The sequence below is a fragment of the Buteo buteo genome, chromosome 12, assembly GCF_964188355.1.
Source record: "Buteo buteo chromosome 12, bButBut1.hap1.1, whole genome shotgun sequence".
Classification (NCBI taxonomy): domain Eukaryota; kingdom Metazoa; phylum Chordata; class Aves; order Accipitriformes; family Accipitridae; genus Buteo; species Buteo buteo.
The window spans coordinates 8,730,037-8,874,215 of NC_134182.1; the positions used below are offsets into that span (position 1 = coordinate 8,730,037).

Genomic DNA, 144,179 nt, shown 5'->3' on the forward strand with positions numbered 1-144,179 from the left:
CCTCTGCCTCCTCCAGAGCAGAAGGAACAAGAGGCAGCATCTGTTCGCTGCCTCACCAGAGCCAGGATTTTCTTTGTTTGGATTTGAGACCGTGACAGGTAAAACCTGAAGCATTTCAGCCCTAAGGCACAGAAAATCCTTATTCCATTACTGCTGCTGCATATCCTGGCGGCGGTATCGTCTTTCCAGCCTGGATGCCCTCCTGGTGCTGCAGCAGCACGTTTGGACACCAGATGCTCTGCAGAGATGTCCTGAGCAGAGCAGCCCCTTGCCTCGCTGCCGCCGCAGCAGTGACGTACCCTCTGCACGCGGGAAAAAGGTTTCTTTTCCCTCCCCGCACAGTGGGCACCGCTCAAGTTTTATATTTTTCATTTTTTGGACGGCATTTGGTCCTGGTGGTGGTGGCACCCACATCCCTTGCCGGCTCAGCCTGCCAGGAGGAAGCTTTGGCTGCATCCCCGCCTCAGCTGTTGGAAGACAGCGGTGGTGACTTTCCCAAGCAGATGGAAAAATGATCTGCCAGGAGCACTGGATCCAGACATTCAGTGTGACTTTTAGCACCAAGTCTGTGGGGACTGATTTCTGTGCTACGCCTGTCAAGCCCAGAGCACCAGTGCCATTTCATTCATCTTCATTTTCTTCCTTTTCTTAAAGCAAATCTAAAAATTATTCCAAAACTATTGTTTTAACAGACATACAATAAATCAGATGTCGTAAGGGGAGAATGCTGCTGTTTCCCGAGCCAAACACATTCCCGTATTTCCTGGCCAAGGATGGTGACCATCGGGACAAGCATTACGTTTCAGCTTTGCCTGAGCCTGAAGCCAGCGGCCGACGAGAGGGTCTCCATCTGGAGTCATTTTATAGCACTAGAACGGTTCTCCTCCAGCGGCAGCCACCGCCTGCTAATATAAAAATACTTGGGAGAAAAAGCAATACATTTTATTAGGTTGGTAGGAGGAAAAAAAAGCTCTATTCAAGACTTCCATTAACTTTTATGAATATCTCCAAAGAGATTTATTTTTATAACAACACTGAAGCAGAGGAATAAAACCCAAGTTTCTTGACACTCGCAATTACAATTTCTCACCACAGGCAAGCCCAGAGTGTCCATGGCCAAGCCCTGCTCACCTTGTTCACATGAAGAGCACCTCTGAAAGCCAGAGCCTGGCTGCGGGAGGAAGGCTGGCCCTGTGGCTGGCCCTCAGGGGACCTGTACTCATATTCTGGTGCTGCTGCAGGCTCCCTGCACGACCCTCTCCGCACCACTGGTCTGTCCCGGGATGTTCTGATCTGCTCCTGGAGTCCCACCAAGTGCTGAAGTCACCTGTCCCACTTCAGATCCTAGCCTGCCATAATCAGAGGTCACCTTTTGCCTGAAAGCTTAGTATTTCTACCCAATTAATGCAACGCGCCCTCTCTTGACTTCAGTAAGTCTCAGCATTCACAGTGCCCATCCAAGCGTTAGCCCTTTTCAAAACCCGCTGCATTGCTGGCCTTTGCTTTCTCCTGCGGTGGGGAGCTCCTCAGCCTGGACACATGTCATATAAAAATACTTCCTCTGATCTGTTTTGAATTTGCCACCTTCTAATTTCATTGAATGCCCCTTTGTTCCAGTGTTATACGACACGGTCCCGCCAATCTATTTTCTGTAGACTATTTATTATTTTCCTTCCCCTCTTAAAACCTAAAGCAATGTTACAGAAGGAAAAAGAGGGGGGAAAAAAAAAAAGGCAAAAAAAAAAAAAAAAAGCTCTCCAGGAAATTGTTCTAATAAAAAAATGATTATACTTTATGGTGTGGCCTTGCTGCTCTCTACAGCTGTTGCAAACAAAACCTGCGCGGCTTTGAGCTGTCAGGTCCGAGGCACCAGGCGTGAGACCCACACGCGTGGTCCCGGCAGCCCCGATGCGCTGGCACGGGGAGGGCAGGCACCGGGGAGCAGAGAGACGGAGGCGCTGGCTGAGGCTGTGCCCACGGGCACCGGCAGCATCCCCAGCACTGCCGGCACCAGAGCCAGGGATTTGTTTGTTTGGATTTGAGGCTATGATAGGCAAACCCTGAGGCATTTCAGCACCGCCGCTGCCAGAGAGGGGAAGGTCCCTCCGCTGCCCAAGCACATCCAGATGCTTGCGAGCCACGCTCTCACCAACTCAATAGGAAACACGACAAAAATATCACTCTGATGAGTAAAAGCCCCTCAGCTGGAGCACTTTCCTAATGAGATTTCCAACACCAGCTGGGAAGCAGCCGGCGGGCCGGGGTGTTTGCAAGGCTGCTGCGGCAGGCAGCTCCCGCCCTGTGCAGCTCTGGGGATGCGCTTTACGCTGCAACCACTGCAAGACGAGAAGCAGAAGAGCCCCCAGCCCCTTCCCCAGACGCACCTCTGTCCCGCGTCGTTTATATTTTCAGCTGCGTTTTTAAAGCACGGCTGATTTCTCTGTTGATATACTGCCCCGTGACTGTGCAGCTCCTACTGGGAAGGTCTGGGGAGCCCATAGAAGCTGAGTGAGATGGCCCAGCGCACACAGGAACGCAGGGACCAGGCTCGATATTGGTACAGGCAAGGCGGTCCCACTGGTCCCTGCTGGTCTTTTACAGTCCAAGGGGACAACTGAACAATACCTGCTCAGCCTCGGCAGCAGACACTTGTCCCTGGTCACCCGGCCCACCATCCACCTTGTGGCCAACAACGTAGCTATGAAATACCAAAACGCTTGAAGTTACGGCTACGCCTTTCAGCAGGAAGCCCAGGGACAGCACTGACATTTTTGAAATAGCCCTGAGGTAAACAGGGCTGCTCGCTTCTTGTTTCAGGCTGGCTGCAGACTCAGGCTGATGATAACACACTGATTTATACCGGGATCACCATGTTCTTCCCCACCACAAAAGCCTGGTTGCCTTTTGTCTTCTGCCTTCCTTTAAACAAGTGGAACGATAAAAGCTCAAATTCTGCAATGCAGCTTCTGCAGCCGTTTCACAAGGGACCCCTTCCAGCAATTCAAGCAGCTGCATCCTCCTGTGATCCAGCGCTCTCAAATATCTGAGCAAGAAGACAACCTTGTACCACAGGGGCTTGGTACTCGGAGCACCAACCACCACCAGCTCTTGGCACCAGGTCTAGGGCCGCGGACTACCGAGGCAACGCAATAATCACAGCCTTTCTGTCTGCTTTACCCAGTAAATCAGCAAGCGACTCCTGCAGAGGGAGGCTGGTGCACGGAGGGCAGAAGCAGCAGCAGCTCCTCACCCATCCGTGGCTGGAGCAGAAGGAGCCGGGCTAGCCCTTCAGGGCTCAACCCAGACACTTCAGCTCACCCTTCCCTCCCTGGAACAAGAGGGGTCCAGCCTTGGCCCCTCGTCCAGGTTGACACCATTTACACTTCCCAAAGGTCCTAAGCAGCCTTGAAGGGCTCAGAGCAAAGCATGCCGTGAGCAAGCACGGTGCAACCAGTGTGTTCAGGTAGTAGTAAATTAAGAGAAAAAGACACCACAATTGTCTCAGGACGTTTTCCCCTAAACTGGAGACAAAGCTCCCTTTGCTGGAATGGCAGGCACGTGTCTTTTCTGGGGAAAAAGGATCTGCCTCCTCGCTCCGCTTCCAGCGACTGAGGTCCCAGAGGGCAGGACGTGCCGCGCATGAGAACAGCACGCGTTCCGCTCGGCACAGCGCGCTGGGACAGTCCCTCACTGCAGCGAGGAAAACAACCCAAGGCAGCTCCACTTTAAACTCATATTTCGGGCAGGACAATTTTTGCAACTGGTCGTTGGGAGCAGGAACTGCAGAGACGTGCCACACAAAGGCGAAGTTCTGCGTACCGTCAGCAGATTGTCCAGCTCCGGAGGAATGGCTCGCTGTCTCTCCAATTCGGTGACAGTTTACTTGGGGATGGGGGGGTCCCGACCACCCCCCAGCCAGGGCAGGCAGGCCAGGGGAGCGGGCAGCGGGCTGAGCCCGCAGCAGGGCTGCCCGCACCGTCTGTTGTCTCCGACTGCCCTCTACCCGACGGAGCGGGACGTACAGCGTGCGGCTGGCCGAGCAACCCACCCCAACGCCAGGCCTCGCAAAGCAATGCCGTCGATGATAAAAAAAGAAGAAGAAATGCATCCAGCCTCTGGGACGTACCCTCTCTAGTTTCTCAAGACTCATGCCACAATGCCCCCAGTAAGGAAAATGTGCCATGGCAAATGTTTATAACATCTGATTTAATGTTACGCAGCTTCTCCCAGCCATAAACCAGAACAAATACTCCCAAGATTTATTACATCCTTCCCTCCAGGGCCTTAAGCAATTGTATTTGATTAATTCAGCAGTTAAACAGCACCAAGCAGAAGCATGATAATTTTGCATCCAGGATTCCTAAGACGCATGCTGTTTTCCACAAGGCTTTAGGTCTAAAACTAGAAAGACAAGTCTCTAAATATGCTCTTATCCATTTGCATGGCATAACAAAATGCACTGGATGTTTTCTCCTTGCAGAGAGATGCTTAGTTAAGTTTCTTCTTGCTCCCTGACATTAATCCCTCATTACTTTTTGTAGCAGTAAATAGCTGTTCCTCAGCTTACATTCTGGATAGGACAATTATTCTCAAACTTGCCTTACTGCAGTGTCCTTTTAAGTGGTAGAAACATTTCTTCACTACCTTTGTTAACAGGAGTGAGACCTGGTGCATTTCTCCTGTAAAAGTCTCTTCGGTGAGCTCAACATCTCCTACAAGCAGAGTGAAGAAGCTTCCCTTCGCCCCAATCCCATGCACAAATATCCAGATTTGCCTCAATTGTGCTTCCTTGCAAATCTATGAGAGAGTTTTGAAGTTCATTATTTCCTTTCTGTGAATTCCTTACAACCCATCACAAAAATCTTCACGAGGAGAGACTCGATTGTGTTGGTAGCACGCTGTAGATAGGTACAGTGACAGGCAGTTGCCCTCCAGAAATGCACTGGAAAAACAGAGACCAAGAGTTTCTTACACATTTCCTCAGGACCTCTCAGAGCAAGTCTACCCACAAGACAAGAGCTCTTCAAACACTAGCTAGAAAACACAAACGGGAGCTGGAAGAAAGCAGGTAGCCTTTCTGATTCATAGCTTCTTCCAGGGTCCCATTCTGCCCCCCCAGAGACCTGTGTGCCCAAGAAAGGGTGTAAGTCGAGGAAGAAAGCAAACCTGCCTTTTGCGTATAGTTAATGAATTTATGGAAGCAGAACCAGAAATGAGCACCTGTGGACAGCTTATTGGCTTTGAAGCACTAGAGCTATTGAAAATAGCAAGCCTACTTTATATCATCACTGCAGTTAGCCGGGGGTACTGAATAGGGTGTACTTCAGTTAACTATAATGCACAGAATTTATTGCAAATTAAACTGTTTACTGTACAAGGCAATTTGCAAGTATTGTCATACTCACAAGGCTTTTTACTGTTGATTTTTCAAGTATTAAAAAACCATCAAAACAATATTAATTGAATGCTCCCTATGCCCGTCCATATCCTCAAAGATATTTACACATCTTCAAGTAATCGAGAAAAATGACCTGGATTGTTTGCATCTGATGGGTCATTACTGTTCTACAATACCCACTGGAAAACGCATGTTAACAGCAGTTTGACAATAATGTATTTGAAGCTACACAAAAAATCGTGGAGTGTATAGACTAGTGCTTCAATTGGTTTGAAATATGGTCTAGCATTTGTCTTGGCTGCGTTAACAAGGTCTGTTTTACCAATACATTTGTATTTATGATGACTAAAGGCAGATTATAGTTGTTAAAATTTGTCCTCCTGACATGAAAACACTACTTTGTCATTAATACATTTTGTAGCATAAACTATGATGTCAGGTCAATGTAAAGGGTAAAAACTTTCCTAAAGTATGCACACACCATTTTTTTTAAAGCTATTGAGCCTAATGGAATAACAAAGGTCATAATAACAAACCATTACAGCTTTGGTCTTGGCAACTATGTCCACAGAAGAATCCTCCAAGAAACAATCATCATTTCTCCAATGTTATGGCATTAGGACGACAGGAATGGTTCACAAATGAGTCATGTGAGCCCAGAAACGCAGTAGCTATGTGAAAGCTGAGCAATCAATTATTCATTTGTTTACCAAGAGCTTTCTCAGCTGACATTAACCAGAACTTCTTAAAAAGAAGAACTTTACAGCTGTCCTTGACTGTCCCATGAGGCTGTGCTCAGAGGCTGAAAAGATTGCTTAATTTCTCTGTAAGTAATCTGGTATTTTTATTGAAATAAACAACAACATATGGACTAATTAACTGGGTTCAACCTGAGACCCGGCAGGTGTCAAAATATTGAAGACCTAGGGCTAGGGTGATGATCAGATGGGAGACCGGGGCAGAGGAAATGACGTTCAAGCAACCAAAATCTAGCTCTTGCTCAAAATGCAGTACATGAAATCCCAAGTAAGCTTTCCTGTACATGGCGTATTGAGGTTACACATACACATTTTGGTTGCATTAATACACGTCATTAATCTGCTCTGATTAAATTACATTTTTCTCATTTTGTAGTGATTGCTTACCCTAGACCCTAACAAAGTTGTTACATTGAAATCTTTTTCAACCACAAATGAGTAAGATTTAAACAGGTTTAAATATCACACCTTCAACTCTCTTTAATCTATGTTCTTTTTGCCTTTTTTGGTTTGAAAGGCACATCCAAACCAGGGAAAACTGCCATACAAAAGGAACGGAGAAATTCTGGACATAAACACAGCGCAATCAAGTGCAAAGCAAGCACATAAAAAGAGCTGATCTGAGTGGAGCTAAAAATTTTTTTTTTAAACAATTTCTTCTACATGCTAAAGCTGATGAGGAACACTAAAGCTTAGGATAAATGCAGACAGCAGAAAATATTTATACATAGGATTCCACCAAATTACATCTAAACTCCATTAATGTTTCTAGATGAAACAAAACTGAGAAAAACCTGAAATAGTAAAATCTTTCATGCTGACATTCCTGTTGTGTTCAGGCTAGATTCTGAAGATGCCATCTGTGATACCAAAAAGAAGCAATTATGGAGTTGGAGATTCTGGTTTTTCAAAATTGATAGCAAATAAAAAACCTTTTCTTAACTTTTTGATATTTACCCTGATCAATCAGCCTCAGTTTAATTTTGTTTTCTTTTGCAGACTGAATGCAAAAAACACGTGCATACTTTAGGAAACATTTCAGCCTTTACATTGACCTGCACCTACTTCTAGAAATAAGGGCAGTAAAAACTACACTGTTTTAATAGCATACCTTACGGCTAGAATAGATGATCTTAAAGGTCTTTTCCAACCTAAATGATCCTATGATTCTTTAAAAAGCCTGTTGTTTTTTCTAGGGTTTGTAGTAAGAATTCAGATTCTGGCAATAGAAGAGTCCGACAGGATTTGAGAGGTGGTGTGGCACTGCTGTGCAATCCGCTCACTGAAAAAAGAATCATCTCACTTTTCATATGCTTTTTTAGCAGTCCTAAAGAGACTTTACCTACCCATCCTACCCATGTTTCTTGAACCCACTGTCACTCCTCCACCATTTATAAAAACAACTGAATAAAACCAGCAAGCCCTAGCACTTACTGGGAGAGCAGCTGGGATTGCTAGAGTGCCTCCCTAGCCAGGGGAAGGCTTGGAGGGGACCCAGGAGACCTACTTTTACTTCTTCCCCTGCTTACACCTAACAATACTGACACTTCAGATAGTTTATTACTAAGCACAGCTCCATCTTCCTACTTTATGAGGGTAGCAATTATCAATCCACCCATGTCAGAGATAAAATACAGGAGGCTCAGAAAGGCTGAGCAGGGTCACTTTAGGCAGAGCTAGGAACAGAATCCTGTCTAAACAAAAGTCTCATCCATTTCACTCCACTACTCTCTTCTAAATGATTATGTCAGTCCTGTGAGCTATAGGCTGCCTATAGGTAAAATCCCACCTGTCTACTTTCACTAACAGACAAATGAAGAGATAACCATTAACAAAACAAAAGTGAACGAGAGTATCAGCACTTCTGCATTAGCCACTGCAAAGAGGAAATTCAGGACAGGGAAATCCTGATTCCCATCATGCAGCTACAGCCAGAAAACAGATGGATAAAATGTGCATCAGCACCCTTCCAATACATTTCTGTCTCTTACCATGGGCTACTTCTCAAGATACTTAACCACCTAATCAAAAGGAATCCAGTCAACGTTGCTTTTGATAGACATACCTCTAAAAGCAATCACCTCTTCTTTCCAGTGTGTGACTGTCACCTGAGAATTGTGGTTTGTTTGGGTTTTTTTTGTGGCTGCATGCATGAGTTTAGGGATGGAGGTGTACAAAACACATACAACAAAGACCAGGAGCTGATCAAAATGAAAACCCATAACATGAAGTCATGTATATCTAGACTCCTTTAAAAAAAAAAGAAAAAAAAAAAGAAAGATTTAAACTTTTTAGCATTTCAGTTGATTTGAGCTCTTATACATGAAATCCACTGTAGATATACACACTCAGTGGAAACACAGTTCATTTGCACAAGGTCTGAGCTGCTCATTCAGATCAAAGAATGAAGCAGTCATGACTAAAAAGTGAGGCTGAACCTTCCCAAGGTCACCTATCCTCAAAAGAGTCTCCACCTTTTGAATATCTGAGTTACAGTCCTATCTGCAGCAGATAGCATACCATTTTATCCAGTTGGTTGGAAAACTGATCCCATATATTAATTAATTTTCAATGGTAATAATGACTGGACAATGTTATTTCTATACAATTTTGCTAAGTTAATGGAAACAAATAATGCTACACTGATACAGCTACACTAGCGTGAAGGTAAAGTTGCTGCCTTCACTTTCTTTGCCCAAAACCGCTAACTGGGAGTAATGTAAAGGAAATCCCCATTTTCTGGTTTCTTTCACCTTCCCATACCCATTTTTGTCACAGATGATTAAACCTCCCCTGGTACTCTGCTGCTCTTTTCCAGCAGCCCAGCTCGAGAACGGGTTGACTATACACGTGGCACATGAGCGATAGAGCAGGAGACAGCTGCTGCCCCAACATACTCTTCATTTGGAAACCAGCACTGACACACACGCCCCCCACCACACTGCGGGCTGGTTCCTGACTCTGGGAGATCCTAAATCCGTGGCCTCAGCATGAAGCCTGATTTTGAATTTCCTTCTCAGAACAGTTTCCAGCCTTTTTTTGATAAAAGCGGATCCTATAATCACTGCAGCAGAATCGCTAGATTTCAAACGCTGACACAGCATTGCTTGTTTCAATATCCTGTTGCTAAAACACGCTGCCTCTTCCCTCCCTTCTCCTGCACAGTCGTGCTCACAGACAGAGCCACCTCCGTTGTTTTAGGGTTTCACAAACAGGCAGCGACGGGCAGGCTGTGGGAGCGTGCATCTGCCCTCCGCGCTTGCCCACGGGTGCAGCAAGCTCCAGCTCGCCAGGTCCTGCCCCAGGATCTGCTCAGCACCGCTAAGAGGGCAGCGGAGCCCAGCGCTGCGGTACTTGCTCTCTGTCACCTTAGCACTTGCCAGAGTATCCGTGCCTTTAGGAAAAGCAGGTGAAAACAAGGTCTCGTCGAAGTCAGTCGGAGTCTGAGCAGGGATTATCCATCACCATCCAGAGAGCAGACAGGCGGTAAGGAAAGCAAATGAATAAAGACGATCACAATACAGATAATGAGGCTCATGACTAAGTGACTTGCCACAGCCATTTTACAGCATTCCTTCTGCTTGAGAATAATTTTTCAGGACACTGTTCAAGCTATAATTACAGAGAAAAGAAAACAAAGCCAACCCATCCCTCTCATCTAACCTGTGTACTAGTTATATTGGTCTGCTAGAAAAAGTACAGTAAACAAGAACTGCCTTCCTTGTCATATTCCTTCTGCTTCGTTACTCTGCTGACCAGATAAAACATACGGTCTAAAATATAATTCATATTAATTTCGGGACTGTTGTTCTATTAGAAGGAGTAAGCTCATGCTGTAAAGAAAACCTGAAGATCGAACATCTATATATCACCTTGTGACATGAGAGGAAAGAATAAGTAAAGTTTGGCAAGTCATAAGATCTGTATACGGATAATATTTTTCCGGAGGTCTATACGATGCAAAACACAAATCAGAAGGGAATATGGTAGTTATTTCAGAAATATGGGTTCAGAAAAAAATATTTTCAGATAGCTGAAAGAGAAGATGTATTCCCTTGCTCAGTTTGTAAGTGGGAGCCTGGATTCCTCCCATTCAACTCCACGGACGAGATTTTCTTTGCTTTCTTCATAGGGGAAAGACAGAGGCATCTCTTGAGGGTGGTTTGACACTGCTAACTCCAGACTCCTCTGCTGGACCCTGCAGCTAGACGGGAAGTTTTCCAGAAGGCATCTCCACACTGAAATGCATCTCCAAGCAGCTGATACTTTAAGACAGACCCTCACTGGAATTGAAACCAGTTTGTTAAGATGATTCAGAGAAGGATCATTTAAGTTGTGCCTCAAGTACCAGTGTAAGTTAAAACTCACCATCAGAAAAGCAGAAACACTGTTTCTAAAGCACAGGTTTTAGCTGGCACTTTTCTTCCCCCAACAACAGAAGAGGGCAAAATACATTGCAGTATAATGTGTTTGCAATGCTTGTTTGTGGATATGCAAAGCTCTGCATTCTCTCCCAGCTCATCATTAGAAACCCGTCACTTGGTACCAAAAGAGCTGGGTGCTTTCTGGATTTGCAAGGAGCAGAGAAGTGTATCTGGAGAATCTGTAAGGCTACAGGTTGCCTAGTATGGGTGGCCTCTTTCACCAGTTTTATTATACATTTTTCCTAGGGTTCAACAAGTGAATTGAAATGCTCTGAAATAAGGAAAGCACATAAAATCTTGAACTGTTAAAGGCTCGATCCTCTTTCTATTGAAAACAATGGCAAAACTTCCACTGATACATGGGGCAGGCAATTCAATGGTAAAACCAGCAGTGTGTTTGTGGACACATCACAAGCAGCACATGGGAGAGGGAGATCTCTCCCAAGATCCCAGCTGAAGAGTTGCATTTCCAGTAATACCAAAACACCCAAATATTAAGGGGATCAAAGCTCCCTGAAACATTCAGCCAAGGGCGATCTGAACTCCAGTAATAGGAACAGAGCCCTGACAGGTGAGCAACAGCGACTCTATTTAAATGTGGTTTTAAAGTGTACTTATACTTTATCAGTGATTTAAGATCTTAACTTTTATATTTATTTAAAAAGCAGCAGCACTGTCAAACAGCTGACAATAAGAGTAAAATGCAGCTTTACTTCTTGAACATCTGGAAAAGGACAGCGTTAGGAGAATAGTTTGCTGACAACTGTAGAGCTAGCACAGATTTAGGATCCAGTGTTGCCAAGTAGAAAGCCTCTCCAGGCAATAGTGAAGGAAGGATCCTCAGCTGGATCTGTCCTCTGGGATGCAGCAAAGAACATCAGTCCCTCAAATTAATGATTCCCTTTCCTGGAAACCTACACTTTGTTATATTTATGGGAGCTTAAAGTTCATGCACAGTCGTAAGACAGGCTAGAGAGCTCATGCTGAATTCTTTTATCTGGGAGAAGTTTCTAAATTTTGTAAGATGGTTGAAAATGGGCAGAGTTCAGTTTATTTGCATTGAAGTCCCTTATAGACCCAGTTCTCGTTTATCCACACAGACATCCTAGCGAGCAGGTACACGGCAGCAGACCACATCGGGACTTCTTGGATGTGGACTTCAACTGGAACAGGTCTAGTGGCAGAAGTGATACGTTTCCAGTGCTGCGTTTTTATATATAAATAACATAGTAACAAAACCAGGGATGGTCCTGTGTGGAAAGTTTATCAGGCTAAACAGCTCACACAAAAAAACCAGAGCTCTGAAGAAGCAGCAGCACAAATCCCTGCAGTATTGTTCAACAAAAACATCTTGAAGAGAGGAGAAAGGCAAAGATCAGCTGTAGCACACTGAGATCTCGAGTCAAATCCTACTCACCTTATTCAGGTAAAATGATTCTTCAGTTTCAGGTCTCACTCTTGGAGATGCTGGATGTATGACTTCTTAGGGCTTATAAACCCTCAACTTTAATAGTTCAAAGAAGATAACTAAAAATGCCAGTGATTAAGGCTGTCTGTATTCAAATGAAGAGCTCCTGAAATGTGGAACGTGTCAGGAACCACAAAAAGAATACAAATAAGAATGAGTCACTCTGAAAGCAATTTCCAGTGGAAATTGAGGGTGAAAATGTAACATATTGCGCTGTGAGTTTTGACAAGTATAAATGAAAACTTAAGTGAAACCACACAGGTTTGTTGCGCTTTCCGGATATGTGAGGCTAATTCAGCTTTTCATTATGTCCACAGGTTACATATGCCCTAGGTTGGGTTTTTTTGGTTTGTTTTGTTTTTCCCAGAAGGTGTAAGGAGAGTTCAATAACAATGTAAATCACTTTTAGTCTGTCTATTCTTTGTACAGAGTTTTCTATCCAAAGTTATTTATTCCAGCATAGGCAGGAATTGCCATTTTTTTTTAATGACTTAAAATGCCAGATCCATAATGTAAGTGGCTGAACCTATAGGCTACAATGTTTTAAACACCCTTCCAGGCCCTGCCTGCTGTGCTATACCTATGCATACTTCTTACTTGTATCTCCCCAAACCCACTTCTGTATGGGAGAGCGCATCAGCACAGGATAACATGTTTTCATAAGCAGGGAAGAGGGAGGTCGTAACACGTCTATGCTGCCAGCACCCTTGGGAGAGGACATCACCACCATAGGTGCTGCACTTACACATCTAAAAAGAATTTACATACTAAAGCAGCAATGCAAAAAAAAACCAGAACAAGGGGGTGGAAATGACTGTGATAAATCATCCAATTTAATCCCTGTCCTAAGGCAGGATCGGCTACCATTTCTGGGCAAGGTTTGTCCAACTTGTCCTCTAAAAATCTCCAATAGCAAAGCCTCTCCCGATGCCTGCACAATCCAGTCCAGCTTCTCCCCCTATTTCCCACTCAGGAAGCTTTTCCCAGTGCCTAACCTGGACGAGCTCTGCTGGTCAGCTGCCCACAAACTGAGGGCTGCCGTACATATGGGTGTCCTTAAATCCTATCTGTTTATGAGGGCAGACTGTGTGGGCTGCAGTAAAGTTAGGAAGATGGGATGCCTCACAGAGAAGCCATTCCTGTTCCAGCAGGCAACATTAGATCCTGAATGAGCCTTTTGCCCTCCTCCTCGAAGGAACAAAATGCAGTTTTGCCTCCACTGCAGCTGTGGATCAACCCTGACTACCCGTGATGGTAACACACCATTATCACCAGTCTTTGCTTCAGAAAGGGAGATAACTACAACCAGTACCTCAAGGGAAAAGGAGCTAAAGGCGTCTCTACCCCACAAAGCCAAGCACAAGACAAAAATACCCCCTGTAGCACCAACCCAAGCTCCTCACAGCACAGCCAAGCACCAAGCAGAGATAGTCCTCAGCAAGATTCACGTGTTATCTCCATTCTGGATTCAACCTAGCAAAGCCCTGTGTGCCAGCCTTCGCCCACTGTTGCCTTGATGTTCCTTGGCCCGCACCACCATGGGGCTTCCAGACGCAGGTTACGCGCAGTCTGCCGGCCGGCACGCCGGAGGCTCCTGGATGCTTCAGGCTCACTGTACATGCCCTGCATGGCACACACAGGCTCCTGCCTGTCTCTGAGAAATGCCTGGCAGCCCTCCAGGAGCCACCGCTTTCTGACTGCGAAACGCTGGCAGGAGCCGACTGTCATTATCAAAGCATTTCACCTCTCGTGTTTCGCTCTGCTCCTCTCTGAGAAAGACAGGACGATTACCCATTCCCCTTGGGGTTTGTAAGGAGCCTGAAGCTTGCCAGGTGCTGAATTAACACGCCCGAGGTGCTGCAAGCCCGTCGCGGGGCGGCCACCGGAGTATTCTACAAGCAACTCCTGGCTCTAATTCAGAAATGGTTTCCTGCTCCGCCAGTTGGCTGCAGAAACAACACTCAACAACATTTTCACGAGCTTGTAACCAACGAGATAAAGGCCGAGACTGGAGACTTTCAGTGCCCTCCACCGCTCGCCGGTGCCACCTCCATTGCACACAGCTATTGCGGCACTGCAGGGTAGCAATGCTGCCTGCAAAGCAGGCTGGTGCCCAGGGCTGAGCTGCAGCATCCCGGTACTCGGAGGAGGGATTTCCCCAGTGCTTTTCCAAAACGTACTGAAAGCGCACTTGAGAGGTTTTTTTTGTGACATGTGAAGAGTGTTTTTTTCTATTTGTTCTGATGCATCAAAAGGATGTTAAAAGAATAATGTTAAAAGTACTGAACTTTTGGCCAAAAGGAAGGCATATGAGAAGGAAAACCATTTTCAAGAAGCTGTGTTCTTGAAAACAGGAGCCCCTGCTCTCTCCCTTGCCAGTACTGCACACCCCAGGAATGCCGTTATCACAGCACCTTCACTAGGGGTGTGCTGCCCAGTCATTCAACATGTTAACCTTCACAGATAGCTTCTTGGTTATTTCAACTATTTATACATCAGTTCAGCAATCATAGGTTATTACAAATAAATCCTGCCCTGACCTTAGAAAAAACTCCTTGAAGTAACTGCTTTGTTGAATGAGGCATCATTTCTGCAACGTCACTCATGCCTGCCTTGAGAGCTGCTTCCAGAGATTTCCTTCCTAGGCGACTGTTCTCCCACTCGTTTAGTCCCTGTTGCAGAATTGGCGAGGGCATTTTAGCAGAGAGGCAGCTTGCAAGATTTGGCCTAATGTACTTATTACTTCCCAGAGATTGACAACGTGCACAGCATTCTCAAGAAGCTGATCTGTGTGAAACCTTCGTGTGCTTATTGTCATACCTGTGTTCCTGCCTGGCTTGGGCTTGTCCCACACAGTTGATGGAAGGCTCCCTAAAGCACAGGCTGCTGTTCAGCCATGCCACTGGCAGGGACTGGTTCCAGTCACAGATGCAACTGAAATAAAAATAACCATGCACAAAACTTCACTTGGGACAGGTTTGAAGGGAGAATGTCGGTCAGTTATTTATTTCTTGGCACAGCTGATTGCCAAGAGTTTAATTTCAATATGGGGTGAAGATTCAAAGCAGAGAAACAGAACTCCCGACACCCGTGGGATTAGACATAAATACATTCACTCTAACTCAATAAGCCTGGGACATCCTATATCCCAAATTGATTTTGCATCTTTCTTTCTCAGTATATCATCTTCAAGAAGTAGATATGTGGCGTGCATCTATGGAAAAGCCAGGCGGTACATTAATCAAAAGCTTCTGCGACAGCACAGGCACAATCAACACGCAGGACAGTGTATCACACTGGAAAACCCCGCATATCCCAGCACAGTGCACCTAAGAGATCACTTGGAAAAGACAGTGAAAGATTTACTGAAGTTGCAAAACCAAGATAAGCAACACCATTCTCTGGAGAAGGCCAGAAGACAGCCTTCGGCAGAGAGTACCTCCCAGTCACAGCAAAAGCTAAAGCAGACTACACGCTGCAGTTGATCACCAATACACACACAAGGCTGGTTTCCAATTCCACCGGATGCCTCAGTGGATGCCACCCAGCATGCAGAGGCTTATTTTACAAGGCTGCATAGATGCGCCCACACCAGAGCTGCCACCCAGCTCTGCGGCACAGAGGGAGGCTGCAGGCTCAGTTCCCCAGCTCCCTGCATAGATCCCTCACAAACGCTGCTGGCACAGTTGGTAGAAACCCCATCTCACCCCAGCCTTACAGACACCCTATAAAGTGCATACACCTGCAATGCAGCCAGGTGCGCTCCACCAGGCACTGGAGGTTGGTGTTTTCAAGACAGGGTTGCATTTATGACCGAGCACTGGTCTCTCCAGGAACCTGCCGAGCATGCTGGCATAAAATGTGGAAGCCTGGGAGCAACGGCGAGGGTCCTACGTTCTCACAGAACTTACCCTTATGCAGCAGAAACACATTATCCCCTTGGCCTTGGCAAACAGAAATCCCAAACTATTTACCATTCTAATGAATTACGATAGTTCTTCTTCTCCTTTCCCTTTCCCTGACCTCACTACATACTAAGGTGAGCAGAGAGTCCCAGTGTCATCCCATCGCCCGCTTCCCATCCGGCTGCACTACACCCCGGAAGGCTATGTGAGCAACTGGACTAAGAGCCACTGTAGTTCTAGGAAAGATGGTCACCTTTTCTGCAGGTTGAACAAGTACTCAAATACACTAAGGGATGCACCATCTGTATGATAGAGAGGGACTTAAAGTGCAGCAGGGAGCACTGAGGCTGGACATTTAGAGAAAGCTTTCTTTAAGGTCCCTTACACCAGGTCATTTTCCAGTCACTAAAGATGGAGAAAGAAAGGAGAAAGAAAAATAAGCCAAGAAAAATAAAGGGAAGTGGTGGGGTAAGACAAGTTTTAAAGCTTTGAAAGCTAATTATCACAACTTCATCCAGGGCTAGGACACTACATACCATCTTGCTTTATCTCCCTGATGCCAGGAGCCTTTTAGTCCAGAGGATGCACCAAAAGTGATGCCTCCATTTGTTGGTGGAAACCTGCCAGGGAAAAAAAACAAAAAAAACCATGCATACATCTATAATAGGTTGTGGTGAACGTGAAACAAGAATAGCAAGCCAGGGAACCTTCACATTTTGCAGGAATGGAGCTTCCATTCCCTTACACAAGTTAAATATGTTATTCAAAAGGATTTTCTCATGGGAAAAAGTAAGCAATCAGAAATGGAAATAAAGTGGTCAGAGCTGATTATCTTGCCAACTTGAGATGCCTTCAGACATTTGTTTGGAGCAGGGGAGCCTGACAAAACAAAGTATTCGAGTATAAATGCAAACAACGCCATTTTGAAACAAAGGTTGATTTCTTACACATTCAATAACAATTATGCATGTACACGTATATACACATAGACACACACACGCTCTGTGAACAGCTGACTACAGTAAGGGTTTAAGAGGAAAGGAAATGCAATGTCCGTATTGCATTACCCCCTAAAGAAAGTGAGAAAGGACAGGAGGAATTCAATTGGTTTTTTTCAAAACCACATTTGTGTTGTATGATTTTTGTGGAGAATTTCAGGATTTTGTAATTTGGGGAAGAATATGGAGACTAAACATTGGCACTCCACAAATAAACCATAAACAAAACCAAAAGCATTATCTGAAGTCTATTATGAGTAATGCACAATCAAATTTTATTTTTTTAAAAGAATAAATGAGCTTGGTATAAGTGTGGTTGTATTCAGACTCACCTGTTGGCATGCTTCCCCCTCTTTTAAATTTACATATCTTGAAGTCTTCAAATCCAGCTCCAAATCCACTTTGACAGCTCCATCTAGATGAATAGATAAAATACACTGACCTCTCCTACTTGAATTAATGGAGGATATATTAAATAGCATCTGTGGGAGGCCCCTTCAGAACAGGCATGCCAGAGACACATACTTTATCCAAACCTACTCCATTTAAAAAGGGCAAACAATCCCAGGGGGACTGGGGACAGCAGGAACTATCTGCTTTAAATATAGCCTATTTTATTCCAAACTAGCTGGCATCAAACGTATTTATGTATGCAGAAAGTTCAGTGGGGTAGGAACATCTATTTTTGGGTTGCAGAAAGGTCAGAGGAATGCAAGACAAGCATTGGTGTTCCAAGGCTCTTGTAAGGATGTTAAATTTGACAGGTTTTTTTTATGAAAACACATTTTTAATAAAGAGATGCTGGTAGATGGCTCCATAATGATTACACATATTAAGTAAAGGACTGCACTTGATGATCAGCAATACAGCTTTTCTACTGCTTGGCACTGAGGTGTTGGGAATCTTTCTCATAACAAACAAAAAAATAAAACCCAGGGTTTTTTGCTCTTAGGGTTTGGGGGCTTTTCTGTTGGGTTTGGGTTTTTTGGGGAGAGGGGGAGGTGTTCTGGGTTTTTTTAAAGTTAAATGAAATCATATTTTAACATACCTGTGCAAATAAAAAAGTGAGAATTTTCTGTTGCCGTCCTGAAAAACAAATGTAAAAAAAAAGCTTTAATGGCAGTGAATTACGTAGTCAGACTAAGTAACTAAGTCTTTGTGTGGAAATGAGATACCATGGGAAAAGGGGTGTACCAGGCTGCCCCTTTTTAGTTTGGAGTATAGTTGGAGTTCAGCATCCTGCCACTCTGGAGGAAACCTGCCATACTCAAAAGTGTCCAGAGAAGCTCCAGCTGGGACCTGCCTCGCACACACCCTGCATGTAGCTCCTGTGGTGTTTGGGTCTGAGAAGCTCTCAGCCAAGGCCACGGACACCGAGGCTCCAAATATTTCCAGCAGTGCGAGAGTTGCAGGCACAGTTTGGAAGCCCAGCGCTTCAGACGAACTGCTACCTCTAACCTCTCTGGGTGCAGGAGCTAACCTCTTCTCCCCATGCAAGGAGAATATATAGCTATGCCATCCATGTTTGCAGTTTCTCTATAGTTGCTAAGTGCAACAGAATAAAAAGGGGAAAAGCACATTAATCTTTTTATTTACTCTAGCAGCTCTCCCTTGTCTGCCACACTGCCTGCCTTCCCTCAGGTCCAGCTGCATGTTCAAACTAAAGAAACCAGATAGACTTTGCTCTTGTTGGCAATCTTAAAATAAGCACATACGTTGCTTAGCCTTTCATGGACGTACAACACTGACTCCAGCACTGCTGCCACCGCTCTCAAAGATAGACTCCACAAGGCCAAGCTGAGTCCAGAAGATAAATGGAGCCGGGTTCTCAGCAGCACCTACTTATATTGTATCTGCTCTCAGCATCCTCCCAGGGGCTGGTAAGTCTCAGTGGCCTCCTGGAGCATGGCTGCAGGAGAATAGGACCTCCCAGAGGGCACAGCCAGCACTGCCACCCTACTTAGCAGATGAAGAGTCTTGCAACGAGGGAGATCCCAGCTGACCACTTACACACGTGTTTTGGTCAGACGACATGGTACAGTTTGCCCAGTTAGAGAGCAGTTACACGTAGGGTTGCATGCAAGTTAGGTTCAGCATAGACTTTCTGCTCCATCAGACACACTGCCCAAGAGCCTTCTCTTTTTGACCTGGTTGTCCAAAGACTCAAGTTGTGTGCCCTTGCATTTCAAGTAAACTCAGCCTTTTCCTATAACCACTTCCAGGGCTGAGCAGATACTTTTGTGATGGGTTGACTCTGGCTGGACGCCAGGTGCCCACCAAAGCCGTTCTATCACTCCCCCATCCTCAGCTGGACAGGGGAGAGAAAAAATATAACAAAAACTTGTGGGTCGAGATAAGGACAGGAGAGATCATTCACTAATTACCGTCATGGGCAAAACAGACTCAGCTTAGGGAAAATTAACTCAATTTATTACAAATCAGCCAGAGTAAGGTAATGAGAAATAAAACGAAATCTCAGAACACCTTCCCACCACCCCTCCCTTCTTCCCGGGCACAACTTCACTCCCGGATTTCTCCACCAAACCCCCCCAGCGGCACAAGGGGGACAGGGATGGGGTTTACGGTCATCACACGTTATTTTCTGCCGCTTCACCTCCTCAAGGTGAGGGCTGATCACACTCTTCCCCCGCTCCAGCGTGGGGTCCCACCCATGGGGTCAGTCCTCCACGAACTTCTCCAACGTGGGCCATTCCCACGGGCTGCAGCTCTTCACGAACTGCTCCAGCATGGGTCCCTTCCACGGTGTGCAGTCCTTCAGGAGCACACTGATCCAGCGCGGGTCCCCCACGGGGTCACAAGTCCTGCCAGAAAACCTGCTCCACGGGCTCCTCTCTCCGCAGATCCGCAGGTCCTGCCAGGAACCTGCTCCAGCGCAGGGTTCCCACGGGGTCACAGCCTCCTTCGGGAACCCACCTGCTCCGGCGTGGGGTCCTCCACGGGCTGCAGGTGGAGATCTGCTCCACCGTGGACCTCCCTGGACTGCAGGGGGACAGCCTGCCTCACCAGGGTCTTCACCACGGGCTGCAGGGGAATCTTCGCTCCTGCGCCTGGAGCATCTCCTCCCCCTCCTTCTTCACTGACCTTGGTGTCCGCAGGCTTGTTTCTCTTACATGTTCTCACTCCTCTCTCCAGCGGCTGTTTCCCACTCTCCCAACTTTTTTTCCTTCTTAAAAATGTTATCACAGAGGCGTTACCACTATCACTGATTGGCTCGGCCTTGGCCGGCGGCGGGTCCGTCTCAGAGCCGACTGGTATGGGCTCGCTCTCTCTCGAACACAGGGGAAGCTTCCAGCAGCTTCTTACAGAAACCACCCCTGTAACCCCCCCGCTACCAAAACCTTGCCACATAAAACCAATACAACTTTCCATGGAAGTCTGAAAGGATCGGTTATTTTTCCACTTTTTACAACTATGTTTAGATTAATGGATCTATCCGGCTTCCTGGTGCCCTTCCAGGATTAATTATATAGCAACCCTCACATACCCAATTAGGATGTTTGTGACTCACATTTCTGAACACATGAACACGAGCTGGAAGAGTTAGTTCTGCTGAAGGCCACGCAGCCTAGGATGCAGTAAACCCTTATCCGACAGCTTTAGGACTATTAAACAGAAATAAAGGAATAAAGGAGAGCAGAGGGAAAAAAAACTTCATGTCACCTGTCTCGTGAGCTAATTGGAAAGAGGTTGATATTCTGCTCTACCTTACATAAACCCAAGGAATGGAGTTAACATTGACCACCAAACTGCACAGCTGTAAACACAGTGGAAGATTGATATTTTGAGGAGCTCAATCTTTACCTTTGAAAGGATCTAGGATGTTGTTGGTACTCTTGATCTCTTCCATCATCTTCTTGTAGTCCAACTATCACTGTTGCTTTTAATCTTTTACTAAAAATGTAAAGTTTTCGAAGCATAACAGGAACTGCCCTGTGGCCCATGGTATGTAAAGACAGATGAAGAAGGTATTCTCCAAGTCTGAATTTAATGTCTATTGCTTTGTTTTCTGCAGTTAGAGAAGACTGCACACTCTGACCCAGCTGGTTTCTTTCAGTCCTCCACTTCTATGAGTGGAATCTTGACAAAGTGGAGGTAAGACATTTAGCAATCACCTTTTACTTATGCCAAGGTGATATAGGCAGGTCTGTCGAAAATAACTGTCCATGAGTCAATGCATATAATCATGCCTGCTATGACTGAAGAATCATCATCCTTCATTATCTGTGGAAGACAAACCTCAATTAACAGTGAACGCAGCTGGTTTTTGGAGTTCAACAACAAAGAGGCTTATGAGGGTTAGCACTTCAATGAAGCACAGTAATTGTTTCACTGTGCTTATTATCTAGCCCCTAAAGAAAGCGAGAACAGTCAGCTGGTAAATAAGCAGTGATAAGCTGTCAGAGCAATTTTGTGCACTAGTGGAGATACGATTCTTCTAATACTGATCCTGGAGGAAAGCGGAATTTCAGTCAGCTAGGTGCCTCGTGCATAATGGTCCAAGAGCAAAGGGGAAATGCTTTAGCTTTATGTGGGCTCAGAAAAATGAGAGAGGTTCCCACCCAAATTCTTCACGACGACGTACCACAGCATCCTCTGTGCCTATGGACTGCACAGACAGAAGACAGTCTCTACCTGCTGTTTAGCTCAGGCTACAATTACTTGGGTTTTGATTTCCTGAAGTCAACGTAATGAGCTGTTGCCCACTGGAGAGTGTGGCATTTCTCAGGCCAGCCTACAAGTGGCTGTGATGAATATTGGAAGTCAGTGCTACGCCACAACTAGGGCTCATTCTCAAATCCGTCTGCACAGAAACACCTTGCGAACATGCAACCACCCAGTTCCCTGCCTCGATTCACAGCCCCATCTCCTGCAGCTCCACCCCTGACACACACCCTCTACATACCTGAGCCCTCCTCAGCTCCTTTCCCCTTCCAACCATTCCTGTTCCCTGGTCTGCCTGACCAAGCAAACCACACTTGCCATGCTGACACCATCCTTCCCTTCGCCGTAGACGGGCACCTCCTCAGCTCTCTTTGCTTCATGGCTTCATGCCAGTCTCAGCTGGGGCAGACGACACTCACCTTCACCACAGGTTCAGTCCAAGCTTCACTGCTAGGCTTGACTGGTTATAACAATCCCAAATGCACATTTACCAGCTGAGTAGCCAAGAGATATTAACCCCTGCTTCACCAGCACTGACCAGTACTGTGTGCTCCCACACAACACAATGCAGTCACACAGCAGCATCCAGCACTCCCCTCTCCACTGTGGGCATCTTCTTCATACACTGCCCAGGAAGCAGCTCTGCTAGCAGACAGGCAGGGCACTGTTTCAAAGGTACTTGAAAAGGAACACCAATAAATAAAAGTGAAGAAAATCAGAAGTACATCTATAGGTGAAAACCCTTGTCCCACACCAGGAAAGTCAATACAAGTGAAGATTCTGGCTTCAGAATCCAAATATTGTGATGTTGAATAAAGACATTTGTTTCAGAAGAGGCCCAGTGTTGGAAACCCTTACTGACTTCACCAATTTCTCCAGGTAAAACGCAAAAATAATTACTACTAACAGTGACATTCTAAGTAGAGATTGTTAATATTAACACAATGGCTTAACAGGAACCTTTATGAGGTATGAACGCTGCCTCTCTTCCCGCTGAAGAAAAGACTAATACACATGTGGTTTTGATGCCTGGATTATTTTTCAAGAACCTTCTGTCCAGAAGAAACAAAGACTTTGCAGATGTAGTCCTCAGCCCTGCAGCTGCCCAGCACAGGGGATTTCTTACAGATCTCAAATGAGAATAAGGCAATTTAAGGTGCTAGAATAGACAAGAAATGAACGCCCTGCGGCAGCCCTTTTTGAAACCTTTGCCGTTTGTAGTGGCAAGGGCCAGGAATCTCTTTTCTTCTTATGAAGAAGCGGAGCAATGCCTTTGGAAGGCTTTTTTTCTCCTTAAGATGCAGAAGCACAGATCTTTCTCGGTGGTTTTTTTGGGCGGGGGCAGACTTGGCTGAAGATGTACCCACCTCAAAGCAACCAGGAAATTTCTGCCTGCAAAGACTGTGCTTCTCTCACACAGACTTCTGCAAGAACTATGTTGGTGTAGTAAGTGCTGTAAAAAAAGTTCTAGCTTTATACTTATCGACCTGAAACAGGAAACATGACCTTGCATTGACTTGAGTGTACTGTACTTTCCTACTTTCAAACCCATTTTGCCCTATTTTCATATGTCTGTAGAAAAAAGTGGATAGTCTGTAAACCTCTTTTTCATCATCTAGATCATAAGGGCTGTAAAATTGAGTCTGAAGACAACTTACATCTGATGGTACTTCTCTCTTACGCATATACCTTCCTCTGGTTAACTGCATATTTTCCTGAACTTAGAGGCAAGATTAAAAAAAAAAAATATCACAAATATTAATTCTAAAAGAAGTCCTGGAAACAGGAGCAGAAGTTAAATGCTGAAACAGAAAACAAAGAAAAAAGAAGATTCACAAATTTTACACCTCACAAGAGTTTGGATTCAACAGAAGTTTATACTTTTGTTTTTTTCCTCTAGAGTTAAAAAAGCAATTAACATTTTTAAGTACACAATTTAAAAAATAGTGTTTTATGATTGACATGTTTTCAGTCAATTTCCTAAATGGCTTTAGCAAAATCAAGCACAATTCCTACAGTTACAGCAGTTCAACATTTATATGAAGATATTTATATTGTAATGTTCTTAAGTTATGCTCTCCACATCCTGGAATGGCCCTCTTTCATCACATAATTGATTTAAGTGTCATTTGTGAAATGTGTTCTACTCAGACACATACCTGTTTTAGCATTCTAGCCAAATTCTTCCAAGGGGCTTTTACAGGGATAAATCAGGGTTTTAGATCTATGACATTTTCTTAAGAGGAATGCAGATGCAGTTTCTCATTGGAAAGACAGTCCTATTTCCAAATTAGCCCAATTGACAATAGCCTAACGAGAGGCAACATGATCTATACCACACAATTAGTGTTGCGTAAATCCTAACGTGGTGCTAAAACAACAGTGAAAAAATGTTTGGCTAGAGGCAAAAAATTCAGCTCTCTTTCCTTCCGCTTCTTTGACTTAATGAAGAGACACACACTTAACTAACTGCTTTGGCAGGCCAGCAGGCTGTCTTTGCTTAATAGTACCATTAGGAATTCCACAAGGTTTCCTAATATTAAGGATCTTCAACATATACTTTTAAAAAGTGAACCTCAGGATTATTTTTCTTTTCAAAAGATTCTTTTTCTCTCACCTCCTCCCACTAGTTGCTGCATCAGGCATAACAATACACAAATATGCAACATGCAGTCCAAACTGGGCACTTGTTTGTCACAGGAAAACTCAATACTTAAAGAGCACTCTGCTAACGAAAGGATATTCAGAGCAACTCTGAGTTCACAAATAATAGAAAACTACCTTCCCCATATGCTTGCTTCAGGCTTGCCACATACATCTGTCTGAATTTGCTCAAAGGCAGGACAGCTCTTCATTTTACAGGTCTGAGTTGTGAACATGTGAATATGAAACTGGAATTGTGCTACAACAGAAAACAAAGAATCTAAACACCAAATTGGGTCATACTTGTCCTTCTTCACACTTAATTAGATTCCTCTTTTTGGCTAGTTCAAGTCTTTCTAGATCTAGTAATCTATAACAAAGCAACAGGCAGACAAGCATTTGAAAGATGGCTGGCTTTTGTCTTGGAGTCCACTTTCTTTTAAAAAAATAATCACGTAACTTTTAAAGAAAAGATACTAGTGCCATAATCCAACTAGTTTCCTCCCCTATCTGTTTTATGCAGTATAAAATATAGCAGAAAATATAATTATCAGCTGCCTAAAAATGCGTAACATTTTTGTTAGAACAGGGGCAGGGGTGGGGGGCAACCAGAGATCTAAATGCGTAACCAGTAAGAATGTTAACATGCTCAGTCTAAAACCACAGCTTCCCAAACATCTGCTTAGCAGCCTAACTTTCTATAGTAAGAGATTCACTGAGCCAGAGGGGAACCAAGCATGAATGCGGAGCCCTACAATATTGGCCTGGACATCAGCTTGAACGGGGCAGGCTCAGAATTGGATCACTCCCAACAGCTTTTCTTCCCCTCCAATGTGCATGAAGTCTCTGATCCAGTGAACACCTAATTCGTTTAGTCAAACTGGAAGTTCTACTGATACATTAGCAAATGCATCATTGCAAATGCATCACTGCTCTACAGCCTCAATGTTACAGTATGCTTCACAGGAGAAAAAACTGATGGTTCAAACTCTATCAAGCAGAGGTCATAAACTAAACAAACCCACAGTCTTACACATCATTGGCCAGTGTTCCCAGCCCTAGACTAGAGTAGCATTTAGTCAGGTCACAATCTTTCTCCTTCTGATACTGCTCCAATCTCGAAAGACAGTACCAATTCTTCAGGAAACAACCACAGGGTAAGAAACACTGCAAAAAAGTACCTCCAGACACAGACAGGCTAAGATGATTAGGACCAATTAAGGGTGGAATCTAAGACAGAGCCTTGCCATCTGCACTCTGTGTTCACTTGTAAAGGCAGGTCTGTGACCAACATATTTACTTTACGCTTGGCATGACTGTGTTTGTGGTTCTTTATAGGCACTGAATGCAACTAATACACGATGCAAAGCCCTTGTACATAATTTTGGATTCCGACAGCGAGCTTGACACAAAATTTTAGGAGGTGCGATACTCACAGCAGTGCTGTGAAGTCTTGGATTAGAGTTTCTTCTATCACAGCCTCCAGAAAATCTTAAGACATGGTTGCTACAGCCATGCTAGTAGATGACATGATCTGAAATGACTGGCACTTCACAGCCTCAAAGACCTCCTGCACCTTACAAAGAAACAGAGCACAAAAAATATTGCAAGGAGTAAGAAAAAGTTATGCTGGTGACCAAGTACATGGGAAAACAATTCGCATATCAAAGTGAAAAGCATCTTCTGATCAAAGTCTCTCTCATTACTCGACCATCTTGTACACAGGGTCTCCAACTTGAATCGTTCCAGTTTTGTCAACGGCAAAGTACCTTCCAAAGAGAGGGCTGGATTTGTATATGTGTTGCTCAGATGGATCACATAAGCGGTAACTGCAGAGAGAGAGCACTTCTTTAGAATCGGTGGTAACAAATTGTGAACATCAAAATATCAGTGATGAGAGAGAGGACACCTGAATAGTGATGCCCTGTTTCGGTCACCATACTAGACTAAAAGATAAATAAATACTGTAATTAAGAGAAACAAGGAGTTCAAATGGAGAAAAAAAAGCCTGTTTGTATTCACGTATCCGTGTATAATACGCATACAGAAGACTTTGTAAAAAGAAATGCCAAACTTGCAAAGTTATACATCTGAATACCTTAAATACCTGTTAGCCCAGGCATTCACCCTAGCAGAGATGAAAGGGACAGGGAACGTAAAGTTTGCAAGAAAGAAGAGAGAACTTCCTCAATTTTCTTACCGTATAGAATTGCAGAAAGTAGAATGGAAGCCAATATACACAGACCTTTAAACTGCATCATTATGCCCCACACATAATTCAAACCACTTTTAAAATACTAGTCTAACATCTGTTGGGACCTAGCCTAAATCCACTCCCACAGCCTAAGAAGCACTGGTATTTTTACAACCTTTTCAATGTTTCCAGGGGCTCCTTCCTGTCCAGGACCCCAGTGTCCGGGTTAACAGTTGTTAAAATACACCTGCAATGACAGACAGTGCCAAATCAATAACAGCTTCTTATCATAAATCTCTATACATCTATATAAAATAATCAAATGTTTACCTGGCACAACACACTGTCCCTTTCATCTCCACATCGCCAATAAGAATCTCCTCCCAGGTGTCCTGAGGGAAGGTAATACACAGATTAGACATATCCACATGCAACCATTTTTCCAGGAGTGGCACAGTCATTCCTAGAAGCAGCAGTACCATTCCAGGTGATCACCTTTACTTGTACCTTCAAAATAAGTACAGTTATATTATGGTACTATTTTAATGAAAAACCAGCAGTCACTGCATTCATCCAATTCAGGATCCACTAGTAATTATATCTGGAAGAAAGATACACAAGTAACAAATCCCGTTTTGCAGCATGGACTCGTCTGAACCTAAAGCAAGCTTATTCTTACTGTATGTGTGATAATCTGATCTGTGACCTCTGATAAGTCACCATTTTTGCAGAAAGGAAATTTTTAGTGGAACTAAGTTTTCACTTCTCATCTACACAAGCTGCCTATTGCAATCTCTCTTGAAAGACAAAAACCCATTCCCACTTTAGGAACTTCTTAGATTTGGGAACTTATCTGATCTATCCAGAGCAAATTCTTTGGAAAAATGGCAACATGACATAAAAACACGTAAACACCACCATTACCAGTTCACTTCATCACCAGATACCTTCCTAGGTAATGTTTTTTGAACTACCAGAATATTGTCAGAGATGCAGTGACAGACTGCAGTATTGCAAGGGTCAGTTTTACTCTTGTGCCAAAGGCTGTAAAACTGTCAATTTACAAATTGTTCATTTGTACCATTAATTGATCAATTAGAGCATGCGTAGCTTTCCCTACTTTACACTTCAGATGAGCTTTCAGTAGCAAGCCTGTCATTTAAATACCCTTACTTTATCCTTTGCCAAGCTAAATAAGCACTCACGGACCTGTCTCCTCCCTCAGTGCTTCACATGCACTGATGCGAGCAGAAGCTGTATCTCTCTGGAAACCAGTTGTAAAAATCACGGAAGAGCAGCTTTCCTCATCCTTGTAGGCACCATCACATAAGGAAATTTGAGTTACAAAGAAACATAACCAAGCCTTCAAAAAGGCACTTAAGACAGTTATTTTACCTCCTCAAAAGCACCGCAATCTGTCACAAGAATATTTGGCCTGAAGTTCTGTATCTTAACTTTCTTCTCCAGCCTGGTATTTAAATCTTCCAGTGAAGCTTCTGAGAGGATCAAGACTGGGCTACAGTCAGGATAGGCAACCTACACAAACAAACACAAACAAATCCTAAGGCTGCTGTAAGAGCACGGGATGAAAGTTACTGAACAGCAAAAGGACAGATATGTTGGAACCAGTGGCCACGTATTAGCCGGACTGTTAGGCTGCTGCACTCAGATTTTAATTTTCCTGAAAGTAGGTTAACAAGTAAAATAACATGCACTTTCCTATTTCAGTAACCATGGCAAGTTCCGTTTGCTCAAACTGTAAAACTAAACTTCTACTTATAAAATTAAACCAAAATTCTATAAGCTACCACATCTTCTTACAAAATAATACTGTATGCATGTCCCAGACGTTTATTCTAGGTGTTACAGACAGAATTAAGTATATCAGTAAAACATGTTATGATAAGTTATGAAAGGTACTTAAGATGTTTATGGACCTGCTGAACTTATCCGGTTGACTATAATCCACTAACTGGATCTTTCTATATAATGAATCTATCTTATCACAACACCAGAGGGAGTTTCATATACAGAACAGCAATACCAAATTGCAACTGTCCATTCGTCAGTCTAAGTTTGCTTGGAAGTGGGAGGGCTGCCCTTTTAGCAAACAAGGCCAATGAACAGTATTAAAAGAAAACTCTTATATATGCTAGTTCCACAGAAAAAAAAAAAAAAGGAAATTTGGCAAGAATTTCAGTGTATACCTCTCCTCCTGTCTTTCTCTTACATTATCCTTCACCATCCCCCACCTTGTACATACCTTTACAACCACAAGAAGATGAGTGGTGAAATACCCGTACAAACGATTCTGCCCTCTTTTCATGTTAGGATTCCTGAATGTCACACCTCCTAATCTGACATCCCTTTTGCTGAAACCTAGTCTTCTGTATTGGTCTCAGTGCCCTTACATAATAAATACATATCTATAGAAGTCCCTAATTGAATATACCTTCTCCTCTTTGTGCAACAACAAGCAAAACACTGATGCCCTATAGGTAATAACATCACATCAGTAAGGCAAGGTATTCACAATTTGCGTTTGCTTAAAAAGCTTACACTCATCAGGTACAGTTCAAAACATCTTCCCGTGAGAGCTGTTCAGACAGAAAGAAGGGCATCAGTGGCTTCAATGGCATGAGGATGACTGAGCACAGCAACTCCTTTCCCTGCCTGCATTAACTTTATCTAATCACACACCTTCAAGCCTCTTCCCACAGAAAAAGATAGATATGAAACCTCTGTAACCTTCTTTGGATTTTAATTCCTAGGCCCACAACTATAGAGCCCTGGATTAAGCATCGTTCCTTTAAACAAAATATGAGGTAACACAACTCATATCAGTACACTCCTAGACCTAACAAGGGATAGGGAACGGAGGGTTTCTATGCAACACATTACACCATCAAAACATCTTTAAAAAAATAACTTTTTTATATTTACTGAGGCACAAAAGGAATGCTATTCTGCAATGTGATAGTTCCTCTTCAAACATCAGCATCAGACTCTTTAGCTGTGAATGGTCAATAGCTTAGAACAGATTTAAAGTAGAATTCAAGCAAGTCATCTCATCATAGAAAAGAATATTCACGTGGTTTAAGTACATGACTACATACCTTGCTAAACTGGGCTCAATCAATCATCAATGACGGAATGGGCATGTTTCAATGGGTGGGTGGGAAATGGTTAAAAGAAAGTACTTCTGAGAAAATAAACATTCATTTACCTCATCTGTGTTTCGGAAAAGTTTTATTACGTCCTTTGACTTTCTTGGCACCATGGAGGGCTCAAAGTGCACCAGTCGATACGGCTCTGAATTCAGGAAAGTGGTGATCCACTGAGCTACTTCATCTCCACAGTCCCTGCCTTGGATATCCAGTCCGAAGAGCCTGAAGAGTCACAAGATGCATCAGCAGGTTAGCGGGAAAGCCAAAGGCTCAAGGATGTTTATTGTTCAAAGGCAAACAACTTGTTTTAATACTAGTAGCAAGATACAGTAAACAAACCACCTGGATTATAATGAGGTGGAAGTTGGTTTCTGAATTTGGCACAAGGGTCATTCCCAGTGTGCAACATCTTTGTGGCCACCTTGTTTTGAAAGCTAAGTAATATGGACATGGCCAGACAATACCAGCTGGTAAAAGAATGAGCTGTGAAATAGCCTTTAGGTGCACAGAGCTAAATGTCACATCAATGACCAGTAACAAACCTACCTGTTTGCCATACCTGCAAGCAAAAAAAAGGGTCTACTCTTGCATTTGCACACCATTGCAACACGAAAAGATAAAAGGTAATTAAATTCAGAAAATGAATCATAGTTTGAAAGGATGTGGTTAGTTACTGTAATTGACATTTACAAATGTTATTAATTGTAAGTGTCCCTGATTGTTAAGGAAGCTCTCCTTCAGATTTTTGTGCTGTGAAAGTTTAGCCAGAGCTGAGTGAAACTCTCAAGCTCAAACTTAGCATATAGAATAGCTCAGTATCTTAAGAGAGGTTAAAGATTTATAATGGAAGCAAAGTCCATGAGGCATAAAAAGCCACTGGCAGCAGAATACAAACAAGTTTACGCAAGGAACACTCTCCTGGCAAGAAAAGGTCAACAACTCAACCTTTCAATAAACTTCCAACACCAGTCATGAATAGTTTTACTACTCTATTAAAAGTAGCGATTTTGACCCAAATGCACTGCAGTTTCCTGTACCTCTGCAATCATACCCTGGACAGCTTAAAGCATAGAGATGCCCAGGCAGTTTGTCTAGTCCGAGCCCAGCTCCCAGGAGCCCTCCTTTACTCATCTGGGGGAGAGATGAATCATTAGGGTGCTGGCAGCAACATCGCTGCTTTATTTGCTGGGATCCCTGTATCAATGCTGTGGTACAGGTTGGGGTTAAATGCCATTGCCACAGACAGCATTCAACTGCCTTTCTCTTCCCTCCATTCTCTCAGTGTCTGCATGCCTTCTGGCTGACAGGACAACAGAGGTGAGCTTCCAACACTACTGTTTTCCACCCAGGAAGCAGATCCATCCTGAGCACTCGGTGGTATAGGGATCCATGGGACTAAATCATGCAATTTAAGTATTGCAACACAAACTGACATACTGACAAAGGGCACAAATGAAGAACATGCTTCTTAACCAGATGGCTATAGAAACCCTCTAACATTTGCACAAAGAGAAACAATGCCTACACAGTGGCTTCAGTCCTACCTTTGACTCCCCCCAACATAGGATTTTTAAATATCCATGTAAAGTCTGCACCTGGACGTACCAGTTTTAAAGATTAGCATCTGCACAGCCTTTTGCAGCGAGAGGCACTACTGTATTGCCTCAGCTCCCAAATGCCGGGCATGAGCCAGCACCAATCTGAAGGCATCATGCTTGCCCAGTGGTGGAATAAATACAAGTCTGTGCAGAGGGCCTTGGTGGCAGAGTGTACTGTGCAGTAAGACAGCTACTGCTACTCACAAGCTGGAAGGGAAGAATCTAGGAGCAAAACCCAAATCTTCATTTGCCTGAATACAGTACTATTCCCAATCCTCATTCTTACGAACGGCTGAATGGATTAGAAAGAATCAGCCTTCAGCTGACAAATGGCAAATTGTTTAAGCACAGCAGAGTCATACAAAACTTCAGGTTTCCTCCTGAAAAGTATGAGGCTATGTTTAACTATAGGTATTGCTAATTTCACATCCTATGACACCACCTACATTACCAAACAACTCGGTAATTTTTAAAGTCTGTTTACACACATCTAACGTTTGCTTATTTGCATTCCCAAATTCTAGCAATTTTAAAGCCAGAGTGTGCTATAGTTTATTAAGGCAAAGAAAGAAAAAAATCAAGAGAAGAACAAATCACTGAGATGTAAAATTTGAAAATCTAAGATAATTTTTCATTACTGAAATGCACTTAGTCTATTTAAATATTTTTCTAATGGCACAACAAATTTTAGAAAAATAACATCTTGAAAACTGCATGTTTCTTCTGTAGTGTATGTGTCATCAGCTAACATATACACATTATAGACAGATTTTTCAAAGACTGTCCTATTTCTCCATGACTTGTAACTTGCACTGGCCCTGTATAAACAGAGATACTGAGCTATGCTGATCAAGGGCTTCCATAGCAACAGATTTATGCTAAAAGCTAGTGAATGCAGTTTCTTTTCTGGCACTCTTTTAGTTTTAATTATAGCAGCTGGTACATTAACCTTCTCTGCTACCCAAAGGAAAAACACTTATCAGTATCTCCGTATGGGCTAACACCATTTCCAGTTACTAAATGGTCTTACACATTAATTGACATTTTAACAGGGAAAAGGTTTTCCGCTTCCCCCTGGCAATTTTCCAGCATGGATTTCAATACATGGATAAAATAACTATGCTTGCATTCATCTGGCATAACTCTAGGCACACAGCTAAATGACTACAATTGTAACCCGTTCACCTGAAACCCCTTTGAGATAGCACTTACAGGGAATGACTTGCTCTCTGGGGATGCCCTTCTTTCCCTAGTGACCACAGAGTAAGCCTCGGGCAACCAAGTTATTAATTTAGGCACCTCAGTTAAACACCTACAGACAGGGGTGAGCGAATCTAAACCCTTACATCTCACCAATTCCAAATGGCCAGCGTGTATCCAAAAATGCTGACGCTACTAGTGGTGAGCAAGAAATACCAGTATGTATGACTGAGGCTCTGAGATGCAATTGCTCACTCAAGCAAAAATGAAAACACTGTAAGTAAACACAAATGAGTAAACATGACACTCTATGCAGACTGAAGATCACAGTTCATTTGGCAGATATAAAATGTATGGTCTTTGAATACTGTGTCATCTTTTCCTGAGATTTGTTTCCATCAGCGTTTAGCAGATTAAAACTAGACCTTTTGTTATGACAATCAATCCTGGCCTCCTGTACAACACACGGCAGAGAATTTCACAGAATCACGGAATGGTTTGGCTTGGAAGGGACCTTTAAAGATCATCCAGTCCAACCCTCCTGGCACGTGCAGGGACACCTTCCACTAGACCAGGTTGCTCAAAGCCCCATCCAGCCTGGCCTTGAACACTGCCAGGGATGGGGCACCCACAACTTCTCTGGGCAACCCATTCCGGTGTCTCACCACTCTCATCGTGAAAAATTTTTTCCTTATGTCTAATCTAAACCTACACTCTTCTAGTTTAAAACCACCGTCCCTTGTCCTACCAGTACAGGCCCTAGCGTGAAGTCTCTCTCCATTCTGCAGATGGGGAGGCAGACCCTCCCAGAAAAGAAGCAGAAGCCCCCAACTTCCACCCTCCAATTTCTGCATAAGAAAACGCAAACCATCACACAGTCTTGAACAGCAAAGCATGTGAGTGAGAGGCGGTATTTAGAGAGAAGGGAGGGCAAACAACCCTCCTTCGCTTACCTGCAGTTCAGCACGGGATTTTTCCTGGGGAGCTTTACAGGCAAGCACAGCTTCTTCATTTCCGGGGCCTCCAAGACCAAGTGCCCGTTCTCACAGCTGACAGAGACGAGGACCAGCCGCGGCTCCTGGCGAGCTGTAACCATGTGCCCATCTTCCTTGGTCACAAGCCAGAACCTGTAGCGTGAAGGGGGACAGAAACGCGTCGCCCAAAGTTAAAGGCCGACGCCGGGTGCAGGCTGCTCCCGCAGCACCGCGGAGCGCCAGGCACGGCAGGTGCCTCCTCAAGGGCGGTGAAGAACAACGCAGCGAACGAACGCGGAGCCAGAACCGGGCCCGACCGCGGCGGGGCCTGCCCCCGGCTCGGGCCGGCCAGGAGCACGGCGCCTCGCCCCGCCGTACCTGTCCCGCAGCTCCCCGCTCCGCAGCCCCATCGGCGTCACCTGCGCCCGCCGCACCGCCACCCCCCGGCACGACTTCACCGGGTACACGAAGAGGCTCAGCACCGTCCCCACCCGCTGCAGCCGCCGCCGCCGCCGCCGCCGCCGCCCGCCGGCCCAGCGCCAGGCCCCCAGCAGGGCGCCCAGCGCCAGCAACGCCGCCGCCGCCCCCCACAGCCAGCCCGGCCGCGCCGCCCGCAGCGACAGGCCCAGCGCGCCCCTCGCCCCGCTCATGGCGACTGGGCCCCGCCGGCGGCGGCGCGGACGCCCGAAGGGGCCGGGGCAGGGGCCGGGGCCGGGGGCGGGCCGCGAGTCGGCGGCCGCCCCCCTCCGGTCCCGCCGCGCCTGGCGCCTGAGGCACCTCGCTGCGGGCAGCGCGCCCGGGGGGGGTTGGCCGGCACCTGCCCGCTTGCCCCAGGCCGAGGCCTCCGCGGGGCCGAGGGCTTCGGTGGAAGAAGAGGGCGATCGCAGCGTGGAAAATAAAAGTTTGAGCGCTCGCTGCCGGCGGCCAGCTTGACGAAACACGGGCAGCAAATGCGTTTCTTCTGACATCGGGGCTTTTATTAAAAACGGCGTCGCAGGAAAAGCATGGGCTGCCCGAGCAGGTGAAATTCAGCCGTTGGGTGTGACTCGGGGAAGAAGAAGGGGGACACGGGTGGCTGGAGGCGAAGAGCTGGTGTGGGGGGCGGCAAATGGCGGCGCCCGAGGTTGGGGTGGGGGGTCCCCTGGAGGCCTCCGCCCACCCCAGCTGCCTGGTACCAAATTCATGAGACCCCCCCGAGAGCTTCCCTCTTGTCGGCAGGGTCGCGGGGAAGTCGTTTTGTGGGACACCCGGCTGCGAGGGAAATATGACATCATAGAACAGGCTGGAGTGGCAAACGCTGCTGTCCTCACACGTCGCTCCTCGCAGGCAAAGGATCGCTCCCCCGGCTCCCCCGTTCAGGCTTGCAGGGATCTGGAGGCCCAACTCACAAACTGAAATTTTTAGGACCAGTGTGCCGAGACCAAAGTCCCAGCAGGTAGAAGACGGGGAAGCTCTGCGTTGGGCATTTCCGAGATTCAGGCAGCCAGGCCACGATGGATTACTGGAAATGCTACGTCAATAGCATCCTGGCGGACAGGAACATTGAAGATGTGGCTGTCATGGGCCTCTCTGACAATAACTGCGTGTGGGCGGCCAAGCCAGGAGGGCTCCTCGCGGCCATCTCGCCTCAAGAAGTGGGCTTGATCACAGGCCAGGATCGGAAAACGTTCCTGCTAACAGGAATCACCATCGCTGGCAAAAAATGCAGTGTGATTCGTGACAGCCTGCTGGTGGACGAAGACAACGTGATGGATGTCAGAAGCAAAGGCAGTGACAGCAGATCCATTTGTATTGGCAAGACCCCCAAAGCCCTGATCTTCCTCGTGGGCAAGAAGGGAGTCCACGGAGGAGCCCTCAACCAAAAGGTCCACGATATGATTGTGGGCATGAAAGCATGAAGCAAGTAGTGCCAGACATCTTCTGCCTGAGCACAGGAACACAGTTGTTGCTGTAGCAGAGAAGGGAAATAAACCTGATTTTGTTGCAGGTGTCTTTGCCTGCTTCTTTCAGGTGGCGGGAGTGCTGGGCAGGCAGCAGTGCTGGGACACTTAACAGCCTGCCTGACCAGCTGTGGTGCAGAAGGGAGTAACATGTACATTCCTCATCAGAATGCTCGGTATTACTTGAGTGGTCTCCCAGCCATCTTGGGTAGTTGCTCCCTGTTATTCTCATTTTGCTGACTCTCATTTTGGGGTGAAGGTCTCTGATAACATTAGCTTTGAGAAAAGGCAGGAGGGAGGGCAATCCCTTTGCCCTCTCATTTGCCACTTTGCTGTTTAAATCATGCCCTAATGCCAGTCATGGTTTTTGAGACCTACCTTCTACAAGTAGGCCACAACACTAAGGATAAGCAGGACTTGTGTTTATTTTGAATTTGCCCCTGGAACAAGCCCAGTTTATTCTGGAGATTAACTATTGATCAGCAGAGCCTTGCACTGCTGTTGGACTGTGTGGGAAGCACGTGCCAAGATAGTCTGCTGCCTGCTCACCTTCTGTATCATTTGAAACCTCTTCTTAACTGAGCAAATTGGGTTTTTTACAAGGTAAGTTACCTGTCTTGTATCCGTGGCATGGGGATCTTCTGAAGTTTGCTTCCTTTCTATCCTGCTCAGTCACACTCTCTGCCCTCCAAGTCACAGGTCCCTGTAAGCCCCTGTAGGAGAATGTGAAGTTGTGCCCAACACTGCAGATTTCCTCCTCCATTCACCACAGTACAGCCCTCTCCTTCTGCTTCTGCTTGTAACCCTAAATGGCCAGTCTGAAATGAGGCAGAACTGGTGCGCTTGAGATGGGACTGATGCAGGGAAGGCTCGAGGGGTATCTCCGGCAGGGCTGATCTCCTCGTGTGGGCTTTCCTTGCTCCACTGCTCCTGGCAGCCGTGGCAGCTGCCTGGCAGTGAGCCTGAATCCACCTCACGCTGTCCCACTGCAGCACAGACGGGCTGCGGCCACTCACCACGGTGAGACACCCCCTGTTCCATACCCCTGGGACCCCCCCACATCGTGCCAGGTAAATCATAGGTGCTAAACTGCTTGGTCTGGTTTGACCAGACCTCCCCCACCACCTTCAAATCGTTGACCCACTGAGTCAAAAATAATTACTCGTGATGACTTTTACGACTCTGCCACAGACATGAGAGGAGAGCCAGCCCTGCTGAGCAGACTGAGAGCCCTTGCGCAGTCTTTGATAACCATTAATATTCTCATTTTACATGGAGTCAATATTTTGTAATTTCATTGAATTCACACAGAGATCTTTGATCTGCAGCTGCACCCACAGGAGCAGAAAAACACTATAAGGGGAACCAGGCATCTAATGTATTAGCAAAAGTTCAACAAAACTGCAATGACTGCCTAATTAGTAAGCACTGTCCAATAAGCAGTGCTTACAAGCATGAATCAAAACAAATTAACGTAAGTACTAAAGGGATAAAAACAAAAATACAACCTGTTTTTAGAATCTAACAATAAAAGCAACGCATCAAATGCAGTAAATGAAAAAAATATATTAATATTTATGCTGGCCACAAGTTTTTAAAAAAACACAGGCATTCCTGACAAATGTGGATGCTTATTTTCACAAGCTTAAGGCAAAAATGAGTAACTATCTCCTGTGATTTCTTGAGCACTGTATACAGTAATATTCTCTGCTGTGCAAATCATAAAACGCAGAAACCTTTTGTTGTCTGAACTTCAGTCTACGAGGCATCAAAATGACAGGATTTGGTATAAGAGGAAAAAATCACGTCTGGAGTGTATATATACTTCCCTAGCATGAGAATTTGGAGAAGTATGAACCTATACAGCATGATGGTGGTGTGAACAGCTACAGCTCCTCCCTAGTTACACATGATGGGCACCACCATCCAGTGTACAAAACCAGATTCTTTCAGTTTGAAGGACTTGTTAACTAAATTCAGAAATAACTCACCTTTGCTAATGATTGCATATTAATTTAGAGAAAAAATAATTCTAAATCCAAGAAGGACCTTAAACTTTCATTCCCTAAATCCACTGGCCTGGAGCCTAAGGAGATTTTGTTCAGACCAGCCCTGAAAAGCAGCTGTTACACTCAGCCCTGACTCTTCTTGGAGACTATGGTGTGAAGGAGCTTGAAGAAGAATAACAGAAGGCAGCAGCATCTGTATAATCTCTCCTCTCCTGCTGTGATACAAGGAACGTAAAATTAGAAATAGCTGCAGAGAGCATGGCTGTGGTTTAATGTTTCAGTCTAAGACTGCAGCCTTTGAGAAAAGCCCTCTTCACCCATACACCTGGCACCTCTCAAAAAGCCTCCAGTAAATAGCTTCACCAGCAGGTTTGTTTAATCCTCCATCCCCAGCACACCTGTGCTTACCTAGGAGCCACCAATTCCTGCTGTAATGCAATATGCATAAGAGCCATTCACACAAAATGTAGGTACTGCTTTTGTTACAATCCAAACACAGCCTCTTGTGTGACAGAACTGTGTTTGCTGTAGCCAGAGTGGGCACAGTAAACCTGCACTTAAAAGGAAATGCTCGTGTTTTCAATTGCCTACAACTTCATCAAACTTCAGGACGGTTGTACTGAATTTCTTCACACCAGGTTCTTGCCTCAGGCTCTTTAGAATGTGTCTGACCAGGTAAAGGATTCGCAGTGTCAATCCCACAGCAAACTGGGGCTGGCCTCTCTTGGTCACGAAAGTGGGTGATGCTGGCATATCTTGAAAAAGCATGGTGTCAGCTCAGAAGCATCCACATGACAAATGCGCAGGTGGAACAAATTTTATGGAAAAAGCAATGACATAGCTGCTTTCAGATGCAGTGGGCAATTGGAGATAATTCTTCTAGAGGCAGACCTAGACTCTCTTGTAGCAGGGGCTCCATCAGAGGTCTAAGATGAATGACAAGGAAAGAGTTGAAGAATTTTACATGTTTCCACTAAAAAAAGACAAGTGACTGGCGATCTTGTAGGTCTTCAGTAGGATGTGCACAGTGCTGTACTTTGGAAAGGCATAAAATACCACAATGAGGGGGAGATTTGGATGGACATTACAAAAAAAATCCCGGTGACAAAGACAGCAAAATGCTGTCCTAGATTAGGTGACAGGGTGTTAGGATGGAGCTAAATGTAGGCTGGGCTTGTCTTAGTGAAGGAATAGGGTTAAATGCCCATACCAGGGACATGCCAGTTATTTTTCCAGTGACTCTGTAATTCAGCAAAAGGCAGAGATGAGGGGATGACATAGCCAAGTATGCAGCCATCCTATGCTGATTTCAACAAGATATGATAAAAATTATATTACACCCACACACCCACAAAAATTATATCCTTCTTCCAAACTTAGAACAAACAATAAATTCCAAAGATTCCTTCATAGAGAGGAGGGGAGGATAAAAGCATTGCCGTTTCCTCTTAAAATCTTCAAGGAAATTGGAGTTCAGTGAGTCATGCGCTAGAAATGAGCTCAGTGAAATTAATGTATGGAAAAATCTCAGGCGAATAATTGGCGATGATAGAATTAAAAATAGAGTCATTAATGATAGATGCCTTTTAATGGAGCCAGAGCAATGAGATAAAGGGATCTTTTTTTGTGAGGCTTTTCCTACACAGAGAATCATAAATACATTAAAAGCTAGGCAGGTTGGTAGGCTCCTTCATTCACTGTCCAGTCATATAGGAAGATGAATTGAAAATTGTCTTTTTCCTCCAGTCAAATGCTAAACTTCAGTCTCTCTAAATTCACCAGGACAATACAGAAATGGTTGTTCCAGGCAAATGTTTGGCCCGGGATTAACTAACACAGGCTAATGACATTACAAGTTCTCCCCATGTTCCGTAAATGCGATTATCCAGGTGAATATAATATCCGTCAGGCAGCTTTAGGAGTCTGAATAGTCAGGGTAGAGCTGCATGTCGTCTGGGAGAGCAGGTGAGGACCAAAGGAGAGGCTTTACTGGTGAGCAGTGCATTTATTCTGCAGCACAAGAACTAACGCACTTCTGTAGCTGTGGTTTAGTGGCTATCACAGGAGAGGATGGGATGCACCAAGGACAGGAAAGTCCCCACCCTAATTCAGGCACAGCTGAAAAAGCAATCTGATGCTAGCTTAGTGTCCCAGGAAAGGAAGGAGCAAGGATTCTTTTATGGGCAGCAGAAATAGGGGAATACAGAAAGCATAAGAAGGCAAGTACACATGGCGTGCTGGAGCTGGGGTCCAAGGCAGCTCCTGTGGGGGTCACTCCAGTCTGCTGTCCTCCGTTCCTGCTGCATTTGAAATTACATGTCCTGTCTTAAGCAGCTGTGATTTCTCCAGCAGAGGATGAGATTCAGAAACAAGAAGCCATGACTCATTGACTTTCCTCCAGTGAAGCATCCTTAATAAATGTTTTTAAGGCACAGCAAGAACCTCAGGACAAAGCATAATGCATTTTTAGGTGTTGAAGGAAAAAAAAAAACCACAACACAAGAACAACGTTTCTGTGGCTTTACATTTGAAATACTTGCGTAACAGGAGGCTCAGGATTCAAATGGGTCGAAAACACTGGTATATGGAGACACACATTACACTGCTGGGACCCAACGTCCTGAAGATGGGTCTGGACAAACCAGGAGGCCAGCCTAGGGGAGGGCAGGAAATCCCTGCAGGAGATGAGGCAAAACAAACAAGGCAGGCTGACAAGGCTGGAAATCTGTTTTTTTCCCAGGAGATGGCACTAAAGGACAATCACCTTTCAGCCGGCATAGTGCAATGCAGCAGCAACTTCGCTGGGGGCCAAACTGTTCTTCAGGCAGTTTGCATCATCCCGAGTCGCTCCTTGTTATAAAGCGCAAAGCTTTATTCTTAGCGTCTGTGCTTTTAGCAGGATCCCACTAACAGCCTCAGAGTCACCCAGGCTGGAAGGACCCCAGGAGCTCTCTCCTCCAGCCTCCTGCTCACAGCAGGGTCAACACTGAACTCGCACCGCGTTGCTCTCCGCTTTGTTCAGTCATGCCTTGAGAGCCTCCAGGGACAGACACTCCCCAACCTCCTGAACTAACCTCTTCTCATGCTTAATAATCATACTAATGGTTTTCCCCACCTTGTATCTGGCTGGAAACTCCCCAGTTTCAATTTACAACGATGGCCTCCTGCTGTCTGGCTGCGGACCTCAGTAAGGAGCCTGGGTCCATCTTGTTAGCCACCCCTTCTTAGGTACTGAAAAGCTGCTGTCAGGTCCTTCCCTCCTCCAGCTGAACGAGCCCAGAGCCCTGAGCCTCTCCTCGTAGGCGATGCAGGATTCGGGAAGGAGCACCACCCTCTCTGAGCTCAGAGCCTCTAGACTTCGCCCAAAACAGGTCTGGCAGCCTGATACTACTTCCTACAAGGAAAAGGAAGGGGAGAATTTGATTCCTCTTTCTTTTAATTTAATTATCTCAATTAATCTACAAGCTCTTTAGGCTTTCTACTGCTCCTTGAAGAAAAAGGATTTCCAAAGCACGCTCTGTACAGGTAACTGCAGCAACTTGGTACGCATTTTAGGACCAGTTTTTCCTCAGAAGAGGCCAGTGCCTAGCTAACAAGGGACTCAGGATACAGAAGAAGAGACGACTAGTTTTACAGCACACCAACTCAAAACCTGCCCCCTTGCCTGTCTTACAGGGTCATTCATGCCTGAAGTGAACCTCGGCCCGGGACCGGCAAAGCCCTGGAAATACCGAAGTGACGTGGTGTGGTACGGCTCTCCTCAGTTGCAGCACTTCAAAGCAAGCTGTGCAGGAGCGCTTCCTTGCTGCTGATGTTGCAGGACAAAGGACAATAGCTGCGAGTCCTCTGCCATTTCCTCAGAGCCTACGGTAAGCCAGAGTAGTAATTAAATGCTCTGGCGAAACCAGCAGAAACAAGCTTTATTCTGCTCTGTGACTCATTGAGCAGGCAGTAGGAATAGCCAGGGATTTAATTTAAAAGTGACTTGCCAGGCTGTCAGGTTAGCGGAGTTCATTCCTGAGAGAGGCTTGGACGAGCTGACTACTTCTTGCCACTCTTGCATGTATTCAGCTTCCTAAACTTATTTATCCTGCCATTTGTTATAAAACATGGTGAAAGGTGGGTAGAAATCTGAAAGGAGTCAGATAGCACAGTAACATGCCACTGAACACAAAAACCTGCCAGGTGAAGCGATGGGTAGAGGTGCCAAGCAAGTGCCTGAAGGGAGGAACGTATTTCATCCAGCTCAAACGTCAAATCAAATCTTCCCCGTGTACCTGCTGTACCGTAATATCCACCCGGATATTAATATAAGCATATCCCACTTTTGTCTGTGAGAGGGTCAAATGTCCGTTTTGTTCCTCAAAAGAACCAGGAGATATGCTGCAGACAAGCCCATTTTAATAAAGGAGCCTGCCTGCACCCGTGGGTCGAAAGCTTCCCTGCTGCGGTGGCTCCTCCAAGGCCCACTTCGCCAAGAGCACAGAAAGGCCGTGCAGAAGCCGAGTCCATCCCGGACTGCCCTCCTGGCTCGGCACACCGTCAGGGCTGCCCCGGAAAGCCCAGCATCCTCACCGTCACTGACAGCTCGCTCTCCTCCAAGTCACTTGCAGACTTCCAGCATGACAGTTCTGCTTCAGATGGAGGTTGCCATTTCTTGTCGGCTGAGCAGGATGACCTGCCACCCAAGGCTGAGTTGGTCAGGGAATTTTTCCTCTTCTCTTATGTCAGCCAGACAACATTTAGCAACAGCACTGCAGGATCTGCCCTGTTGCAGCTTTTTGCATCTTTAAACCAGAGCTGGCATGGCAGGGATGCTGCCATGATTGACAGGAACTACAGCCCTCTGCCATGCACCCCGCTGAAAAAAGAACCTCACCCCCCAGACTGATTTTCTAGACACTGCTGTGTGAGCTGGGCTGGTGAAGAGAGGAGCAAACCCTCAGGCCAAGGCTTGGCCTCACAAATGCACTCCACCAGCTGAGGAGTGAATTGCTGCTCTAGGAGAACTGATAAGCAGCACTAATTGGTAGCCTCAGTGAGAACCATCAGTTCATTTTGAGGAAGGAAAATAGGCTGGCATGAATCACCAGCTGTTTTAGAGAAACAGCGTAGGTTACTTGCTTACTTTTTCTTTCTCTCTCCTCGTTCCTTCTTTGTTTTTGGTCTATTTTAGAAACACTGTTGAACAGAAGCTGACTCACCAATATGCATCAAGCTTTTCTTTTTTCAGGCTCACACGGAAACACCATTTGCATATCATTCGGGTTCTGCGTGACTGGCAACCAGGTTATTCCCTTAAAGGTGCACCAGGTGAGCAGAGACCATAGGTCATCAGGCAAAAGTCAGTGGTAACCATTGTGCTGAGTGGTTCATGAGCTAAAGTTCATGTTTACCTCCGTGGAAAGTCCCTGCATTGAAAGGGTTGGACCCTGGGTGTTGCAATGAGGGAGCAGCCTTTCTACTCAGAGGACACACAGACAAATTGATGGGCACTCATTTCACACAGGAAAATGGAGACACAAATCTCCCCTGCATTGCTTTAGTCATTTAAAAAAAGCTCTAACGATTCACGCTGTAAAAGCACTGTAAAACATGAATGGTGTAACAAAATTTGAAGTTAATCCCAAAGTGCGCAGGCTTGTGTGGCATGTGGGTGTTAGTACAGCCCTGTTCTTGCTGTAGAAGACACAGCAGTTACCCATAGCCTCTGGCATGCTGGGGGGGCAGATGGGAGGGACAGGTCTGTCCCCACAAGAAAGCTCAAGAGAAACAACTAAAAGCGTGAAATGAATGAGTGTAATCCCGTTGTGGCTATTCCTACCCCAACTCGTGCAACCTTAGATCCTCTGCAGCCTCATCTCCACTCCTTGCCTTTCTTGAGCATTTCCATGCAGTTTGGGCTACAACCGTGTCCTTCTAGAAGAGCACCGAGGCCACGGGCAGAACAACACAGGGAAGTTTACACTGCAGCTTCCCCCACTGCTTGGGCCGCCGCTGAGAACCTCCTCCTTTGTGCGCTTACTTATGTGTGTAGGTGAACACACAACATGAATCACATTACTTTTTTTTATTATTAAAAAAATCCACCTTTGTTTCATTTTCTACACTTAAAAGAAATACACTGTGGTTTGCTAAGACATGCAAACCCTTTCATTCAAAAAAGGCAAAGAAAGCAAATGAACAGCATTTTTTTTCCAAATAACTCAATGCCTCGATTACAAAAACACTATCAAAACTAGAAAGATCTATAATACAGAGAAAGTGCTAGCAGGGAAATCACTTACTGCTACCACAAAAGACTGACAGGAAAAAAAAACCCAAACCCACAGAATTTTGAAGGCACATAAACCCCCTTGTTCCTGTGTCATCAATACAAGATTTATATCCCTGGAGGTGTCACACGGAAGCTGCTGCATCCGCACCACTGAGCTGAGCCATCTGATGTTGACATCCTCTAGCTAGAACTGCCACATACGGAAATGAAGATGGAGCTGGCAGGTTATTTGGCCCCATTCTTATACAAAACCATTGTACATTCTTATACCAAACACTGTATGTAGTTTTTTTTCAGATGCAGCTGGTAATCCCTTTTTTTTCTGGTGAACACCACAGAACTGGTTGTTCTTATGCCCCAGCTTCCAGAATCAGGTGTGTCAGATATAAACTCTGTTCTCAGTAAAAAAATATGTGCAGATTTCACAGCAGCAGTAAACCTTTAATGCCCCAAAATCAAAAGACAAACACACCTCATTTTCTTTCTGGATTTTTACATCAGTCTTAAGATTTAAAGGCTCATTACGTCCAGAGTTTGGAATGAACAACTGTGATGCAGCAAAGCTCTCCCTGTCTCAGACAATAGTCCATGTATATCCAAGTGTATTTTTAAGTATACTCCTAATCTTAAACCTCTCAGGGTAAAAAAACCACAACAACCAAAAACCAAAAAAGACCTCAGAAAACCAAAGACTACCTTTTCCTGATCACTCGTTATCTGTTTCCTCCACTGCTTTGACAATTCCTCTCACTAGCCAGACCCAGATCCCCACCTCCCTATCTGCACCACTCCCCCCCACCCCCGCTATTTCTATTTTCCTTCATTTCTCTCTCCCTCATCTACTTGCTTTTCCATCCATTCTTGGCTCCTTTCCACACATAGCACAAAGCTCTAGAAAACCAACTCATGTCCGAGAACAAACTTCAGCTCAATTAGTCGAAGATTATTTCCTCATCCTTGCATTTCTTCAACCCAATCCTGATTTTATAAAGCGCCAGAAGTTTTTGCAGAGAAGAGCACTCAGTCTTGGGGAAGGGGCTGGTGGAGGGGCTCAGGGCTGGGACTGTTTGTCCAAGAGGTTTCTCAGATGCAGGTCTCAGATTTAATCCTAAGAAAGCAGCGATGGCCTCACGTCCTCCCCGGTGGGGCGCATGGAGCTGCGCTAGCGGATGAAGGATGCCACCTGAGCTGCCACTCCAAAGGGAGCGGAATAGGCTGCTGCTAATCCTTGCAAGCCAACCACCAAGTAGCGGCATCCCTTCTGCAGAGCTTTGCCGACGTTCTGCGGAGAGAGATGGGAGAAGGGGATAAAAAAAAGGAGAGGTGATAGAAAATACCTTCACGTAAAATCGTTCCGACAGCCAATGTCACCAACCCAGAAAACAAACTTCTCCCACAGCTAATGAGGGCTTGAGCATAGAACAACATCCCAGAAAATGAACTTCTCCCACAGCTAATGAGGGCTTGAGCATAGAACAACATATTATCATCTATTTTTATATAGAAATACACACCTACAGAGTATAGTTAAACTGAACAGGTGCAGCCTCCACAGGAAGCCAGGCTTTTACGTGGGCTTCTATTCAAGAATAAAATTAGTTTAAATTCACACCTAGTTTGTAGAGGTACATGTTTCCCACACACACATGTTCTAAGTATGTTAGTAACTCTCAAAAGCACATAGGCTGTTAAAACTGGTGCTGAACAAGAAGGCAGTAAACCACTAAGAATATTTTTATGGAAACTTCATTGCTTTTTGTCAAAGATATGTTTGGTCAAAATAAGAATGTTTTGACCCACTTTCACGTCTCTACAGGTTTAAGAGCTCATCTATGTGCTGCATTAGAGATAACTTGCTGCAGATTATTTAAACTAAAAACCTTAATCTAATTTTAATTTCACTCTTGATAGTTTTTGCTCATATGGCTGGTCATGATTGGGGAATTAATACAGTGTGGTCAGTTTGGGAGGAATATCAGAATTAACTGTTAGTAACACTTTATGGTTGCGTGGGACTATATCGAAATCAATCTCTTGTAATATGGAAAACACTGAAACAGAGGATATACTTTTAAATAGGTGAAATCCAGTCAGTATCTATTATATTCCTAGGATTTCTTAAAGCTGGATTACAGTGGCACTGGCACATGAAAACCTTCAGCTGTCACGATGCCACTACATAGCTGATTTTTGCTGCATTTACTCCTATGGAAACTTACTTGAAGGGAGTTAAGATGGCAAAATAAAAGCGCAGCTCGAGCCTGGGGGTAGAGCCTGAGGACGGAGGAGGAGACGCAGGGCCTTCCCTTCCCACCTCTGCCCTGTCCCACTATGTCACACTGGCGACTTCTTTCCCCCCTCCTGCGCTGTGTGCCACTTACCTACCCGGGACCTCACCAGTGTTTTACAAGTTGTTCTTTACTGCCAAAGCCAAACTGGCAAACCTTCCCCGTGGGGATGTCGTCTGACCAATACAAAAGGGAATACGCAGTGTCCAAGCACTGGCCTGTGCTCTAAACACAGTTACAAGTGTGTTTATACCAACAGCGCACACAGCAATAGCACCAATAGCAAAATTATGAACTGCTGCGACATAACCGTGCTCACAGAACAGCTCTGTATAAATTGAGACTACAGACTTGACACTGCTTCCTACTACATGTGCTTACTGTGACTTGGAAATCAGTACTGGAAACTCAAAGTATCAAATCCATCATGAAAGAATGAAATATTCTATTCCCCTCTTTATGAGACAGTAGTATTTGTGAGGCAGCTCACGACTACGCTGTCATCTGTAAACTGTGTGAATTTCAAAAGTAAGTAACTTTGCCAAACTAACTGGCATTTTCTGCATATCGGAGATAGCAAGCATAACTTTACCAAAATCACCATTTTTTAGAGAATGCAGCAGAAAGTCATGTCTCATGCTGATATTTGTAATCTCTCCGGTAGGAAAAGATTCTGGACGCCAGACAGGTTTTTCCTGCTCACACAGAAACTACTTTTTGCTACAAATATCCAAGACATACCAGAGCTGTACTTCAGTGACATAACAAGAGAAAAAATAATCGAATTCCTCCAAACAGCACTTTCGTAATCAAAGGCACCCAGCCTCTGGGGGAAAAAACCCCAACAAACCACCAGACTGCCGGACTTGTGACTTTCCACACAGGAAAGCAAAAGAACAATTCTGATCCAAAATAGTTGTTACACAATGAAGAGCGCGTTGCATTTTTTTCTTTAACTCATACCAGTGGCTTTCAGGGGACACCGGGAAGGTAAACTGGCGAACGAGTGTACCGGAGGGATGTTATTACCCTTTCTTACGGTCACTGAAGTAGACGGAAAAAAAAAAAAAAAAGCAAAGCAGGCCAATTAACTGGAAGTTTTAAGGAATGGTGTCAAAACAGTGACGCCGAGGGAAACGCAGAACAAAGAAAGGCAAAGTGCCCGTCACATGGACCAGCTTAGTGCCATTTTCACTCCGAAACGGCAGATTTTCTACTCTTTGATCCCGGCGAGGGTCGGTGTCCTGCCTTCCTCCCCAGCAGCACCGCCTCCTCCCCGGCAAGACCACCACCCAGCCCGGCGGCGGACCCCGCCTCGGGCTCAGCGCCGCCGCCTCAAGCGCCTGAGGGACACGGGGGACTTGGGTGCCGAGACCCCCCCCCGCCCTCTCCGCCCGCCCGGCGCCGAGGGTCCCCGCTCCGGCGTCCCCTGCCCTCACCTTCCCGTACTTCTTCAGCCGCTTCCCGTAGGGCCGCTTGGCGGCGGCCCGCGGCGGGCGCAGCGGCTCGTAGGAGTCGGGCAGGAGGACGAAGTGCACCTTCCTGGAGGCAGAGCCGCCCTCCTCCTCCTCCTCCTCCTCCTCCAGCGCGCTGCCCCCAGCCGCCGCCGCCGCCTCCCCCTCCTCACCGGGCAGGATGGAGACCTGGTCGTCGTCGTGCCCGCGGCGGGAGGACCTGCCCCTGGCCTTGGCGCCCAGCCGCGCACCCACCGCCATGGTGCCGCCGGGCGCCGACCCGTCTGCGCCACAGGTGTGGCCGGAGGCGGCCGCTGCCCCCTCCCCGGGGCGGGACGAGGCGCCCCGGGCCCCGCCGCCGTGAGGGCCGCGGAAACCGGCCCGGAGGAGCCGTCAGCGGCGGGCACCGGCCCTGGCGAGGCTCTGGGGCGGCAAACCGTGTCCCGCCTTGCTGGGGAAGCCGGGGGTTTGCTGCGGCCTCCGCGCCCCGACGGCTGGCGAAGGCTGAGGTAGCTCCTTCCCCGGCCTCGCCACGCACCGCTCCACGCCGGCAGCGGCTTCGGGAGGCCGCGCTCTTCTTCCCCTCCGAAACAAAAAGCCAGACTCCCTGGTAATCCCTCCGTTACGGGTGTTCCTGCCAGGAGCTCGGGTGAACAGCGTCTCCGGCGTGCTGGGCTCCGTTCTGCTACCCCCGGGCAGGGGGAAGGTTCGGAAGTCTTCGCTGAAGGGCAAAGTTTCTCCCTGGTTTTTGCCCAGATGCAAGGGGAGGCTGACGGCCACGCGCCTCTGTCGCTGGGTGGGCTGCAGTTTAACAACTGCGCTTCTAAGCCGGGTTCGTGTAGCTGGGGTCGGTCAAGAAATGCAAAATTGCATCGGGAGGATCGATATTATTTATTAAACCGGGTGGCATATTTATCAACATTTGATGCATATACAAATACTTCAGACAAGCAGGTGCGATAAGGGGACAGACTAATCCTTTACTGTGGATTTTTCTTACTGAGGAATGAAGCCTTGAACCTGTGTCTGATGCGCTCTTTAACATTCAGCAAGTAAATCCTGCACCCAGCGTGGTTACCCGCCCCAAGGATGGTGCTTCGCCATTGTCATGGCTCCAGCCAGAAAGCAGTGTAACGGAGACCTCGGCCAGCCCTCTGAGGGGTGGAAGACGCGAGCTAAGTCCCAGGTCTGTCACTACGGGAAAAGTGCTCTACCCCTTCCCCTATTTTATATTTAAAGGTGTCACCACTCCTGCTACTATCATCAGGTTTTTAATTTAACTCTACAGAAGGCTGAGGTGGAGACCTAAACCCAGGACATGCTCCGAGTACCGGTCCCAGACAGACACCTACCACAGACCACGCGTGGCCCTCAGAACTTCTTCTTCCGGGCTCTGGCCGCAGCAGCGCCTGCAAGGGCCCGTTTCTGAGCCACCCAGTTCTCTCCCCCACCTCCTGGAGCCAGATGCTCAACTTGTCAACGTCCTGGAGGTGTAGGTATGTCCTAAACACTGCAGAGACTGTGAGACTGAGTAGCGCCGTAGGTCCTGTCCCAAGTACCTGCTTTAACACTAATCACGTGGTAGGGCCTGAAGCAGCAAGGTATAGGAGATAAATTTTGCATGCTCTAATATGTTGCTGTAGATTTTAAGGTGCTACTTTCTTAGGTAGTTTGAGGGGTGAAGTAATTGCTTGATGCTGATTAAGCAGCAGCATCAACAAATAAAATACCAATAATCTGTAAGCAGCTGTTGAATGGGATCTTTCATCTTGTTAACCTTGAGCTAACTTGAACAATGCATTAGTATTTTTCTGGGGCTTTGAGATGTGTTTACATCTAGGTTTTCTATTTATAGATCCATTACTGAATGTATACTTTGCCCCTAAGCGAGAAGTGCAAAGATGGTAAAAGATAGTCTGTCTTCTCAAGAGGGGTTGGCCTTTCCCCACAGACTGGGTTTGTACCTCACCAGCTTGTTTCATTTTCCCGAGTTCAACTATCAAAACCCCAGAGAACATATCTCTCAATTCATGGCGGCAGGGGAACCACGTTCTGAGATTAAGAGGTCCAAGCTACCTCTCAGGTATTTGACACCAGATATCGAAAGTCTCATGTGTAACACCTCATGGAATTTTGGCATCATTGTAACTATATGGCAATGATGCCACTTGGTTCTCAAGCATTACTTTTCATCCACAGAAGCTGGAATGAATGTTTGTAGTCCTTTCATTGATCTATATACATTTTAATGTTTTAAATTGGACTGCATGAAAAGGGATCTACTTAGTTTGGAAGTGTCTGTATACTGTAAATAAAGAAATAAAGTGAAAAAACAACCCCCACCCAAAACAGCAGAACCACGTGCTAGTCTAACTGCTCGCCCCCACCCCTCACCCCAAACACCCCCTGGAAATGCTGCCAAGAAATTACAACTGAATACATAAGCCCTCTGAAGATCCAAGACATCCCCAGCCCTTCCCGGAGCTGTGGAACATGATGTGGCATTTAACTGTCTTTCGGATTTCTGAAGTTAAAGCCGTGCTAATAAAATGCCACTGATCCCCTCCCACGTGAAAGTCAAGCTGCATTTCGGATGCAAATGTTCTTATCCCCCTCTTAGCCAAAGAGTAACTTGCACGTAACAGGTACATAACACGGCAGTTGTTGAAGGACCCAAAAACCAGGCATTGAGGATTCAGCATGCAACATCTCACTGATTTCCATACCAACTACGCTCTGCTTGCCAATAAAACCAGCGGTTCTGAAAAAGTATCTTTCTTGGATCTTCCCATCTTACTCCTGCCACAAGGAGGAGATTTGGAAAGCCAGATGAGGTGTCTGGGTGCAGCTACACCTTTCACACTCAGATTGTGCCCTTGCTGAAGCACTTGGTGTATTTGCTATGGAGAGCGTAAGGTGGTTCACAGCTCACCTGCTAACAGGGCAAAAGAAGGAAGGAGGTCAGCAGGGTTTGGGAATTGGGGCAGTTTCACACTGCTGGCAGTTACTGGAAATAATACTGTTTGCAAACTGTCTATATAGAAACACTGAATTGGCACTTTGGGGTGCAGGGTTTTGTGGGAGAGTTGAACTACAATTTGTAACTTCTGTTCTCTGGAAATGCTATCTGTGTTTCATGGAACATTAATACACCTCTGGTTACATCAAGCGCTGAAAACCAGCGACAATCTAGGGCAAAGTTAGCCGTGTAAAAATACAGCATGCAAAGCAGGAAGCTATCTTAAGTAGTTAATCTATGGTCTCACAGCGTGACCTATATTTTTTCCACTGAACCTTCCGAAAAGGCAAGGGGTTTTGTTTCATGACTAAGTTTATACATTATCTTGGATTAACATCATGGACATTATGTTCCAGTGATGTATTTTCAAGGATCATTGAACATTCACGGACAGTTACAGGTAAGTTAAGCAGACACACAAACCCCTCCCGACGCTGATTTTTGGTGAATTTCTGGAAAAGCTCCTGGACATCCATTTCTAAGAGGTGCTAAACCACTGGTACTTTCTGGACAGCGCAGGACCACAGAACCGATGCAATGCTAATCCTGAATTCACACGGTGTGGAAGATGAAGCCCGTACACCTTTCAACTATTTTACTACCTGCAGTAATTATTGTGCTTTGTATAAAGGGCAAACAACAAGTATTTTAGTATGAGAACTGTTCAAGTAAGTTTTAATAGAGTGCACCAGTGAATCAAGATGACTTGCATCAGATTTTGTTTCAATGAACATCAGATAAAAAAAGAAAAGGGGCTACAGTTCTTTCTTTCCAAACACCACCCTTTTTCTAAGGCAACAATACACGTCCATTTCCGAACATAACTGTTACATAGGAAAGCTACATCACAGTACAGTATGTAAAGTCCATCTCGGTCAAGAAGCCATTAGAGAATGGCACATTTACTACACTTACAGCCTTCTAACTTAGGGTTACAGAGTTTACCACAGCTTTTTTTTTTGATTTTTATTTTTTAAAGTGACAATTTCTTAATGAACTTTCTATTCTTCACAAGAGTGTGCAGATGGGGCCCATATGTTGATATTACAGTAATTACGACATTAAATAACATTGCACAACCAACCTCTATGGTTAATTCAGTACAAAATAACAAGTATTAAAATGTACCAGTACTAGTGGTTTTACATAGTTTATAATCATTAATCATGAAGGAAAAAAACGTGTTTTTTTTTTTCTTTTCTTTTCTGTAGGCAAGTGCCTAATTACAAAGCTGCACATTACAGGCATAATGATGTGGAATAAATACAAGAAAACTGGTAAAATATTAAACACAAACAGGTTACATGGGAACAAACTGTACAACCACGAAAGCATAAATCAACAATTTATCATTATAAACAAGGTATGTTTAGCTGTAAAATATTATGTGGAATTTCATGTACTCTTTGGGGGCACATGTTCCAAAAGCCAAGCTAATTCCTGAGGTGGTATTATCAACTTACACAATTGGTCAACACTTCAGATTATCTTGTGCTATTAAACAGTCCCAATATTAATGTATTTCCATAAAATGGAATTTATAGTATTCTGAAGGCAGCAAACAAGTGATATTTTACACCATGATATTCAAATGAAATAATTACGGTTCTCCATTTTGGTGCTACATTTCTTAACGGGCCATGGGAGTAAGCACTGTAATTTGCAGACAGAACATCACTTACACCTGGTTTCTGTTCCCCCACAGCTCTGAGCTGGCCCAAGGCAGAACAAAGATTTTAAACTGTAAGTGCCAACACTGTAAACATGTTTGTATTTTTTTCAACTAAACACTGTCCAATAACAAGGATAAGAGCCAAAGATAAGCAGGAACAGTCTCGCATAGAACCAAAGCCAATTATTCATTGACTTTTGGTTCAAATCATGAACAATCTTTAATTAAAAATGGTCATGCTACGGTTGTGAAAACTACTTTTGTGCATTTGACTCAGGACAAGTTTTTTAAAAAACGCATGATAGAGGTAAGACTTATAAAAACCACCAAAAATGTAAATGATAGGGAAGAACTTTTCCAACTCAAAGCATCAAACATACATTTCTGTGCAGAAATCTAGACAACTATACAAGATCTGAATTTAAGCAGTCATCTTTTTATTATACAACTCTATGAACATAAAATGAACAGAATGCTCTATATACTTACCTGTACATGTGAACATAACTTTTTTAGCTACAGTTATTTAATATAGGTCATACTGGATTTAACTTTACAATTCTGAATAACTATGTATAACCTTATTGCAATAAGGGCAATTTCTACATGGGGAGTTTCACAGGCCAATCACATTAGGCGTAACCAGTACATTCAAAGTGTAGATCATGTATGAATCTTCCCTGATCCCAAAAAAATTTAGGTTCTCTTTACAGCTTAAGCTCGTTTGCTATCTTGGATGCAATGTTCTTAAATGCGATAGAAGTCCCAGATATTCTCTTGAAACGAACTCCATTGAGCGACAATCGTGGCAGTTTGCAGACTTCCATCTCCCACTGAACAAGGCTATCTTGTCGTGCATCACCGTGAACACAGAAGAGCAAAAACCTCTCTTTTTGTTCGTAATCACAGTTATTAGCATCTAACACTTTCCGAATCTCTCGCATCATGTCGTTCGGGTCCATAGAACTAGTGGTCTTCATACTCCATGTGAACCGCAAGGAGCGTGGCTTCGAATCTTTGCTATCCTCCTTCTCTCTGTCTTTTGGCTCCCCAGAAGCACTCCTGGAAGAAGTGACATACAGAACAGTCAAAAATAAAAGCAGTATAACCAAGAGATAGAAGAGAAATACAGTTCTTGAACAGGGGTTTCTAAACTGCGATTGACGCACCACTAGTCACACACAAGCTAATTCAAAGAGTTAGATGGATACTGTTGGAACAGTTCTGCACCATCTCCTGCACACATGTGCGCTTTGGCATAGCACTGGGAGCTGCGACCAGCACTGGTGCAGTGGCACACAAGTGTGCAGTGTGCCCCTGGTGCAGTGGCACACAAGCAAAGCAAGTTTGGAAACCCCTGCTCTAAAATGTTCTGATGACAACATGTGCAATGGTAACTGCAGCAGACACACGTTACTCCATACTGCTCCAAAGAAAGTGGAATCTATGTGAAAGCATGACTGAAGTTCTGCTGATTTCATGGTCTGGAGCATGCCATACACCAACAAAACTGAAGTTGAGGGACACAGTCCTGAAGCATAAATCATACTGTAAAAGCAGCAGAGGAAGAAATCCCACCCTGCGATTCACAAGTCTTCAGTTAATTCCCTCCCCTCTTTTCTGCCTTTTCCCCCTTTTGCATTTATTATTTATTTTTGACCTCTCTCTGTGTAAAAAGACCCTATAATAACGGGCTTTATTTTAACTGATGAAGCAGAATTTTGTGCTCCAATTTGGTTCTAAACTGCTGGTTTGTCAACCAGTTGAGTACACAGCCAGCAGCATTTTCACAGAAGAAACACTAACATGCAGACGCAAAGTATTTTAGCTGATGCAATGACTTGGACAAAATTTCAAGGGAGTACTTTCCAATGAATGTTCTTACTCTGACACTTCCTTACTGAATAGATTACTTATTCCATTGTAGAAAGCATTTTGAGAAACAGCACTAATTAAAGTAATTCCACAGCCAACTATTTCTGTTCTTGTCCCAGGTACTCAAGATGCCCAAAACCTCCCCATCCATCACTGGGGAAAGGTGCTGTTCTCATTTTGATAGTCTATAAACTGTTGCTATTCAGAGAGGAGTCAAAACAAGTATTTTAATTTAACTTTCAGTGTGATCCCCAGAGAACCACATCGATATTAAGGGATAGAGCATGGCAGGGATAAGATCCCAAACGACTTTTAGCCCAAAACAGACACTGTAGGATGACAAAAAGTAGAGGAAGCTAGAGAATGAAAGCAAGAGCTGAAAGCAACTTCACACTTCATTTCATTTGAACATTTGATTAATCTCTTTTCCCTTTCCACATCATGAATTCGACAGCTAATAGACTTTGAATTGAAAAGGGCTAATGTAGATAAAATGCATTGTGTATTATACAATGTATCCTGTTAAGAATGTGCTGCTTTTTTTTTTTTTTTAAATAAAGGCTTTCTGTTTTGAAAACTAAGTCAATACTTTCCATAAGTGACCAGTTTAGAATGCAAACTACAATGCCTGTTCATTAGAGAGCATAAAAATAAAAAATTATGCACTGTGCTAAGCACACCAAATATGCAGAACCAAATGCTGAAACATGGCAAAAGAGCAGATATACTGGAAAATGAGCATATGAAGGAATGCTTTATTACTAACAAAGCATCTATAGATCTGTGTACAGTGGTTGCCATACAAATTCAGTATTTAGCAGTCACCACCCTTTTTGTCTGAATGTCACTTTATTTCTCAGTGCAAAGTGACATTCATTTCTCAGGGACTATAAGGTGTTTACTTCTGGCAAACAGCAGCTTTAGTAATGAACACGGTATGTAGCTATAGTAATAATTTAATATATACATATATACACACAGACACACACAAAGTATACTACATTTTCCACTGAAACCAAAAGTAAACACCATTAAATATTTGTAAGCCAAAACATGATTTTAAGTGCCTAAATGACTGGTTAACACCTACAGGGGGCTTTATTATTCAAAGGAATATGCTTAAATAAAGTTTTATATTAAATACTTCGCAAGAAAGCAAAAATGAGGAATAAAGGACCTCACCAAAACCCCCTCCCCCCAAATAAAAAACATTTTTGAAATGCAGATTACTTAAGCACTATTCTGTTTTACATCCTGATTAAAAATCTTTAAGAAATCACTTAAACCTTGATGCGAAAGACCTAGGAGCGAAGTATTAATAGTGGCTCCTCACCTTGAGGTGTCAGTTCTGCCACTGGCTTCGCCTTCACTTGGATCCCTCAAAACAAAGTTAAGGTTGAGATTCAATGATAAAGGTGAAAAATAAAAGTTAAGAAAACCTACATCTAGAACAACGTTAAATAGCTACTGAACAAAAAAAATAATAAATTAAAAAAAAATCAGTATAATAATGTCAAGCCTAATACTGTTTAATAGTATTTTTTCACAGCTGTAATTTTAGTTTCCCTTTATGGTACCTTAACTTCTTTCAGCTCTGACATGTAATTGTTTAATTTTTTTAAAACTGATGGTAAAATTAACACTTTGTTCTCAACCTACTGCAGACAGAGCAATGGCCACATGTAATTCCAGCAAGCACAGAGGAGCAGTTGATCAAGGTGGTCCAGGAAGGCTCCGCTCTGCACCCTTCTGGGCCAGGCCTTTAGACCTCAGTCCTGAAACCACTTAGGTACATGCCCATGCTTAAGCACACTCAAGTAATTAAAGACAGGACGTGCCTAAGCATTTCTGAGACCAAATGTTTGGAGCCCAGTTCAGAAAGGTTACTTCAACATCTGCTTAACTTTAAGCAAATCAGCTGTTACATTGACTTCGGTAAGATTACCGGTGAGCTTGAGCTTAAACATATCTTCTTATCTTGTTGAATTAGAGGTGTGCTTTACCAAGGAACAGTTTTATATTATGCCTTTTTAGTCTGAAGCAGCTTGAAAAATATCCATAGATTGTATAAGCCACTTACGTACATTCCTAGTGCTGCTGTACAAACATTTTAGCACCAAATTTCAATTAGCTAATTAATACCTTCAAAACACAAATACTTTAGTAACTAACATCAGAGAAGTATCATTTGACATAAACCATTGATATGAAATACTTCCAATATCCTATTCATTAAGCATAGTCATTATGCATTTATTTTATATACTTACCAGAAAAGGCATTTACCTTTGCCAAAAGATAGTAAAAAAAGTCTTTCATGACACTTTCTAATCAAAGTATTCTTTAAACCATTATTTCCTGAACAGTACAGAAGTTAAAAGGCATGCAGTTATGTGATCCAACTAAAAGCACAGCAACCCCCCCACCCCCCCAAATCTCCACCCATGTAAACCCAGGCACTAGACATCTCAAACAACCCAAAGTTAAAAAACCAAAAAACCCCAAAAACCAAACCAACACAACACAACAAAAAACCCCCAAACACCAACAAAAAAGCCCCACCAGCAACAAAATAAACAAAAACCCTACAAGGCCTTCATTATATGAAAATGTATTTCTAGCAGTATAAAACACAATAGGAAATTGTATAAAAGTATTCTATAGAAAAGATCATTTTAAAATACATAAATTTATAATATCTTAATTCTAAATGCAAAGTTTACAATATTATTTTAATATTGTAGTTTAACATAATGGCAATATTAATTCTTTGATCTGACTTCAAAAAAATTCAACATACCATTCCTTGAAATAACAATGAGCTATAATGCAAAAAACCAGCCTGTGCTCTTGAAATCGGTTAGTTACTTAGCAGAATATACCTTTCTTCCCATTTGGAAATCTACACTGAAAACACAGTTGACCAACTTCACTGTTAACTTTTTTTTTTCTTTTTACAAAACAGATAACAAACTCTCTCCCCCCAACTATGTAAGTGCTGGAGATACCAATAACAGAGGATCATAGTCCCGTATCTTCAGGTTTCTGAAAAAAGAAAATCATTCATATATATATATATATATATTTTTTTTTTTTTTTTTTTTAAGGTCATCATAGGAGGTATTACTTGGACACACACTGATGCACTATCAGCTCACCAGGTTAAATCAATTTTATGAGGAACATCACTGCATTTCTAGTTTTCTCTCTTCTTTTCCCTTGTAATATCACCTTACACAATTAATGATATTTTACTTACAGATTTGCAACTACTAGCTTAACCTAGCTTTGAATTTATCTTTTTCTTTTTTTTTTTTTTTAACACATAAATGATAGAATCCAGTACATAACAGCATGATTCTGCAAAGAAAATAGAGGTTTCCAAGACTTAATTCTGTTGTAAAATTGACAATAATGCAGTATGGACACATCCATAAGTAGGCTTAAGAATTATACGTATATCACCATTAGTAAGAGGCAAACTGAAAATTAAGTCCCCTTTTGGGAAAACTATTGTGACTGCTAAGTCAACGGTCACTTGATATTAAAGAGTGTATTTAAAAAATCTTTCCCAGCACCTCTCCTCACAGTATTGTTACTGCTAGCATCATCACAGGAGTGAACACAGCTCCAGGATGTGTGGGTTTTCTTCTTTCAGAATCCTGAACTTATGTTTGAAGAAACTGGTAACATGATATGAGAGGCTGCAGGATACCGAAATATTAGTATTTCCAGACATCCAGACTAATGCCCACTTCTAAGCTTCTCATTTATTCACAAATTTTAGAATTCCCTGAAATAATTTGTTAATACCTATTCCCTCTAAGCACAGCAATAAAATAATTGTAAATCTAGCCCTTGCAACAAACTGCACCCAGCTAAAAAAAGTAAAATATTGTTAACGTTAAATAATGACTCATTTTTAAGTCACTGCTTTCAGTATTTAAAATCAAATGAACCTAACTTAATTGTAGCATCTTTGTATTTTAGCTGTAAAACCAGCAAAAAACCCTTTTGAGTAGCGTTCTCTTGCTCCTTTAAGATAAAGAAGCAGAATAGCTGGTGAAACATAATGGTTACAATATACACAGAGAAGTAAAACAAGGCAGGTTCTGGAAGGAACACACAAAACAAGCAGCATTCTAACTAGATTTACATTTACTGGAAATTCTCAATGACTTTGCAATTATGGCCCTAGTTATAGGCTGGGCTTTTTTTTTTTTCTCTTAAAAATCGAGGTACTAACCTGCGAACAAACTTGGAAGTTATCTTGCTTATTATACCAGTTGATGTCCCTCTTCTAGCATGTGCAAAAGCACCGGTTTCATGTGATGGTGAGGCGGGCGGTCCATTGTAAGTGGCATTACGCCGCTCCCTTAGCTGCTCACCATGGAAAGTGCTTCGACTTGAACTCCCCCGAGGAAAGCGGGTTCGGTCTGGAGTGGTAGTGCTAATACTATGAGCAGACGGGGAAGCAGCAGGCACTCTTTGAGTTGCACTGCTGGGAAAACAGAAGCATAAATAAAGAGAAAGACTATGCTAGAAACCCTCCTACATGACAACCATTTTTCAAAGATAGGAAAAAACCCCCGCTCTTGATTTTTATTTTTTTTTTTAAACCTGAATCTGCTACTGATTTGCTTCTATGATTCTTACTTAGAAATAATCAAGAGAGATTTTCATTGTAAAATCAAATTATCTCAAGTATTAAGAGCAGTTAAAAAAGTATATACAGATAACAGGACAAAGGAAAAAGGTAGAAAAGTCTGTAGTAAGATCTGAAAGTGTTCCCAGCCCTCTTCCGGAAAAATATGTTCATCAAAACCTTTAACACACAAGCACTCCAAAAACTTAACAGATACTTCTTAAGTAATTATCTGGCACAAATAAATGTATAAAGCTATTTGGGCATTTAATAGCAAGAGCAACTATACTATGGTGCTTTTAGACAGAAATGAGCCTAGCAATCTACAAAATCAAGAGGTTAACATTTCAGTATTTCATTTGAATTCATGGTGGCCAGTGTTGAACAGTCCTGTCTATTAGTTAAATTTTTAACTACTTAAGTTTTCCAGAAGCTTCCAGAGGGAGGCAGTCAAGGAACTTCTTTAACTGTATGCAAACATGTGTGATGAACGAAATCAGGCTTCAATCATCTGTAATACCCACACTACTTGAGTAAGCTACTGTTTTGAAACAGAATGCAACGTGACAGTTTTGAATAGCTTACAAACATATTGAAGTATATCGTGAACTGAACAACATTTTTAAAGTGCACAGCATTAAAGAAATAATAATCAATTTGTTACCTTGGTCGGTAAGCTTCAGTGCCATCTTTGATGGTTGGCAGTGTAACTTTTATAGGATGACCAGACGCAGACATAGACTTTTGATGTCGAGGCCGTGTTGATACAGCAGAAGCTACTGCAGAGCCTGCAGAAGATGTGCTACTCGCAGACATTTCTGTTAGGCTTTTACCATGACAGCAAGGCAGGAGAGACAGACAAATGAAAAGGGAGAAGAGAGGTTAGTGTAAAAACCCATAGAAAACAGATAAAATAACAACTCATTTTTTCTTTTAGAACATAGCAAGTGCTGTTTAAATAACCAGAAGACTGAGTGACTGGGCTGCCTTAGTCAGCTAAAGTAAAGGATACATAATTCTGAGAAAATTATGTTCATCCACAAATCAAATCACCATATGTGAAATTAGGCCTTTTCATTCCTCCCAAGATTAAAGCTTATACACACATTATTCAAACTAGTGAAGAAAGACTACAAAGAATACATGGAAATAGTAAAAAGTACTGAAAAAGAAATTCGCAGAAGACAAATAGATTGATTAAATAGAATCTCCTTTCATGAAGCAAATGCCCTTATTTTCAGTTAAAACTCAAACACCTAAGATTTGAAACATTTGGAACTGCTGTCATATTATCACTTGGAAGTGACTGTGTTTTTAAAGCACCTCCTCTGGACTATCCCAGCCACTGCTAGGCTGAGCCAACCCTTTCAAAATATAGTTCCTTCTACTGGTACTTTTATTTCTGCTTTGCCTAAGTGGTGAGGAAGAAAATGAAAGCAGCGGCAAAACAATTGTGTTATTAATTTTTAAAACAAAAGTCAAATGACTTAAGCCAAACTACAGCTTTGCCTCTACAAGCATAAACAAAACTGCGTTAATAATGTATTAGCAACAACAGTCCCAAAGCTAAATAATATTTGTAGCAAAGAGGTAAAAATCTTGGATGAATAATCCAATGACACAAGATGTTCAGCTACACCAAATCCAAATTCAGCTGTAACACAATATATTGTAGGAAAGGCAAATATACAACTCAAAAGAAAATTGTTCTCCTTCATTTTTCAGAATACACTCAAAGAGCTGAGCATATTCATTGCACTCATGAAAGGAACAGGGATTAAGAATCGTCTGTCTCTTCAATACTATAGAAAAAAATTTAAATATAAACTGTAAAATGAAAAACTTTGAAATAAAATATAATTCTCATTATAGTGGTCTTGGTATTAAATCTATTGAAATAAAAACTTTATCAATCTTTGTGAGACCAGAAAAATTATTTTAGTATATATATTTTAACCCTAAATCTAAAAAATGTGTGTTATCTTCTTTCTTTTTAAAAAAGGATTGTTACAAACTTTGTTCAAATATTTTAAACTATACACAAAAATTTGGAAAGACACTTTTGAAAGCACCCATCTAATAATTTGAAATTACCTCCTTAAAGCACTTTAAATAGCTGTACTTTACATGTTCCATAGCTCATCATTTTCGTATATATCAACAGCTCTATACTTTTCCTATTTCCAAAATTAAATGCATCATTAAAAAATTCAAACACTAAGACAGAAAACAAAACCAAACTAGTTTACTAGATTATGTTATTTCATGCTAGGGATTTTTTGGTTCATTTTACCGTAACTGTTTTATTTAAATAGCTTTAAAAAAAATAATCAGAATAAGATCTATTACTTTAAACTAAAAAAATAAAGTTTTTATTACTCTCCATTAAAGCCAATGTTTTATTTTTTCAGTCAGGTACAGGGGTTAACACCAAGGATGAACAGAGAACATATTTTAAAAACCAGTAATTGTGGCAGTGTTAAATACAATAGTATTTAACAAAATATACTAAATGGAGTGTAATTATCATCCCACATACAGATACAAATTGGTTACCATCACTACTAAAATATTATTTAGGCCAAAAAATGATATTGAAAAGGATTGTCAAGTCTTAACAATTTCAACTTTTTGAGTGATTACCAGAAGAAATGAAAAAGGATCACTGTTAGGGTGATCCATCTGATGGTCTCCAGCAGACTTGCCTACTTAGTTGTGAGCATAGTTACTTTACTCTGTGTTGGAAGACAACCCCTGGTAATAAATGTGATTCCATAAAAAAGAGGCAAAGGCAGATCTACACGTTTAGTTATAAACTTCATCAGAAACATAGAAACTGTGGTGGAAGATGAGATGAAAACACACAGTTGGACTTCACGTATTTCACACCATGCTTCATAATGGTATTGATTAATTGCATAACCTGCTTCTTTTCTATGCCTCAGTTTTTGTACCCAAATTTATAAGCAAGAGAAGTTGAAGAATACCTGTTGTCCTTCCCATTCTGTATTGCAGAATAGCGATCTGAAGAACGTTCACAAACGTAAGTATTCCTCCTTGTCATTCCACTACCAGAAAATACATTATTCTAGAATAGAATTAGGACTAAAATTAAATTAAATACTTTCTTCTACTGTATGTTATGTTGTACAAAAATGTAAGCATTGGAAGCAATCAAAATAGAGTTTCAGCCGTTTATGTATATTCTTAATGTCTTCAAATGTACCAAGTTAATCTGTTGACACAAATCATTTATATCATCAGCTATTTTTTCCAATAGCTCATTCACCATCTTATTACTGTACCTTTGAGAGTATGCTAAAAGAAAACGCAGACAAATTTAATTTTGCTGACACTTGCTTTACTAAGTAGTATTATCCAATTCCCATATACTATGTTACTGAATTATTTGTCTCTGGGATCAAAGGAACAAACTAGAATTGCAGAGAACACATCTATCTGGCTGGCTGACAGGCTTCCCTGTGCAGATTAAGTTGCCAACTAGAGCTCTTTGTTGCCCCCTGTCAAAAGAGTTTTCAAGAAAAAAATGAAAAGATTATCTATGTGTGTCAGTTGACACAGAAATTATGATACAGATAACATGGCAAAAAGGTCTTGTAGGAACAAATACTGACAGGACTTTCCTTCTGTTACTAATTTCAGTTTGCACACACTTCATAAAATACCTACATTCTCCTCCTCCCCCTGCCATGCACAGATTAGCTGCTTAAGACTTACTTTCAGTATATGACATGCAATTCTCAGTTTTTAATACAGTACATACTGAATTTGGGGTCGGAGAGGTTTGCAAAGTGCTAACTTCCCATACTGATGCATGCTTGCAAAAGATTTCAAATATACTAAACTTAGGTACTGCAGGACATCGTGAACTCTGCAAGATTTACTCTGTGTTTAGTTCTCCCTCATCTACAGTTTTTCAGCATTAGTATCACCCCACAGAGACTACTGAATAAACTGCTTCAAAGCCAATTCGTAAGGGAGATTAACAACTGGAGTAACTGTTTCTGAAATTAAACTCTCCTAAATTAGACTAATATGATGATGGTGATAAATGTTTTTAAGAAATCCTGCCTTCCCCAACATCGTATCACCCTCAAAGTTACATAAAAGTACTTTAACATTATCCACATTAGCTTTGTTCATTTTAAATGTTTGAGTTTTAAAAAAAATTCATTTTTTTTGTGTAAGCTGCTCAACCTTAACTACTGCTGCAATATCAGAAACCACTATTCCTTAATCATGCCCATCACAAAGTCCCCAAAATAGTAACAGAGCTAAAAATGTACAAATACTGAAGTTGCCATTAGCAAGTAAATAAATTTCTCATTTTTCATAGCAAAGATACTCCATTTAATCAGTTCTCACAAAGCAGAGAAATGCTGTTGACATATTGGCTTGTACCATACATGACTGTAATCAGCTTTGGGGCAATATAGTTTTGGGAAAGCTCAGATATGAAATCTAATCTTAGAAGACTCAAAGTTCCTGCATGCAATCCACACAGCCATAATTTCATAGACTCTTTGTGGGGGGGAAGAAACTCTATGTAAAATCTGAAAAAAAAAAAAAATATGTTTAAAGCATCTGTGGATGTATCGCAGACACAGCCTGCAGCACATTTAGAGTTAAATGAACTTCAGCATTTATTTTGTTTAAAGAGAATACTAGCAGAAACGCGTATCATCATCCCGGAATATCCAAGCACATAGAATCCCAAAGGACAATGAGAATTCTGCTGCCCACCTACTGTACTAAAAGATGGCCAGAATTTTTGTATTTAATACAGCATGTCCCTGAAATAGCAAAAAGTGTACTTGAATCTTAAAATTATGATTCATGCATATTTCTTTTTTTTTTCCTTCACATTAACTCTTGCTCCTAAGTAGCTGTTTAAACACTATGCAATATTTTTTCTTCGTGTATCCTAAACACCAATACTACTGCACACGGAACTTCTACAAGGCAAAACAGATGCTTTCACATTAGGAGAGACAGACTCTCTCATTTGGAACAAAGATGTCTGAGGCAGTAATATGATAGTGGTTTACAAAGCTACGAATGATATCATAACAGAAGAGCTAGCAAATTAATAATTTCTTAATACAAGAACCAGGTTGTAATTCATAACATCAACAGGTACACACACCAGGAAACAAGTGGGTTGTTCTCCCTCACCTCACCCCATTTCTGAAGTCTAAAACAAAGTGGTTTCAGAAAGCTAAACAGACAAATTTACAGAGAAAAAGTTCATGAGGGATATTACGTAGGATTATTCAGATGAAATCTCTCATTGAGGAAGTCCCTTGACTTCCTTGTAGATACACAAGCATTAGAAACCAGAAAAAGAGCACTCTGTATTGGCTCTGTTATTATGTTCTTTCCCTAAATATCCACTATTTGTCTTGACAGATCTTCAGTTTGCTCAAGTGCAGACGTTCTCGTGCTTACTGTTATATTAGTGTTAGAAAAAGTAAAGTTGTGGGGGAAGGGAAAGGTTTATTTTAAAAGACATCCACTGTAGTCTATTTCTGTCTGCCAGCAAAAGTTACCAGAAATAGACTTAGTGGCTTATTCAGTAACCATTATGTCTATAGTAACCTTATACTGCAGATTTTGTTTAAATAGGGAAAAATAAATATAACAAGCCAAAAGCACACACACTCACACTGGGAACTGTAGTTGATTTCTTTCTTTCTGGACCCACAAGTGGACTTGCAGCCATCTCTCCTTTGGATCCCACTGTAGTGCTGCTAAGTTTGCGTGAGACATCCTTGTCCCAGTCTTCTTTCTGTTCACTTTCCACACTATTTGCCTGAGCCCTTTTCGTGTATGACACAGCAGGAGGAATTGAGGGACCAACTGCCAAATAAAACCAGTATTAATAAATATCTAAAAATAATCACTGCATTTTTCTTGGCCAAAATAGTCTAAATATAATTCCCGAGTCCAAAAAAAGCATTTGAACAACTATGACTACAAACTCAGCACATATACCAACCTATTAAATTGAGCTTTGACAGGCTATATTCTTTTTACCCACTCTGTCTTCATTACCAATTTGCAGTTCAGAATTAGTTCCCATTTCACATCAATAAGTAAAACATAGAAGAGTATTTTAATTCTCATTTTAAACCCATGCAATTTGTGCAATATTATTAAAAAAGGAATTAGAGGATACTCTTCAAATTGGGTTTTTTTGGTACTTTTTGCCTCGTATCTTTTCCTCTGAACACTATGAAAAATCCTGTTCCCCTTAAAACCCTAAAACTACTTTGTTTAAAAGCATGTTTATACTTGGAAAAATTACAGTTCTTTCCCCCTCATCATTCTTTAAAATGCTTTGGGGCAAAACCTCCATCAGTAGAATTTTACATTCCTTGAAATAAAATCACATCAGCTGATTATCTTCGCAATATTGGTTACTTTTTTTGAACACCACCATCACCACACTAACACAGAGTAAAATAGTAAAAAAAAAGTGGGGAAAAAAATTAGAAATTACAATGTAAATTAGGCAAAGCACCAAACATTTTACAAATATTTCTAGTAATTTAATAGTTCTCCAAGGAAAAAAAAAAAAAAATCACCTTTCATTTAATGTTTTAAATATGCATTCCTTTTTGATGTAATCACTTTCACCTGAAAATGTTTCCTGAATACTTGGTAAAATTGTTGTCTCTTGGAAACAAACAATTTGCCCCCAACTCCAAATGTAGTGATTAACGTCACAGTTTGCTGCCTTTGAGTTTATCCAGACCAATATTTGGCCATTACTTCCTAAACAGGAAACATCCTCAAGCTCTTATTTAGTGAGTCAAATTTAGTGAGTCAACCAAGTAACAAGTCCAAAAAATTAAGTCAGTAAATTACATTGACCCAGATTTACCATAGACACGTTCATACAAATAAAAGCATCACAGCGGAGCACAATGAGATACACAACAAATGCACAGAGTGGTGGACCTGCCAGGTTCACAAAACACTGCACATTCAGACTTAAATTGTGTATGTTACTTTACTTGTTGGAATGTCATCCCCACCATGATCACTGAACCGCCGCTGTTTCTGATTCGTTGATATACTCCGTTGGACCTTCAGGTGAGCAGGAGACTGCACAGAACTGTTGTTGAGGTCGCTGCTAGGACGAGACCTTTGACCCAAGTTGCTGCTGGACAAGGACTCACCTCCTTCAAACTACAAGAAAAACAGTTTTTCAAAGCATAAACAAAATTCAATATTATTGGTACTTTTATGGCATAAATAAAGTGAAGAGTTCCAATCACAGGCATTTATTTTTAAATTTAAAATTGTATCCAGAGTTTAATTTTCTTCAAGATTAATTTTATCACTTCATCTATGTTTAATGTGCTTTAAAAATACACAGCTAAAGCTAAGAAGTTAATGAATGCTCAAAATAAAATTAGAAGAATCTTGACAGTAACAAAAACTGTGCTATCTTAAAACCAAAGTCAAAGAATGGCTCCCCTGGCTTTTTTTTTTTTTTAAGCTTAAAGAGCATTTTTAGCTTCAGAACAATTTCAAAATGCATCAGATTGAGTCAGAAGGGATAAAAAAAACAAGTACTACTGATTCAAGGATTCTTTATCGCCTTCAACACATCTTTATAAGGTATGTAACTCTGCCACTGGTTTGTTGGTATCTAAGAAGCCTAAGTTGTAAGTAAGAGCAGTAGAAAAGACAAATACCCTCTTCCAAGCAGTTGGAATCAAAATCATTTTAGACAGATTCCCTCCATGCTCTGCCATCACAAGGGAACACTGGTTCAGAGATGTTGTGGGAAAATGCACTTAAAGGTGCATATATCAGATCTACACTATCTTGGAAATGAAGGAAGGCCAATGAAGCAGCAGGGAAAAAAACCACAAACCCCTCCTTCAAAAAGCAAGCCTTGGTCTCAGCTTGATTTCTCAAAAATCCCTGTGGTCCCAAAAGATCTACAGATCCCTCCAGTTACAAAACAGTCAAAAGATCTTCTATCACAAATTTATTAATGACTATGATGCAATTATTTATTAAATAATAAAATATACTATAATATAGTATATGAGTGAGAAAGCATGAGTACATTTCTGAGAAATAAAGGACGTCACATCTTAGTAGTTAGAAGAATAATTGCTCTAGTCAAATTAACTATTTAAGATTTTAACTGTAAACACAACAGGAAGAAGACTCAGCACTTAGAAGTCATGCCACTTCAAATTAACAGCAAGCTTTTTTAAAAAGCAATTTAATGTATTTACAAGCAAATGTGAAGATACTACATTCAATCTATTTCTTCATATGGGAACTAACAAGATATGCAAGAAGATATGAAAAGGGAAAGACATTAATAAGTTATCTATCACAATATTTTTTAAAAGATGTTACAAAATAGTTCATAAGAACATCGACAGCCAGAATATTCAACCCAGCCAGATATTAAGGCCAAAAGAGAAGATATAAGTTAGGTAGCACTTACTTCAGGTGGTTTTCTACCTAGAAGCAGATAAGTAGCCATGACTTCATCGTACTTTTGGTTTACTAAAGACTCATGGATTTCTTCTCTTGAAAAGCCCATTGTGACCATAATGTCTAGAAGTAAAAAAAGCTAGATACATTAGCAGAATAAGTGCTTGGGTTTACTGACAACTTAAGAACAATGCTAACAGAAAAAAATCCTTATAATTTAACAGGTAACTAGGATTCAACTCAACCAGCATCATCTTTGCCGTGCAAAATCAAAAAGGCTATAACTCCCCTCTTTCATTGTTATTTTCTTCTTGAAAACTCTGAGCTATGTTATTCAACATAGCTCAACATTATTCAACATTAAATGTTACTCAACAACCAAATAAAACACTGGCAAATAGAAAGCATGAATAGCTACAGGGCCAACAGAGTATCTTTTTCCAACCACGGTGGATAAAAATCATTGTCCTCAAAAATAAAAAGTTTCCTTCTGCTTGTTGAATTCTGTAATCTTACTTGTCTTTTGCTGTGCTTGTAGAGATTCACATCAGCTCAGTGAAGTCACAGCAGTAGTTATAAGGAGGTCATTGTAATGAAATTTCTCATTTAAATAAAAAGAAAACATTTTACTTGTATGATAAGATTGTATCTCAAATTTGGTAAAAGAGTTTAGTTTGACTTACAAGATAAAATTGCCTATGTGCATCAGATGCAACATCCTTGTAGAAGTCTTACCTATTCTCTTGGTGTCGTTGAAATCTGGTTCAGGCTCAGTATATGGCTTTAGTTCTTCTTCTTCATGGCCAACATTCATCCACCGATCCTTCATAATTTGCTAAGAAAAGAAATGAGCCTTAGGTCAATATGCCATTTACCATACCCAATTAAATCTGTGCTAGATGGGCTGGGGAAAAACAACTTAAAATTCATAATAATCTGAATGCTGCTCTTTCTCTCACACATCTTCCCCTCGCATCTTACAGTTTCTTCTTTTATCTTTCATATCCTTTCGTTTCCATTAGTTCACCCCCCCCACTATCTACCCTTTACAATACAACCCCCCCAACACCAAAAATATGACAAAAACTACTGAAAGAAAAAAACCTGCAGTTCCAACACACAAAAATCTTTCATTTTGTATCCTTCACTTCCACTGTCTCTTAATCACATCTTGCCAAGTGCCTGACACTCATGCCCTAAACTTGGTTAAGATCTCTAGATGTTACTACAATACCAACTCCATCACAATAAATAACCCCTTCAAATAACAGCAAAGGAAGCGTTTAGAAACTAAGGAATATTTCAGGAGCATGCCGATGCTTCCTACAGTCATTTGTTTCAAGATTGTGATGCCAACTGGTCATTTTTTCCTATGGATCTTCTCACTGCACTTGACCTAAATACATTCACAGTTTGGCTGGAGGGAGAAATGCCTCTTAACTCTCTCTATGCCATGCAGATATTTACTTTAAAAATTTCTCCTGCATTCTTTGGAAAATTTCCTTCTGCTGCAGCCTGGATCTTTTATATGCCTGCAAGATTGATCAGCTGGAATCCCTAACCACCACCACAATTTCTCCCTAAGGACATATTCATCTTTTTTAAAACAGCTAAAAACATTTTCCTTCCTACAGCAACAGGCACACATGCCTCTTTACGGACAGATGCTAATATCACTCACTAGATTGACAGAAGAGTGAAACAAGTGCCAGCAAGTCAAGTTTCCCACAGCCTCCAAATATGCCTTGAAAACACCAAATTAAGTTATTTCTCACAAAGAGCAAGAGACTCAATTTTCCACTGATATAACCAAATTCTTCGTATGTAGTGCTGCTGCCAAATTACAGACCCAAGTAGCTGTATCCTTACAAGAACAATACAGAACTTTGTACTGATACAACTTTGGCCAGATAACATTTTGCTGACAATAAGACTTAAAGATTTGTTCCAAGTTCTGCCACAGAATTGATTTTTTAGCTTTTGAGGGGGGATAAAGTAGAAGGGATTGTGAACACGTATTGCTATACTGCATTTCTGGCACACAAAGGATGAGTCTATTTGAAAATAGACTTTGGTTATGTATTTGTAGCCTTTCAATAACATGATAGACTCCCCAAAGAATACTATACAGTATCTACAATTACAATTTTTTAAAGATACTATTAATTAAATCTAAAGTTTAAGCATGATGAAGTGTTTGGATGACAGGAACCACAGTGCTCAAATCCTACCTCCCTTTCTTGATTCTTCATGAATTAACAGGCAAACCCAACAATTCCCACTTACAGTTTTTCATGTCTCTTCAGTAGGTGGATCTACAGTTCAATGTAATCTGCTCTAGGTTTCCATCTGTTAAATATCTAAACTTTTGCTAGCTTCTTTTAAATACATGATCTCATAGGCGTACTGAGTTATTGTACAACTCTTAAAACAGGCTCTTACAATCAAGCATTTTGAAGTGACACAAATGATCCAATTCCAGGACCAATATTACATCTGTGTAAGTTCAGCTGGGCTTCCAGTCAGCTGATCAAAGAGCAGCAGCCTTGATCAGGGTATTTAAACATCTGACCCAAATGGTATTTTTTAAAGATAACCCAAACTGAATTTCAATAAACTAGGTATTATTGATGAGGTGTCCCTCAATTTTCAGGAAAACTATCTAATAAAAATTTGGCCTGGATCAAGACCTGTCTGTCTCAAAATTATTTGCTTTATTACTCTTTGTAAGCATAAATCTGCTCTGTGGGAATCTCACAGCGTTGCTTTGCAAAGAATTGAAGACTGGGGGGTGGGGAGAAAGACTTTGCTGAAATCCTAATGGTTAAGAGAGATCCACATATTTCCTGACAATGCATTTTTCCCATCTCTTCCTGCAAAGATTTACTATTTTACAACAACATTCTCTTGCTTCTAAAATATTTTCTCTCTGTTGCAACCGTTAAAAATCTAGATGAGCCATTTTAATAAAAATTTGCCTGGTCCTTACCAGAGGAAAAGTGCTAAGCCTAACCCATACAGTGCTGATCCTGTGTCAGTCTCAGCTTTGATGCTAATGTCACTGACAAACATCCTATTGGACTGTCTGGGAAAAACATGCATGGGAACTGAGCGGGTATATGGCTGGGACTGAGCAAATAATTAAAAGACAAAGCACAAACAAAAATCCTCCCCACCGAAGATGACATTGTCTTTCCACTTTTAGAAACTTCTAATAAATATATACTTTCATTCTAAATATGTATTTTTAGAGGTACTCAGACGGAAGAAATAGTAATTTCTTTTCAAACCATGTACCATAGCTTTCTAATCTGACAAACATGTGATTTCAGGAACATTAATTAAAAAAAAATTTGTGATGTGTCTCTCCCTCAGATTAGCATACTGATCAATGTCCATTATCACCAGTATTTTCATACTGGCACAAGACACACACACACCCCCCCACACACACCCCCAACATTTACTCGCTGTCTTCCATACAATCTGACAACTATGCTGTTCCAGCGAGGCTGTTATCCAACACCTCTCTCCAAGGACAGGAAGGAATTTTTTAAGAACTGGATAACACTACAATATCTAGAATGAAAGTGAAATTAGATCTGAAGAGAAACTTCTGAAAATCCAGAGGGAAGTTCAATAAAAGGAAAATCTATTTTCCTAAAACTTATCATGACAGGAAAAAAAACCCCCAATCTTTCACCATCTTCAAGTGACTACGCTCTTACTATTATGTCCTCTAGACAGTAATAAATGCAATATAATTAATGAATATCAGTAAAGTAGAAGCCACTATTCACTATTCTCTTCAGCACAGATTTTATTCAAGTTAAAACTATTTATAAACAAGTCACAAACCACCATCAGCTTGAAATAAGTTGCATGCAGACAGAGCTCAGTAAATGCATGCTTCCTTGCGCAGGTAGCATCCATGCCAGGAAGCATAAATCATGCCACTACAAATAAAAAGCTGCTTAAAAGGGATTTATTTTCTGGAACACCATCCACTGCTGCACAAGTATGCACAGAAAGATGAAACAAAAGTCACTGGTGATTAACTCATGCAAATACTATTTTAAAACCATTCTATTTATCTTCTGCTCTACTTTCATCTCTATGGTAAGTAGATGTTATTTCAAAAAGTCTCTCTTTGTTAAATAATTCACAAAATAGAACAGAGCAGCGTTTAGAGTGAAGTCTACACAAAATATTTGTTAAATATCAGCTCCAGAGTCATCCAGCAAGTACATGCCAATACTGCAATCTTGAACAAAAGATCCCCTTAAAAACACTGAACCTTTTAGACACCTTATAAGTTATGCACAGCTATTCTCTGCATCCCATGAAGAGAAAACCTAATTTACTAATTAAAAAATAATAAAAATCATAACTCAGTAGAAATGCTCAAAACAGATTTTAGAGGACACAGCAGGTATTATTACATATTTGAATTTTCCAGCTATTCAGAAACAAAGCTACTAGAAGGGGGAAAACAGTGGACTGAAGAGAAGTAACTAGCAATTATTAGCTTATCATTCAAAGAGTTCTTACTGTTTATCTGTATTATGGCACTAAAACAAAACAAAAAACCCACATAGTTTTCTATCACAGTTATTCTTCTTGTATCTGTCCTTTTTCAGAAGTCATGCTGGAAATGGTTAGCTAAGTCAAAAATGCTTATGGTACTGTCTGCTGTTGTTTTTGTTTTCCTGAAAAACTCCAAGCAGAAGATATGTACCATCTTGTCCTGCTTTCCACACATTTTTGAACTAGCTCCATTATCTGACCAAAACAAACAGGAGCAGTTTGCACTTTGAAATGCTCTTAAACGATAGTCTGTAGTCAGCTACAATTAAGGTTAGACTTTCATTCATTAACACTTTCTATTTTCAAGCTGCACTGTTTCTGGGACATTTCATCTTTTTTTTTTTTTTTTTTTTGACAAGACTTTTGGGACCTTAAAACAGGAAGAAAGTAACTGTCATGAAAAATAAAGAAGTCTTAAGCAATTATTGTATTATATTCTTTCTTAATCTGAAACCCCTTTTTTCCATGATGGATTCATTTTTTTTCCCCTACTTACTTCCAAGCTGCCTCGTTTTATTGGATTCAGTACTAGCAGCTTCTTCAGTAGATTTTCACAGTCTGTGGACATATAGAATGGAATGCGGTACTTCCCCCTCAGTACTCGCTCCCTCAGTTCCTTTAAAATAAAGTTTTAAAAGGTGAGCCTACTAATGACATAGAAGATTTAAAGAGAGTAAAAGCGAAGCTTTCATATTATAACTGTACCTTTAGATTCTGACCATCAAATGGCAATGATCCGCTTACTAGTGTGTATAAAATCACCCCAAGGCTCCATACATCCACTTCAGGACCGTCGTATTTCTTTCCTTGGAAAAGTTCAGGAGCGGCATAAGGGGGGCTTCCACAAAATGTGTCCAGTTTATTACCAACTGTAAATTCGTTACTAAATCCAAAGTCTGCAATTTTAATGTTCATGTCTGCATCAAGTAGAAGGTTTTCTGCCTAAGAGAAAAATAAAACAGGAAAAGGACAATTTATGTATCAGAATAAAATCAATATATTACACTGTATCATTTATCAATAAATGCTAAAATATTTCTTTTTCTAAAATGGTTCACCATCTGTATCTTGCAGAACAAGAGAAACTAATCCCCCTGAATACATTACAAAGATTGAAAATCAACTATGTTTACTCAGGAAAATATAACTGTTAAAAGCAGCTAAACAGACTTGAAAGTCAGCTAGTGAATCAACTATGAAGATTTTCTTTTCCGGAAGAAATAACTTGGTTCAGCTTTAGGCTGAAGTATCTAGACATCTCAGAATAGCAGTTTCAGCTTTTGACAGGTTCATGCCAACTTCTGGTGCCAAGGAGCGTAAATCTAATCCCAGACATCATGTACCACTTTGGTGGGTAAACGTTAGAAGGGATTTAAGACTTAAAAAGAAGATCTCTTCTGCTTACAAGATGTAAGCTACGTGCATAAGCTATGTGCTGTATCTTAGCGTTCTGTACCAAAAAATACTCTCTCCTTTATTATTAGAGTTTGCTTTAGCAATAACAACACAAAGGTGTTTAACACTCTGCTACTAAATATTAAAAAAAGCACATGTATTATACATCTAAGAATATTAATGCCTGTGCAGCAATCATCCTGTGAATGCAATGCATCACATATACCTAAATGCAACTATTCAGGAACCTGGGAGAGTCAGTAAACAGCATCTTATACTTAGTATCACAGGTAGGTCAGAACATTAAAAGAGCAAGGTTAGAGAAATACTAATCCATTACTGGAAAAAAATAAAGTACATTTCTCAAAATGCAACAATACTGTGCAAGGAGTGCAGCAGAACTGGGCAATGTTTACTTGCTTAACTGGGTCCTGACTCCTGATCTGCATATCAGCAACACAACAGTAGCGCTGAGCAGTGCAGGAATACTTTTTCAACAGGAGGACTGACATCAGCCAGAGCTAAGGATTCACCTAATTGCCAAACATCAGTTTTATAGCAAACACAGACATCTCATAGGATGCTGTGCTCAGAATTGAGCCCAGAAAAGAAAAAAAAAAGCCTTAGTTCAGGATCAGAGAAGCAGCAATCAATTTGTTAGCTGCTTTGATTAAAAGGGTAAACATGATCTTGTTTGGGCTCTTTTGTTTGTTGGTTTTACGTTTTAATAATTTCACTTGCACTCAATGAACAGAACAGGAAACAATTAACTACCAGTATATCAAGCCAATAGCTGCGCAACAGAATTTAGCCTTTATCAGGAGTAAAATAGAGACCATTTTTACAAACTAACTATCCTGGAAAATATTTTATTTTCCCAATTCATGACCTGTAATCTCAGCTGGTTCCAGCTGATGTGCCTGCAGACAGACTCACAGAGATATTTTCCAGATTTGACAGCCTTCTACATGACTGCACAAAGACTTCATTTTCCTTGTGGTGAAAACATCACTGTCAGCGCAGCTGCTCTGCGATTACAATAGTCCTCCTAGTTCAACAGTACTCTGCTACCCAAGTACCCCATGTTTGTAGGTTCCTTACTTCAGACAAAAACACCAAAACAACATTTTTAACATGCCAAATAGAAAGACTATGCTCTTGTTGGTTACATGTTCAGAGCAAAAAGTATTAACAGTCACTGAAAAGGCAAGGTAAGTTTTGTGCCTCACAGGATGAGCAAAGTTGGAATTGGTTATAGCCCTTTCTGCGCAAGCTGTTTATAATCACAGAAAATTAAAAGGAGACCGTTTAAGTACCCACTGGCCTTGTATTCCCTCCCCTTTTGCCAGAATAGCCTGGACAAACATGCACATTTTCTTACATGTCTTCCTAGTTTAGTCTAAAGTAACTTGTATTTGATGGAGTTTACCCTTTCTGTTATTAAAGCCAAAAAGGCTTACAAAAAAATCTCCAAAGTGGCGCTAGACCTCTGCCTTGCTGTGCTAACAATGTCCATTGGTCAGCGTGCTGATACCATGAAGGAAGTCAACAGAAGCAGATGTGAATGCAGACACAACTTTAAAGTTGCTTCTTCCTTCTCTGCAGCTCCATGAGAAGAGTTTTAGGTGAAACAGAGATGACACGTAACATTTGGAAAGAAGAGACAAAGTGAGAACACCTCCTCAAAGCCATACATTTAGCCCTTTTTTCTCTGGGAAACATATTTTTTATTGGCTAGGCTGACTGGCTCTCAATCACACCTAACACTGAACTTTTCAAATGAGTCTAACATAACTCCATCCAAGAGAAGATGGAGAGAAAAAAGCAAACAAAGAAATTATTTTGGAGCCTGCCTGCCTGTCTTGCAAATAGGAAGGAGATCAGCAGCAGAGTACTTGTGACAGATGGTAAAAGGGATCCCGCATGAACACTGCGAAGCAGTTTTGGATAGTCCTGTGAGCAATGCAGTGAGCTGCATGCGTGCTATGGAACTAAGACATGAATGAAGGCTGGAGGCTGTAATGGGCTCTGTGAGAAAGAGCAAGATGCTAAATAACTGCAGGGGTTAATGCAGTAAGACTCAGTAATATAGCTGGGCTGAGCACGCCAGTGCCAGAGACGCACGAGGAGATGGCTGGCTCCCTAATCCCAGTCAAGTATAGGGCTGAGGCAACCAGTGAAAGCGGCTTGTCCAGCCAAGACAACAGGTCCCTAGGTGCAGTCCTCTGGAAAGCTCAGTAACAGTGGCTGCAGTAAGCTCCAGGGAGCTTGACAAAACATTCATGGGCTCCAAACCACCACGGAAGATGGGGAAGAGTTTTTTTTAATCAAGATTTCAACGAGATTCAGCCCTTTCCTTCCTTGTATTCTGACTTCAGAGTGCTGGCCAGGCACCTCCATCATCAGATGACAATGGTCCTGGGGCAGGGAGGACTCAGCAGAAAAGGATGTGTTATCCAGCACCATATGCACATGCAGGAGCTGGCAGATTGACAGGTATTACGGAACAGATTTGTAAGAAAGAGGTTGAGAGCATGCTGCAGTGTATTACAAGAAAGTTAAGACAAAAGATACTGGTGAAAAAAACCCTTAGGAATTATTCAACCTCAGCTTTTCACAAGTATTTATATATATATTAGTAAAAAAGAACATACACCAGTGTTTTCTTTGTAAACGTACAAAGATATCAAAGCAAGAGCACAAGCCAACTTTTAAGTGGGTGAAGATCTTGTGTCCAAGTCCCATGATATCTAAACTTGGCACAAAGACAACTACAGACTGAATGCTTAGATTGTACCTGCAATTGCTGAACTCTAACATGGTCTGGTATGTTTATACAGATAGATGACTAGAAAACATAAAAAAAAAGAAGTTTAACTAATTTCTGTTTACCTTCAATTTATTTTTCTGCCCAAATTAAACACTAGAGTATAAACCAGAAGTTCAAATGGATTAAAAACCTAATATATTCCTTATGAATCACTAAGGAAAGACTGTTTTACATATCTTGCAATATATTTTAACTGAAAATATTTTAATTAAGTAGTGCTGACTGGTATCATTAAACTTCTGCAGCTTCAGTGTGTAGGTTTCTGCATGCCAGCAGATGTAATTCTTTGGAGAGCATGTCTTTTTCTTAAAGCCAAAACTGTAATGAAAGTAACACATGTTCTATTCTTGTCTCTCTCCTGTTCTAACAGGCAAGCTACATTATTTTCCTGCTTCAGAAAATTGAGAATAAAACACAAGTGATAGTTCCCTCATTCACATTTTTGAGGCATTCAGAGACAGTGGCAAGGACAAGTATATTGAATGAAATTAAGTCTATACTGTCAGTCAGCAAAACGAAAAATAAGTAACAGCCTACCTTAAGATCACGATGAACTATGCATTTCTGATGACAGTACTGCACAGCAGATACAATCTGAAACACCAAGATGATCAGTGAAATATTATTTCAATCTCAGTATAAGTTTTTGTATACAATTTAGTAATTTTGGCTCCTGATATGATGCAGTGGAACATAAGAAATTAATAAATAAAGCTTTTGTTTTAGAAAATATTCACGTAAGTTTCATTAAAGCTCAAATGCTAAAACTAAAAAGTCCCTAAAAGCAGCTACTTTTCTTATTAAAAAAAGTTTAATACGTACTCCCCAAGGTAATAGGAGAAACATCTATTCTTAAATGCAGATCAACCAACAGCAATAACTATAAAAGAGAATTATTCCACCCCCCCAACCCAACAGCTGGATGTACCGTCTCAGGTTTTATCTTCTGAAATATTTGCAGCATATCTCTGCAATTCATCCCTAACAGAATAGTTCATTCAACACTTTCATATACATCTTTCACGTATCTGTAATGAAACCCAAGTCTGAATCAGCAAGTTAAAAGCAGTTTCTTTACATGTTAACTATGTATCTTATTTCTGAAAAATACCAAGTTTTGTTTATCTAATTAAAGCTTTTCACAAAATAATCACTAAAAACAGGGTAAGAAAGATTAAGATGAGAAAGTTTGTAATATAAATACATATAAGAATATAAAAACCTGTTACAGAATACCCTTCATACAAAACACTGTGACATGACACAGCAATACATATTATCATATCAACATCTCTAGATACATCCATTAAATTCTAAAATATTCAGAAAAGGACTAAAACCTCAAGTGAGTCACAATACAAAAATGTGGCTCTTAGGAACATCCACTAAAAAAGAATGTAAAACAGTCTTACTATTTTTAGACAGTACGTAGGAAGCAGATATTTTTTTCTTCAGGGATTTTTTCCACTCCAGCTTTAATAAACATTATCACAACAATGAATATTTTTTTAAAGTAAAAGAAGTATGCTCACACTCATGGCTATCTGAAAACACCATAAATAGAAACAAACAAACAAAAAGAATAAATGTTAATTTCATACCTGCCTGAATTTTGCACGAGCCTCTTTCTCTTTCATTCTTCCATGTGCAACTAGGTAGTCAAACACTTCTCCTGACCATAACAAGGACAAAACTTCAGTCATATTGCCCAGGTTTTATTTTTGACTGTCACGCACAATCAAATCATGCTTGAAGACAACACCCACACCCGCCCCACACCCCTTCTTGAAGGGAAAGGAAATAGAAGCAGCCAGGAAAAATTCCTTTTTACTGTTTGCATTGGATTTCATTTTTCAGACGTGTAATAGTCAAGGAATACAAAAATGGAACCCTTCATACTAAGGCTTCTTCAATTTTTAAAATAAATTCACTTAAAAAACACTAATGATTAAACTAATTTTTTTTTGTTTCATAAAAACATTCATATTGCACATAAGACACACTGGGAAACAGGCAACTTCTTATGTACCAGATTTGTTTCATATATCTCTAGCAGCTTCACTTAACAGTATCTGTATTACTTCAGGTTTTATCATCTTGTTGTCTTTCTAATAAAGCTGCTCAAGTGCCTTTCAGATCCTGATCTTTGCACTGTCTGACAAGCAACCTTTCCTAGCTGGTCACTAACCCTGTGCTAGATTCCCTTCCCACATTCAAACATTCCCCATTCAGATGCTAAGCAGCTTCTCAAGCAGCCACCCACTATTCCTCTCACTCATGATCCTGCTGGTCCCCTTTCCCGTGTTCCTTATTCCCATCCCCCAGACCTGTCTCTCCAAGTGCTTTGGTACACATTTTCAAGATAAAAGGAGGCACTGGTGCTTGCCTAAATATAGCAGATAAATACTGAATCAAGTTTTTGCCAGAATCGGCACCAGATTATCTCCTGATATGCCAGCAGAAACCTCAGAACGGGTTACTTAACAGAATGTGATGCAAGCAGGAAAGTCTGCCCTGGGAGGTCTGCTAGGACTGTTGTGAAGGCCAGATTGGAATAACCCATTAACCATAAAATCCTTAAATTCTTCCTAGGCATGCAACCGGTATGGCTTTCCATATTTCAGTTAATCCTTAAAGCAGAATTAAGAATCCACTTACCCCCACTGGCATATTCCATTACCAAATACAATGTCTTTTCAGTTTCAATAACTTCAAATAATTTTACTGCAAGAAAAATGAATGACATATTGCAGCAGGGAGCAAAAGCACAGCACGAACAAAAAATTATACTCATGAAGTGAGTATAATTCATGGCCAGTGATAACACTAAACCATACGAAAACTTTGTGTCCTTTAGGTTAGCATTCTTTTGAGGGGGAAAAAAGCAAAATTAATTTCTAAATCACAGTTGATAATAAAGCATATTAATTCATAATTTTCTCAGAAGTTTATGCACAGTGTACAAACAAGTTCATGCTGAAATTAGTGTTTAATTTGACACAGACATCTTTAAGATCATACAAACCTTCCCTGTTTTGCTAGTAAACTGCTCCCAGTTAGAAATCTGAGATTCTGACCAACTAAAAACCGAGTGGATACCACAAACATCAAGTCTGGAAGACTGTTCTCAGATTGTAATAGTAACCACTCATTTAAAACACACCCCCACCACCACCCCCAAGAAAACAAAAACCAGCAGAAGCTAAGAATGCTGGAAAAGCAACAAACAATTCAAGGGATGAGAAGGGAGTGCCTAGCATGTAATAACTTGTACACCTCAACCATACCTTGTATGCAACAAGCCCTCTGGCCAATTCAGGACCATTAACTGTCTCTGGAACAAGACTGTCCAGCCCTCCTCAGCCAGAAGAATTGTCATCACAAAGTAGGGCCCTGAAGCTGTGGGGTAGGTGAAAGAACTAAAGCAGAAAGGGAAAATTACATACTTTGTAATTGTAATTTTCTGGAAATATCAGTCAGTGGGAATCTTTCCTACACTGAACTAATGGAGTTTTGCTACTTTCACCTAAGAAACTCATGCTTTTTAGCCTCAAGAGTAATTTCAATGGAAGAGGTGAGCTGGGGCCCTCAATAGAATGAAGTGCTCAGCATCGCCTACTTTGTATTAAGGCTTTTCTGGACTGAGCAGTTTATTTCCTCAAAGAAAAATTCTTGTTTCAAGCAAAGTCAATAAAGGAGGTGAGACAATGAAGCATTTACTGAATGCTCATTATCCTATTATCTCAAAAAAGTTTAATGAAAAAAAGCATAGCAGTGAAGTACATTCAAATAAAGCCAGAGTAAAATGTGAACAGTATAATAAAAGGAAAAGTTCGCAGAAATGCAGGGCTCCTACCAATATTGGGATGATTCAGTATCTTCATTATTCGTACTTCTCGAAACAACTGTCAAGGAAGCAAGACAATTTTCTTAGAGTGTGTTTATTAGGGAAAAGGTACAAAAGATATGCAATTTCAGATGGCAAAAAGGAGCAGGATAAGCCATAGAAAATAGCATTAGCATAAATCATAAATAGTGCAGTGAACTCCAGAAAACATAATCTACATCTTGTACATTATATAAAAATAACCACTACCAACTACATCAAAACCAGACTAATTTTTAAGCTTTACACAAACAGACACAGGTAAGTTTTATAGCCCTTTCTGGAGTTTCACACTGACCAAAACCAATGGATTATTCACACAAGTTTTTGTTATCTCTTTGCTCCAATTTCTTTGGTGACTAGCAAGCTCAGCTAACTACCCTGAATACATACATAACTGTGGGTGCAAATACAAGGTGTAGTACTACAGAAAAGTCGGACACACAGATGTTAAAATGCTATTAGATTATCAGGAATCCTGACGTACCCCAGTCCTGCTGCTCTGTTGAGCTGAAGCGGGCAAGCTCACTTTCCTCACAACTACCAAATTTTACACTGGGTCACAAGCAGTGATGTCCCCTCTCCCTCTGGGAAGGCCTGAAGGTTTATGATTGATGAAAGTCTGCTTTATGATCCTGAGTCACATAATTAAAAACAACTGGACAAACTTACAGCCCTAAGTGTATATACTTAAGGCAATGGTGGGTTTACTTTTTTTCTTTTAAACCAGAAACAAGAGGTCTTTGCTCTTAAATTTCTAGTATTCATGGGTTTATTGATTGAATAAGAGGTGAAGCAAGACTAACCTAGGGGCTCAAAGGGAAGAAAGCAAACAAAAGGAATCTGAAACGGCTACATAGTTCTGTTATTCTATACTTGAGGCTGTCAATACTGATAAGCTTGCACTGCTTTACTTCAAGTGAACAGCATATCCCCATTGCCAAATCTATTTACTGTGCTGCACGCTCTTTAATCCCATATTGGGCTGAAGTAGGATGCTGAAATGAAGGAAGAAAAGCTCACTAGCTTCAGCATAACGCTTAGACATTTTGGAATCATCTTAGCACTACAGTCCTCCTTATAGAGAAACTTGGCTCAACGCAGAAGTGCATTGTTGCTGTTTTGCTTGTCTAATGTCTCAGAGGACATCTCTCCCTCCATTTTCAAAATTAGTCCCATTTGTTCAGATGCTATCTTTGCAAAAGGGTACAACGATGAAAGCCAGAGACTGAACACCTCCTCAAAGACTAGCACTTTAGTTTCTATTTTATGATGGCTGAGGCAACAAGTTAAGAGAAATTAAAATTCTTTTGCTTAGATAACACTGACTTTTTTACTCCATTTGTGCAACCTAGTCATAACATTTCTAAAATTCTGCATTTATTCTACAAGTTAAGACTATACAGCAACATCTTGCTGTAATTCAGGTTTTGATCAATATTATTGCAGTTTTACATTTATTTTACGTAAGTATTTCAAGCTAGTTACTATCCACTTGCCTTATAATTGCCATTAAAACAATTTCAGAAGGAAGCAAAGACTATAAAAGCATTTCTTTGAGAAAACACGAACAGTATGATGCAGTTTGCTTGTTTTCAAAATGTGACACATGGGTATGCGATACTATGCACTAGAATTAACTTTAGCAAATATTCTTGTTTCCTCATAAAGTCAGTTATTCCCGTGAAAAAACATATTAGACTGTTCTTTGTGCATTTTTTTTTAAGTATTTGAATTTATTGCAGAAGAAAGTTTCCCAGCTAAATCAGTATCAATTAGTCAGAAGCTAACAAATCTAAACCAATAGATGGTACAGCTTCAGAACAGCTTCTAAGCAGGTATGCGGAAAACTGTAATTCCTGCCAGAAGATTGGAGAGATATTTCATAACTTAACAGTATTAATGCCAGTAATAAAAGTTATGACAATGAATGCATGTCTTCTATAAATAAAATAATTTTAAATATAGAAAGAAGATCATTAAGAAAAACAATTTTACTTGTAACATGAAGCACATAGTAATTGGGGGGGGGGAAGGTGGATTATTTAATATTCTCACAGAATTTAGAAGTTTACTAATTGGTTTAAGATTCAAATGGATTTCACAGTGGCATGAAATTTTGTTCCACATAGTATGTAATTTTTCCTTCCATAAAGGAAAAAGCCTATTAGGAAATGGACATAAAACTCTTATTTTCCTCAAGACACAACGTTACTGACCTCTAGCCTGACACAGATACTTTGTTATACGAAAGAACCACTTACTTGCTCCGGTTCTGAACAGAAGACATCACCAAGACCCAAAGTATGGGCTTAGGTTTATTCTGTACAAACACCAATAAAATTTTTTACAACATCTTGTATTATATATCCTGTTGAATAGACATTTTTCAGAAAAGTGAAGCATATGTTCTCATACAAAAGCAGGCACGCAGTCCTGGTAGTCACCATGAGGGTATCAAGAGAAAGTAGTAGGTCTCAACCTTTTGAAAGAAAGTAGCTATTCTAATGCAAATTCTAAATGAACTCAAAGTCAGAAGGTGAATCTGGGTATTTTCTTGCTGGTTAGTAGCTCTGAGGAGGACTTCTTGTTTGTTTGGGGATTTTGACTCAAAGGCACTTTTAATGTTGGTGGAAATGCCTTTGCATGCTTAGAGCAAGAACTAGACAAGGCTGAAGCAGCTGAAGTTATCTTAGGTGATGCTCATCCACGCAAACCATGTCAAGCATAAGCTGAACAGAAACTGGCTATTTTATTTTACAGATGGGATGGTGCCAGTCTCCCTAGAAACATATGAAAGCAGGGAAACAGAGAATTCGGCAGAATAAGAATTGTAAGAATAGTTGAAATCTTGGAATCTACCTGCAGGTACCTGCTGACTAAATGACTTGCTCTGAGGAAAGATTAAAAAACCCTAAGTGGTTGTACTCCCTACAATATTCCTCTCCCAACTACCTGCCCACTACTGAAACTACAGCACGCAAGGTTGCCTTCTTCATGGGGAGATCCACATTACTCAGAGTTCATGTTTTGCAGTTGTTACCAGCTTCTGACAAGTTTCCAGCAGTTGTTTACCTGGAAACTGACGTTTTCAGACCTTTTTCTGAAGTAACTCAGGTATAGGCATCTTGCAAATTAGGCAGATTTAACTTACATGTTCCATAATACTGCTACATAACTAAGTCAAGCAGCTTTGCTAAGGCTGCTTGGCGTGACAGATACCTTCCAACCCAGGAAGAAAGAAATTGTTTAAAGTGCTGAAAGAACTGAAATAATGGAACAGCACTATGTAGAGACCACAAACACAGCCACATTATACCTTGTGTAGCTCCTGGCCCATACAGTCCAAGGGGGTGTATAAGGGTGTCTCAAATGCAGAGTGGGGAGAAAGAGCAGGGAAAGTTATTTCAATACAGATGTTCAAAAGAGCAGAGGGGGAGTGGGATGGAAATCCGGCAAATGAACTATTCCCTGGAGTTCTGGTGTATATTCAGGATGTTATTTGGTCCACTATAAATGAACATTTATACAAGTTAAGAAAATGCCAAAGTTCACTCCTCCAATATTCTCTCACAAGAGAGAAACAATCTAGAAAATCTCTGAACAATGGATAACACTTCAATAAAAGCATTAACAGTATTCAAGTATTAGAATACATTATTTTACATTGCATCTCTGCATTCTGTGGAGCACTACTCTGGGATAAATCCACCACCCTTTCTCCTTGCAGAAGCACACTGGTCATTAACACTAGTTGTGTCAATAACTATGTATTTACAAATAGAGATATCTTTAAACAACAGCCACTACACCCCTCAGTAACACCCAGGATATCTCTATAGGCAAAGGAAGAGATGTATTAAAGCAACAAGACCATAGTTATTTCCTACAAAGCCAAGTTTGTTAATTTTATAGAAATGTGGACAGAACAGTGACATTAGTTCTCCTTTCACGACAGGGTGAGCTGCAGGATTATATAATGATCTATTTTACTGACAAAAAATAGCACCTTCAGAATTCACACACACCTCTATTTTCTTAAGCAGCAGTGTACTTCTCTCGGAAGGTCTAAGTGCTCCCTAAATCCTCTCCTCCCACCCCACATTTATAGGACCGCTATTCCTTCTTAACAAAGTGCTACCATTCAAAAAAAACCTCTTGAACAAGCATCTTGTTGCAAACAGGTTGTAGCTTCAATAGCTTCACTTATAGTAGAGGACAGCCAGCACCATACTCAATTCAAAGAACTTGTACCTATGGAAAAGGCACAAGGCTTGAGAATTTGATTCTTGCTTTTCCAGTTTCATTTTTCAGGGCACAGACTGCAGAAAGTGCAAAGATCTGTCACACCATTGCTAACACTTCTACTTGCTGTCAGGTTGACATCTATGATTAAGATTAACTATTTTAAGTCACTGCAATCGAACTAAAAATCTTCAGTTAACCAAGGCCTTTTCTTGCTTTGAAAGATGTGCTTGAATGCTTCTCTAGTTTCTAAATCATTACTGAGAAGGGATGTTGCAAAAAAGCATAGCTTTCAATAGGTAATATTGAAATTGTTCCAAATCCTCTACTTCTTTATTTCTGTTCTGCTTTTCTTAACAACAGAAAGAACCTAAGTTTGAGGCTTTAGATATGTTTAAGGAATAAAAAGAAGTCTGATGACCCCCAAAACGGGAAAATGTGAAATGCCGCTTGCTAAGTGAAAAAAGGCACCTTCTGTTCCACTAGCAGTTTGCAGAAGAGCAACAGAACGCTATTTCAGAAACATCCCTAGTGAAGCCAGTCCAAGAAGACACTTTCAATGTAGCAGACACGCACAAAATAGAACAGCTATTTTGATATAATTCTAGTTGTGATGAAACCCAAATACTTACACTTGGGATCAAACTACAGTCATGACAGGGGAAAAAGCTAAGTCAGTATAATATGCTACTATCAAGATAGCAAGTTCACAAAAAAGCCAGCTCTGTCTTCTGAACAGGTGCTCACTGAGTAAGATGGGAACCGCATACTGAACAAACTGAAAACAAAATAAAAGGCAGTGCCCTTAATTCAACATTGTTTGTCTATTTAAAGAGGTAGAGGTCCTGAAGCAAGAAATATAACTTAAGACTTTCACATTGCATGCACAAGGATGCAAAATTAAAAATTCACAAGGTCAGCTTAGTCATGTCTATCTCCTAACATTTGATGGTTTAAGCTAAAATAACTATGCCTGAGAAGTACCCCATCCAAACTATATGGCATAAATAACATTGGAAAGTGGCTAAGAACAAACTAAACACTTCCTTGCTTCCACATCCGTGACTAACTACAGACCTAGCTTGTACGACGCTTTCAGCAACTGAAGTATGTGCTCAAATATTTCTGTTTACAAAACAGAACAGTGCATGAGACCCTATGATGGCTCAACTCAGTTTACTTAATTAGGTCAGTAGCAAGTACTATGGTAAAACCTACTCACACCTGGTATCCTTTATATTATAGTGAATGGAAAGGGGATGGTTTTGTGAACAACCCTGTGCCTAAGATAACTACATATTTGTCTTGTTTGATCAATAATAATCAGTAGTGATTGAAGGCCTAAAAGTTTTGCTGACCTGTGTACAATTTACCAGCTTTGAAGTTCTAGAGACTGTCTTCTCAACTATGTTAATTTAGATGGGTTCAAACTCAGGAGTGGTATTTTGGTGACAGTAACATACCCCAGTATTCCTCTATAAACATTCATTAGAAAAGTGTCTGTTCCTATTAAAACAATACTACTATCACCACTTCCCATTCCCAATATTATGCCTTGAAGAAAAAATTGTCTACTTAACAGTCCTACGTACAGCATAACCCTGATAAAAAAATTGTAAAAATTCACACTACAGTGATATTGTACAGTATATAAAGAATCACAAACTTTATGTAATAGTTCAGTGCAGAAAGAAAAATAAAGATGATTGATTTCATAGAACAAGAATTTTTTAAAATTTTATTTAGAATACACAAATGACCTATCAAAATACTAACAAAAGAAGTAATTCTAAGCATGCTGATGAACCATCCTCCCACCCTTATTTGCTTTAAAAAAAAAAACACTACAGTTGTTTGAGTGACACTGCAAAAACTGTGCTTAAGCTACTTAAAAGCTTTCAGGAAATCACTATTCAGTTTCACTCAAAATTCTCAGAAAACTGTAGGAAGCTGAAGACATTTAGAGCTTCAAAACAAAGATTATTTTTTCTGAAAATGACAATCAAGACTTTACAAAGGAAAACTTTATACCAACAAATTATCACACTTTCCAGTGTAAGCAGAAGATGCATGGGATAAGTATTTCTAAAAGTTATTGAAGAAGGACAGAATTTTAGTTAAATCACGAAATTTAACTTCTATCCTTAGTTCTGCTATACCCTGCTTCTAACTGTACCTAAAAATGTTTCTCCTGTTATCAGCTTCCCACTCAAAAAACGAAACAACAGCAGCAATGTCCTATTACATGAGTATTTTGTGTACTACTTGTGCAGTGTGACAGCATCTTTTGTAGGCCTTGGAAGATTCATTTATACTTGGAATGATTTACTGAATTGTTATTGAATATTTTTGTGTGAAATACACCTTATTTATCATTAAAGCAATTATCCCAGTAGTAAGTTTTTCATGCTTAGTTTTCCAGAAAGTTTTAACGTTTTTAACCCTCTCATTGCTCAACAATGCAACAAACTCACCTACCTTTCCAAGTATAAATACCAAGCTAGGTAGGAAACAAGCTACGTGAGCAGCACTGGATTTGCCCAATATGCTCTGTCACGTACTGCCTCTGTGGGTCTCTCTTCACTAGCTCAAATATTAGCAAAGAGATTTGCTTAATATAGGATATAGGACTTAAGGATAGCAAAGCTTTTGCATAGACTCTGCACAGCAGGTTGAATCGAAAAAAAATATCCTGAAGAACCCACACCCAAACAAAAATACTACAGAAGAGAAATTAAAGCAAATAAATAGAATTAAAAGAAATCAAAGGAAAAAGAAATCAAAGCAAAATTCTTTATAAATCCCCATAACCAAAGTTACACAATAAAATAAATGTAACAGCAGCCAGAGATAAAGGAACAGCAGTAAGCCCTAGCCTCTTTCTCTCATTCTACAGCTGCAGACAGCAGCAGTCTAGTATTTGTAAACAAAAAAATGTCCCAAATTTTTATAATGGACAACTTGCAGTAGGACAATACAACATTTCTGTGCTTCAGCCAAAACCAAACATATACATAGTTAAATACTACAAAACCCCAAACCAAACAAAAAACCCCAGGGTTCTGTTAAAACACTTATCACAATGGTTATGAAGGACTTCTGAATTTCTATCTACAAGCACAAACAAACAAGAATGCTCTGATTACATTCAATCATTTTGTCAATCCTACACACAAAAAGTAATTGCCAAAGGTCCCTTGAGTTTAACAAATATTTTATTAAAGTTGAAAGAATATAAAAACAAAGGTTAAAAAAAAATTTGAAGCCATTTTAAGTCCACAAAACCCAATTACTACATTAAAGAAAAATCCAGGAAAAGTACCCTTTACACCATTATGTCTTAAATTTACTAAGCAGACAAACTACTTGTGTACCTAATTAGATACAAATTTTATTGTCAGTAAAGAGTAAAGCTGGAGGAGGAAGGAAGAGCAAAGAAGCAATGCTTAGATAGGAACCACATACAGTAACTGCCCTCAGCCAAATTGCACATGCACATTATAGCAAAGACAGTAGGATACCACTGTCTGCCAAGGACATACATAGACAAAGAAGTTTGTTTAGCAAGATAAAGGGACCAAATATTTTTGTCAAGTAAATAAAAGATCACAGTTCAACTGTTTATAGAATTTTAGATGTTATGGTATATTCTTACCTTTTGCAGACTAGTAGGATTAAGCTGGGTTTTATCTATTATTTTCACAGCAACCTCGGGAAAAACAACCAACCATGGATTATTAAACTCAGAAAAATGTTTAAACAGAAATATATTACATCTCTGTGAGCAAAAGCATAGATGTGCCTATAACACATGCATATACGTCTGCTTTAATGTACTTCATCAAGCAGAATTTCCTCACCTATCAGGACCTAACAGCAGGAGCTCAGAACTTTGCCACCAGGTGGTACCAATAAGGAATCAGTTTTATACTTCTGTCAGTGTTTGGACAGAACAACATTATCCTGTCCACTGCAAAACCAGGCCCTCCAAACACAAGATCTATCTATCAGTAGATTTCAATATCAATGAAATCTATCTATCAAATTTCTCTACCGTTTTGGAAATGCTTTGGGATGAACAGACCCTCTCCCAGCCCCAAAATCCCCCTTGATGCACAAAAAAACCTTTTTGATCTCTTCACCAAGAAGTTACATTTTTAAAAAAGGGGTGAGTGGTCAGAGAGAGAAAACTTGGGGCACCTCAGGTAACTTTTCCTATATCCTGAAACAGCATCTTTGTATCTTCCTTTATGATGACAAAAAAATGTGCTTTTTTATTCAGAAGAGAAAGGTAAAAGAATAATAGAAAAACTTAATATAAAGATAGCCAAAGAGAATATAAAACACTGTCAGGCCTTTTTTTTTTTTTTTTTTTTGAAAGGCTTACCTCTCTTCCAGTAAGCACATGCCTTGCCAGTTTCACTTTGGCAAAATTTCCTTTTCCTATTGTTTTCAGTAAGCGATAATTTCCAATGTGAGGATGCTCTTCATTGGTAGATGTAATGGAGTTTCTACATCGGGGGATGTTTTGTCTGCTACTTGACTTGATAGGCTGGACATGTGGTTCAGTGTATCCATCCACAGAGGTGTGCTAGAAGGCAGATAAAATAGTTGGGAATTTAGCTACTTGGATTTTAGACAGCTGCAGCAGAATAGACTAGAAGCATAAAAAGGTGTAGAGGGGGGTAATTTATTTACTTTTACAATATAACTGATAACTTTCGATGGTAGCCTAAGCAGAACATGCTGTTTTGGGCAGAGTTTGATGCATGTCTCAAGAAAAAAGTCTGCAGAAAGATTTTTACCAGCTTCAAAAGTAAAACTAGAGACACCTAAGCAGTAATCAACAAACCATTACAGACTTTTTTTTTTTAACATGCCGAAGTATACACTATGCAAAAGTATACACTACACCACTATGTTGCAAATAAACTTGTCTAATCATAACCAAATCTAGCCTTTTAAAAATACACAGTACAAAAAAATATTTGTACTTTGGCATATTTGGAAACAAGGTTTCACTCTATTTTTTTCTTAACTTTCTTCATTCAAATAACATTGAGAAAAAATATTTTTTCAAGTAATCTTTGTTCCCCAAACCAGTTTGCATCCTTTTGTAAGTCACAGTTCTCATTCAAGTAACCAACAAGCTACATTTTTATTTTAAGAATAGATTATTATTTTTAAAAGAAAACTCCATGATATCTCATAAATATATTTGAAATCTCAAAAAGTCTGAAGAACTAAAAGGATGTTATTTTTAATGCATGCCAACACATCATCCCACATTACATGTTAGTCACTGAAATCTGCAGTGCTTCTGTACTCTTTTAACTTCCAAGTATATATAAGGGGCAAGATACAGATGGGGCCTGGAACTGTTCCAAGAAGAAACCAAAGTAACGGAAGATGCCCGAGGGGTGTTAAGTGTTTCAGTATTTCAAATGCTTTCTAACATTAGTGGCAGATGGGTACAAAAGTTTAACAGGTAAAATTTAGCCTCTAATCTTTTAAGTTAGGGATTTTAAGGCAAGCAAATACTGTAGGTAGAAACAGTGTCTTCTCAGACCAGTTTTTAGATTTTGTAACAGAAAGGCATGCTCACTCAGTTTCTGCTAAGCATAAAGCACCAACAAAACTCAAAAGACACCTCAGTATTTTCCCATTATTCGCTGCTTCAATCAAAACATGGTATCTTGAAATCTTTGTCCAGAGCACTAACTGAGCCTGTTTCTTTACAGACCAAAGGCTTCTAGATCTTTGACCTTAAGCTGAAAGCAGAGTCAGAAGGCAGTGGGAGGTTTCACTGTTTCTCCCAATACCCAGCCTAAGGTTTGCCTATGCTGATTTCACCCATCATTCCTTAGGCAAGTAATTATTTTCTTATATAAAATGGAATTTAAAGCAGTGCTTCCAACTTCAGTGTGCATTTATTATAGTCAATCCCCTCCTGTAAACACCCAGGCTTACAGATAGTCCCACTGAGCCGAGCAGAGTTATTTCAGGACGTAAGCACTAGTAGAATTGGGAAAACTAGCAAACAGCTGCAACACAACCGGAAAAAACAAGGAGTATACCACAACCAGAATGTTCTTCCCAAATGTAGCACAACTCTGCTTACATCACCTCCAGCATTATTAATTATTCACTATGGCCAAGAAAACGGTCCTAAATATAATTTTCTGTTTGTCTTCTCATTACCTGAGTCTCTCTGCAAAATACTACTTTACCCACAGTGCTAAACCATTTTCCAAATTACTGCAGAACCAAGGAAGCCAGGCATGTTTAGATTCTGTATATCAGACAAATGTATTCAATGACGAAATAGCACACTAGCAATAGTATTTATCCTTTAGAAGCACATAATTAAAATAGTTTCTGTGGACTTGGAAAGAGGATCAGAAGGACAGCTCCAGGCAAAGAGGCTTTGAAACATTCCTTCAACACTGGACACTAGTCCTACATGTGATAAACCAGAGCCCAAATAAAAATCTCACCTAAGAAAATACCCCACAAGATCAGTACTTGTATGGTGCTAATAATGAATATTATAGCTGTACCTAGAACTCCGTCCAGAGCTACAGCACTATGCTATACAAGGAAGTTTTAAGTCTTTGAGCCTATTTATGCACACAATTAGATCTTCACTACTTGAAATATAATGCCTACCAGAAGCATTAGCAACCCTAATATCAATTGCCAATTTCATATGCTTCATAGTATCAGTCTACTTCCAGTAGATACTTGAAGGGATCTTTTAGATAAACAGTTGGATAGGCAAGCAAAACCAATGCCATAGGCAAAGCAAAAGATGGCTTCACAGGATAGATCATTTTAATGCAGATTTAACAGAGAAAGCAGTTATTTAATCATAATGAAAATGTAACACAGAACCAAATCTGAAGAGGAAAAAAAAAGTAACAAGGTTCATGGTCATGACGATTCTGGATTTTGGTCTTTTTGCACAGAAAAAATAAGCCCCTCCAGATAGTTTCTTAATTATTCCCTCTTAGACAGATTATCTTCAGTCAACCATTCTCCCCAGCTATGCCCAAGGATGACAGAAAACATGCATAAAGAAGGTCAAGCTTCTTAGTTTGAGAGCCGCATATATGTATATATATATATAATTTCTGAATTTGAACAGCACTGAACGAAATTCAAATTATTCTTCTTAAGTCTTGCAATAGGCCTCTCTTGCACATAAATAGCTTGCTATTGTTAGAAAGTACAGAGGAATTTAAACTACAAATTCATCAACTTCTAAAAATCAGCACTGAATGAAATTGAAACATAACAAGGTTAAGATGTTGGAAAAAAACCAAACCAACAACCCCCAAAACAAACAAGCTGGGTCAAATAACAGTAATCTCGGACATTATTTCCAAACAATGCTAAAGCTGAATTCCACAGAAGCATGCAATATCCAGACTGTCTAGAAAGACAGGCTACATAGTTTTAAGATCTTTCTGGTACATTACAATATGTTAATTCATTATGCATCAGCTACTATGTGGCTATTTAAAAATACCATTTCAGAAGAACAATCTCTAAATTCTGAGAAATTTTTCAGGGTGTTGGAAACATGCAGGCTGTAAAACCCAACACTATCCTTGAAGTTCACTGCCATCTAAAAACAATTCCAGATAACCTGCATTTCCTACACAAGATTTTAATGAGGGATTCTGGTATTTCTCTAGATACCTTGATAATGTATCTTTATATAGATATAATGTAGTGGGAAACATTACCTTGCTAGTACATCATAAACATGACTCCCTGTATGTTCAGTTTATGTCAGTGTTAAATAAATTGTCTACAAATCAATACATAAAATTAGGTATTTCTTAAAATAAAATGCAATTTTAAACAAAAAAGGTGCAGCAGTAACAAAAGTTTAGAGCTGAAACACATAAATGGCTGCTCTAATATACTATGTAGCACATTAGTCAAGTATTTAAAAAAAAAGAGAAGAAAAACCAAGAAAAAACCCATATAAAACCAAAATCTACCACCTTTTCAGAGATCTCAAGGAAGTAATTCTAGCATTCAATTTTAGATTGCAACTGAAGAGAGCTCAATTAACACTTATTACTTCTAAGTAGGTTTATTTCTGACACGTTCCATTAGTTACTACAGAAAGTCAATGGTACTAAAATCACAAGAGTTAACCTGACCCATTGCTTCCCCAAGACTCAAAGCTGTCGTTTTTCTTGTTTACCCAAGGCAGCTTTGCAAAAGCAAGATGACCTGATGCCCAGACCCATTATCTTTGAGAAAGTGAAGAACTAACCCTACCAAGTAGATACAAAGTTATGTTCCACTGCTTTACTTGTTTAGCATTCTTTAGCCACCTAGCTAGCCACTGGAGTAGTATTCTCACAGATTATACACTATAATTAAACTTACATCATCACATATATTAACTGCTCTTACAGCTTAGTCTTAAAAAGTCCTCAAAACCATTCCGGCCACCAAACCACAGAGTCTTTCTCAATCAAACACCACCGAATGCCTCTATAGTCCTTCTAAGTAACAGGGTAACTTCCACACATCAATCTACCTACAAATACACCTCACTTGATTAAACAAACATCTTAGTCCTGAATTTTCCCCTTCTTGAATTCCCACAAGGCAAATTCCTTGGTACAGTCAGCCCATGGAAGTAAAGTATGCACACGCGGTGCTAGAAAAGGCACATCATCACACTTCCTCTCTCAATATTGTTTCCCGTTCTGAACTTAAGTTTCTTGCAGCCAATTTTTATATTCATAACTCCAAATATTTTCAAGCACGTGCCATACACATGAACATTTGTAACAGCTGTCATATTTTGCAAGGTAATCAAAATAGCTAGCCCAGACAGAGGAAGTCTGAAGGGTTTAGAAGACAGTCTTCTAGACAGCTCGGATCTGCAACAGCTTTGATTCACAATACAGGAGAAGGAAAGGGGAGAAAGATGAGAAGTTATGTCCTGGATGTCCAGCTGTTTTCAGGTTTTAACTGCTTGCTGTCTGCAACTACTCCTTTAGGACCTAGGAGCTTCTAGCAAACCACTTCAAGCAAGTAAACTTCTTTTGCTGAAGCAACAATCAAACTAAACTAGAAGAGTCCAATTTTTTGAAAGATCTTGGTAAATCTCAATATAGAAACCAACAGGAATATTCGGATCAGCTTGTTCTGCATCATGTATCAAGGGCACCCAGAGGTCCAGGTTTACAGGTATGAAGCATGGTGCAACTCTGAACTGCACAAGATAATAGTACCTGATCCATCAGCTTCTGCCAGAAGAAGGGGATTCACTCCTCTTCCAGGTAAGCCTCACATCTGCACAAAACCAGAGCTTACTCTTGCCACATGCACCCATTGCATCATACTACAATTACTAAAGCACCTCTGATCTCAATCAAAACATTAATAGAGCACCATCTACTCTAATTTTTCATCTCTCAGACATGTGAAAAAGTGATTTGGACAGGGTAATTAAAAAGACTGAATGTATGCACACATGATTCTTTTCATAATTTCTTATCAGCAATTAAATGCATACTAAATTGGGAATACATGATAGAAACTTTGTTATTAAAAAAAAACAACCAAAACCCAAAGCAATCAACCTACTCCACTGAAAGAGGGTAATATGCAGGACTCAGCTCAGAAAATCCCGAGAAACAAACACACACACAGAGTGAAGGAAAAAGTATATACAGATTTTAAATCAGATACCAAGATCAACGCATGGCAGAGACAGGAAAGAATCAGAGAAAACTGTGAATTTGTCTTTAACCTGTACCTATACCCTGAGCCTACTCACACAGGCTTTCCAGAAGTGCACAAAGAAAATAATGAAACACATGCATGTGCACCTTTCTGTTTATATCAGATTTACATGGTATGTAGGAATCCCAAGCATGAACTTTTGAAAGAGCTTGAAGCTATCAGCAATAGGAAAAAATGATTTTGAATAAAGCTGACCTCAGTCAAGCATATGGAAACATTTCATTAACTGATGCTATAACTCTGAAAACCATTTTATATAAAAACTCTTTTAAAAAAATCCAAACTGGATTCATATATATATAGTATCTCTTAGTATTTCTTTCCTTTTCTTCCCAATATTCTGTATTTCAAAAAAATTCAAAGCTAATAGTAAAACATTTCTATTGCAAGGTGAAATACAATCCCTTAATGTCATTACACAATTAAGATTCCTCTTGAAAAGCATACATATATGCTGGTGATAGGTAAACTTACGCTAAGCATTGAGTAAATCTTATTCTGTGCTTCTTACTATGGTATCTAAGCCTCTTAGACATTTTGGTGGGGTCTTTTGTTTGGGGGGGGGGGTTTAGTGTTTGTTTTTTAAGTGCTCAACATAGCTTTGTGAGACATATCACAAATAAGTTTGCCAAATTCAAGACAAAATTGTTTTTCACATCACAAACTACACAGGGTGCAATGTTTACAGCTCTGTACTTGAAGCAATCTAGGACAGAAAACAGAGCCCGTGATCTACCAGTGCAGCACCATACACAGCTAACATGAGTTTCAAAAGTTCATACACAAGGTTCTTCAGAATATTTGTAATTTTCATATGGTGACACTAACCTGTTGTAAAACCTGTCCATGTTAAAAGTAAGCTTGCTCCCAATTTTTTTTTTTTTTTTTTTAATCAGCAGTAGTGTCATACGGAAGTGTGGAGTTCACTATCACATGGCATCACAGATACTTTTTAACTTTTAAATAAAAAGAAGTAATGCACTGGTCCTCCCCTGAGAAGTCAGTCAAAACATTTCAGAAAAACAAATACCTTCACAGCATTAAATGAGGTCTTATAACCCAAACTCAGCTAACACGCTTCCTCCTTTCCCTGGGCCTGAAGACCTCAGCCCAGCCAGGCACGCAGGTGCAGAAGAACAGGACCTTCCTGCCTTTGTTCCATTTCACTCAGAATTGGCACAGTTATTTCAACCTGGCACTTTCCTTCCTGACTCATCCCAAACACACAAACAAGATTTTCCAGGGCTAATTCAGGACAGTCTGCCCATATCATCTCCATTAATTGCTATGACAAAACCAAACCCTCCCTGTAGCCCCAGTGAAAATTGAGACAAGCGAACTAAAAGCTGCTGCAGTAAACCACAGGTGGAAACAAGGGGAGGGGAGAGAAAGAAAAAGAAAAAAAAAAAAGTTTTTCCTAAAATCCTCTTACATTTACTCATTTTTACTTGTCATTTGGTATAGTACTAGAAGCTACAGTCAGCCCAACCAAGCAAAAGAGTAAAACATTTCCTATCTTGTCATAATAAAATGGTTAACGTCCCTCACCCATGAAACCTAACACAAAACTGTGCTTTTGAAGAAAAGCACTTTGGGAGGGGGAAAGGAGAAAGGCTATTCCTGCTGCAGCCTCCTGGACACATTTAAACACTGCCCTTCACACTGAGAGAGTTCTTTCGACATTTCTTGTCAGCCATTGCTCTTTCCCCAGGATGTGATCAGTTTAACCTTGCCAATCTTTTTTGACTTATTTCATGAGATCTGACCTGCCAGCACAGAGCTCCCCATGAGCATTCCCAGCTCACCCACGACATCCTGCCAGCACCTGGAGATGCAGGCAGCTATGGAGTGCTGCTGCTGAATGCCATGGCACTCACAGTTTGCTCAAAACCCCTCAGTAAAACAAAAAGAAAACAAAATGCTGATCATTAATTGAACTAACCAAACAAGAACAGGAACACACCCAGAAAGCGAAACTTCTGGCAAAGGAAACTGGCAGGAGTTTTTATTGCACTTATAAATGATGCAGCCAGATCATTTTTCAACCGGCCTGATGAAAGGCAGGAGAAGAGACATGAAACAACTTACGGTTCAGGATCGTGTCAAGCACATGGAGCTTCTCAAATGTTTGCAGGAGTACAAGAAGTGGAAAATGCTTTAATATCAAACTTCAAAACTGAGGGGTAAGGGCTGTTTCTACAGTCTGCAGACTACAATCTGGAAGCCTGAGGCTTGCCTCCAGAAGAGGAGAACAGCAGCAAGAAGCAAGGTTTACTCACAAAAGAGCGACCAGATTATAGCACTAAGTGTCTCTGACACTCACGATCAAACAACCAGTCTTCTAGGCCAGCTGAGGTTTTTTCCTACAGAAGGAAAGCATACACACAGCTAATTGGGACCAGGCTCTGAATCCCAACTCATTCTTTCGCTCAAAGTTTATGAAATGGGAATTTTGTCCTTGCCCACCACATACCTAAAATAACTCTGGAAGAGTCCACATGTGGCACGATGGCTGCTGAAGCCGACTGAACACTGCTCCCATGCCCACACCCGCTTACAACCGCACTACCACTGGGGCAGCAGGACGGACAGCCAACACAGGAAGGCAAGCCAGACAAAACCTAGTAACTCTTCTGCCAGGGTAACCTCCAGCTCCTGGAGCACGTGTACCCCCAGACAGTTTCCCAAGCATCAGCACAGGCCAAAGGAGGAACGGGAACACCCAGCACTGGGAAGATAGCGCCACATCAGCTCCATGTTAAGCTCGCGTGGAACCACACTGTCAGGATGGGAACAACATGGAAAAGAAATTGATCACATCACTTTTGATAATCCAGAGGCAAATCGACACCAGCAGTGAAACTTTAGCTAGGAGATACTTAATCCCATTCCACAACAAGGTAAAAAAACCCAGAAGGACTGGGGAAACAAAACAAAAAAAATCAACCCAACCCAAACCAAAGAAATCCCACAAACAAATAAGTAAACTTGCTTATTTGTGTTGTTTACCTGCACTGGGTGTGTGAGACAGAAAAGCACACAATGTGAGCTTAAGAAGCTACCCTTTAGGAGTGACATCCATGGACAAAGGACCCTTAACATTTCTGCTACATGAAAGAGAAAATTAAGTTACTCCTTTAGCAACTTGGACAGCATTTCTAAAGTCTTTACATCCCCATTACTGGACTCATCCAATGGATCCAATGATGAATCCATCAAGACAGGTCACCATCTTATTTTGAAGACTATTTTACCTCAAGGTCTTATTAACTTTCTGAAGTAAAGCATGCTTCTAAAAAGTGGTGAGATGACCAATTAGAATATCCAACCTGATAGCAATACATACTAATTGATGCACACATGTCCTAGAAAAGAAGCTGTAGGGCAGTGCAGGACTGCGATGTTTGAGGATCATGTCAAGCTATGTTTCAAATGAAGTTACCCAATATTCAGAAGGATTTTCCAATATTCTTTTGACATATACCTTTTAGGGATCTTGGAAGTCTAATCTAAAGGGTGTGGAGACTCATCTTAATATTTCCCTTCATACAATATAGTACATACAACACAAATGTATCTAAAAGTAGTTGGGAAATCAGTTAATTTTGAAACTTGGAAAAGGAAAAAAAATAATGCATGGACCTACAGCAGATTATTAGGGCTTATCTCATGCCCTTTCACAGGAGCTGCAGCCTTCAGGGGAGTGGCAGGGAATCCTTCCTGACCTGGAGAGCACTTCCATGGCCTCTTGCACTAGAAGAAACTAAGCTAGTATGCTCAACTTCAAGGCTTGATAATATTTTCTGATCCATTTCTCTGCAGCAAGGCCTTCTGATGTCATTAACAAGTCTTGCCTCAGAAGACTGAAGTGCGGAGTGCCTACTGGACCCCATCTGCCAAGGAGATGCAGTTTTAATATTTAAGCCAGGATATAATCAGACTTAGTGTTCTGCAGACAAATTTTTTTCATAAGCATTGATACAAAGGTTGACTTTGAGGGGTAATGCATATTTTGGCACAGGAAAACCAGCCACCCTCCTAAAGGGAGGAAGCACCCGAGATGGTGTAAGACACTTCTACCAATGAGCCTGCACTCAAGCAGCATTCAGTTACAGTGGTTTTGTCTACTGAAAACAGTCTAGCCAAGCCTGATCTGATGGTAGGAGCTGTAGATCAAGTTACAAGGACACCACTAAACTTAGTCAGTCTTCTGAAAGTGTAAACCACATTTTACACACAGAGCAAGATTATGATGATGTATCCAAGCCAGCTGGTATAGTGGGACATGGTGAACTGAAAGAAAAAAAATAAAGCAAAATGAAGACAGTCTTCTGCTGAGTGCCCTCTGCCCTGTTTTTCATGTAAGCGTTAATTACAGATCAAATAAAATGTCCTCAGTTGGGCTGTAGTAACTATTTACCTTCATGTGAATAATGCTACACCACATTTCAACTTTGCAAATATATTCCCAACCTTGCACAGATTTATGCTTAACTAAGTTATCCAAACACTGTATGCCCCTTGGACCAGCTCATATCTTATGATCAAAGAATGTGCTCTACACAGAGCTCAGACTACAATCTCCTTGGAGCCCCTTGTTTCTAAACTCATGCAACCACCTATCTCAACCTTTGGGCTTAAATTATTTATCACCACAAACTACCATAATTTAGCACTTTAGAAATATATGCAACTAGGAAGATAAATTGAAAAAAGGAAGAAAAAAGCAAACAGCAATACTCCTCAAATATTTTGCAATAATATAGCTAGAAAAAAAATATATTTCTTTATATGCTTTAAACTGGCAGATCCAGTAATACAGTAGATAATGAATACTGACAATCACACACACATATACCATAGTTATCTGTCAATGTACTGAATTCAAATCATAAACAGAAATCATGTGTGAGTATAGCTGAGATGTAAAACCAAGCACAAGAAAAAGAATGAACTAACAAATGAAATAGTCCATGTTAGATAAGTCAGCAAAGGAAGCGAAAGAAAAAACATCACAGGATGCAAAGAAAATATTAAAAACAATAGATGCTGGATTTACCCAGTCCATTAAAATAAAAAGGTAAGAAAATGTGGAAGAAATAATGTACACATACATATGGTTAAAGCTTAAGAATACAAGCCAAAGAATCTACTATTAAAGGGTTGAACAAAACTAATATATATTAAAAATGAATACAGTCATTAAAATGAGCAGCCAATCCAACAATAAGAAAAAAAGTACCAAAAAAAAAATAAAAATATGACTTTCTCTCTTGAGTCCTTGACAATCAGTGGGTGAGGAATCCCAGATCCCCAGCAATGGTCTTCAGACTGTACCCCAGCCTGCAAGCTGTCAAAGTCAGGCATTTCCAGACTTCTTTATCTAGATGATGAGGTACAGCAAATAACCAGTAGCAGCCAATGGTGGCCTCCAACTTACTACTAGCAGTGGCAACTCTTGGTTCTGTCCTGAGCTGGACATCAGAACAGTTTGGATAACACAAGAACAATGTGTCTTACAGTCTGGAAAACCCCAACTGAGGTGGCTTACTTAAATCAGATGCTGTTTCATATTGAAACAGGAATTAATTTGATCCAGTCTTAAGGAAGGGAAAGTCAGGAAAGCAGAGAAGTCATAGGAACCCAAAGGCAATGTCAGCAGGTGACAGGGACTATCAGTCTCCCTACCAGCAACTGGGAATCCAACCTCAAAACCTTAAAGGAGCATCATCCTTATGCAGATTTCAAATGGACATCACTGAATTATTCCAAGTCTTAGGATGGGTCACACAGCAATGTTATATTGTCTCTTCCACCATCAGCCTGCCAATGGTCCCTCTCCCACCCACAGTCCTAAGATGCTCCTTGCCTCTTCAGAGATGAGGAAAACCACAGCACTGTAGGACCGAGGATCACATATCCCCTTTTGCAATGCTGCGATCCCTAAATTATCACAGGCTCACTGGGAACTCCATCTGTAATTTTTTTCCTTAATTTACCAAACCAATTAGAACCCTTCCAATCCCAGCAGATGAGAGCTATTGCATTAAATACCTTTCTCATTTCACCAGGCAGCTAACAAAGAATCTATTCATTTTCTATCATCTTCCTACTGCCCAATAGCTGACCTGCAATCAGGCACAGCTTTCTACTCCTTCTCAGAAATTATCTGGAGGTAAAATTAACTCCAATATATGACAACTGTATTACCTGCCAATATACCTGACAGTCTCCTGGTTTACTTTCTTCTTTTTTTAATGTCACCCACTGACCTAGTCTTAGAAACACCTTCAATTAAATCAAGACAATATTGGGAAAATGGCTCATGCACCATTAATATTTCACTTTATCATAATAACTTTTGTCTAATAGTCAAGTGCTATATTTAATTCAGCTTCTTCAGGTTAGTAATTATTATGTGAAGGGAATGAAAACAAACAGATGGATACAGGAGTCCAGTTTGTCTCTCCCATGCTACTCCAGAAGGCTTGACACCACTCACTTTGAAAATAATTCTATTTAAACAAAAAATTACACACAACTAGGAAATGGATTTAACGAGTAATGGTGAAAAAGCTTGTACACAATACCAAAATATAAAGTTCTACAAAAGGTTGCACACACACAAATAACAACAGCAATAATAATACTCATCATCAATATTTTATCTTGTAGTATTTTGAAAACATCAAATTTTATTTTGATATGAGTGCTACACTTCTACAATCACTGGATAAGCAAGAATAGTTTTCTTAAAAAGGACCTTTAAATGCAGTTATTATTTTATCAGTCTACTTTGCTTTACACAGGTTGAGGGATTAGATTTCACTTAGCCTGTCCAAGAACACTGCTGTAGGCATACATTCTCTGATAAAAATTATGTCTTCCATTGACTAATTGCAGCATCTATATTAGATCGACCCTCATTGCTCATACTAACTTTCTGTAGATAAGATTTCTCTGGACTATGCAGTAGATGGAGCAAGAGTTTCATTGTGAAGTGCTTTCATAAATTTTCTTTGTTCATGTGCATCTTATGTCCATCACTGGAAGAAAGAACTCTAAAAAGCAGCCAGCTTTGTTCATTTAATATCAAATTAAGAAAAGCAAAATTGAAAAGCTATTATACATAGGTATGCCTGGTAAAGACTACTCAGAGACAGTATTATTAATATTTCCTGTATACATCTCATTGTATTGAATGATTACAATTGTTATTCCTTCTGGAGTCTGATCTTAAGGAGAAAATACTATTTCAGTCCTTCACCAAGTAATGACATTTTTCTGATTTTTTTTTTTTTTTTAGCCTCTGGTAGACAGTCCTTACTGTAATAATTGCAGGGGGAAGAAAATCTGATTACTGTTGGAAAAAAATTACTAAATAAAAACCCAAATGCTTTAAAGATTTCTATTACCTTCAATCGATAATATTATCTGGAATAGAGATATGAGTAAATACATTACACATGTAATCCATTTGTGGAAAACAACCATATCCTCTGTAAGAGCGGAACATAGCATTTAACAGGCTAAGGTAATTTCCATGGCTAAAATCAGGCTCTTAACGCGCAAGATTCTCTGAATTTTTGAGCTATGCCTCTGCTTATTTTAAGTAATGACAGAAACATCTAAGAATTAGAAAATACTTATATACAACTGAAGCCAAGCATGCACTCTCAAAAGGAATTTCAGATATTTACTGTTTAAGCACAAGTAATTTACACTGCTGCTACACACATACTGCAGTACGCCCTACACTTTGCTTCCCTAACTGCCATTCTCGCACGTTAAATTCCTTGTGCACCTACTGAGTATATGAAGAAAATCTCTCTCTACAAAGAACATTATAAAATTGTGTGTCCTTTCTAAGTAATCATTATAAAACTTTGGTTACCCTCTGCTGTTATCTGAGAGAAGAAAGCACAGTAACTTTACTAGGGGGAGGGAAGGAAATGCACAGGAAAATATAGTCTAACTGATGACTATTTGAAGTTATAACCACTCTTTTTGCTAATAATTTCAAGAGCAGCGCCCAAAACAGAAACAACTCCCCGCAACCCACCCACAGCAAAGCATTTCTTCACTCCCTTTAGCTTTACAATTCAGATTATTCCCATACTAAAATGCTCCTTGGGATTCATACAAAAGGATATTACTTGAAGAATAAACAGGAGCTACAACTACGTAGCTTTAGTAAAGCTTTGTATTGGTTTTGCTTATGTCATTAAATGAGCAAAACTGGAAAAGGTCCCAGAAAGAGTGAGAAGCATAAGGAAGTTGGCAACAAGTACGCAAGCTCAAGCACAAAAGCACATTAGTAAGCAAAATGTAGGGGAAAACAAGGGGGGGCGGGGCAAGAATGTGATAAGGTAGGAAATTACAGGTATGAAATGGCCAGCAACTTAGGTAGGAAATTACAGGTATGAAATGGCCACCAACTTAATGAACACGGGTAAATGGAATCTCAGAAAGATGGATATTGGGAAGCATGGAAGGATAAGGCTGCTGTGATGGCACGTTATAGACTATCATCAGGTTTAAAATGAAATTGGTCAAATATTTGAGGGACTAAAGAAAAATTGTCTACATGATAACCTTTAAGATTACAAATAAATAGCCTTTTCCCCTCTGAAAAAGGGAGCTGCTTGGAGACAAGCAAAGATGTTTTACTTTTTCTTTTACTTTCTTCCTAAGTATTGGGTAAAGATGGAAAAGATAAGAACCAACAGTGGGGAAAGGAGGAAGCCAGGAGGAAAGCTTCCAAAAGAGCTGAAAATAGCACTCGATCGCAGTGACTAAGGCTGTGCCTTACAAGAAGATGCGTGTTTTACTGCACCATGAGTAAGGCGTGGGTCCTCCTACAGAAGCACGGCGGAGCAGAGGCACTACAGGTTTTACCACGAGGTTAGCCTTGGGCAGGAGCCTTTACAGCAAGCCCTGCTAGAGCCTATCTATCCAAATCTAATCTGTTTTCTCCAACCACATCTGTCTAATGAGAGATATCACTTCTCTCTAATAACCTTGCCTAATTTCGTCTCTGCTTGAGACTTTAAAAGTTATCATGCACTACTATTACTTTATAATACAAAAACAATTAGACTTTGTCACCAGTAATATAATCATTATCTGCTCTTGCAAAAGACTGCCATGGGCTATCCAGGAACTCTGTATGTTCAGCTATGTGAACATCGATGTACTAAACAAGTGCTTTCATCAGAGGTGAAACGAAGTTCTATCTTATTATTCAAGCTATCCATATCACAAGTGTGTATGTTTAAAATACAGTTCTGCAACACAACTGGACAAAGCTCTTTACGTTGAAACAATTAAAATATATAGTAAGTTTGGATATCATTCTCTGCTCTGATTAACACGATTAACATTTTTCTATTTTTGTGAAATCTACAGGCCACATGTTTAAACATAAAACAGGATTATTATTCTGCTTACTGTCAACACACCACTAGGGTCATGGTGAACAAGGCAGACACCGATCTGAAGTCATGAACATGTTTCATTCTCTCCCCAGTATAACTCAACTATGTTTATCAATCCCTACCTGAGAAACCGTTAGGACTACGAACACACATTTCAGGGTATTATACTTACTGGGCATTCAAAATGACTGAACAATTTAAAGAACAATTTACTGCTCAATTTTTTTTGCAAGTGCTTCTTTAGATTTGGTGTACAGCTTCAAAATTAAAACAATGAAACTGGCTAAAGCTTACTGTTATCGAGAGTCCTCTTTCTGATATATTGCCAGTCTTTTGAAGAATGCAAGTGTGAAGAAAATCCTTTTTTTTTTCTCCCAAAACATTGTATTACTGTATTACAAATGTAGGTTTCTAGAATACAGCTCAGTAGAAGTCTTTACAAAAGTCATCTTGATTGTAAGCCACGTTAATGCTAACCCAAACAAGTGGAGTGCAGACCACTTCTCATTGTGACAGCCACAGCCTACACCTAAGGTGTCCCACAAGCATAGGAACGGGAAGATAAAAGAAGGAAAATTACTTTTTTTCTGGCTCCATATACAACAAACAACAGAATACAAGAACTTGAAAACACACAGACAATGCATTCATTCTAGCAGAAGACAGCCTGCTTTCCATGATGATTTAAGTGATGTAAAGTGACAGTCGATCAGCTGTCCTGGTAAGACAGAGAATTTTAGAATAACATATGATCTTCCACTCTACAGAGATGCACAGAAAACCTGTGCTTTTGGGTTTTACATAAATACACTCTATTGATCAATCATTACAGCCTAAGCCATGGCACTGCTCCATGAGCACATCCAGTTCATTGCTTTAAAGGTTAATTGTAGCCCAACTGAATTTAACTGCGCAGATGCCTTACTACGACTGTGAACCTATGTCTTTCAACATATGTTGGTGTTTCCTTTGAATGCATATATAAAGAAATCCCTGACAAAATGCTCGTCTAAAAAAAAAAAAAACAACCAAAACCAAAAAACAAACCCAAACCCAAAACCTGAAACAACTAAACTTTTTTTTTTTCCAACTGCCATCTCAGCTCAGAAAGAAGCAGGATTATGATAAACACAGAGAGTACTTTCCAATGCTTCTGGCTTGAACTATTTTACTATGATAGCTATAGCATGTTTGGTCACTACTTAGAAAAAATAAGATGAAACAAGCACAGGGAAGCCTGCCTTAAGAACAAGGACCATCTTATCCTCTTGGAATTTTTAACCTTAGATTCGCCAGGATGCTTACCAAAACTGTTTAAGCTGCATCATCACATAACAGCTACGAAGTCTTAAACTGACCTTGCAAACTCAGCAATCATTTGATTTTACTATTTTACTAAGTTATTCACAGAAAAAAAACAAAAAAAAGGAGAAATGTTCTTTCTTAGATGAAATACAGCTGGCCCAATTTAAAGCTCAGTTTAGCACCGAGCAGAGAGAACACAAAAAAATATTAATTTTGAATGTGAAAAAAGTAGAAAAATGTTAACAGTTAAACAGGCTTGGTAGTTGATGTGGAGAAAGAGCTTATTATTAAAACTCAGATTCAGTTGCATTATATTCATTACACTGAACAATGTGAATGTTTTGATGGAACTTTCCTGCTTTCATAGTTTTTTTCAGAAACAGTCAAGTGTGGAGAACATTTCTTCTTAATTTACCACTACCTAGAGGGGAGTAAACGTTTGAGAATGAAGACCCAGAAAAAAATTGTGAAGTCATAAAAAAAAAAATTTTTTTCAGTGACTCTGAAATTCCATAAAGATTAAAAAAAATGAACCAACCACAAAAAGCAAGCATTGTATATCCAACAGCAAAAAAAAAAAAAAGATCATGTCGTGACCACAACACAAATAAGCTGAATTTGAAACATGTCACTGTCTGCAGCAGCTTACAAGTAGTACATTTAACCTGGAGGGCAGCACAGAGCATAAATGTATAATAAAAAGAAAAAAAAAAAAAGGTTGAAGCTACTAAAAGATAGTATCTAAACAGAAGCAATAAAATGCTTTTGCTTCGATATCACAACATTTGAAAAGTTTGCTCAAACTCTCAAGTTGTTAGCAGGCCAGTTTGTAAGAAATCCGTCTTAGGGCTTTAGTTGCACCATAGATTTCTAGCTCCACATTAACAGTAAAATTATCTCTCCTTTTTACAGGATAGTTTCTCAATGAATCTGCTCTACTGGAAAACAGTGTTTCAAGTTCTCTCTCAAACATCAGTAAGTTATTAAGGATAGGTCTATATTAAGTTCTCAGAATAAGAAAAAAATACTCTGCAACTGCAAATACAAATCACTGATCGAGAACATAATTTTATAGAAAACACTGTATCTGCACTTAAAAGAAAAACAAAATTACTACTTTTTCTGTGTTTAAACTATTGATATCAATTAGAGGTTTAGCAGAGGGAGCTCCTGCTAACAACAGCAATTGTGATGGTAGAAACTTACCACATTTATAGTAGAAATATTAATTTCCAACTATAATTGAGTGCCATGGGGAAAAAAAATTCCTGCTTTTACTATGATTAAAACATTTTAACTGCAGAGTTAGAAAATTTAAAAAAGCTATATTAATATAAACAGTAAGTCTGCATGATCACAAAAATATGATGGTAGAGACCCCACCAATAACAAGGCTCCATGGAACATAATCTCCTTGTCCTAGTTCACCGTTTAACTTCACTGACCATGTAAGTACAGTTTTCAGAACACCAACCAAAAACAATCTGACTTTTTGTTTACCTATGAACCTCAAAAACCCCATGAAGTATGAAACGAAACAAGTAGTACAATCAAACTGCATTAAGTCTTTCTGAACTTTAACACTATATACTCTTTTACAATGCCTAGAAAAAACACTGAAGCATGAAGCTACATTTTCACTCGTTTGCTCCAAAATATTTCTCTTTACAGAAGGAAAATGAAACTAAACATCTGTATCACCTCTCCCATGACCCTCTACGATTCACACAGAATGTTAACTTCAAAATGGACAACATACTTCCTAACAAAATGAATCTTCCTCTCTCCATGCATAATGCTCTAGCTCAACATGTTTTTCCCCACAACATTGGAGCTTGCTCAAGACCTGAACCAAAACAAAACAAAAAGTCTGCACAGAGAAAACACAAACCTTCAAAACAAGATTAGAACATACCCTCTTCTTATAATTCAAACAAATGTATGACCAAATGGTGTGTTTATGATCAAGGAAAATAATCTCACAAGGAAAGAACACAGGCATTCTCCACTTTGCTAAAGCCCATCTCCTGTGGATAAGAAAGATACAGCTGTACTCTTGAACCCATAAGGTTTGGAAACTAGGCCATTCTTCTGCTTAAGGCACTGAACGAAAGAATTCTTGTCAGATACTTTCTCCCACGCCCCCTCTGTCCAAATCAAAACCATGTGTTCTTATTGTGCAAAAGCAAATCCAGAAGGAAAAAAAAACAGAAAGAAATTAAACATGGTATAATTATTATTACCCCAACCTGACTGCTCCATTCCATCCTCTCATCTCTTGCCCTGTTCAATTTTTTTTCCTCTTTAAAATGCAGCTGTCCAGTAGCCTCCCCTATCAGAAAGTCATCCTTAACCACACTCACTTTAGCTGGCATCCGAGACATCACCCTTCCCACCCTAGCCTGCAAATGGGTGTGCGTGTGTCAAAATTATAATTACTTGTATGATAATGAAGGAAATCACATGATCATAGGTCACTGTATTACCCTTCCTTAAACTCCCTCTGCCATGACACCTCTTAATCATTCTCATATGGCACTGGCTAGGTAAGATAAACCACAACTCCCACATTCCTCCTCAACTCTGGCCAGTGTTATCATCCAGCACTCCTGCCTTGTTTGTTCCTTCTTCCGCTGTAAACGTGCAAGATCTCTGCAGCAGAATTAACCAACTTTTATGTGCCTGAAAAGTACAAAGCAAAGTACCTTAAAACTTAGCTAGATGGGTGACACCACAACACAAGTAAATAGTAATACCTTCACAAATAACAGTAATGCCTTCAAAAGATTAAATTACACTTACTATAGAAAAAAGTATATGTATTCTTATGCCAGACTAAGAGGTCCTTATGTCAGAAAAAGCAAACTACAGCATTCACATTTTTATTAATTTTATTAAAGCAAGTTGTATAGAGCCATCTGTTGAATCTCTGTGAGTCTTTTCTTATACAGAGCTCCCAAAAAACATTTAAGAGAATGTATTATCAACGTATTTTTTTTCTTTCGCCTTAATTCAGGAAAACCATTCCCCAATTTAATGACATGATACAATACAACACAATATGAAGGGAAAAACATAAAAGCCCCTCTTTCCTCAATTAATACCAACTCAATGAAAACAAAAGAGCTACTCTAGCTCAAAGCTTTTGATTCCTGTCCCTCTGCTTCTCCAGCCTCAGCAGAGATGGGAAGCTCAGTTCACCCAAACTAACCCCAACTGCAAGTGTTTGAATGCACTGAAACATTACCTACCACAGCCTACGTAAAATGTATCAAGAGGAAGCTGTAAATAGTTACATGTACAAAATTAAAACACAGGAAAATTATTATTTTGAATACTACTCTTACCCCTCACTTGAAAGAAATAAATCCAGTAATAGGCATGAAAACAATCTTTACTGTACTGCCTCCACCCATGAATTTCCCCAAGTTTCCCAATAAACTGTTCATTAGGAATAAGCATTTGACAATCATATTCTGTTTCCTTAAACATAGCTTTCATGAAAGAGAAATAACATTTCCATGAAAAATATTTATGGACATATGCTAGAAACGTTAAACACAGCACTGGGAGACGTAAATAATAGCAAAAAAGGAAAAAAAAAAAAAGGGCGTGAATTTCTATAACACAGACCTATCAGTTACACACATACTGACTGTTTCACAACCAATTTCCCTCCACCTGTTGTTTGTCTGTTGTCAGCAGTCCCTGTACCTTTCACTCCAGCTTTCTGATAAGACCTTATCAAGTAATCCGCTGCATGATCTTATCCCTTCTAGACTATTTTCAAAGGGTGCTGTGGATAAAAGGCACAAAGAATTATGGAAATATGCATATTTTTCACCCATCCCACCAGGAACACCCATAATTCCTCAAGGAATGTATATTCTTATGATAGGTGCTATATCAAATTATTATGATTTTTCTTTTTTTTTTTTCCAAGTGACAGAACACATGCTTGCATACTCACTGAGAAAAGCGTATGTTGAAATTTTATTTATTTTCTATTTTAAAGAGCACTGAAAGCAGCTGCCAAGAGACAGGGGGTGGTGATGGTAGTGTAGTTCCCCATGATTTCATGCAACGGCCTCATGCCACGTGCAAAGCACAGCTGGACGCGTACGTAGGTTTGTACTCAGAACCATCAATCAGCTTGCTCCGGGATACAGAGCTACAGTCTGTCCCTTGAGAGTCACACAATGGAGCAACATTGCTGAGATAGCCACGCGTATGAGATGGAAGAAAAAAGCGCTCTCCTGAAGATCACCATTAGCTGCAGAACTTGGGAGAGCTGTGCTAATATACTTACTCGGGAATTGGAAATATGCACTACAAAGATAGATTTACTTACCAGGCCAAACCCAATCATACTTAGGCTGTTCTAACTCTTCACTCTTTCCAATAACTTCTCCCTTTAGTTGCAATTTCTTACCTCCTCAGTTACTCAGAGCTTACTAGCTGAACTGTGTGCATCAAGACCTATCAGCATAAACACTTCCCCAGTCCATTAGTGTTTATTAGCAGGAGAAAGCACATTAAAAGCAAATTAAGAGTCTCACCTCACCCTGACAGAATCCATTTTAAATCAAGGAATGCTGCTGTTCGGGAGGTCAGCAATGGACCACCTCCTCCTCCATCTCATGTTTGCCGCTTTAGCAGAAGGTCTTACGTAAGGGAGACCACAGGTAGCAAAGAGGGCTTCCCAAGGCTCCCCGACAGGCAGAAGCGACAACCTCCTTGAGATCTCTGCTCCAAAACCCAGCAGATGCCATACTAATCGCAGCACTGGAATTACTTTGTGCAGATTTAGGAACTTACTACTGCAGGGCTCTTTACTGTTTATCTGACGGGACGACCATATTCATTAGTATTAGGCTGCAGACTTATACCAAGATTTTCAGGAGCAAATATGCAATTTTGAGTATTTTGATATCCTGTACAAACCTGGATTTTTTTAGATACCCAATGCACTCTCTGAAATAATAATAATTTAAAAAAAACCAACCCTTACTCATCTCTAGGTGTTAAAATAGAGCATCCAAAAGTAGCATAATATTTTCTAAATGGACTACTAACTTTAATTGAAGTTTTCATTCTATAGAAGTTGATGATGTTTGAGAATATTTCCATTTGCCTTGTGTAAATGTAGTTTGCAAGTCTCATGTACTATATTACTGGATATATGCATAAATATTTCTTATCCCTTCCTGTCATCTATCTCTCATCTACATTCCTATATATATATTTGAAATGGAGACTCATGAGTAACATGTATCACTCAAACCTGGACTTTGTCATTTAATTAAATCTAAACTTTCATTTTAATCTCAAGGACTTGCTTTCGTTCTGACACTAATACAGGACTCATCAGTCCATGAAGAATAAGGACAGACCAAACGCATCTACTTGCTTTGAGCTTTAACGAGTAACCAGGCTGATATTGCTATGTCAATTAAACTTCCAGTGAGCGACTGATACTAAAAGCTCATTATAATAAGACATCAAGCTAGGGTTTCACTTCTTTAACTATATTATCTCATTTCTGTTACCTTTGTCTTCCAAACCCTCTTCTCATATTCACTTTTCATTTCATATAATTCAATAATCTATTCAGCAGACAGTGCTGCTTTGGCTTGTACAGTAACAAACATTATGAGCTCCTACTGTTGGCCAGAACCTCTATAGGTTGGTGCAATACAAACAAGCATCTTCTTCAACCCATTTCAACCCACCAGGCCATCTTCCTTCATTTCTTACTGATCACTTTCCACCCAAGTAGAAGTTGGGTGTGATTGCATGCGTTAAATTTCGAACGACTCCTTTTTCCCTCCTGTGCCTTCTGCCAACTAACAATATCTAGCACAGGTTCCAAACGTACCTTTTTCAATATTGGTCCCCTCAGCTAAGATGAAAATTTCACGCCTTCCATACTACCACCCGTTTAAAGGATCACCACCAACGGACAGGACCAGACATGGTCCAGGACTTTAAGAGTTCTCAGGTACGCTGTTTATCGTAACCGAGACTGGTTATTTTCTGTGGGGAGACCACCACAACAGAGAACACCACTATGCTTCTACTCCACCAAGCCCGGGCGGAGCAGAGGAAGAGCGCAAAGATGTTTAAACAGAGCACAAAGGAAGATACAAACAATCAACTCGGGAGGTACCAAGGACACGACGACAGCCCCTCTCAGATGCAACACAAAGCAAACCAGAGGAAGGAATACAGCAACCGCAACGCCGGGGACCATCTTCGAGGTGCAAACCAGACAAAGAGCAAGTACGGCTGAATCCCGGACGGCGAGACAGGGCCGAGCACCAGGCAGCTGCAAGGCTCACGAGTGGGTGCCCCGGCCCAGGCGCAGGGGTGCCCGGCGTGGGGCACGCGTGAAGGCAGGGCAGCCCGGCCTGCAGCCCACGGGGGCTAGAGGCCTCTCCCCGGCGGGGGACCGAAGCCAGCTGCCTGTGTGCGCCTACAGCCGCCGGTTCCAGCCCAGGACATATAAGGGCAGCCCGGCCCGGCCAACAAGGCGCGGAAGCGGTTGCCCGGCCGCCGTGCGGAGCGGCAGCCGCCCAACGACCCCGCGGGAGGCCCGGGGCCGCGGGCGGACTGGGGCGACGTGGAAGCCCAGCGCGCCGGACCCGCCCCGGCAGCGCCGCATGGAGGAGCCTGAGGCGCGGACAGGCGGCGGTGCCGGCCCGGCGCTGGGGAGCGCCCGGCCCGGCGGGCGAGACGACGGCCGCGGCCCGCCCACCCCGCGGGCACCTGGCCGGGGCGGCAGGACAGGCCGGGCCGGGCCGCCGCCAGGTGCTGGGGAGAGGCGGCTGCGGAAGGGGGGGGGACGGGGACGGCGGGCGGGGGAAGGGGCGCGGCGGAGGGAGGCCCGGCGCGGCACTCACGTTCTCCGTGTCCCGCTCGTTGACGGTGGGCAGCGGCGTCCGAGTGGACATCTTGTGGGCCGCGGCGGCGCCGCGCCCGGCGCGCTGAAGGGAAGGCCGTCCGCTCTCCTAGGCCGCGGCGGAGGCCGCCGGCTGCCCCCGCCGGCAGCCGGGCGCACACGGCGGGACGCGGGCCTCCTGCCGCGCTGCCGGCCCCGCTAGGCGCCCGGCGCCATGGCCTCGCCCGGCCGACCCTCCGCCCGCCGCGCTCCCGCCCGCCTCGCCGCCGCCGGGCTCCGCGCAGCTCGGCCGCCGGCTCCTCCTCCTCCTCCCTCCTGCCCGCTCAGGTGAGCGGCCGGCAGCGCAGGGGGGCCGCGGCGCCTCCTCGCAGCATCCGGCGGCGGCACCGACTCCTCCTCCTGCCGCCGCTGCCCCGCGCTCCCTTCCCCGTCTCTCCCCTCCCCTCCCGTCCTCCTCCTCCTCCTCCTCCTCCCCGCCCCCGCCCCGCCGCGCTGGGCCCGGCCCCGCCGGCCAGGCTCCGCCGCGCCGCAGGAAGCGCCGGGCGGTGCGGGCGGGCGCGGCAAACGCGGGCGGGCGGGCGGCCTCCGCCGGCGCCACCGTCCCTCCCGCCCCGGCACCCGTCACGGGTGGCGCCGAGCCGGGCCCAGCCGGGCTGGGGGCCGGCCGGGAGGGCGCGCTCGGCCCGGGTCCGGGCCCGGGCCCGACGCGAAGTGGGCCGGGGCAGGTGTGCTGCTCCGTGAGGGAGGCCGAGGAGGGAGGGCGGCCCGGTGCTCCTGGGTCAGGGCCCGCCGCATCCTTCAGCCTGCCCCGGGATGGGGGGGACCTCGGGAGGCGGCCAGCGGGGCTCGGGGAGTCAGTCGCCTGGGGAGCCCGCAGCCCCCTGCGTGAGGGACGCGGGACGGGGCCCACGGGGGTGCTGGGGCCCGCTGCGGTTTGGCGAGTGGGTTGCCACAGGGGCTCGCCCGTACCCAGGAGTCGGCCTTAGAAAGGGCGGTGGGGCAGCCCTGGCCACCTCCTGCACGGCTTCGAGTCCACGAGTCACAGACTTGCTGGAGGCTGGTGAAACCCCGTGTCGGCATCTGCGCATCGAGCCGTTTATTTGTGCGCCTGGGCCAGCCAGCCTCCTTTACCTGCTCGAAGCTGAGATCGGGTCGACGAGACTCTGTGCGACGCATCTACCCGCTCGTGTCCGACCAGCACGCGGTCCTCGAACACTTAATCGATGACCTCATGTACTTAAAATTAGAACCATACACACATTTTTGTCTTTGAGAAGTTACTAGTGTTTACATGGCAGCAGCTTTTGCTATAAAACCAGCCAAACCCTTCACCAAATTCTACATCTGTAAAAATAAAAAATAACCTCCCCTGCACCAAAACAAAAAACATGGTGCCTGAATTTCCATTGCAGTATTTTGACAGATTTTTGTAGCTGAGCCTGTAAACATCTTCATAAACGCTGTAAACGCAATCCTTGTTCTGCAAGACCTTCCTTCTGAAAAATGGAAGGCGCCTGATGGGTCGTATGTCTATCTCCAGGAAGCCCTTAGGTGCCTGCGAAAGTGCATGGGATTGTTATTTATTACCTATATAGAGAGGTAATATATATATGCACCTACGTTCATAGGTAAACACGCTACGTAGAGTATATTTAGTTCTGGCTGCGTTAGTTCTGGCGTGATTCAAGAGGTGCCCCCAGCTCCTCAGCACTGGTCAGCCTACAGCGGAGTTTTCCACGTGTTTGGGAAAACAGCTTTTCCTCCGTAGCTGATGCAGGCACAGGCAGAGAACATCCCCACGTTGTACAAGCAGTGTGACTGGACTCGCTCTTTGCACATTCAGCATCACGTTGCTCTGAGCAAGCATGATTTGTCTGTCTGGAATGATAGAGGTTCCCAGCTAGTCCTCAGCCCAAAGCCTCCCAAATCCTTGCAAGGGCCTTTGTGAGCTCCTAGCTCTCTCTTCACATAGCTGGCACTACCGACTGCAAGGGAAATTTCAGCGTCCTTCATTTTTCTGGGAATAAAATAATCCAAGATTGGGTTTACTCAGGGTAAACAGCCATGGTCTAGCCAGCATGCCAAAACAAGTTTGTTGACAAACTGGATATTAACCCAGTTTGGTTGCTTAGCTCATCAAAATGCATTCACTTTTATCCCAAATTAGAGCAAGGCTGTGTCTAGGGCTCATCGTGGGGCCTGACTCTGCAACCCTTACTTGGTCAAAACTTCCACTGATGCAAGCCTGTCGTGGTACGGATTTGTGTACACGCTTGTGGTCAGAGAAGAAAGGAGTGTAAACTCAAACGTCTTCTGAATGTGTTTAGTGGCACCACTGACTAAGGGAAAGCTTAGAAAGACTTCCTGCCCTAGAATTTGAATATGTTTTGGTCAGTAATTCATAGGAAAATGTTGGTTCATCAGAAATTAAAAGTGTAATAATGTAGTAGTTCTTGTTATCTGAAGATCTGCTTTGCAGTTGTTTTGGCCATGGTTGTTACTGTTATCATTTTCTTTCACATTAATAAGAACACTCATTCATTTAATAGCTCAGTTTAATTTTGTTTCATTATTACTACAGGCCTCTTGTCTCTCCCAAGTGAGAAAATGCAGGGACAACAACTGAGGAGCTGCGTGGAGGAGAAGGTGACCACAGAGATGGCAATGGGCTGAGGGCGAAAATGGCCTGGAAGAAGGATGCTGCAAACTGTCTGGGACCTGCACTAAAATATGCAGAAAGTTATTGCTGCTTCAAGCGGCATGAAGTCCGCCTTGGTGCCCAGCGTGAGTCACAGAGCACAAGCAGGGCTCAGGCGGTGGCAGCAGCACAGCCTCTGTGCCCGCGGAGGGGTGCAGACAGCAGGCAGCGAGGGGAAGGCTGTCATTTGGGGAAGGCAGGAGCCAGCAGAAGCATTTTGCTTGGGATCCATGTTTTGAGGGGCTGGAGGAAGCCTTGGCTCCTCACGTCAGAAGCGAAAAGGCCAGGCTAATGTCAATAGAAAGCTCTGGGTAGCGGTTGTGATCTTTTACCCTGAGCTCTGAGAAACTTGCACAGGCTCCTGCTCAAGCCTGGGCGAGCACCGGGTTGTTTTGTTCCTGGCTGGTTGTTCAGGCAAAGAGAGAGGATGCAGAGCAGAGACTTAAGCCCTTACACCATTGTTATTCTGAAATGCGCTCATTCTCTGCTTTTTTGCCAGAAGTGACATGTTTATTTATGACTAGACAACTTTGTTTAGTGAGGAAACTAAGGTGTCAGTCAGCTTTGTAGGCACTTGTCCCTCCCAAGGGGAGCTCCAGCAGTGAGTCAACTGCAGCTTCCCGGCACACAGGCAGAACGGACTCGTTGCTTTGTGCCGTGTAGAAGCCAAGCCCGTGTGCCGCCTCCTCCTCCACAAAGCCAGCTGGCTGGTGCTTAGGGCCGCTTTTCTTTTTGTTTGCAGGGATGTGCTGGATGGGAGCAGCGCAGCCAGGCGAGCACAGAAACTCCAGTCCCTCCAGCCCGGCACAAGGCCAGCAGCCCAGTTCAAGCGCTCCCTCCGGACCCACCTCGTATGGTCTGCGGTTCATTAGTGAGTGGCCTGAACTTCAGCGCTGGAAGGGTGGATGTTCCACCACCTCAACAGTAACTGAATCCCATCCACAACTGTAGCAGTGATTTCAGACACTGACTTGAATGAAACATTTTCCCACAATTTCCAAATTTAATTCTCAATAGTGAAAGGGTGAAAGGTTCAGAAATAACACAGGATCAGGTGACCACTGAGATGTGAATAAAATAGAGCAAACTCTTGGTCTTTATTGCCCATCACTGCACCAGGACTTCTGCTGTATTGTGGAAAACAAAATGAAAGACCTGGCAAATAGGTAAGAGTAATATACCTCCAGCTGCATGTAATAAGACTGCAATACCATTAAGGACTCCTGAGGTCATTACAAACTACAGATACAGGGCTCCACGGATTATTTACTTTCATGAGGGACACAGGACAAAATTATATGTACCTGAATATATGTAGACTTTGTGAATATATTATTAGCTACAGTCAAGACTCCAATTTTGCCACAAGAATCATTAGGAAATACAGTTTTGGTGAAAAGTTAAATAAGGTATAATTTGACCCAAATACTTTAAGCCTCCAAATAAATGAGCATTTTTTTTTCATTTTAATGGGAACACATACCTCTTGTGAATACTCTTATCATGTATATGCAAACAGAGGTTTAAATACATTTAACAGGCCAGAATTTGTCTCAAGGTCAGTTGTACTGAAATTTGTCCCTAAATGTAGTTAAGTTTGTGTCTTCACATTTTCTGGGTAAGATTTTTATAGTTTCAATGCCATTGTGAAGAACTGCCATAAGAATGTCCATGTGAAAACTTCACATGAAAACAGTAAATAAAAGCAGCATTTGTCACCAATCAGCCTGGATCTCTAGGAGTATAGTAAAATCATAGTACAACTTTGTAGTTACAGAACTTTCTTGCACATCCCCAAGGCCTCTAAAATGGTATCAGCAAATCTATTTCACAGAAGGAAGACTACCTCTAAAATATGTGGGTTGCCAATGGTCCGAAGAAGCTAGTAAGGACATTTGCTCTGTCCCTGGGCATGTCTCTGATGGCCTGAAAAAACAGAAGGGTGTTATAAATTGGTCCTACAGTGCTAAAGATCTCTGTACAGGCTCTTAATAATCATTGCTAAAAATAACTAGTTTCGATTGTTTCCTTCAGCTTTGATATCTCATCTTTCTTTTGACGCCCCCAGTCTCTACAGCCACAGCCAACTTCTTCCCACATCTGAAGAGTTTCAAAAAGGAAGCCAGCAAGCCGCTGTAGCACTGAGGTAGAACCACAATGAAACCTGGGGCAATGACAACTGCAGGAATTTCAGCCCTTGTTTTCATTTGCTGCCGTCTTTTTTTGACTGTTGTGGCTTTCAACAGTGGTTTCAAACTTGCTTTTTAAAAGTCTCATTTTCTCGCTTTCCTTTTTGTAGCTTGAGTTCAGATTAAGTATATTGGCCGAGGAGGTAAGGCTTGAATCATTTTCATGCACCAGCACTGGCAATATCGTTTTTGATATTCTTTTTTTTTTTAAATATTAACATTCTTAGAAAAGACTGTGTATCAGAGAGTAATAATAATGAAACCATAGCGTAGCATGTTGGAAATGCCTGTAACGTAATGCAACATCTTGGTATCCCTTTTATCTGAAAATACTTATTTGTTATGAAAGCACGTTAAAGAGTAAAATAGCTACTTAAAGCAGGTATTTACATGATTCCTATCACAGCTGTAGCTGGGCTATCACACAAGACATAACGCACCACTGCATTAGACCTGTGAAGCTGGGAAGTTTCCCTAGCTGTTGCTCAGCTGCAGGTCTGAGGAGCAGAGGGACTAAATGGTCTGTCCAGGAACAGAGAGGAAGCCAGGGACAAAGGAGACAGCAGACTCTCTATAAGTAGTCCTTTGGGACCCTCTGGGTACAGATTTAAAACCAGCTTTCGATAACCCCGGGAGATGGGGCAGGATGGCAGAAAGCCTGCAACAAGATGCCTGGTGATCTGCCATTGATCTTCAGAAGGCCATCAGAGACCAGAAGTGGGGGAAGAGTTGGGAAAGGCAATTAACCTAAGTGGTCACAGATGTTCTCACTCTACATCTGCCCTCTGCAGATTTCAGTGGTGTGGTTTCTGTGGAAACAGAAACTCTGTGCTAAATGGAGCTGCTATCCCTGGCAGGATCTAATTTTTCCAAAGATGTATTCCACAGTAGCGCAACAAGAGCTTGTTGATGCAGAAAGGTGCAAAGCTGTCCTGCAGCAGCACTGCATATTCTGATCCAAACTAGAAGAGCTTTTGGTCCAGGAATAATTTCAGGGTTTGATACGTGTTAATCCAATAAATGACTCTGTAACAGGGAAGTCTCTAACTGTTGCAAAGACCCTGCATAATCCTCAGTGAGTGCGGGGTCAGTTCCAGTGGTCTTTCCTCTTCCCCATTTTAAGGTGATGAAGGAAAGAAAGATTTGAGCTAAACTCCTGACTGCAAGATTTAAGCACGTGTGTATGTCTGTGTGAGTGAGTATATTTTTATTTTAATTATTTAGGACAACTTGTATTTCATGTTTTTATAATATCTTATTTGGTTAAGATACCTTGTTGAGAGGACTGGGTTTCAGTTTTTACTGAGTCATTCTACTACTTCAGAAGCTTAAAATGGCTTGGGATGTTGGGTACTTTTTTTTTTTTATCTCCCACCCCACCCCCACCCCCCTCAAAAGCAGTCTCCATATTTTGTTTTCTGCTGACTGCACTGAACTGGCAGAATAACCTTAAAGATAATTGACAAAATGACAGGATAGAATAAAATGTTGGGAGGCAAGAACTGACACAGGCATTCCTGGACTTTTTAACAGTTAAACCACAATGGCCTGTTCAAATGAACGCATTACTCCCACAAGAGAAAGTAAATTTTATCCCTCCCGGAATTTGTAGGCAGAACAAAATGGCAAACAACCGCTTACTGCCGTGAGTCGTACTGACCACGTCTTACAGCGGACTGAAGACTAAGCTGAAATCTGTCCTGCCTTCTCCAAGGTTATCAGGAGCAAAGAAAGACCATCTGGACCTCCCGTAACAGCCGCTGAGCCAGAGCTGGCAATAACCTTGGCTGCAATAGCTTCAGCGATGGATTTAAAAGAGGATGAATTCTGGATATCTCCTTTAAAGAGTCCTAAAAGCATGTAAAATGACCAGATGAGAATGTTAGGCAGCAGGGTTCACTCACTTTGCATTGACGAAATGACTGCACAAAAACAACGCCCCGAAGTCAGGCACAGGGATAGGAAAGAGGACCTTACTCTGAGTTACCTGGTTGCCCCTAAGATGTGATAACTGACTGTATGAGGCCGTAGTCTGCCACCAGTACCATCGTCTTACAGAAGCCCATCATCTTGCTTTCCCAGCCTGTGAAGGGAGGGACCCTGGTAACAGAGAGGAGAACACGGCAAACAAGAAAAGAAGCACGCTGTTGGATTTTACTTTTTAAGTTAGCCAGAGAAGTAAGAAACAATGTCAGCCCGATTTCCAGAATGAGCTAAAAATAAACCAAAAAGGTTTATTTTTAGATGTACCAAGCTATCCAATAACAGCTCAGCTTTACGGCATGTAGGAATAGGATTCAGATTCTGATTTTGGTTATATTGCTGGAAGTTTTCCATTGGCTTCGAAGATAATTAGTAGTTTCACCAAAGTAATTTGATCAGAATTTGGCCATAGATCTATTGTTCCTTGATGTGATGCACTTACACATAAGTTTTAATGGAAAAATAATTATTAAAAAAAAAGTCAAAGCAACATACCGATCTAATTCACAACTCTTTGAGGTTTAATGATTTAAAGTGTTTTGAGAATGAACAGTGCTATATGTATGCTAAGCATTATTATGCATTATATAAATGCATAATATCAGGCATGCTATTTTTATCTTTCCGCACAGCACGATAATGACGTATCTGCAGTGGGATGAAATGCAACACTATATTTAATAAAGGTTATGGATTATGTTTGTATTTCATGTTGTTTGGTGATATGCTGCTTCTGATATCTAGGTCACTGTTCAAATCTGTCAGGGGTTAACCATGGCCAGTCATTCCTGTCTGACACCTGGTATGCTTCTGCTGCTAGAGGAAAAGTTTTTCCCCTCTGTAACTCATCAACTTAGTTTAGAGCCAGTGAAAATGCTCTGTGATGATGCCAGCACTTACAGGGGTGGAAGAAAATGCCAGTCTTTCTTCTGAGATAACCTAGTCAAAACTCAGCTAAGCAGTGTTGGTGACAGTGATGTAAAAATGAATTAAGGACATATAGCTAAAATACTGTAAAGTCCAGCACCTTTTAGGAGCACTAAAAAGCTAACTAAAATATCTGAGAATAAGTTTAGTAAGCTAATGGTTTACTTAAGATAGTAGTTCCTTTTTTTACAGAGATCTGATATGTTTGCGATGAAATATGGGACAGAAGACCTCATTGGAGCACCAAAACATTTTCTAGTACAGCTTGCAAGTCTGTCTTTGAGAATGCCAAAGTTTACTTTGGTTGCAAAACTGAAATATATATACAAATTTTTCAGGTTGGGTTCTTGTCTCAAGCCTAACTTTGGCACTGGTTCTGTATTGCCAATATTTGCCTTGCAGAAGTACATTGAAAATCCACTGGATCAAATCTTAAGGCCTTCTGGTCCGTTTTTATTGAGCTTTTACTAGAAAGAGAACTTGCAGTAGTTCAGATCCTGACGGATAAAAAGCAGCTGAACACGCACCCTTCCCTCTGATTTCCATAGCAGTTGCTGCTGACTAAGGACTGGATGCGTCTCCTGCTCCTGCGTCAGGACTGCTGACATGAACAAGTGGGAGGAAGATCAAGCTCCAGCGAGGACGGACTTCAGGAGCTGGTCCGTTCTTCTTTCACACGGATGGGAGTGTCACAGCGCGCTTTCCTGCCTAATCAGTCTCAACACAGCCTTGCACAACTCAGCCTGTTTTAAGCTTTTAACCAGGGTGTAGGAGTTCAGAAAAAAAACCACCTCCCTTCCCCCAAGAAAAATGTAATTGCAAAGATTTGTTTTGATGTAGCATGTACAGTAAACTTGAATCACTGAAAGTGAACCACACATTTGTGCGAGTATTTTTCCTTTCCCTAATTTTCATTCCTAGTTAGCTATTCATTTTATTTACCTCCTAGAGAAAACACACTAGAGACTGGATCCGACTCCCAGTGAGGCTCATGGTAGAGCTGCCAAGGCCATAATCCCTGGGGCTGTAAGACAGCTCCTCGCTGTTGACCACACTGGGGCTATCCCAATATATACCAGCAGACAATCTGGTCCCCATCACTGTTAATGCAGACAGTCCTCCACGTGACTCATCTTATGGGCCAAAGCAAATGTTAATGCATAGTAATAATATCAAAATAGTACACGGAGATAGGTTCCACTCTGATTGTAATTCTGTTGCTAGTTACAAGTGCTACTTACTCTTTGTAACACTAATTTGTTTTAATACTATGAGAGAGACCAGAAGCCTAGTGCATTTAAGACTTCATACAAACAACAGCCTTGATTTTACAACATGATCTGCACTAAAAGCCATGCAGATATGCAACTTCAGTGACAGGATCACGGCCCTTGCAAGCTCTCTACAACTCTGGTGAAGCCAGCACAGAAGGTTCAAATTTATTCTGTTAACAAGCTCAGAATATGGATCTCGATTATTTTTATTACCAGTACGTGGCATGCCAAGATGCGGAGGACAAATGAAAGAGCAGTCTAAAATTCAAATTATGCAATAAATGGGCATAGTAAATAGCAGGGTGAGAATGGAATGTCAAGGGACGAAGCTAAGAAAATGATTGTTCAGTTTAGGGAAGATGGTCCAATAAAATTGACTAATATTTAACGATCACTTACTCACTGTGGAGTAATTTATTGTGACCAGCAATAGGAAAAATACTAGTGAATGACTGGAGAAATGTACTGATTGGGGCCCTTAATAGAGATTCAAAACAATGCTATCAATGAGTATGGGAATTCCTTGACAAGATGAAAAGGAATATAATTGTATCTCTAGTATTTAGACAGCCTCTTTTACCATGGCATCTGAGCATCTTTCTCGTAATATTCCTCATATCCCATGCAATTGGGAAGCTTTAAAGCAGGCCCACAGCAGCAGGCATCCCTGGGATGGGGACAGGCTGCCAGGGATGGCACAGCTGGGATGGATTGTCCTCGCCTGAGGGGCTGATCCTGACCTGCTGGCACAGCTGCTGGCACCATCACCTAGCAGTAGCTCTCCAAGCCTTTCCTATCCCATCCCAACCCATCCCATCCTTCTCTTCACCTTTGCTCTTCGTTTCCCTGCAGCAGGACTACTCCACGAACTCAGCCTTCTTTTCCTCTATTCCCAGCAGCATGGGAGATACAGGAGAGAAGGTTGGGAGTGCTTCTTCTCAGGGTAAAGGAGAGAACTGTTGCTTTTTGGAGAAGGAAAGTAAGTAAACTCTTTCTCTTCCTATCCCCATCTGCATTTCACTGATCTTACCAGTCCTCCTCCCTTCAGACCTGCTCAGTGTAACTACAAAATTCACTTTCACCCATCTATCTTGGGATTCTTGGGAAATCTTATGCCCTTCATACTAACAGGAACAGTAGCATGGAAAGAAGAAATGAGGCTATCCAGAAAGTCTACAGTAGAGAGAGACCCCAAAAATTAATCTTCTCAAATGCAGGCTGTTACCCTGGCTACCAAGACTCCCTTTTTATGGAGCCATTCTTTCTACATGTTAATCCAGGCTTCTCTTTTCTTTTTCTCATATTTTGGGGTCTTGAGTTCAGTAAGAATGTGCTTTTGCTTCCTCTGACAATGCTGATCAACAGAATTTCACTTGCAAGCATATCTAGGTAGCGGGAAAGTTCTGCAAATACTTGTGTAAGTGTTCATCCTGTTCATAAACTGCATGGTTTGACCATCTTGAAACCTTCCTATGGGTTGGAGAGTTGTTCAGACAGGGATTAGAAACAGTGCCATCTGACAAATTAGGCCAAACTATAGGCAGCTGGTATTCTAAGCAATAGTCCTAATGCATAGTTCATGAGCGAGCCATTGGCTGCAATATGTTTGTGTTAGTCATTTATCAAATAATAATGAGCACCGAAGGCTAGATCCTGTAAATGGATGAATGGGGCTGATTCGTGCACCTTGGTATGAGGAATGTGACTCGAGGCCCATGTTTATGGAGCTACAAATTTGTTCTTTGATCTCTTACCAATAATAAGACTAAAGGAATGCAACTTTTGTTGTTAATATTTTGCTTAACGTTAGTCTAGGAAAGGTCGTTAGTATTCTATAGCTATCTTGTCAGTCTCAAGGAACACGTCATATACATTAAAGGACACAAATCAATAATTAACATAAACCCCTCCTAATCCTAAAGTCAAATATTAACATCCCCCCTTACTTTTTTTCTTTTCTTTTCTTTTTTTTTTTTTTCTTCTGGTGAATTCCTAAAGAACCCAAGGCTGAGAGTGGTAGAATTTTGCCCAAAGATGACAAAAATAATGTGCCTGCCTGTCTGTGCCAGATTTCAGGCATATAAGTCTGCAGTAAACTCAAACCTTAAATATGCAGGGAAGTGCTTTATGATGTGTCATAATCCTGCAGTTTGCTCTAATCAAGAGAAGGTTCAATACCTACTACCTATAAAACAAGAAATTTTGGGGACAAAAGGTATTTTTCTCTGGATTAAAGCTGATTCTTCCTAAAAGTCTGTAAAAAAAACTAATTGCCATTTATAGAAACAATTCCATTGATATAATCCTTTAAAATATGCCTATTTAATTATTTGTAAAATTAAATATTGTTAGATGTTTAGGAAACTGAGTTATGAACCTGTACCTAAATTCCTGTAGTAAAAGCTCAGTTTTCATCCTGCAGCATTAACGTTTAGAGCCTTTAAAAAGGTGCACTAGTGCCACATGTTCAAAGCAATTCCAAATTCCAATGAAAGCGTAACATCATGTTAAACAGTTATAAAGTTAGATATATGTGCATAGTTTTTTAGGTATAGGCATAAACTTTTTTTTTCAAATGTCTATGCGCATCTGAAAATGGTACCTATCACTATATATTTATGCCTGTATGCATAATAAACTGCACACCCATAGACACACTAGGTACAGGCATATAGATAGTTCAGATATGTTCCCAAGGCATCTTCCATTGCTGACATTTTTGTCAGTGGGAAGGAACGTGATCTTTCATAACAATGAAGTAATTGTTTGTTTTCTTCTTGCCATTTTGTTGCAGGAATTAGACACTTTGGGTTACTTATTACCATGAGATAATTCCTGCCGGTCTGCTGAAGGCACAAGCAAGGCAAAGTGTTTCCTAATTCCCAGAAGGCATGCGTTATCTCATGGTAACACACACACATTGCAGTGTGACATTTCTTCTTGATACAGGTAAATGGACCATACTGTATCCAGGATACAGTTTTGTGCTTCCATTAAAATCTCACTTGAATTTCCATGCTTGCAAAATGTTTTATCAAGAATATGTGGAATAAAAATTTTGCAGAGTGCTTGTACCACTGCAATGTTAATAAAATCCAGAGAAAGACTAAACAGAAACATACAACTGCTAAGATGCTAAAGGGCTGACATTTAGGTGAAAGTTGCTGTCTTTACTCTTGCACATGTGGGAAAGGATATTGATAATCTCATGCTACTGATGGGCAACAGTGTGTGGATAATTGTCTTAAAAGATAGTGAATATAATGGAAAGATATTATTGCTAAATGTTTTCGGGATGTTGCTGTTGTGGCCTGACCATAACAAGGTTTCCTAACTTCAGTCAGCAAATCAGATGAAGAGCCTTCTGTAAGTCGTCTTCTCCCTGGCTGTCTGTATTTCTCTATATTCTGAGTCAGGAGTGCATCCAGGATGCATCCCAACTTTCACATGGCTCCTTGTACTGTTGGTTCTGCAGTCAGTCACTTAGAAAGATGGACAACTCTGTGCAGTGGACAGCCATCTTTTGTCACACCATTTGCCCTCCGGGCCAGCTCTGACTTATTTTTCCACACATCGGTTTACTCTGAGGCAGACATTCTCCATGCTGCTAATTTCTGCTCAAGGGAGATGTAAAATCTCCCTTGTACAAGATGCAGGAGAAGGAAATAAAGGAAGGCAAACCCCTAAATCCATTATTAATTTCTGATTGCAGCATATTTTTCTCAGTTCCCCATAGCAGAGTCTTATTCCACTACTCTCAGCTCTTCATTTGAGTTTGAAGTCCACTGAGATCAATATACGATGAATGTGGACATGAGAGGACAGATTAATGAAGGACTAGAGAGAGGACAGTGAAAACAGCCTACTAATTATTGCACTTAGGGATTTTCTCCAGAAACTAAGGTCCTTCCAGATTCCCTCTAGAAAAGAATTTGCAGCCACTGGACACACACTCTTTGTGTCAATAATTTATTGTATACTGCCAATGAAGCGATACAACTCTTTCTTTATGTAAATTAGCTTTTACACTTGCAAATAAAGTCACACATATCATATTATAGATGTGATCTTTAAACCCCAAGTTCTTCTCTGTTACAGAATCATCAACAGAGGAATCTCTTTCTTTTATTAAATGGGGACTTGGATATGGGAAAATTCTCCACAAGGAACTCCCATATACCATAAAAATGATCACAAACCTGGTTATCTTCTAAATATGGTCATAAATAATCTTTTCCTTTTTGTTAGTAAAAATCCCCCTGATCAGTTTGGGACATTAACAGGCAAATTTTTAGCAATAGCTTTTGGTGCTTCAAATGCTTTCCTTCAAGAAGAAGGGGGGAAAGAGATTTGAATTGGAGGGAACTCGAGAGGCACGCTGACTCAAACAGAGTTAGATGCAGTAGCAAGACCAACATGAAAAGCAGATTTTTTGCTTGTGGTTTTCTTTTTCCCCAAAGTTGTCTGTGGGACTAGCTCCCCTACGGATGTACTTCTCAAGATGACAGCCTCTGCTTTGCGTCTGTTACATACAGAGCTGAACATGGGCTCTGAAGTTTGAAACTGGATTTCCAGTCAGTCAGAGTTCACGGAAGACTTGGGATTTTGGCTTGGTTTCATAGCTAATTACACAGGGTAAGATCCTGGCTGCCTTGAAGTCAATGGCACAAATCCCACTGGTTTCATTGGGGAAGAATATCACCCCTTGCAGTTTAGAGGTCAACTACAAAAAAAAAAGAACTATGATTCTGACTATACAGTAATTATATCATCTTTATTCATGCCCATGCTTGTCATGCTTTTAGTCTACCGGATCTATCCATTTCCCTTACTATATATTTATAAAGGTTTCCCTGCCTACCTCTTTCTGGAGTTCCTGTGATCTGTCCAAGGGGTGTGATCTTCAAATCCAAGAGACAGAAAGACCACTAGGAAGCAGATAAGCTTGTGGTAAAATGCTGATAGCATTCTGGCACTTAAATTCCAAATCCCAATGGAGTCACGAGACAGATTCCATTTCTTTTAATTGTCCCTACATCAGTTCTTTCTAGTGCTTGAGGAGGACTGGACACCATCAGATGAGACATGCCAAAAGTGTTCGTCAGAACAAATTGGCAATAATCTGTGTAGCTATAATCTTCATTTATTTTTATCATCACGTCTTCCTCAAATACTCCTGGCCATATATGGTATGAACTTTTTGCCTTTATTCAGGAATTTCCTTTTCAATTTCTCTTTTTCTTAAGGCATCCTGTACTAGGACAACAAGAAAAAATTCTGGAGTGTGATCCAGTCCCTCACATTCATATCTGATAAACAGATGGTTCTGTGAGCCTCAGGCAGTGGAAGAATATCATCACATTTATAGAGTTTTAGTGATAACTCAGATAGTTACTCCAAAACATCATATGTTACACCAATATTTTGCACCAACTGAGTAATGTGGAGTGTTCTGCCAAGGCTCCTCGGTGTGCTTTCGCACAGCTGTGATGCTGTCAGCCCAAAGACAATGCTTGCAGTGAGGAGCCCAGTGCTCCCACAGACGCTCAGCTGTCTTGAGGCTGGACCTCAGCCAAAAGGCTCCTGAAACATTTTCCACGGGCTACATCCTAATGTATGTTGCCTGTGCATTCATACAGTTCTTTCTAATGGGAGGATGGTTTGCAGGAAAGCTGCTGGGTAGGCTTATCGTCCGCTCTGGAAGTGCGTAAGGCAGAGGTCCTGTCTGTAGAATTAACATCGCATTATTTTCTGTGACAGCTGAGTTTACACATAGATATTGCGTTGCATTACTTTGCTCAAACCTCATTAAACTATGTGGCGTTTAAACCAACCCATTTAAAGAACCCAAGCCATGATGGTTTATAGTATCCTCCTTGTTGACCACCACTGTGCTGACATAGCTATGACCTTACTTGACTGAACGGCATCGTGTTCTGGCAAGACAGCCCCTGGTGTGATAATATGTCCCTTTGTTCTGCACCTGGTGGTTTCTCTGGCAGTACACCGTGGGATGGCCACCACAAAGTATAGGGGCTGGGGGCTTGGAAATTAATGTCCCTGCTTCTTCTGTACTTCTCTAGGTATTGATTATGAAGAAACTGAGCAAGTACTTCAGCAGAGCATTTATCTGCAACAGCTTTGCTCAGTGCAGCACCACTTTGGGTGCAGTGGTGGGTGCAGCAGGGTACAGATGCAATCCTGCGGTCACCAACGAGACCAGCTATTGCACAGGAGAGCTAAAAGCTCCACTCACATCTGCATCAGCAACAGGCACACACACAGAGCTCCTCTACAAGTTTTGCAATGACTGATCAACTGTGGAGGTGGTCGTTAAATGAGCATTTGTGATTTTGTGAGAAGGCTGCTGCTGTATCACTTAATAAGACGTAGTAATGCAAAGAAGTTTATTAGTTGCACTGCACTTCAAACAGTTTAGAAAAAGTCCTTACTGACAAATGGGCTTTATCAGATGCCTTTAGCAGGTGACACATTAATACTTTGTTTACTAATAATAACATAAAAAATAAGATGACCACACAAAATTAAATCACATACCCCAAGTCACAGGTTACTTATTTGGTGAAGACGTAATTTATACAAACCTAAGTCCCTTTTACACCCTTCATGCAAAGACATCATCAGTGAGAATGGTTATTTCTTAGTGGATTTTGACATATGTCAGTCCAGTGCTCCGTATCATTATAGAAAAACACCTTGCCTTATGCTTCTCCGCTTTCTAAAAGTTCTTATCTGTTGGTTGGACAGGAGAAAACAGTGCTCTAATTCTGAACTATGTGTTTGCAGAGTGCTAAGAATATGCTCTGGAATAGCTGAAGTCAGTTGCAATGCTGATGTTTCTTAGCATCGTGAGTCTGTCATGCTAAGTGCCTGATGGTTTTTGCACATTTGTGAGTGTAAGATTAAAGATGCTGAAGGACTGTGGGGAACAGCAGGTCAAGAGGTCCTCTGGACATATGTAAGCCAAAGAGGGTATGTTGGCAAGCTGCCTCGTGTGGTCAGGGAAACAGGATCAGGGAGGCATTATGCTCCCATGTAGAGACCAGAAAATAGTCGGAGGGAAGGAATGTCGTGTAACCAAGAATATGTGTTTGCATTTAGTCATACTTGGAGTTAACAGCATGGAAGAATATTATGCTATTTATAGGTGGTACTGCGATGAAATTTTGCAACTGAGTGGTATCAGAGTAAGTTTATTTTGTGATAAATAATAACAGTAAATACATGTAAAAATATAGGTAGCACATTGTTTCTTAAATAACAAGCCCCTGGTGAACTGACCTTTTGGTAATTAGGTAGGTAAGTAATAAAGCAAGCAGGCGGTGTAAAAGTTAATTGAATACAAATAGGACCTCCACTGGAAAAGTGCTAGAGGTCTGCAAACCACAGACCACAGGTTAAGAATGACCAATGTAGGTAATGTATTTGTTCCCATCCAACTTCGGGGGGGGTAGGATTGCACATTGCATGCGGTGGGAGGGCCCTCCAATTACCCCTAAATGGTGTATCTTCTCCAGAGCGCAGTACTCCAAGATACAGTCATTAGAGCCGATCACAAAAGAAGTTAATCCATGACATTCCTCCCCTGCAATGCCTGTGTCAGGACTCTTTCCAGGGCAATGAGCTCCATTTCAGTCCTCTGAGGATTCTCCGGGAAATGCTTTAGGGCCTTCTGTTGGGTAAGGTCCAGTAGTTGCTGGAACAGATCCCTCCCTTGCTCCTTTTTCTTTTTGAACTACATGTTGGCCATTCATTTGTGTGCACTACTTACTGCTTTGGGGAAGCAGTGGCATCAAAAAGCCTAAAGCAGATTTAAAAAAAGAGGAAGGGGTTTAAAATTGTACTTTCTTAATATCAGTCTTCATGCTAAATGCAACAAAACTGCTCCCTTAATGCTACCCCATCTTCAGTTTAGACTCTGGAGTCCAGGCAAGGCAGTAAAGTTTAATCGAAATTGCTTTCACTTGCTGTAGGTCTTCATGTGGCAAACCTGAGATGCTTTGGAACATGGCAAGACAGGGGACAACTAGCTGGGGGGGGCCGTGGTGGCTCATGTAAATAGAGGACATCAGTCAGCAGGTTAGCAATTCCGTTGTACCCCGGGTTCTCTTTGTACAGGAGGATATTACAGCCACAGGAATCAGAAAGAGCTTTGCAAGGGTCTTGTGCAAGAGAAAGGACTTTGTCACGACAGTGGTCCAGTGGCTTTGGTATTCCTCTCTGGGCTGGGTTCTTGTGCAATTTTCAGCCCTGCTGGTTTGTGCAGCTCTGGCTGCTCTCATAAATCTCCTCACTGAATCCCAATGCATACACAAGATCAAAGGAGCTTGCAGTGGGTTTTATGCTGTTTGTTTGGCTGCCTTCAGTGCCTGTGCTGCAGCCTTGGGTGCTTTGCGAATAGATAACCACCACGTAACATTCAGAGCCTCTGCCTGATACTTGCAAAAAGGTGGTCCAGGTTGTCCTTGGGTAATTCACCTGGAGGTCTCTAGCTTTGCCTTGGGAGAGCGGTCAGCGCGGTGTATTCATTATTGCCTATTTATCTTGAAAGTGTTCTCTAAAGGTGTCAGCATTCTGGTGGTTCATCTAAGAGAGGCCGCAAAGGTCTGTACGAGTGCCAGTAAAACCTTATCTCTCAGAAAAGACATACCACAGCATAGTTGCTACAGTGCTGGTAGTTGCTATGGTGCTATTTCTTTAAAATATCAAATAGTAGTAAATTCATACATAATATTCTAACCTGGGGTCTTTATAGACCCTAAAACTAACCCCATGTGAAGTGCTGACCCCAAACCCTCTAGCTCCTAATCTAAGTCTAGCCTGGGAAATTTGGCAAGTCCCAGCCCTAGCCACAGCTTGCCAAGGCTTACATACCCCAGAGCTGTGTGGTGTGAAGTGTCAGTGACTGTGGCCTATACGTGAGCCCACAAGCTGTAGCGACAGTTGTAGGAAGCAGAGGTATGGAGAATGTGGTTCTAAGTATAGCAATTCTGCAAGACCATTACGTTTTGCTTTCTTTTGGTAAATCGTTCCTGACAGTAACTTTCTTATAAAACTTGCATGATGCATCTGCTTGCTGCTCTGCTAGTTTTCATTTTACCTCTGAAAATTGATTTCAGACTCTAAGACATCACAAGACAATTCAACTTTGCTCCTTAGCACCATTGCAGGACTGCAATCTATCATTTCGTATTGCTGCTTGTGACAGTCACTAGCCACACACTGCAATTTTATAGTCTGCACTTCTGTTAAAAGAGCAGCTAGTTCTGATTTCTTCACACAGAATATTTGCATGTTTATAGCAACCTGCTCCCTGCCTCTCTGTGTGAAAATACAGGTTCTGTAACCTTCTGTACAGCTATTCACGCTCTGAGTGTTTTCTGGAGACTTAAAGCTATGTTATCAATGCACGCATCTCCTATTCCAATCTGAAAGGTAGAACTTTGCTGTTTTGTTAAAATCACGGATGACCTGTATACACTATACTTTCCCTTAAAATCACTCATGCAGCTACACTGTGTAAGTTATAGGCAAATCGGTGTGGGCTGGTAAAGAGGTTTCTATCACCATGTCAGCCAACCTTGTCTGCAACGGTGGCCTGTTTTGCATTCTCAAGCTGGAAGCGATAGTATACCAATACACAGAAACACCTAACTTCATTTTAGCGTCCGTAAAGGGGCCCTTTCGATCTCTTCTGCAAAAATGAACTCTGATTATCATTTGATGAAGTAATTTGATGAATATACAGAGTTATGGAAGCAAAAAATATTGTAGCAATTATCTTTTGCCAGATGATTAATACGGTGGAAGAGGGTTAATTAGGAAGTAGAACAAGTCATTACAGAAATATATATCGTAGAAATATCATTTTCAAGTGTTGTTGGTCTCTTCCAACAGCATCATGTAGACAATTTTAACAGAAGAAATTAAGACAAATAATAAGCAATTACTGCTAGAGGTGAGCAACATATCAGTCTCTTAAAAATACCACTGACTGACTTCACATTCCAGAGACTCCACATAGATCATTCCCTGGATAGTGTTATGAATCATCTGCCCATCCCAACATTTTGTTCGAACAACACCTCTACGAGTCATCTGATTTGTCAGACAACTGGATGATGTCAAATTTCTCCTCTGCATCTCACTTTGTACCCCCAAGGCTGAGAAAATGAATTGATTTTAAAATGGGACCTATTGTGCCAAATTTCCTGAGTGCTTCAAATGAATATTCTCGCTTTGGCATGACTAATGCCTTCTCAGATTCTGAGAACATGTCCGTGGCTTGCATGCTTTCCTTTTGGTTGAATAACAAAGAACCTCCATTCATAAAGAGATCTTTCAAGAAACTTCTTGTAAATCAATCACTGACAACTGAATAGTCAGTCTTTTTGGTCTTGTCAGTTTTTAATTAAAAAGTTACGCCAACAAGTGATGACAGACACGAGCAGCACAGCCTTCTTCAGAATGTCCAAATATGTCTGAAGGTGAGCACGTGGGATAGGTTACTGTGCCACTCACAAAATACCAGCTGAAAACAACCTGTCATGTATATGTATATGCCACGTTGTAAAAAATAAACATTAGAAGACAGATTTTTTTTTTTTAGTTCTTTGTGATTTGTGTATACCCAAAATGTGCTCTCTAACTTTCTGCCCTAATCCAGGCCTCGATGTAGCCCCAGAATAAACAAGGCAACTGTACTTACTCTTGCATCATTTGATGGCATGACATCAGCATTCAGTTGGTGGTGCTAGCTTACAAGGAGTGAGGGAATGATGGCTCTGTGTTTCTGTCCATATATTCTCCTAAAAACCACTTTACTGTTTGGATTTAAAATTCATTAATGTGTTGGAGGAAGGAAGCCTCTGCTACAAAGCTATCCAGCACGGAGCATGTCCTGCCCCTCACGTCACCTCCTCCTGGTGATTTTAACCAGTGCGTGAGATGTATTGACACACATCCTTACAGGATGCCAGCGGATGTTCATGCAAAACTAGTGAAGACCTAGAACTGACAATCCAGACACTACGAGGTGAAAGGAAAGCAAGGCAGTATCATTTAGAGGTTAAATCTTCTCAGGCTGCCTTTCAACTTCATAAAGAGGGAAAAGGAGAGAGAAAGGACACCTCAGTTTAAAATTGTTTCTTTCAAGGCAGGTAACCTTAAAAATAGAGAGAAGAAACCTACTGATTTGGGGCTTGTGAAATCTTCTGTCCCTAGACTCATAACCCATGTAGTTTTCTGCTTGGTCAGGAAGCAGGGATTAAGGAAATTGGACCACATTCACAAGAAAACTTGAGGCTCATTTGGAGACTTTTTTAATCTTTGACCCCAAATATGAAAGTTTACATTTTTATCATTCAGTTAGTCAACTCCGGATTACCTAAGATATAGGGACTTACTGAGGATTTGTAGAAGTCTTTTCAAAGGGCTTTTGTTTCTACACTATCAAGTAGTTCAGGCTGGCAACTTCAGAATTTCCCACTGGTTTTGGTTTTGTTTTATGTCCAGAGGAGCTTCATACAGCTTAATATGAACGTTATTATTTTGCTTTCCATTAATAATTCAATGTCTTAAGAAAATGCTATGATTTTGTCTATTTTTATCCTTCCATTCTTTGCAGCAATGTCTGAGAGTAAACTGGAAGAGAATAAAACAAAAAAAGATCAATTTTCTCAACTTTATTTTATCCCAGCACATTGCATAGCTTTTATTTTCTCACTTTTTATGGTATTCCACCTGCATTGCCAGTTAGGGCTCAGTCCTACCCATGGATCCAGCAGTATCGACTACTGCAGTTGTGTGGTACTTTATTCTCTCAACCTTGTTTTCCTTGCATTCTGAGTACACAAGGCCTTAAAATTTAACTTTCTGCCTATTCTTTCATTGCAAGAAGATCCTTTTAGACTGCAAGTTTCCAGCAGTGCTTGATGCTTGGTACACCAAGTATATGCAGTGAATATATGTGAGGAACATTACTTGCATGGCCCAGCATGTTTTATGGCTTATAGTATTTGAGAAATATATTTCACTGTAGGAAAGGCAGAACACAATGTTAAGCAGGCAGGCAGATCTGCTGGGAAAGCAAGCAAAAATATTAAAAAGAAAAAAAAAAAGGAGAGAAAAGGTAAAAGACCAAATCAATGCTATGTAGTTAACAACTCCATAATGATCAATAAAACCCTGCACTTCTCAGAGACAGGCAGGGCAACCACAAGAACATTTACAGAAAAAATTCAATAATTACAGATCAAGAAATAACATGCTTATTCATAACTTAGTCATTACAAACAAGTGATGTATTTGTAGGAAGAAGCCAAACATATTCCCCTCCTCCCAATAAATGATTCTGTCCCTCTTTAAATAGCCAGTAACTTCCCAGACAAAGAAGTACTCGTCCATATCTACCACACATTCTTTTCATGAAGTTTGCATTATTGCTTAAAAAGCCCATAGGAAACACTTTGGCTTGACTTCTAGCTTCTAGACTTTTCTGTAACTTCTCTCATTAAGAGGAAGGATAGTACTGTGGTTAAGGTATGGCGTTTGGGCTCAAAATGTAGGGGAGCAATCCCCTGCAAGTTATCTGAGGAGTCCTTTGGCAGAGAGCTGTAGGGCTTGTTTTCAGACCTGGCTTCTAATTTTTTTTGTGTTTGGTTTTGTCTGTCTAGTTGGAGGCCTGGCCTTTAATGCCTTCAACTCCATATGAAGTCCGTGGGACCTGCAGTTTTTACCATGTGCAAATCAAGATCAAGATGCTCCCAGAACAACCAGAAATGGCAAATCCCCAAACTGGAAGCCACGCTTGAAAGTCAGGTTTTTAATCTCTTTGCGATAATTCAGAATACCTAATTGAGGTGGCTGGGGACCTAACTGACTCCGTATGTGCCAAGCCAGAAGCTTAAAGTTTGGCAGTGTGAATATGTAATCCCCTGTAAAATGGGATGCTGTCCCATCGCAGAGGGCACCGTGAGGTTGAACCCCTGCATGCTTTTGAAGTGCTCAGACACTCTCAGGTGTACATCAAAGACAATCTATAGAAAAAGTAGAATGGGGCTCTGATGAGCCTTCAGTTATGCCAACTGCAGGCACAGAGCAGTACGCTACCAGCTTTCCCCTGACAAAACCCCTTGAATAGGCCCCTGTTTAACTATGTCCAGAAATCACACCACCATCAATATCTTTATGGCAGGGATAAGGAACAATGGTGGGTAGCCAAGCAGAAGGTTAATATATTAGTATCAGGGGCCTGATTCTCATCCTTTTTATACTCGTTCAAACCAAGAGAATCTCTCCTGAAACTGATGGATTTGCCTCTGTGAAATTTCTTCAGTGGAAATGAAAAACAGGCTCTGACTGAGAGACTCCTCTCCTCAGTTTCACATGCCAATACGTAGGCAATAGATAGTGACAGCGAGAAAGAGCTTAAGTTTGGTTTAATCCTCTTAATGACTTATTATATGTTCTAGCGAGCTTGATGTCATTTTGGGATATCATCCAAGACTAATAATAATTATGATACTATCGCACGAAGACTGGCTTTTACCCTTACCAGAGCCCAGTGCAGCAGCAAGGAGGAGAGAGACGAAAGAGAAGACAGAGACCCTTCGCAGCTTTTCCCTGTCCATGCTGTGCACAGGGATTCAGGGAAAACTCACTCTGTCTTCTGCAACACAGGCAGGCTTTGGATAAGGGTCAAAGAAAGAATAATGGCAGCGCCAGCAGCTATAACTCTGCCAAATCCCTTCCTGATGTGGGATTTACAAAGGTTATCATGGACTGGGGAATAATTTCAAAGGACTTCTTTATTGCTATGGCCTGGGGCCAGGGGAATAAACCTTCTGGAGCAAAGGAGGATTCCCTTTACCTTAGGCTATTCATTCTAACTGTGAACACAGAGCAGAATTGGACCTACCAGTCTCCCTCCTCCAGAGGATCCCCAAAGTCTCTTCTTACAGTACCTAAAGAAAATCAGCTGCTTCTGGAGATGAAAGGATTAGAGCTGAATTTGCCACTACCCAAAGCACATTGTGTAACACTGTGGAGGGAAAAGGCTGGGCCAATGTCAGAGGAAATACGTGCTCCTATAAAAGCAGTACCAGGAGAGAGAAGCCAGGAACTGATTTCCAAAGCCCCTTGTGAAACTCCGAGACAAGACTACAGAGATCTATTTTTAAAACTTAACAGATAAAATGAACAGTTAAAATGGGGATTTTTTAATTCTCTGGAGTCTGTGGTCTGAAGCAAACACCTCGTCAGCTCTTTCGAAAGTCCCAGCCTTCATTTTTTAAAATTACTTATATTTCTTAGCAGATGGTTATTACTTTCTCTGAGTCAGACATCATCTAAAGCTTAGTCGGGGCAGTTAAATACTGAACTTTCCTCTTCCTAAAATCAAGGTTTGAGTGCTCCAGAGTAGGCACAGTTGTACTGAGGCAACAAATGGGAAACTCCTGGAGAAGGTGTTCAGTGCTGGGAAACCACTGTCACCAGCAGGACGTCCTCAAGGTGTCTGGCCTCATTAGAGCATTTCTATTCCTTTTTAACCCAGTCCCTCGTTTCATTGAACTCTGGAGACTGCTGGATCCCCATGGCTGGTAGAACTCATTATATGCCTTTTTTTACCTTCTAATGGAGACGTTGTGAGCTTGTGTAATCTTTGTGTCCCAGGCAGGTTAACTTACTTGTGGTTTATAAATGAAAGAAGGCTGGAAACTTTCTTTCTTTGCTGTTGTTAGTCAAAAAGCTACGGCACAGTTACCCTGTTTTGATTGTGCCCTACCTTTTAGCATGACAGAAGTGCTCAGAGACTGATTTCTGTTTTACTGTGGAATATAAGCCCAAATTTTTTCCCCCTATCCTTTATTTATTTTCCTGGTCTCTTCTTTGCACGACAATCACAACTGCCATCACGCTTTGCCTAAAAAAAAATCCCCAGCCAGTCAGGAAACAGACTGAAATCCTGGGAGTGTCCATATGCTGCTGTCAGCTTTAATGCACAGCCTTTTCATTGGCATTAAAGCTTGGGATCATGTGGAGCTGATCATCACGGATGGAGGGCAGGGTATGAATGTGCGTGTGCAATCGCAGGACTTGTGCTTCAGTCAGTGGGAATACAAAGCCCATCCCCAGGCCATTATTCACTCCGAGTCCTGCCTGTTGATCAGTTAATTAGGACTTACTTTTGGATGATGCTAAGTACACCTAAACTCCAAGTAACTTCGATGGAAGCTAAGACCAAGCTTTCCAAGCACTGAGCACAAAAGAATAACAAGAAAAACTACCCTTGACCAGGTCTCGCTGCTTGGTTGGTTCCCTGCTCAAAAGTGAGCTTGTTATACAGCCTCAGAGCAGATCGTCTTCTTGTCTTACATGGTAAGACTGATGCAGAAGAGGGTTTCTGCTACAGATTCCAGCCTGAGCAGCTCCTTCTTGGAATCGCTTCTGAAAATGAATTTACAGCTTCAAGACTACACCTGCACAGGAGATGCCTGTGGCAGTCAGTAGGGAATGTGGCTAATTAAATAGGAACAGATTTTCAAAGATTACTTCATCCAAGAAGCAAAAGCTAATAATTATATGCAACAAGATGATTACCTGGAACAAGATGATAAAACTGCTAATGTTCCTGTTTATAATATGCCTGTGAAGCTTCTCTGTTAAAGCTGGGCTGCAATGCATTACAATTTGTTGTCTACTAATACACTAAATAATGCTGCCGGTATTCTGTCAGAATCGTGCTTTTCTTCCAAATAAAATTCCACCTGGAACTGACCCATCCAACTAACTCCCACAGTTTTCCATGGTTTATCCTCACCTGGGAGGAAGGAAGGCTTAAGAAGGGAGAACTCTGCTTTTGTCTCATATATCAAATATATCCAGGAACTTTGGTAGATGTTGAAGGATTGGTCCCTTCTTTACAGGAGGGAGCCCCCCCCCCATTTCTACTAGACAGCAAGTTGCAGTCAGCGGGGTAGATCTACAATCCTGTGCCTCCTCTTTTGTGTGACAAAAATGTGCTGATGCAATGGCCACAGCTACCCCTCTCTCCTGGATTTTGTTTTAAAAGGAGCGCTCTGCCACTGAGTGCGCACGGTCAAAAGCTACTGGAGATCTTTTGTTCACCGTCAGCCGGAGGTGTGATTGCAGGGTGTGCCCGGTGCATGCATCCAGCCATTACACACACAAATATAGCAGTTAAAATGTTGATATTTGATCTATCGTTGCTGAGTTAACTCCTCTGACCTCTCTGTGGCAGAGTCCCAAGCTCTGTGCAGGCTCCGCTCTGCTCTCCGCCCAGCCTCTATGCTTCTTTATTTATATTCACATTTTTTTCTACCTTTCTCTATTGCTTTTAAAGAAACCAGAGATTATGGAGAATAAAATAGCAGCTTATGAGAGGTGCCTTTGTGTTGTACCATGAGTATAGCTCAGTACAAGTGCTGTCGAGACTCAACAACAGTACTCCCTGTATTTTACCGATGACCCTCTGCAGAACATTAAATTACCGCTTGTCTGAAAGCTAACTCTTCCTGCTGCTTTGCCATCTCCCACATCTTCCCTGAAGCCATTTATAATGACCTCTGCAGGTTGGCTTCAAAAATTTGAAAGCATCTTGTCATCTGCCAGTGTAAGTGGCCTTGATGCTGCAGCTCCACACCCACGTGAAACCCCCCCTTGAAGTGAACCTTGACAGTGGGGCTCAGCATCACTGGGGTTTCAAGGCACCACTTAGGTCTTTGGAAATTTTTTAATTCTTTCAATTTCCATGGGACAGTTCACATCTTGAGAGATAAGTAAGACTTGAAAAGGCTTCTTGGATCAGGACTTAAGGCTTTACCTGAGACAGTATCTCAGCATTGGGACCTGCATTTCTTTATGGCATTTAGTGTGCCTGCGTAAAATCTACAGGCAGGGATCCCGGAGTCTCTGTGTTTATAGGGCTGAGCAGCCTATTTCATGTTAAAAAAACTTTGATAAATAATAGCTCTGTTTCAGTTGTTGTTTGTTTTTAACCATTTGTGCAATACCTCAAGCCAACTGGCAGGATTAATAGGTTAACAATGCTATAGTAATTAATATCATAAAATTGCTTTGAAGGAGGGAAGAGCTAATTAACTATGAAGCATTAATACTCCAACTGACGGAAAACCCAAGGGAAAAAGTCTACAGTGTAATTAAGAGAGAATACATTTTTCTTCCTGCCCTACTGTCTCCCCATTGTCACAGTCACTAATGACTTTTGCTTTGCTTTCTGATAGATCTCCGGCAACCTATGCCACGCATGAAAATACTCAGAGGTAATGTGTATTATTTTTTCTTTGTCGACCTTTTTTTTCTGGTGATACCCTCTGTGCAAGCTATGAACTCTCCTCTTCCCTTTCCTACTGTGAAATACTCAGGAAGCAGCTTCTTTCTTACCTTCATGGGAACGGCCGTGCTGGTTAAGATCCAATCTCCAGCCGTCAGTAACACAGGCACGGCAGGAGAACAGGGCATGCCGCAGCAACCCTTTCCATTCTATACTTTCCCTTCCTACTGTACATCCCACATTTTTCCTGTGAATGTCAGATGACTCACTGATTTATTACAGCCTCTTTTTTTTATCTAGTTGGCAGTCAATCTGCTTCAAACCACACTGCATTTTATTCGTTTGCCATTCTCTAATAACAATCCTCAAGAAACAAACAAACAAAATGACAAATTATAGACAATTAAGAGGCAAAAAAGTTAACAAATATGTGCTTGCTTCTATAAAATTCTAGCTGTCCTGAGAAGGGGTTTGAAATGAAAGCTTACTGCCCTGCTTTTTATGTTTGGACATTCAAACACCTGCGCAGCAAATGTTTGTGAAGGTGCCCCCAAGGAGCTGGGGAAGGGCATAAGGAGAATTGTCAAAATAAACATCACATAAGGTGAATATAGCTACCTTCTCACTGTAAAAATATCTCCATGGCAGAGTTTGGGCTGAGTTAACTGAATGGTATCCAGGAAACAAATGTTTATAAATGTCTAAACCAGAATTTACAAACATGCAATAGCAGCTTCAGTGAAATAGCCATCAAAAACTAAAACCTTTGTCCAGATGAAAATGCTTTAACTACATCAGTATAATTGAAAGAGTAGAACAAACAAACTAATAAAAACCAACTGTAATACTGAAGCATTTCCACAAATATAGCTTATTCCCTGGTCAGAAGTATTTTCATGCATCTGCAGCAGTGACTATGCCCAATTATTCAGTTTAAGAAAAAAATCATAACAATCAATTAATTTTATTTTTAAAAAGCCCAGGACTCCAACCTACACAGTCCTTAGAAGTTATTACACATCCTCCAGCTCTGTTTTCTTAGTGGAAAGCAGTTAGTACAACTCATACACCTGAGTCAGGACGTTCAGGTCTGAGTCCAACACGGAAAACCGCTGTGTGGTATCACCAGGAGAGTGCTGTGTCATTAAAGAGTCTGTCCTTCAAAGGAGAGGTTAAATCAAGCTCCCTAATCTCTGGATGAATAATGTCATTATTCTCCTGAGAAAACATCTCACTGAGCAAATATAGTTGAGTCTTGCTCAGACATGTTTTCTGTAGGTGGGAATTGATAATATGTGGATGAGGGTATGGAATGGCCCGTCTTGATGAAGTCTCTCTACATTAATCATTACATGTCTCATACATGACAAAAAGTGTTGATGGAATAGGTTTAGAAATACTTTTGAGTTAGGACAAAGCCCATGTCGCACTAGCTCAACTAACATTAGTTTTCGTGTTGGTGGTTGTCTGGTATGATGCAGTGGAAAATTGTTAATAAAATTCTGATGCGCTGTCAGCTCTTGTGAACTTTATCTACAGGCAGGAGGGTGTCAGAAATAGAGCAGCTCCCCAGGTCTTGCCACAGACACCTTCCTGGGACAGGAGGAGGGGAAGACTAAGGTCACCATTGTGAGAGATGACTTTTCTCACAATAGGGGGTTTGACTTTGAGGGCTTTGCATCTTTATTTTATTTACCTAGCGTTGGATTTCCCTTACCACCTTCTACTAGTCTGTTTAATCCACATGGGCCAAATTCAGCTGCCGGCTTCATAGAGGTAGGCAATGCACAATGATCCCTGTTGCTGGGCTAACACTTCACGTGGTGAAAGGTTCCTGCCACCTCTTCTGAGAAGCTCCGACACCTTTATTATTTGTCTCACGCTTTGAAATCTGGCAGGAAGAAAGTGATCAGCACAGAAAAGTACCTTGTTTTTCTTCTGTGAATTTCTCTTCAGGTATTGCCACAATAGAAATGATTGAAAACTCACTATTTACTCACTCCTGGAGGAACTGCTGAAAGAAAAAATATTGGCAACACATCAAAATCATAGCTGATTACAAATATTCTGAAGAGAGGGATTCACGCACCACCGACGCAGCTGCGAGAACCGATGCGGCACTGGCAGTGCTTGGAAACTGCCGGAGCAGATGGAGCAGCAGGTCTGGGAAGGAAGAGCGAGTCCAAGCTTCTGCAGCCATCACCTGGTGGTGTTCCCTGCCTGAGAGACACGTGGGATCCTCCAAGCTATCTCCTCCCCCACCCTCTCCCCACATTATTCCTTACCACGTCCCATGGGTGACCTAGAATAGGGTTCTCCTGGTATATGGGACAGGCTCTCCTGCCTGATACTAGGTCCGTATCCCTTCATGGAGAATCTTGCCTGTTCTGTGAGTCAAAAAAACCCCAAACCACCTCCAGCTGAGCCCCAAGCTTCTCACCTGTTTTACTTTGGGTTGACTGGTTGTTGCCTGAGGGAAGAGCTTTGCAGCCTGGCACTTACCACTTATCCTGGCCGTCAGCCCAACTGGCAGGTCATCCATGGCAGCCTCGGGAGAGAGCTGGAATAGGTTTGGGACTGGTGCCAGCTTTCCTCAGTAGGGTCAGGGAGGTAGAAGTAGCCTTGTTTGCTGAAGTAACTGAAGGTGGAGCTGAGGGTCCCCTGCACTGGGCTGAACAAGTGTCCATGCAAGATAAGGACTGTCCATGCAAGATAAGGAGTGTCCACGGCTCACTGGGATGTTTGCATCTCCCATCTCGAGCTGCCTCGACACACAGCTCACAAGGTAACCCTCTGCTTTCTGACGGGAGGAAATTAGCTCTTGGAAATACCTTTGCAATGTAAATCCTGAGGGCAGCAGGTTCAAAAACCAAACCTTTGACAAATACTTTTGTGATATTTCCTTACCATGCCATTGTTATCACGTGGCATCGCCAGTAAATTCATTTACTGGAGTCCTTACAAAGTGGTAATACAAAATGGGTAGAAATCCATTCAAAGTGAAGCAAGCCAGTGAGATAGCAGAGTTCATCTGGACCTTTGGCAGTGGAAATGAGGCAGAGCCCACACTCAGCCACAAGCAGTACAAAAACCATTGCTCGCTTTTGCTTCACAACCCACCTCCTCAGCTTCTTCAGCTTGTCAAGTTTAGTGCAGTTGCATACTTAACAGCTATGCCTGAAGCATATTCATTTAAACATTCAAACTGGGAAATATTTATGCAAAAACTTATTGCAATATTCACCCAATTCTAGGGCTGCTTTTCTATATTTATTACAAGGGAAGAAAAACAGGTAGAAAAACATATGTTGTACGTAATGTTCAATACACTTTTTAAAATGTGGGCTTTGAGCCTAAGAAAGCAAGTGACATCTTCTGCTTCTCTTACATTTTTGCAGGATCTGTGTGATTCAAGTTTGAGTGTATGGCCAAAAAATAATGCAGACTTGTGAGTCAAAGGTAATGTCCCAGACTTACTGGCACAAAGCACCTTTTCCCTGCAGATACTCTACACTGCTTCATCATTTGGCTCTTTATTTTTAGCAGCTTCCAAAACTGATAAAATGTATATTGTTACAAACATTTTGGATGTACATTTTCAAGGCCTTATGACCATGAAGTCATGCTTGTGCGTGTCATTCTTTCCATTAGTGATGAGCCTGAGGTGCTGAGTTTATTTCTGAATCCAGATGGGTATTTGGAGCCTGATTTTTCATCTGGGCACATGATCAGATGCATTTCCTGGCTAAACACATATCAGTATCTGTATTTTTTGAGTATTCAGAGGAAAATACAGTCAGCTTTATGTTACTGCTGAATAAGACGATCAGTATTTCTTTCCATGCAGAGGACAAAATAAAGTGCAACTGTAATAAGTGAACATAAAAAGTGGAGTCCTCATAATCTTCTGAAAATTTTAGTCTGTTATATGTCTGTCTGGGTTCAGCATCTTTTCACACTTCCTAATTTTTAAAATGAGAAAGAAAGAGAAAGCGTTGTCTAGACTGCACCCTTAGAGCCGATTAACTGTTCAGGGGGAAATACACAGTAGGCACAAAGACAAAGAATCAGATGGGAACCTTGTTATGTATTTGCACACTCTGTCCTGCAGTATAATTCATTCCTTTGGGAACACACATAGTACAGACTGTTATATTGTACTACAAAGTCATATTGAAGTTGGTATTTAGGTCTGTTGAGACTGCCCAGGCTCTGCAGTAAGACCCTGGACAGCCTTTTGGGGCTTGTCCTTGAATCAAAAGTTGCAGTTCCTGAAAGCAGGAAAATGAACGCATGTGGTATTTTCTATGTACGCTGTACACATGCCGGCTAAGCTCCCCTTGCCCTCAGCTTCAAGATTCATTACTTGCTGCAGAGTGCTAGTTTCAGCTGCTCTCCAGAGCAGTGTTACACCTGGTTAAGAGCTAACTAGGGACCCGGACTGGGTACATACACCACCAGCTGGCACCACACCGGCCTTGCAGGGAATATCGCAGCACGCATCTGTAAAATGGGCATAACAATCCTTACTTGTCTCCAGTGTAGGAAGCTTAATTAGCAACTTTAAATTGTCTTGAGATCTTCAGAGGGATGGTACGTATGCTAACAGAGTGAGAAATTTGGCACAAATGTGTTATCACACCTACAAGTTTATTACCATGAAAATATGCTAGGGCAAATAGAGCAGCGTGTGTCCCAAATGCTGCAGAGACAAATAGCTCTGGAATTGCCCAAAGGCCTCTAGCAGAACACACCTACTGTGCACAGGCTTTGTTATAGCACATACTGATATATCAGCAGCCTACAACTCTTCAGTCCTAGAGACAAAGACGTCCACAACCACAGGCTTTCTGGCAGCACGGAGATACACCTACAGTCCAAAACCTTTCGGGAACCCTTAGGGACATAGTCACAGCCACAACTTACTGGCAACGCACTAAAGGTATGTCTATAGTGTGCAGACTTTCTGGCAACACAGCTGCATCCCCAGAGCCTGGTTTCCTACGAGCAGTCATATACCAATCATACCACATCCCTTAAGGCAGAGAGATGATACAGAAATACCTCATGTTGCAAGGGCAGATGCCTTTGAAAAAGACTTTTTTTTTTCAAATACACTGGATAACAGGGGCTCTAATTGTTACCTAAGTGCCAACAATGTCAAAAGCTATCTGTGTGTGAAGTGAATGCTCAGTGTTAATAAAATACATCCAAACTGAATAGTCTGTGCGTTCTGCTGAGCTGTACAAACCACGAGAGCTCTCTGGTCTCGTGGTTTATGTTTCCACCAAGAACCCGTAATAACGAAAGCACCGACGGAGCAATCAGCATTTTGAGTGCAGGCCCTGAGATTGCTCGGTTGAGTATAGTTTCTTTCTCTAGAAGACAGCGTGTGATGCAATTAATCCAGCTAGTGGTACACGGCATGTTAAGTGATGGCCACTCCTCCATGTGAGCAAAACAGCTGGCATTCGAGTATTACCTTATTTCTGAGAACTTGACTGTCAAAGCTTATGATGTTCTTTGACACAGGGCAGACAAAAAGTAAGGGAGGAGTTATTTAATATTATACAGCAGATCCAGATTTGTTGTTATTTAGGATTATAGCTAGAACAAAATACTCTGGGATTTACTTTAATCTCTATGAGGGGCTAGGTCTGTTTGGAAAAGTCAGTGTTTATGCTATAGCTGATCTACTGGGGGTTACTTAGACCCAGAGCTTTTCTTATGGTGATTGTCCTCATGTTACACTCAAGAACTACTCAAAATGGGGTCCCAATTTCCAGGTGTTTTGCTGGCTGCAGCTGAGTGATGTGGTGGGAATGTAAAGGAGTTTTCTGCTACCTTGTGACTTCTGCTCTCAGCTGGGAGGGCAGCCAGGAGGGCTGGAGGCAAGTGGCTGCCAGATTGCTGGTCGTCATCTTGCTCAGTCCAAAGCTGCTGTGCTGCTCCCCTGGCACCATATCCTTCAGGGACTCCAGGAATGGACAGAGCAGGACATCTCTGCCACTTTCACACCACCAAAGGAGGAGGAGAGTGGAGCCAGTATTCTCTGTGCAGAGTAGAAAACTATCAGAAGTCATTAATAATGGCTTGCCAAGTAACAAATCAAAGTCACTTAAATTTTGCCTATCATGCAGCAATAAAAGATGCCCATTACCCTGTGGGATGTGACTACACAAGGGCTCTGGAGAAATCCAGATCAGGATTTGGCGGGTTTTGCGCAGGCTTGTCTCCAGTAGCTGTAACTCATCAAGAGTGACTCTGCCTTCTCTCTGGCTCATTGCTATAGCCCAGTGGTCGACAAGCTGCATTGCACGGGTTAGTG

General features: G+C 41.5%; 4 protein-coding genes and 1 long non-coding RNA gene across 14 annotated transcripts; 2 read left to right on the top strand and 3 right to left on the bottom strand.

The window, feature by feature from the left end:
* Positions 1–23,491: 23,491 nt before the first annotated feature.
* On the bottom strand, positions 23,492–34,393 carry MTARC2 (mitochondrial amidoxime reducing component 2). Its single transcript, XM_075042599.1, has 7 exons — positions 33,789–34,393; positions 33,390–33,563; positions 29,698–29,860; positions 27,867–28,007; positions 26,802–26,863; positions 26,647–26,718; positions 23,492–26,106 (listed from the first exon to the last, which is right to left on the bottom strand). Exons 1-7 carry the CDS (start codon positions 34,376–34,378, stop codon positions 25,980–25,982), a joined length of 1,329 nt encoding a protein of 442 aa, XP_074898700.1. The 5' UTR covers positions 34,379–34,393; the 3' UTR covers positions 23,492–25,979.
* A 128-nt stretch (positions 34,394–34,521) lies between these two features.
* Positions 34,522–35,363, top strand: PFN3 (profilin 3). Its single transcript, XM_075042600.1, has one exon. It carries the CDS (start codon positions 34,904–34,906, stop codon positions 35,306–35,308), a length of 405 nt encoding a protein of 134 aa, XP_074898701.1. The 5' UTR covers positions 34,522–34,903; the 3' UTR covers positions 35,309–35,363.
* Positions 35,364–43,414: 8,051 nt separating this feature from the next.
* Positions 43,415–47,662, bottom strand: C12H1orf115 (chromosome 12 C1orf115 homolog). Of its 2 annotated transcripts, none has more exons than XM_075042022.1 (2): positions 47,364–47,662; positions 43,415–44,918 (listed from the first exon to the last, which is right to left on the bottom strand). In XM_075042022.1, the coding sequence occupies exons 1-2, from the start codon at positions 47,637–47,639 to the stop codon at positions 44,799–44,801; spliced, it is 396 nt and encodes a 131-aa protein (XP_074898123.1). In that variant the 5' UTR covers positions 47,640–47,662; the 3' UTR covers positions 43,415–44,798. The 2 variants fall into 2 exon arrangements, with proteins under 2 accessions (XP_074898123.1, XP_074898124.1); XM_075042023.1 differs by having other exon boundaries at positions 44,792–44,918; positions 47,374–47,644.
* A 189-nt stretch (positions 47,663–47,851) lies between these two features.
* On the top strand, positions 47,852–49,725 carry LOC142037568 (uncharacterized). Its single transcript, XR_012652406.1, has 3 exons — positions 47,852–47,988; positions 48,383–48,564; positions 48,667–49,725. It is a non-coding gene; the product is annotated as an uncharacterized LOC142037568 (long non-coding RNA).
* A 1,299-nt stretch (positions 49,726–51,024) lies between these two features.
* On the bottom strand, positions 51,025–111,858 carry MARK1 (microtubule affinity regulating kinase 1). 9 transcript variants are annotated; one of them, XM_075042605.1, is made up of 18 exons: positions 111,447–111,858; positions 88,410–88,613; positions 87,678–87,731; positions 79,748–79,796; positions 78,550–78,615; positions 77,493–77,563; positions 76,429–76,485; positions 72,372–72,608; positions 72,163–72,282; positions 67,815–67,914; positions 67,090–67,202; positions 65,651–65,804; positions 64,276–64,469; positions 61,577–61,677; positions 59,254–59,415; positions 58,191–58,442; positions 55,278–55,322; positions 51,025–53,131 (listed from the first exon to the last, which is right to left on the bottom strand). In XM_075042605.1, the coding sequence occupies exons 1-18, from the start codon at positions 111,495–111,497 to the stop codon at positions 52,777–52,779; spliced, it is 2,385 nt and encodes a 794-aa protein (XP_074898706.1). In that variant the 5' UTR covers positions 111,498–111,858; the 3' UTR covers positions 51,025–52,776. The 9 variants fall into 9 exon arrangements, 8 of the variants coding, with proteins under 8 accessions (XP_074898706.1, XP_074898705.1, XP_074898704.1 ...); XM_075042604.1 differs by having other exon boundaries at positions 58,191–58,445; XM_075042603.1 differs by having other exon boundaries at positions 65,630–65,804.
* Positions 111,859–144,179: the final 32,321 nt, after the last annotated feature.

Excerpts from the sequence above, each read along its gene's own strand:
- MTARC2 (XM_075042599.1), bottom strand. The coding sequence starts at position 34,378 with ATGTCAGAAGAAACGCATTTGCTGCCCGTGTTTCGTCAAGCTGGCCGC. Across the intron at positions 29,861-33,389 it reads AATCCCGTGCTGAACTGCAG|GCTCTTCGGACTGGATATCC; the intron begins GTAAGCGAAGGA and ends GTGACTCTTCAG. Across the intron at positions 28,008-29,697 it reads TTTTCCGAAACACAGATGAG|GTTGCCTATCCTGACTGTAG; the intron begins GTAAATGAATGT and ends TTGTTTGTGTAG.
- PFN3 (XM_075042600.1), top strand. The coding sequence starts at position 34,904 with ATGGATTACTGGAAATGCTACGTCAATAGCATCCTGGCGGACAGGAAC.
- C12H1orf115 (XM_075042022.1), bottom strand. The coding sequence starts at position 47,639 with ATGGCGGTGGGTGCGCGGCTGGGCGCCAAGGCCAGGGGCAGGTCCTCC. Across the intron at positions 44,919-47,363 it reads GGCTGAAGAAGTACGGGAAG|AACGTCGGCAAAGCTCTGCA; the intron begins GTGAGGGCAGGG and ends CTCTCTCCGCAG.
- MARK1 (XM_075042602.1), bottom strand. The coding sequence starts at position 111,497 with ATGTCCACTCGGACGCCGCTGCCCACCGTCAACGAGCGGGACACGGAG. Across the intron at positions 72,609-76,428 it reads TAGTTCATCGTGATCTTAAG|GCAGAAAACCTTCTACTTGA; the intron begins GTAGGCTGTTAC and ends TTTTTCTCTTAG. Across the intron at positions 58,446-59,253 it reads ACTGAAGCTTACCGACCAAG|CAGTGCAACTCAAAGAGTGC; the intron begins GTAACAAATTGA and ends CTGTTTTCCCAG.